The following is a 123176-nucleotide window of genomic DNA, read 5'->3' as shown; positions in this document are numbered from 1 at the left end:
TACACATTTCACCTTTAAGAAAATGTCTTTTTGGTATAGAATAGTAAAAAGCTAGGAGAACTCCAGGACAAATGGAATAGGGAAACTAAAAGAGATAGTTAAAACAGCAGTTTGCAGCCACCTAGTACTATCTTACCCAAACTAAAGCTACTACCGGTAAGAGTAAGTGATTTGCACTTCTCTCCAACCAGGTTAATAGCTTAAATCACCCTACTCAAGGAGACAGATAACAGAAATCTAATTAAGTGCCATTTGCCAACCACACCCACGGACAGACAGTAAGAGAATAAATATCATTTTTGTACATCAGCATAAAGTTGATGAATATTCTATTGATCTGCTCCTAAGACCTCCTCCCCTAAGAGCCCAGCCTTTAAAAACCCTTATAAATGAAGGGCCCAGTGCACTCTCTCTCCAGGGAGTATGCCTGTGCCATTCCCTTCTCCCACAAGCATGTATCCCCCAACCTCTAAGAGATCCCTTGAGACTTCCAACGTGGGGAGCAATGGGCAGTTTCACCGCATCCCAGGATAACCCCTTGAATCTGTCTCCAAGGTTCCCTTTTCTCTACTGCGAGAGCCAAAGCAGTCCAACCTAGGCTTTCCTGATGCTTCTTCTAAACCCTTCCTTGTTTCACTGCCCTAAGTATGTTTTTGCTGCAGACAATGAATTCTTGCTTGCTTTTCTACACTTTGTCTCTTGATTGAAATCTTTCCCTCAAGAAGATAAGAGCTGAGGTCTCCTCATCCTTTCGGTAACATTTTCACACAGATAGACGCTGCCTAATACAAATACCAATCCAGAAGCATATGATTATGAGCATATTCATCACTTGGAAGGCATTTGTAAGACTCTTACTAGATTCTTCCCTTGATATCTGCCTTTTAGTATGTCATTACACAGCACATTATTCACTTTCAATTGAAGATTAGGTGGAAGCTCAATTGTAGTCAAATGGATTTTGAAAGACAGAAATTTCCCTTGCATTTGCACCAAGGACTAAAAAATGCTGAACTCTGAAAGTATACGTACTTCTAATTTGTGTGAGAAGGGAAATCTTCTTGTTCTAATTTTTTAAATAGGTTTCCTTTTATTATTGAACTAGACTAGACGCCCAATGCACAAAATTCGTGCACAGCGGGGAAAGGAGGGTTGGATGTCCCTCAGCCTGGCCTTCACCCTCTCCGATCTGGGACCCCTCAGGGGATGTCCTACTGCCAGTTTAGGCCCAATCCCACAGTCGAACATCTATCTCACAATCCGGGACTGCTGGTTCCTAACCGCTTGCCTGCCTGCCAGCCTGATTGACGCCTAACCACTCCCCTGCTAGCCTGATTGCCCCCAACTGCCCTCCCCTGCTAGCTTGTTTGCCCCCAACTGCCCTCCCTTGCTGGCCATCTTGTGATGATATGAGGGCACCTCGCACGAGGGTGAGGACCACCTAGGCCTTTATTAGTATACATTCTTTTTTTTAGAGAGAGGAAGGGGAAAACATCTATTTGTTGCTCTATTTATGTATGCATTCATTGGTTGATTCTTATATGTGCCACTACCACTCCACATGTGTTCCCCCAAATCTTATTATTTTGATTATTAACCATTTTAAAATGTAAGAACCATTCTCAAACTACTTGTCCTACGAAAACAGGTGGCAGGCCAGATTTGGCTGCCAACATGATTTGCATATTCCTGATCTAAATAATCTAATTTTTACTACTTTTAAGTGGTAGTATAAGAGTATGATATAAAACTTAGTAACAGTCTTTGGCTAAGGGTGTCTGCAAAGTGATATTAGTGCTTTCCTAGTTAGTATACAAGAGATACGTATTTAAATAACCTATATAATAAAAAGGTAATAGGCTAATTAGACTGGGTCAACTGGCCATCTTCTGGACTTCTGATTTCTTTCTGGACAAAGCCATGATGGTGGGGGCTGAGGCAGAGGCAGTTAGGGGCGACCAGGCCATCAAGGGAAGGCAGTTGGGGGTGAGAACAGGTTGGCAGGGGAGGACAATTGGGGCAACAGGTCAGCAGGGGAGGGCAGTTGGGGGCATTAGGCAGGCAGGCAGGCAGGCAGGCGAGTGGTTAGAAGCCAGTGGTCCTGGATTGTAAGAGGGCAACTGGACATTCCCTGAGGAGTCCTAGATTGGAGAGGGTGCAGGCCAGGCTGAGAGACCCCTCCTCACCTCCGTGCACGAATTTCATGCACTGGGTCTCTAGCTGATACTTACATAGATCATTTAGATTAGGGGTGTCGAACTCAATCAGAGAAGGGGCCAAAATCTAAAATCCAGCCTAAATCGCGGACCGAATGGTTTACTGAACAGTCATAAACTGACAATGTCATAAACTGACAGCGGAGTGCAGTGATGACAGCGCGGTGCGGGCCACATTGCAAGGCCTGGCGGGCTGGATTTGGCCCGCGGGCCTTGTTTGACACATGTGATTTAGATAATAAAATGTTTAATGAACATTTCATTTAAACTTTTTGATAATCCTTAATTTACAAGACAGCATGGGCAAAATATAACAGTTCAATTCTAAAGTAACTAAATGCCAAAATTTTATGAAATCATACAAATTATATTTCACTATGTAACAATCTAGTAGGGGGATGGAGAAAATAGTTTCAATGAAGTCATTTAAGCAATTGTTGTTTTTTCTTCTGAAAAGGCTTTATCAGTCCTCTGGCGTTTAAAAGGTGGAGCATCTTCCTGATTCTCTGTAACAGATCCAGAAAACTTAGATAAGATATTTAACATTTGCAAATGTTTAAAAGGCAAATAATATAGGCATTTTAAAGATTTTTAATCTATTCAACTTATATGAATTCCTGTGGAGTTATTATTTAATGAAATAGGCTTCTACTAGATTGAACAGTGTAACTTACTAAAATTTGTTAAATTGGGAGAAACCAATCACAAATAACAAGAGGTCTTAAACTGAAATATATAACTAGAATTAGGTTAACCCACTCCAAATTTAATAAATAATATGAAATATATAGCCTCAGAAAAGTACATGAAAAATATTATAGCTTACATTTAATTTCCCAGAAATTGCTCACCTAGATCTAGGGCCTGGTTCTTGTAGAGGATAGCAGCAGGAATCCGAAAGGTGATGCATAACATTTCCTTGTTAGGGGCCACATTTCTTACTAGGTGAACTGAACTGCATGGATCCAAAGAAATGCCTAACACAGCTTCAGCTTGTTGCTGAACATCCTTAGCAGGATTAGCATCTTTGGAAAAGCTGTAACAGTGTACTATGGGAAGGAGCTCACTGCCACATGGCTGCCCATCCAAAAGAGATTTGAAAGCACCGAGAAACTCAACTGCCTTTGCTGGTAAGTTCATGACAATGTGCACAGAGTGTTTTCTTTCTTTTGACAGTGGTCCCAGCTGCTGCATTAACTCTTCTCTGACCGGTCCTTGGAGGAAGTCTTTCCCATCCAAGTTAAAGACTTTGACTTTATTGTCCACTTTATTTAATTTACAGTTGTGCAATAGCCATTTATAGGATTCAGGATTGAGATCATTGGCAAATACAGTGCAGTTTTTCTTTGCTGCTGGAATGGCAAAGGGCCCAACCCCAGCAAAAACATCAAATAGAACATCTCCAGGTTTGAGAAGTTCTGTGATACGGCTGTGTTCTGTAGAGAGACGGGGATTCCAATAGACTTTTGAAAAATCAAATTCATAGGTATAGTTGTTTTCCCGAACCTGAAAAAGGTATTAAGTTTTTGGTTAATTTGCTTAGTCTTCAATTTCAGCCATTGATATGGATAGATGTACCCATGGACATAATAACAGTGCATTTAAAGGCATTTTGATTAGAATTCTGGTGTTCATGAATACTTGAGATCAGTAAAATCCTGCTTTAGACTTTTTCATGAAAAGTCATCTCTTTGAAGTCAAATGGCTCCCTATCTCATCTATTATAAAGGGCCATAAAATGGTTCCCAAATCACATGAGGAATTTTTCAGATAGATCAATTGACTGGCTGATCTGATGGAAGGAAAAAGACATATATTTCTAAACAACACACTACCTGTTTCTTCATGGTGAGTAGCTAAGTTGCAAACAGCACTTCCACATAGCACTTCCCTCCTTACTTAGTTTTCAGTTTGTAGGAGGAAGGCATGATAGATAAGTCATATGTCATTCAATTTTCAAGTATTTTGCTATGTTTGTAGAGTTACTTGGACTTTGCAAGTTTCATATTTATAAATTAGAACCAGTGTATAGAACAAATCATTCTCCTATTTTCTTCTTTCCCAATTTGAACTCATAAAGAATCAAAGGCCAGAAAGTTCTATAAATCTGATAGAGATATATCTTTTATATTCTGCTTTCATGGACTTTACTTTCAAATTTGTACATATTTTTCCCCCTCTCAACCACATCAAATGCTCTGGCTATATTAGTAAGTTTCCAGAATTGGAAATGTTTCTTCATGATTATGCCAATTAAAAGTCTTTCTGGGTGTATAACCGGGAAGGTTTAAATATGTCTTGTGACTACTTTTCCTGAAATCTCCTTTCTAACTCCCCCCTTTCAGTTCCTTAATGTGAGGCACAGATCTAAATATCCCTCTGGTTTTATTCATGCTGCCTTTGATACCTCACTCTCTTAGTCAGCATTAATTTCAGCCAAATTCACTCTCAGGAATTTTTTACTTAAAATATACATGCATAGTACTTAAATGTTGTATGAGCTCCTAAAGTTTATTTTAAATGTGACTCTTTAGAATGCAGAAATTATACTGACTTTTAACATATATTTTATGTCAAAAGTATTATGTATAAAATATGTCCTAAGAACAAACTTCATGGATTAGGAAATCAATTACAAAGCATTTATTAAATTACAGAAGTTTCTTAGAACACTTAGATCTCTTGAGAAGGATGATGATGTTATCTGTTAGCCTAAGAGTCAGTACCAAGAGAAGAACATGCACAATGTTCAATCAGCATATGACTAAAGTGAATGCCTTAATGTCGACTGAAATAAACATTGCTATTATCAAAGGATTCACATTGAAATTTTACTTGCCATAAGAGACCTCATACATTATACAACAGGTAGTAAGCAGTGGAGGTTTGCTGTACAGGGAAAGACCGTGCATGGACTCTGGAGTCAGAAGCCTGGCTCCAAACACCCTGCTCAGTCATTCCTTGTTACTTTACCTGCATAAAGAGCATATTAATAACAGCCATCATTATCTTGTGGGCTTCTTAGGATTTGCTACATTTCAAGCATTTTTAGCTCGGGGCCCAACAGTAATTGTGTAGTAAATGGTATTTTAATATTCTGATATTAAATTATGGAGAAATAATATACTTAAAATAATATTCACCTAAGGTTACGTGTCCTAGAATCTTAAAAAATAATTGCTTTGCATAAATTCTGCCCTGAGTTTTATAAAGTCCTGTTTGAAGGATATGTTTAACATTTTAAGAGTGGCCTTTGTTATTAAAATTTTTGTCAACTTAGAGAGTTTAGCCTATTTTCTAACTTGGGTACAAATGTCACATTAACATATCATACTCTAAGACTTTTAGCCAAAAAACAGTTTATTCTACCCAGCACTCCTGAAGATTTTGGAGGTGGAGAATTATAACTTTGTTTTATATCAGGAATCTGTTCCTACATATTTTAAATTATGCTTTTCTTTGAAATAGATTTTTCTTATAAAAATATTTGGTTAGTAGAAAAGTATAAGGATGATAACAAAGGTTACCAACAACACATAAAAAATATGCCCACTGCTAAACATTCTGATACATGTGCATATTTACATAGATATTTAGTTAAAATTAACTATGTTTTATATACTTCCTTCACTTGTCAGTGGGCAATTTATTTTAATAAGTATGGAGCTAAATAATCTCTAATAATGGAATATTCCATTGTATTGTTATACCAGAACTTAATGAGTGCTCTACTGATGAACATTCAGGTTGTTTCCATTCGTTTACTTATTTTGTTACTATAAAAATAACAATAAAGAACCTGGTGCATACATCATTATAATTTTGTTTACTTATACCCTTGGGATAACTTCCTTAAATGGAATGCTGGGTCAAAAGACATACCTATTCACAATTGCTATACAGGGTGAGGCAAAAGTAGGTTTACAATTGTATGTGAAGCAGTTTATTCTTGTATTTTATTAATTACTGTATTATTTTCCATATAAACAACTGTAATTCTACTTTTGCCCCACCCTGTGTATTATCATACACTTGTCCTGAATGTATCAAATTTGGACTCCCATCAATAGTATATGTAGATGCTCACATTCTTACATATTCATACTGGGTATTAAAAATATTTTAATCTTTGTCATCTCCTCTCATTCTAAACGTCAAATTTTATATAACACCACACTAAGAGACAAAAATACTTTATACCTTGGTCATCATGTTTTCCTCTCCATATAGCACTTCCATTTGGAAATTTCGGTAAGTGTTATCTATATTGTTGATTTTATTTACTGCTAAGGTGATTCCTGGATTTTTGTCAATCATAACTTGGCCTAAAAGAAAAGATTAAAATTCATAACAAATGTTGCCTATTGAATTAAAAAAAACAAAAACTGCATGAAATGGAAATGAAATTATTTTCTTTTGTTTTATAGATAAAAACTGCATCTAATGTGTGAAAAGTGACATGCAATTCTAAAAATTCAACTGATTGATAAAAATTAACACCTAACAGCCTCCAATATAAATACACAATAAATGTATGGGTACATTTTTAAGGGAACAGTTTTGAGGAGTTTGGGTCTACCTACTATTTTTCTATGCTTTTTGCTAAATCTCAAATGTACCAATACTACAATAACTAAAAAGGATCATAGGAATTTGTAAAGAATAGAAAAAAGAGATGTAAGGCCCGAGGCAACATCTCAGAAAACACCAACCCTGTAGCCACTGGCCTCAAATCAAATGTTTGTTTTACTGGATATTTGAAATACATGCCTCCACTTTGGGAATATATACCAGTAAAATAATGTTTTCAAATAAAGAAAACAGATTCTTCAGTCTTAGCTAAATAGAATTTTCATTTAAATTGTTCTTTTTGTCAAATATCTGCTACAGCAGAAAAAGCTACAAAAATAATACATAAAATTCACCAGAAATGATATAGTGATACCCTTTAATCAAAGCCTACTTTTTTTGGTCAGGAGTTAGGAAAGAAATTTGTAAGAATCTGCATTCTATCTCATTGCATAAGGAAAAATAATTTGATTTTTAAGTTAGTAAAAAGTATTCAATAATACAAATATGCTGAAATACAACAAGAATTTATCCAGTTTTTCTCCGATCTAGTTATCAGATTCTAAATATGATCATATCAATAAACTCTAGTCAATCATTGTTCTTATCCTGTTCTGGTTCAGGTATCAGAACTCAATCATAGAAAAGCCTAAATTTGACATTTGCACCTAGTCATAATTATAAGGGTCTGCTTAAGTATTTATTATGCTATTATTATGCATTATCAGCCCCTTTCATCAGTAAAACAAAGGAAGTGCCTCAGTAAAACAAAGGTAGCATATTTCTGAAATCATACCCTTGCAAAATAGCAAGCACTATATTTTAAAGATGAAAATAATTCCCAGAAGTTCTGACTATTATTATACATTAAAATAATTTGGAGAATGCACGGGCATCGAATACTCATAAAAACAAGTGCAATTTTGATTAGTTTTTTACTCTTCTTTTATACCAAAGAATAAAGGATCCAGGTTCAAATTTGGGGCTATAAAGGTACAACATACACAAGTATCATTTCTATTTTTCTTTTTTTTTGAGAAGTAGAAGGGACGGTAGGATGGGATAGGAGGCTAGGGGAGGGAGGAGGCCAGCGCTTCACGTGAAGCCAGTGGTCATGGGAGCTGGCCAGCCACCTCCCCCCCCGCCCCCCCGCCTCCCCAGTTCCCATCCCAGTCCTGGCCCCTGTCTCCAGCTTCCCGCCCCACAAGCATCGCTTCTAAAAGACTAGGAGCACTAAAAACCAAAGTATGGTGCTGACATACAGAAGAGGCTCTATTAGTTGAATCCATGAAAGTATGAGTAAATAGTGTTTTGCAATTGTGACTATAAAAAAACTCAATTTTATGAAACCTAGCATACAACATAGTCCTGAGGCCTACTAAAGCCTGGGTACCAAAGTGACGAGTCGCCAAAGAATTCTGCCAAAGCAAGTGATTTAAGCGTTATCTAAACTTATGTACGTTGTACACAAAAGCTTGAACTAATATTTAAAGCTTGGGATGACTCTGGAATGGGTATTCCAAAATGGCCCACAAAAGAAAATGTAGCTTAAGATCCAGCTGAAAATTAAAAAGACAAAATGGCTTGCTTCTGCAATTTGGCATTTAAAAAATAACTTATAAATTAGAACTTTGTAACTGATTTCTAGCAAAGGAATATCACTAAAACATACCTACCAATTAAATGCTTGAAAGGCAGTTGATGATCTCGAAGGTTCAGGTGCGCAATATGTCCAACTCTGCTAAACCCTGAAGTCACATCTTGACCTTCAGGGAGCACAGCTCTCAGGATTTCTTCTGACTTGAAGTTCTCATAAGTTAGTTCCAAATTATATTTAGATATCTGTGGACTGACATTAAGCTGCTTTAAAATACTGAGTTCTGCTTCCTCAAAGGAATCGTTAGTAAATATTTTATAGGGATCCAACATAATTAGTCTACTTTCTTCATCTTCTGGATCTTCAATCACACGTTTGATGCCCGGTCGCTGCAGTGCTGCCCTTTTAAGGGATCGCATCAATTTATTGACGATTTCTTTCCTCACTTTAAGCGCCGGGATGGTGACTGTCTTGTTAAAAGCTGTTCTATCAAGTGTTGTCATTCCTCGGACATCAGAGGGTGGTGAAAATAATTCTGAGCCTCTTTGACCTCTTTCTATTTCAGGCATGGCTGAGAATCTTTTTCTTTGATCCAACAAGAAAATGCCAGGTGCTTTGCTAAGTTTCAGTGATGTCCAAGCTAAGGGGATCAATGATTCTGATTTAGTTACGCTACAGCTTTCCACTTTGAAAAGTCTTCTTAAGAATCCAAATGGCCTCCAGAAGATCCTAAAAAAGTATTCATTTAAAAACCATAAAGCTACAAACTAACTTACATGTTCACAATAGGTTTTGAGAATGAAAATCTAAATTGTCTTACATACCCTGCTAAATGCTATTAATTAAAACTTTTAGTGGTGTGTGAGTATTCGTATTATCTTTTTCAGGGCAGAATGATTTTTAAAAAAAATTTTTATTGATTTTTTTACAGAGAGGAAGGGAGAGGGATAGAGTTAGAAACATCCATGAGAAACACCGACCAGCTGCCTCCTGCACACCCCCTACTGGGGATGTGCCTGCAACCAAGGTACATGCCCTTGATCTGAATCGCACCTGGGACCCTTAAGTGCAGGCCAACGCTCTATCCACCCGAGACAAACCGGTTAGGGCTCACATTTTCATCTTAAAAACGAGTAAACTAAAGCTCAGTGATAGGTTAACTCACCCAGTTTCCTTGTTTGTAAATGGCTAAGCAAGGATTAAAACCCAGGTCTGATTTCAGTGCCTGTGTTATTAATATACTGCAATGTTACCTTTGATGTTTATTGCCCCAAGCAAGTCTTGCCTATAGAGAGGTTTCAGTATTTTGAGGACAGAGTTCTTTACTGAGTATTATATACACATGCCATTAAGAGTATTGATTACTGTCCTGCGCCCAGTGGCTCAGTGGTTGAGTGCTGACCAATGAATCAGGTCACAGTTGGCTCTATCAGTGTAGGGCATGCCTGAGGCAGCTGATCAATGATTCATCATTGATGTTTCCATCTCTTTCTCCCTCTCCCTTCCTCTCTCTAAAATCATACATATAATTTGCCTTCTTGAACACTAAAGAAATAAGAGGAACGGGTCCTGCCCGCACCAACCCTGTGTAAAGCTAATGTCAGACTTCACAGCCAGGGTTCAAATTGGGTCCTGGGCCAATTCCTTAATAAGACGGGCTTCCCCTAAATTAAATGTGGCTACAGGGGCTATCAGAAAGCTTTTGGAAAGAAGAAACCGTTCCTCACTACCCAGCACTCGAGCCTGGGCTCAGCACCGGGGCTGATACTGGGTGACCTCGCGACGTGTAGGCAGGCGCCTGGGCAGCGCGGAGGACCGCGGCACGGAGGGCAGCAGCCCCGGGCAGGCCGGCGCCGCAGGCGGAGCCTCAGCCCCTGCGAACTGAAACAGGCCCCGCGGCGGCGGCGGCCACCTCCCCAAGGTCGCCACCTCCTTCGTGGTGTCGCTTCGCGTCTGGCTCCGCGACTAAGATCCCTCACCTCATGCTCCGCTGCAGCTCGGAAATGGGTCGCCGGTGGATGGATTGGCTCTGGATGACGTCATCACTGCTCGCCGCCTAGAAGAGACGTCATCAGATCGCGTCGATCCCCTCCTTTCTCCGGGCCTCGTGGAGGTACCGAAACCCGGGAGGGCGGGCCGGGCCTAAAGCCCCGCCTCTGGCGCGGCTGACGATGCGAGGACTCGGGTAGTAGCTCGCAGATGGACCTGGTCGTTGGCCAGCGAGCAGCATGGAGGCGCCCTGGGGAGTCCGCAGCATCCAGCAGGGCTGGTACGTCTCTTCCCAGCAGCCCGAGGAGGCGGAGGCGGAGGCGGAGGCGCAGGAGGAAGAGTTGAGCCCGTTGCTAAGCAACGTAAGTTACCTCCGCTACCCTCCGGGCGCTGACTGCCGCCCCGGCTCCCCTGCCTGCCTGCCTGCTGAGACCGGGAAAAGCAGGGGGGTGGCGCGGGGAGAGGGGCGTGGGCCGTAGAGACTCGGAGTCGGCGGTGTGCATCGGTGGGAGAGCCCCCTGAGGTGCCCTCGGAAGGAAAGCCGCCTCAGCGCAGGCGGAGCAGGTGCAGCGGATACGGGACCGGAGGAGCAGCCCTGGGGCTGGGGCGCTCACTGCTGTCCTGAGATATCTTTGTCTGCTTCCCCTTTCCTCCACCAGCCTTGGGAGATGTTTGCAAGAGTCACAAGATTTTTCTTTCCGCGACTTAGTCATGGGTGCCCCGTAAACATCTCAATACAGAGATCGTTCACTTGTGAAGTAGTGGAGGTGGGCCGGTAATAAGTACATCACAGGCTCCTGACCCTGAAACCTGGGCAATGGGTACTCGGCTTTTTAACTCAAGTCCCCGAGTTAACAGATTCTAGGACCTTGTTCCCAAATGCTATTTTGGGGGAAGGTATTTTCAGAAATATCCTCAAGAGTAAAATGAATTGCTGATTCTACCGTCATTGCAAGGTCCAGTTGGGTGGACTTAATTCATTACCGGTAAGTAATATAAAAATCAGCCCTAGCCGGTTTGGCTCACTGGATAAAACGTCAGCCTGCGAACTGAAGGAAGTGTCGCAGGTCAGATTAGGGTCAAGGGATGGTATCTTGGTTGGAGACTCGATCCCCAACTCTGTTCAGGATGCATGCGGGAGGCAACCAAGCGATGTGTCTCTGATGTTTCTTCTCCCTCCCACTCTCTCTAAAAAAAATAAATAAAAATCAATGGAAAATATCCTCGTGTGAGGATTAACAACAACAACAACAACAAAAGCACACACCAAAAAACACCAAAAACTTAGTGTTGCCCTACTAGTAATCGGGGAGCAATAGTTGTATACAGCAGCCTCAAGTTGAGCCAGGAATTCTTCAGTAATGAGCTGAGGCCATCAGCCTGCTCTCCCTCCCCACTCCATTCCAATCCTATCTTAATCATTTGCAGTCACGGAGATCTTCCTGAAGCCTACTTGGCTTCTGAGAGTGGTGGAGATGATTTTCCTGGGAAACTAGATTTCTGGAGCTGCTAGCTGGGAGTGAAAAGGGAAGGAAAGCAGCTAGTCCTGACTGAGCAGCTAGTGTGTCACACAATGCGTGTGGTCCTGCAAATAACCTGTCAGTCATTTCTGGATGAAACTTGAATTCACCATGCAAACATTTAACACTATTAAATTTGTGTGCTTCCAGGAACTTCCCAGACAAGGATCCCCAGGTGTTTCATATTTTCTCTCAGTGTTTAATTTGATGAAGGCCATCATGGGAAGTGGCACCCTTGGCTTAGCTTTTGTTATGGCTAATACTGGTATCCTTGGATTTAGGTGAGTTTTTTTCTTATTTTGCCATAACCTCTCCCCCACACCCTCTTCATTTTGATAGTTCAGTAAGACAGATGAGACTCCAGAAGCTGGTGTTATCCAATTTCTAATTAAGTTATTTCTGGGATTTTAGCATTTTTTTTATTGTTATTGTTGTAGTCTGTAGCTTGGAGGAATACTATATAATTTGCATTTTTTTAAATCCAAAAGTGTGGCTAATTTTAAAAATGGGAGACTTGGTCTAACTAGTTTATGACCTTAAGACGTGACTTATTTGTTGTGTCAAGTTGGCCAAAGTGAATCACAATTTATCAGCCATACAGATTACTTATAAATAGCAATTTTGTGAGTGTAAGTAAAGCACATAATCTTTTCATTGCTGTCTAACTCCTCCTCTCCTCTCACTGTTAAGTAGTCTTTTTCCTTTTCAAAGCCAGATGTGGTCTCTGCCTATTTCTTTTCATCTTTCAAGACTCTGCTCATACACCAGTTTGCCCAAAATAAAAGACATTCCTAGCTTTTCTGTGCTCCCATAGTTCTTTGTATATTCATTTTGTTATCATATAATATAATGATTTGTTTGCAAATTAATTTCCCCACTAAACTCAGAAATTCTTTAGAACTGAACCTTATCTTTAGCATCTAGCACCATGGTCAGTAGAATGAACATACTTGTTTTGTCAGAAAAAAATCTATTTTACTAGTAAATTTAAAGTATACAGTGTCATTTAGGCGATTTAAATTATTTTTTATTTCATTTTTATTTTTTAAATAATAAGAGAAAGTTTATTTAGCCCAGCCAGTGTAGCTCAATGTTTGAGCACTGACCTATGAACCAGGAAGTCATGGTTCGATTCCTGGTTGGGTCACATGCCCAGTGTAGGTGTGCAGGAGGCAGCTGATCAATGATTCTCTCTCATTAATGCTTCTATCCCTCCCTCCCTCTCCCTTCCTCTCTGAAGTCAATAATTTTTTTTAATTTTTTTTTTTAAAGAAAGTTACAGAGGAAGAAGCAGTGAGCCAGCTGGGCTGTGTAGGCTCAGGAAACAAGTTACAGAGACAAAAGTGGGCCCCTTAGAGCTTAGGAGAGAGAAAGGCAAATGTAATGCACCTGGGGGAAAAAGAGGGGAAGAAAACCCCTCCTCCCCCAAGTTCCCTAGCTTATTTTTATTTTGAATTTCTTGATAAGCAAACCAACTTTTAAGTAACTCAACTTGTTTTTATTATGGGATATGTTCATCGCAAACTTCATAACTTTAAAACTTCAAAACTATAGGATATCCCCCCCCCCAAAAAAAAATACACACACACACACACACACACACACACACATATTTCTTGATAGCTCAATTGATGTTTGTTTCTTTTCAGACTTAACCCATTGGCATTAATAATTCAAAGTGTGTATACATTTTTGGGGGGACACCCTGTATATGTGACATCTTAGGCAAGACATAATCATAGAACTTAATTTTTGTTGTTATCCTCATCCAAGGATATTTTTTTCATTTTTTTTTTTTTTTTTTTTTTTTTAGAAAGAGTGGGAGGGAGAGGAGGAGGGAGTTAGAGAGAGAAACATCGATGTGAGAAAGATTTGCCTTCCACATGTGCCCTAACCAGGGCCAGGGTTCAAACCTGCAACCCTTCTATGTTTGGGCCAATATTTTAACCATTGGGTACGCTGTCCAGGCAGGTTTTATTTTTGGTTCTCTTTGAAAATTCATGTTTTATAATTCATGTTTTATACATGCAGACATATACCACTGAATGTGTGTATCAGCCTGAGAATAAGTACGGGAGTATACATGTTATTGTTTTTCACATTGTGACAGGACCCCGATTGCTATATTGTTTGTACATTTTTCAAGTTGTGTTATTATTATAGTTGTGTGTGAAGTGCATTTTGTGGGGTGGGAAAGTTGGTTTGCTGAGTGTGTGTGTGTGTGTGTGTGTGTGTGTGTATGTATGTATGTGTTTAATAGATGGTAGGAATTTCAGTCTTAATTTAACATAATAAAGATAACATAATAAAGTGTATGTATGTATGTGTTTAATAGATGGTAGGAATTTCAGTCTTAATTTAACATAATAAAGGGTACACATCATTCGGAGGGGAGGAATGGAGGGAAATAGGAGAGGACAATGAGATTTCACAACTAAAGCTTTTGTTTCAACTTAAAATAGGAAAAATAGTCATAAAAGGGAATATTACAAGATTATTGAGTAGCTGAACCATCAGTCAGTAGACAAGAGTGCTAAAATAGGAAATTAGTTTTTACTTTAGATAAAGCTTGTTTCTTTCCGATTTTTGTTTGTTTGTTTAAAAGCAGTATATTTTCACTTAAATAAAATTTGGTAAATACAGAAAAGTATCTTCTTACTTTCTTTAGTGACCATATTCCAACTACTCAAAGATAGTCTCTATGAGACTTTAAAAAAATTTATTGTTGTAAGAGATATGGTAAAAAAAAAAAAAAAAACTTTCTTTGTACCCTTTTGTATTTTAGTTTTTTGCTGCTGATAATTGCTCTTCTGGCTTCTTTCTCAGTTCATCTCCTGCTTTCTATGTGTATTCAGACAGGTGAGTAAAAACATTATGCTGATTCATTTGATGAAGCATCCCCAAGAGCAGTGTTTCCCAAACTTTTGACATATGTGTACCCCTTCTATAATTTTCGTAACGCTGAGTACCCCTCGTACTCATGAGAACATAGAATTAGGCTCAGCTAAGCACAATGCAGTGCATATCCCCACCAAACTCCGGTGCAACGCGTACCCCACCAAACTCTTCCCGTACCCCTGGGGATACGCGTACCACACTTTGGGAAAAACTGCCCTAGAGATTGTATTAACATATAAGATTGGATATTTCACATCTAATTTCCACTGGGCACACAGTATTACCAGGTAGTGTGGTTGAAATGGAGAATTTCAAAAGGCCAGGACATATAGAGGCAATTCTGTTGGGCAATATTTAAGGACAGGATGGGAGGAGGAAACTAGCATTCTTACCTGCCTTTCTCCACAACACAACCTAGTTTTCTGGCTCTGTTAACAGTATTCTAACCTCAACTCCCACTCCTCCCAAACTCCTGAAACCCTTCCACTTTGCTCTCTAGAATTCATGGTCAGTCAGTAGCAAAACTGTGGCTTCAGTTTTTCTCTAAACATTTCCTTCATTTTCTTACTCTGAGAGGACCTTAGTCTTTTCTGAGGACACTGTAGTGCTCTCAGATAGCCTCTCTTTTCTCTCCCATGTCCCTCAAACTAGTCTGGAGATGACCTTCAAAAATCTTGGGGAGCCGAAACCGGTTTGGCTCTGGATAGAGCATCGGCCTGCAGACTGAAAGGTCCCCAGTTCGATTCCGGTCAAGGGCATGTACCTTGGTTGCGAGTACATCCCCAGCGGGGTGGGGGGTGGGGGGTAGGGGGGGTGGTGTGCAGGAGGCAGCGTGTTGATGATTCTCTCTCGTCGATGTTTCTAACTCTCTATCCCTCTCTCTTCCTCTCTGTAAAAAATCAATAAAATATATTTTAAAAAAATCTTGGGGAAATTATTTCATTATAGAATTCTATACCCAGCCAAATTATCATTTAAATGTGATGATAGAATAATGACATTTTTTTTGTACATGCAAGGACTAAAGAATTACCACACATCCTTACTTGATGAGAAATGAAACACGCCATTTACCAAAGTTAGGGAACAAGGAATCTAGCACAGGAGAGAAGTAAAGGTAATTTCCAGGACAATAATTGAACAGCACATCTAAGAGCCACCTCCAGAGGGGAGTAGTCCTTTTTACATAGGCATAGTCAGTCCTCCAGGCTTGCCCTCAAGAGGTATTCAGGATAGAAACCCTTTTCTTCTTCTTCTTCCTGAAGGGAATGCCTTTCTTATTTATCTTTCTAGCTCCAATTTGTGCTAACATTACCCAAGTAAGTTATCTTCAGGCCTGACTATTTCAAAGGAGTAAGAATCACATAGTGGGAGATAGATACAAGGTATCAAGGGGAATAAAAGAAAGAAACAGGCTAAGCAACGTGGGAGTTAGAACTGAGAGGAGCTGAAGTTTGACTGAATGTGGAAAGTAATGGAGAAAGAGATGTCTAAGGATATCTCTTATATTTCTGGCATGGGCCACTGTGTCATTTGAACTTGGCAGGAGGTATTGGTTCAGAATAAAAATGAATTCCATTTTGGATATGTGGACTTTGAAGTATATCTAGATCAGGGGTCTTCAAACTACGGCCCGCGGGCCACATGCGGCCCGCAGAGGAGTCTGATCCGGCCCGCCAGGTTTTTTGGGCAGTGAGCGCAGCCGAGGTGTTACAGTAGGAATTAGTAGTTCATATAGTCCGGCCCTCCAGCTCTCTGAGGGACCGTGATCTGGCCCCCACTTTAAAAAGTTTGAGGACCCCTGATCTAGATGGACAGGTCCTAGAACATAAGCCCAGAATACAGGTTAATACATCCATTCAATACTCTTATCTTCAGAGATAAATAAGACTCAATTCTCTGTAAAAGCTTATCCTATATAATAAAAGGCTAATATGCAAGTAGACTGAACGGTGGAACAACGGAACAATCCATCGCTATGACATGCGCTGGCCATCAGGGGGCATATGTGGAACATGGCGAGTGTTGGGTGTGGTGGGATGGTGGAGCAGGTGAGCAGGGGGTGCCAGACCAAGGCAGGGCACCAGTCGCTGTCATCAGGGCAAGTCTCTGGTGGTTACAGAAAATTCTTTGCTCCTGTGTGCCATGGTCCTGCCCGCTGCTTGCATCCATTGCCAGTGACAGCCCTGCTCGCACCTGCAGCTGGCACCAGAGCCACCACTGGCACTTGCTGCCACGGCCCTCTGTCAATCCTGATCGCTCAATGCCATTAGCAGATGCGAGTAATGGCTGCCGGCTCTGATCACCCACAAGGACTTCACCTCCCCCTGCTCCTGAGGGGTGATGGGGGCAGCAGCCGCTGCTTGTACCACTGATGGCGCTAGCCCCAATCTCTCCGCACCGTCAGTGGGTGTGAGCGGGTCCAGCACCATCAGCACGTGGGAGCGGAGGGAGTGGGGCTGGCAGAGGACCAGGGGTCACGGCGGGAAGGGCCAGGCTGGGGCATGGAGGATGGGCCGAGACCTGCCCTGTGCCTACCGCAGCCTCTTGGCCCACAGTTCTTTTCAAGGTGCACAGATTCGTGCACTGGGCCCCTAGTCTATAATGATAAAAGTGTAATATGCTAATTAGACTGGACGTCCTTCTAGACAAAGCCAGGGCTGCAAGAGCCAAGGCAAGCCGCCAAGGCTGCCAGGCCAAGCCCCTTGAACAAAATTCGTGCATCGGCCTCTAGTAGTCTAATAATAGGGGAGACAAATGCTTATAGTCTAATAAAAGGGGAACAAATAATTTATAATGTAGTATGATAAATGTAACAATTCAAATATGTGCAAGGTGCAGTGATAACTCAGAGGAGGGAATGATCTGCCTTGTCTAGAGTGGGGAGTGAGGGTCAGTATGTATTATTGGAGGACTGAGCTAACAAGGAATTTGACTAGCAGACAAGGCAAGAGAGAATACAAAGGTACAAAGGCATATACTGCATATTTTACTTATGGTACAAAAAATAGCTTGTTTTCATGCATAAAGTACATGGAAGAAATGAAACTGAAGAAACAGGCAAGTGTCAGATCCTAAAGAATTTGGAGTTGTGCTTGAGGCAGTGAGAAGGCACTGAGGTGTTTGAAAAGGGTCAAGGTAGCCCTGCTCGTGTGGCTCAGTGGTTGAGTGTTGATCTATGAACCAAGAGGTCATGGCTTGATTCCTGGTTGGGACACATGCCGGGTTATATAAATTTAAAAAAGAGTCAAAGAATAAAATGATCCCTTATGCTCTGGATATGTTTTTTCTACTTACCCCCTCTAGGACAGTAATTCTCAATACCATCCATTACACTCACCCTCCCTTTTATATATAAAAAAATTCTAGATGCTCCGTTTACTATCCTAGAGGTACTGTGATGGGCTGCATAATGGTTCCCTCTCTCCACCCCCACCCCACCCCCGCCCCAAATACATCCATATCCTAATCCGTAGAACCTGCGAATGTTAATTTAAATGGCAAAAAAGGACTTTGCAGGTGTGATTAACTTAAAATATTGAGATGGTGGACTCCAAATGTGTCATGGAGGGAGACCGCAGACAGAGGAGAAGAAGGCACTGTGACCACAGGGGCAGAGATGTGGCCATAGATCCAGGCAGGCTAGCAGTCACCGGGACCTGGAAAAGGCAAGGACTGGGTTCTCCCTGGACCCTCTGAGGGACCGTGGCCCTGTTGGCACCTTGATTTTGACCCACTGAAACTGGGCCTACAGAACGGTAATTTTAAAAAAATATATATTTTATTGATTTTTTCACAGAGAGGAAGGGAGAGGGATAGATATAGTTAGAAACATTGATGAGAGAGAATCATCGACCAGCTGCCTCCTGCACACCCCTTACTGGGGATTTGCCCACAACCAATGTACAAGCCCTTGACTGGAATCAAACCTGGGACCCTTCAGTCCGCAGACCGACGCTCTATCCACTGAGCCAAACCCGTTTCGGCCAGAACTGTTAATTAATTTCTGTTGTTTTAGGCCACCAAGTTTGTGACAATATGTTCCAGCTGTCCTGGGAAACTAAATACTACTTATACATAAATAATATTGTTCAGTAGAATAAAGGAGACCCAAAACCAAAGTAAATGCTGTTGGTTATATGATTTTCCTAAATGGTGAACAATTTTTGACAAAGTTCCAAACAAAACAAAATATACATTTACATGGTAGTTACATTCCTTGAAAGGAATAATAGTGTATATTTAAACAACCATTGTTTTCTTAGCATCTACCAAACCGTGCTTGACACACAGAGGGTATTTAATAAAAGCTGGTTGCATGGGCTATGAATGGATGGATATATTAGAGCTACAGAGAGATTCTGTTTTAAAAGTTCCAAAATAAATAAATAAAAGTTCCAAAATCAACACACAAGGCAAAAATTATGTATAGTCAAAGTTACCTTTGAAAATTTCTTATATAGGCCCTGGCTGGTTGTTCAGTGGTTAGAACTTTGGCCTGAGGACCAAAGGGTCACAAGTTCGATTCCTGGTCAAGGGCATATACCTTGGTTGCAGGTTCCACAGCCCCAGTAAGAGCTGGTGCAGAAAGCAACCAGTTGATCTCTCTCTCTCACATTGATGTTTCTCTCGCTCTCTTTCCCCCTCCTACTTCCCTTCTACTCTCTTTAGAAATCAATGGAAAATATATCCTCGGCTGAGGATTAAAAAATTTTTTTTCCTTGTATAGTTTATAAAATAGTGTTCAACATTTACATGACCTGATGGATGTCACTAACATACCATTTCTCAATATAGCTGAGAGACTTCTTTTTTGTCAAGCCTTGGTCTGGGCACCATAGAAAGGATATGGATTGCTCCAGGGTCATGATGAATCTCCTTCAGTCCTGCAAGATGCTCTCACTGAGAGTACATAAGAATGGAACTGATCAAAAGAGTATAGAATCCTTTTAAAATATATATATATATATATATTTTGTTGATTTTTCACAGAGAGGAAGAGAGAGGGATAGAGAGTTAGAAACATCGATGAGAATCATCGACCAGCTGCCTCTTGCACACCCCCTATTGGACTAGAAAGGAAGGGTGAGTGTGACTCTCTATAGGTTAAACATATTTTTTAAATTAACCTGCTATTTTATTTTAATCAAAAGCAATCTCTAGTCACACACGTGTGCATGAATGTGTGTGTGTATGTGTGTGCACTTGTGCAGGAGGGTGTGGAGCATTTCCCATCTGTTCTCTCACTTTTAGTCTCATTTCCCAGAGCTAGCAACATATAAAGCAGGGGTCCTCAAACTTTTTAAAGTGGGGGCCAGATCACGGTCCCTCAGAGAGCTGGAGGGCCGGACTATATGAACTACTAATTCCTACTGTAACACCTCGGCTGCGCTCACTGCCCAAAAAACCTGGCGGGCCGGATCAGACTCCTCTGCGGGCCGCATGTGGCCCGCGGGCCGTAGTTTGAAGACCCCTGAATAAAGCTTTTGTTTTTAATTCTTTCGGTGTTATTTTCCTAAGTCTAAATGATATTCTTCTATTTTTGTTTATTGATTTAACCGATGATCTGATGACACTTCCTTACTAAAGGTCAGGATTTAGCTTGGTTATACTAATTCGCCTTTCCCCTTTCCAATTTTCATTAGTTTGTATTTAATTTCACTGATTATTTTGTAATTCTAAATACTGCAATTAAACCTTTATTTTTCTTCCATGTTCTTGAGATAGTACTCTCAACACTCTGCTATATGTGGTTATCAGTGCTCGATCATTTCTTTCACCTGTATTCGTGTTTTCCACAATATTTCTGCTGTACTCTTACACTGACAAGGTCACTGTTCTGTAATCTTATATAAGTTGTTCTTGTTTTATCTATAAGTTGAGTCTGCAAGTTGAAAACTAATGAATAGTATTTATAGGATATGATTATATAAATGTTGTTCACTTTAGAGCCAAGCAGTAGATTGGGATTCCAGAACTTCTTATGTAGGAGACAGCATGGCCTCTGTGCCATTTGAAAGGAGAATATTCCCAGTAGTCCAGTGTTCTTTTTTCTACATCGAGTTCTCTAAAATATGTCACATTTAGTTGATAAACTGACATTTAAGTACCTATTAAGAAAGATGAAAAGTGGCAATATAATTGTATAATAGACATTCAATAAATGAATGACCTGCATGACGCTCTTGGGGAGAAAAAAGGTGAGAGGAAAATGATGGAAAACACAAGAAAGAAAATAATTTCGAAAAAATAGGAGTGCATTCCAAATGGCCAACTTTCTGAGAGTTGAACTGTATTTGAATAACTCATGCCCCTCAATCCAGATCCAAAGATAATATTGCTGCTTGCTGAAGCTTGGGCTTTGTACTGTAACCACAGTTTATTAATTGTACTGTTTCATTGAGGGGAAAATGCAAAGCAGACAGAACACTGGAATAACTAGCTGGAAATATTCCACTACTTCATGGGAAGCAGCTTTCCAAACGATTCCTGTGGAGGCCAAAGTCTTGGTCTAGCCAAAATAGCACTAAAGTGTACCTTGATGGTACATTACAGAAGAAATTTCCCCCCAATTTACTTCATTAGGATTTACAGCCTTTCTGCCGCCTCAAAAGCATAACATTGATTTCTTAAGTATAAAAAAAATTATTTCCTAAAATAGATCACTATGACTGCTTTCAGTAATTTATTTAAGGGGAATCGTGCCAAGTATTGCTTATATGAATTCCTGTAAAAGACTGAATTCATTTCATAATTTTCATAATTAATGTTATTCCTATTCTGTAGGAATATACTATTAATGCGATTGGTCCTCACCACATCTTATTCTGATATCTCTCAAAACATCTTTCACTTTAAGAATTGAAAACATTGATCATATGAAGGAGCAGCAAAAGTATCCTTTATTAGGAGACAAATTGATCCTTAAATTACTAAACACCAGAGAATCTAAAAACTGCAGCTTAAATAAGCCCTATCGGATATTTGATGGAGGAAACAGAACTGTTCAAGTGATACTGTTTTTTAAAAGTAAAGTTTTACCACTCCGTTATACTCATTATATAATATTTGAATCCCCCCCCCCCCAAAAAAAGGACGACAAAGACTACACACTTGTTTGTTTATAATTTATAACACTCTTTTTGTGTTTTGCTTTATAAATCATATTTAAATCCTATTTCTTTACTTTATATTGACATTTTTATGTTATTATAAACATAGTTTTTAATAACTACATATTAGTCAGATATACCTATCATAATTTACTTAACTACCTTACCATTGTTTAGTACTTACGTAGTTTTTATTGTCAATATAAATAATGCATGACGAGCATCTTTGCATGTAATGATCTCTCTAGCTTTTGTTTTGTTTCCTCAGATGCAAACTCCTAGTGGTCAAATGTTATAAATATTTTAAAGGCTCCTTGTTCAAATTGAAGTCCAAACGTCAGTACCAATTTATACTGTTTATTCAGCATCTTGAGTGTCCAAATGACAGAATTTTAAAAGTATTTCACTGGTGTTGATTTGATTTATACTGGTATGTTGAGATGATTCAGAAAACCATGAACAAGTGAATATGTAGAGATAAAGCATTTGATTGATTATACATATTTTAGTTCAGCCTCAATGTTAAACCATCATATTCATGATGTCTCAGATGTGGAAAAGGGTTTCTGATTTTTGCAACGTAGAAGTATGATGCCAGTGACAGAACTAAATGACTAGCCAGACATACTGACTTGAAAGATAGAGTTAGGATTTGATCATTGTTCTCACTCTCCACTTTCTAGTCTCAGCCCTTTTCACTGTAAATTTGGGAGTGTGCTGCATTTAGAGATATTTCCATAAAACTAGAAAATAAGAGAAATTTGAGATTGCTAAAATGTATGCCACTATTGTCAGAAGTTGCAGTTACAGCTGTCTTATTATGCTATTGTTTTGATTATATTTTCTGCAATAATAAAGGTTGTGTTCTAATTAAAAAATTAAGAATAAACCTTTAATTTGCTTAAATTTTGATAGCTGAAATACAAGTTCTTTTGGAATTTTTTAATACGATTTTTGCTTTTGGGAACGTTATTTGCTTTTTATGTTTATTAAATATGTCATCTATACTTGTTTATGCTGTTTAAAAATAAACCCTAGTTAAACTTTTTGATGAGTATTAGCTTTTAAAAAAATTGCTTTCAGAGAGAGAGAAAGGGAGAGAGAGAGAGACAGAGACATCCATGAGAGAGAAACATTGCGTGCCTCCTGCTGGGTATCCAGCCTGCAACTGACCGGGAATCGAACCCAGGACCTCCTCATGCCTGGGTCAGTGCTCAACTACTGAGCAACAGGCTGGGCATAATGAGTATTATCTTGATAACATATTCACCAGCTGAGAAACTGATGCAAAATAGGTCATCTTAAAAGCAAGTTATTTGAACAAGACAGAAATAGATTCATAGATACAAATAACAAATTGGTGGTTGCCAGAGAAATGGAGAATAGTAGGGAGGGTAAAACAGGTGAAGGGGAGAATAAGAGGTAAAAACTTCAGTTATAAAATAAATACGTTATGGGGATGTAACATACAGCATGAGAAATGTGGACAATAATATTGTAATAACATTATATGGTGACAGATGGTAACTGGACATACTTTAGTGATTATTTTGTAATGTACAAAAATAGTGAATCACTGCACTGTATGCCTGAAACTAATATAATAGTGGATGTCAACAATAATTCAATAAAAATAAATTGCATTAAATATAAAAATAAAACTAAGTTATTTGATATTACACTGAAAATTCTTCTTGCTTAAAATTCTTGGAAAGTTTTTCTTTAGAAAGACTGTATTTAATCTATGTGTATAAAAGCGTAAGTGATAGTCGCAACCGAAACAACTAAACAGACAACCCAACAGGCTGCTTGGAGCAATCAGGCCAGCAGAGGGGTTAGTGAGGGATAACCAAACGACTGAGCAGCGGGCTGTGTGGGGCGACCAGGTCAGCGGGGGGGCAGGGCAGTGAGGGGTGACCAAATGACCGAACAGTGGGCTGCGTGGGGTGACCAGGCCAGCAGGGAGGGAAGTTAGGGGTGTCCAGACTAGTGGGGGGGGGGCAGTGAGGGGTGACTAGGCCAGCAGATGGGGGCAGTGAGGGGCACAAGACTGGCAGGGGAGACTGTTGGGGGCAACCAGGCCGGCGGGGGGTAGGGGACCAGTAAGGGGTGACCAGGCTGGCGGGGGTGGAGTTAGGGGCAACCAGGCCAGTGGGAGGGCAGATGGGGCAACCACGCTGGTGGGGAGGGGACAGTTGGGGGTGACAAGGCCATGGGAGGGGGGACAGTTAGTGGTGATCAGGCAGGCAGGCAGGTGAGTAGTTAAGAGCCAGTGGTCTTGGATTGTGAGTTTAGTGGGATTGGGCCTAAACTGGCAGTCAAATATCCCCCCGAGACGTCCCAGATTGGAGACGGTGCAGGCTGGGATGAGGGCCCCCATGCACGAATTTTGTGCACCAGGCCTCTAGTTATAATACAAAAGAGGGATGTTACCCTGGCTAGGTGGTGCAATTTGTCAGAGAGTCTTTTGGTATACACCAAAAGGTTGTGGGTTCGATTCCCTGTCAGGGCATGTATGGAAGGAAACAGATTAATGTTTTTCTCTCACATCAATGTCTCTCTCTCTCTCTCTCTTCATCCTCCTTCCCCACTTCCTCTCTTTAAAAAAAACAAACAATAAAATATCCTTGGGTGAGGATTTTTAAAAAAGGATGTAAAAAACAAACAATGATGTTTCTTTAATCTCATTGCTTGTAGCGACAGATCAGTGACCTGCTGGAGACTTGGGTCACATACACATATTATATAATAAAACTAGAGGCCCAGTGCATGACATTTATACACTCGGGGATGGAGGGGGACCCCTTAGCCTGGCCTGCACCCTCTCGCAGTCCGGGAACCCTCAGGGGATGTCTGACTGATGGCCTAGGCCCACAGAGAGAGTGCCTAAGCTGGCAGTTGGACATCCTTAGCATTGCTGTGGAGTCTGGAGAGGCTCCCGCTACTGCCGCTGCACTCCCCAATCATGAGCCCCGCTCCTGGCTGAGCAGCATTCCCCCTGTCGGAGCTCACTGACCACCAGGGGACAGCTCCTGCATTGAACGTCTGCCCCCTGGTGGTAAGTGCGCGTCCAGAGACCTTTCATTCCACTGTTCAGTCAATTTGCATATTAGCCTTTTATTATATAATATTACCTTCCCAATGCCAAATTAGATAGAAGCTAACATTTAGAAATGTTCTGATTTTATAAATGAATACCAAAGTTTTGGAATCCTATATAATAAAAGGCTAATATGAAAATAGACCGAATGGTGGAACAACGGAGCAACCCAACAACCGAACAACCAGTCGCTGTGACATGCACTGACCACCAGAGGGCGTGTGCAGAACATGGCGGGCATTGGTCGTGGCAGGATGTTGGAGCAGGTGAGTGGGGGTGCCAGACCAAGGTGGGGCGACAGTCACTGTCATCAGGGCGAGTCTCTGGTGGTTACTGAAAATTCTTTGCTCCCACGCATTGCAGTCCCACCTGGTGCTGTGCCTGAACCTGCGCTGATGCCGGACCTGCTGCTCACAGTCACTGCTAGCACCAGCCCCACTCACACCTGCAGCCTGTGCCAGAGCCACTGCTTGCATCTGCTGCTGGTACCTGATGCCAGTCCTGATCATTTAGCACCATCAGTGGATGCGAGCAGCAGCCACCCCTGAGGGCTTCTCCATCTCCTCTTGTTCGTGAGGGGTGATCAGGGCAGCAGTCACCACTTGCACCCACTGACTGTGGCTGCCTTGCTTGAAAAATTGCTGGTGCTGACCCCAATCAATCTGCGCTGTCAGTGGGCGCAAGTAGGGCTAGCACCATTAGCACATGGGAGTGACGGTGGTGGGAGTGGGGCTGCAGGCAGACAAGGGACTGGGGGCCGAGGTGGGAGGGGCTGAGTGGAGGCGCAGAGGATGGGACAAGACCCACCCCTGTGCCCACTGCAGCCTCGCAGCCCACAGTTCCTTTCAAGGTGTATGAATTTGGGCCCCTAGTGTTTAATATAAGAAATCGTGCCCCTATACAACATTAACACTCAGTTGTGTTTAGGAATATTAAATTAGTAAAGATTTATTGCTTCAAATAATTACTAACTTTTGTGATGACATTCATGTATTTGGAAAAAAAGAATGTCAGCATTTTCCATAGGAGGAAAAGATTTCAGTTCTTAGTTTTGTAATTCTGCTCCTTATACTATCTTTGTATTTTTGGATTCTTTTTTCTTTTTTCTTTTCCAGTTGGGTGTTTTTTGCTTCTTTGTATTTCAAATTTTTGACTTGATTCTTGCAATCTTCTAGTCTGCTGTTAGATCTCTGTATATTATTTTTTATTTTATTTCAGTCAGTGTATGTTTAATTTCTATTTGTTCCTTTTTCATATCCTTGAGGGTTTTATTAAATTTATCGGCCTTTTCTAGAAAATTCTTGAAAAACCTTATAACCGTGATTTTGAACTCTATATTCAGTCGTTTGCTTTCCTCCATTTCTTTCATTTGTGACCTGTCTCTTTGTCTCCGCAGTTTGGCTGCTTCTCTGAGTTGATAGAGTGGCTTTGTGTGCTAGGTGTCCTATAGGGAGAAGTGGCTTAGCCTCCCCAGTTACCTGAGGTGGACATTCTTGATACACCCCTTTATGGGCTCTGTACACAGACTTATTGAAGTTAAGCCTTGATTGTTATTGGTATCACTGGGAGGAATTAATCTCCAGGCCAATTGGCTGTGAGGATCAGCTGTGTCTACAATGGGAGAACTTCTGTGTTGGAGACACCCTTATGAGACAAGACTTGCTTCAGTAGGGCTTTGGTGCTCACTGAGTCTGCCCCCTGAGTGTGTCCCTTATAGATCTGAAGAGTTGTGATCTGGATAGTCCCACTCTGACCCTGGGTACACTGGCTCTTGGATTTTCAAGGAGGTGCTACTTTAGCCTCTGCCTGAGGCCACCCAGCAGCAGCTAATGAAAGGTCTGCAGCTTCCTCTTCTTTGTTTGCGTTTTGGAGGTGCCCAGATGAGGCCCAGCTGTGAAGCAATGCAGGCTGCTGTGCGGCCTTGGGCCTTCTTTTGGATGTTCTGGGTCTCACTGACTCAGCTGCAGTTTGTTAGGTAAGTTTAGAATTCAAGGGACCAGGCTAATCATAAGCAAAAGCCTCTGTGCTCAGCTTGGATGGGGTGGAGTCTGAGGGCCGAGCAAGCAGCAATGTTTTCATGGGATGGGATCTCAGGGCAAAGTAAACAGCAATGGCTTCCCATCAGCCCTGCCCTAAGAGGCCCTGGGTCTCAGTGTCCCACGGTAATCGCTGCAAGCACCTCTGAGAGAAAGCCACCCTCGAGTTTCACCCGCTGCCAGACAATCCAATTTCTCCCCATGTGAGTCTGGGTCCCTAGAGTCTTGCCCGGAACTGGAGTTTGAGCATTTGGGATCTTTTGTCTCCCTCCTGATTGAGAAAGCCAGTTGCGTACTCAGTTGCCAACCCTCTCTGTGCACGTGCCTCTGTACCTCTGCCTTCCACAGCCCTATGAGTCTCAGTGTGCTTTTCTTTTTTCTTCTAGTTGTATAATTTCCACTCAGCCAGCCTTCCTGTGGTTCTGGATGATGTATGTTTTGTCTTTTAGTTGTAGTTTTGAAATTGTTGTGTGAGGCAGCAGTTCAGGTGTTTACCTATTCTGCCATTTTGTTTTCCAACTGTATGCAGATTTTTTCAATAACTATGTTGGAAAATTTTTGGAGATTTTTCTTACTACTGTGAAGCAATTGTGTCAGGGTAGGCTACCATAAAGCAATCATATTGCTGCTGCTTTATTATCATTGCAGGAACTTAGATCTGTAAATAAATGGGAATTTCTTTTTCACACTATCTTTTCATTTTTGGTACCTAGAGTTATTAATACATTAACATCTACAGTGTTTTGCATCATATAAGACAGTATTGATGTAGATACTGACAGATGATGCATCTTATAAACAGATGATTTGAACTTACAGTATCAATATAGTACTATAAATATATTTATTTTTCCTTATGATTTTCTTAATAATACTTTTTCTCTATTGTAAGAACACAATATATAATACATATATAGTATGTAATACATATACAAAGTGGACTTTCTTTACCGGTAAGATTTATGGTCAACAGTAGGCTATTAGCAGTTAAGTTATTGGGGAGTCAAAAGTTATACACAGATTTTTGACTGCCTGGGAGTTGGCGCCCTTAACCATGGTGTTGTTCAAGAGCTAACTGTAGCCAAAACCGGTTTGGCTCAGTGGATAGAGCATTGGTCTGCAGACTGAAAGGTCCCATATTCGATTCCGGTCAAGGGCATGTACCTTGGTTGCGGGCACATCCCCAGTAGGGGGTGTGCAAGAGGCAGCTGATCGATGTTTCTCCCTCATCGATGTTTCTAACTCTCTATCCCTCTCTCTTCCTCTTTGTAAAAAATCAATAAAATATATTTTTTTAAAAAAAGAGCTAACTGTATAGTACTTAAAATCAACTCCTGTATAATTATTACTGAAGTCTTTCCTTGTTAAAGCATGAAGCTTCCTATCAAATCAACTTATATATCTCCAATTCAAAACTAATTTGCCTTTGCCTGTTATGTTTGGTAGGATGTATATATCTGTATCATCCGAAAAGTTTGTAAATTTTTTGATCAACCGTGATAATAAAGTTAAAAATCTTAAATCTATACATGGCAAGAAAAGTTAGTATTTTTGTTCTTAATTATTAAAACTTATTTTTTTTCAGCATTTCACTGTTTTCTTTTAGATCATATAGTTATAACATGTAAAGGCCATAGATGGTATTTAAATCCTTATGTTTACATACCTAGAAGTCTTGCTTATGAAATAATAGAAGATTTTTTTTTTGTTAATTTAGTGGCAATTTAAAGAAAATCCATACATAGTTTGAAAATTCATACAAAACTTGCTTTAAGTAATGATGAGCCATATCTCTGTTTCAATAGGAGATGTGTGTTCCTATACCAAGCCTTGGGATTTGCTAGTGTGCTTCTTTTTTAGTGTAATAAGTATGAGATTAAGCACTTGTCCACACTGTAGGATTATACAAATGTTTTTACTTTTCTTATTTTTACCATTGGTGTCTCTAGTTAGAGCATGAAGCTATATGGGTTGAGGAAAAATGTAGTGCTTTTATGAACCATTGAATTTTCATCTGTGTCCTCATTTTTTGGACATATGAAATGGGAATGTAATTTTATACTCTTTTATGATGAAAAAAGAAAATGTATGCCCTACTAATTGTGGGATAAGTAAGGGTATTTTTTCTGTCATGAACACAGTATCATTATCCTAGGTAGCTGGAAACGTAAATGTTTTTGAAAGTATGATACAACTTTTCATACTTTAACTTTATTTACATATGCAGTTTTCAGAAACTTGCCAACAAAAACTTACATTTGGACAGTGTGGTAGGCAAGTACTGTTTAGTGATAAATGAGGTTTGTTCTTGGGTAATTATTCCATATGGATTAATGCAGCCTGGGTGGTGGTTAGAGAACCCTGGGGTTTGTTAAACTCTACTTCTTCTAAGAGGACTCTTCTATCCTTGCAGACCACAAGTCTTCAAAAGTGTCCCAAAAGTGGTTACTTCTACTTTCTTCCCTTTAAGACTTGGCACACAAAGAGTTTTGTGTAAAAATGAAAAGTACAATTTCTCTTAACAGCTGTGACATCTTATGAAGATCTTGGACTCTTTGCATTTGGATTATGTGGAAAGGTAATTTTTTTTTTTCTCCTTGCTATTTCTAAAACTCAGAGAGGCATATTTTCCTTCCCTTTCCAGTTAAAAAAGACAAGTATATATTAGGGGAAGACATTAGAGAAATAAAAGGAAATTAAAGACAAAATGATGGGAACAGGAAGTGAAAGAGAAGAAATCTCTATATGCCCTTCCTAGAAATGCATCAATACACTTAATTTAACACTTAAATATTTTAGTCCTTTTCACCCTAATGAAGGAGAGCAATGACTTGGATAATTTTAAAATAGTAGCAGTGGTCTATTTTAAGTTTTCCTTATTAATTTTTATTATATTCTCTGAGTATATACCCATAAAGACAGGAGAAGAAGCATAGGATTAAAATTATACAATGACTAGCCCTAGCCAGTTTGGCTCAATGGATAGAGTGTCAACCTATGGAATGAAGGATCCTGTGTTCGATTCTGGTCAAGGGCACATGCCCGGGTTGCAGGCTCGATCCCCAGTAGGGGGGTGCAGGAGGCAGTGGTCAATGATTCTCATCATTGATGTTTCTATCTTTCTCTCCCTCTCCTTTCCTCTCTAAAATCAATAAAATATATATTTTTTAAAATTATATTATGACTGTATACAAAACAGCTAATTAGAAGATCATATTATTTAAGAGCTTATCAATGCTGAAAGATTTTGTAGCTATCTCCTCATTTATAGGTGAGGAAATAAATGCCCAGAGAAATAGAGGGCCTATTTGTCCTCAGTCACTTAAAGGACTCTAGACTAACTGCTTTTTCCTCCTCAGAATAAGAGAACTAACAGCACTATTTGTTGGGCATTAATTTGTGATAGATATACTAAACTAATTTAACAGGTAGGGTGAAACACTGTCTTCCATAGGTGATCAGAAGGTAAATATTGTTAGTGCTGTAGTACTTTTTTTTTTTTTTTTTTTTTTTATTTCTCAAGAGCTAACATACTTCTAAAACCTATTTTCATGTTGGTTCCAAATAGGCTTTTTTATTTTTATTTGTAAATCTATTTTTTTTATGGTTTTGTATGTTTATTTTGTTTTTAATCTAAAAGAACACTATATTTTTAGATGGCTGAACTAATTTATAAGAAGCAAGTCTAGAAGGAAAAAGATCTATAATATGTAATAGGGAGAATACCTATACTTATATTCATATTTACTTGGTTGTTAAAGTATTAAAGGAATAAAGTAAAAAAGTGCAAAATGGAGAATACAATAATTACTTAGTACTTGAGGATAAAGGGTTTTGTTAATACCCTAGTAACAGTTTCTCTTTCCTAAAGGTCAGAATGTTTGCTAGAATCATGATCAGTTTCCTGCATTCAGTTTAACCAAGGAAGAAGAAAAGGTTATAAGAAAACTCTCCAATAAACTGAATAAGTTCTATAACATGACTCTAAGTATCATCAGTGTTATTTCCCAATGAGGAGCATGGATTGTTGAGCCCCTTTCCCAGAACTCCAGAATATTTGCATTATTTTAATGTTTGCATCTGGTATGAAGCAGGCAGGTATACAGATAGAGGGCACTCCAAATAAGGAGTTGTTTGTCTGCCTTTTAATATTTCCTCTTCATTTTCACAATTGGGTTGAAACTTTCCTGTTACCTTCTTTCCAGATATAATATGGATAGTGGTATTATATATGATAGGATAACATTGTTCTGAGAATTAAAGAATATTTTTGAAATGTTTTTTGAAATTTTTAAGGAAGATATTTTGAATTGTCTCTAAATTGATTTATTTATTAATCAAACAAATGTTTTGAGCAAATACCATATGTCATGCACTGTGGTGGACAAGAAGATAGAGAGAAAGATAGATAGATAGATAAATAGCCTTTCTAGATCTTAAATGCTAAAAAAAAAGAAAACAACAGAAAAAATAATCACCAATAAGTTGATATTATTAATAGAATATTATTTTTGCACAATATTAATAGAAAAGAAATTCCATCCTACCTAATAAAAGAGTAATATGCAAATTAACCATCACTCCACTCACAAGCCATGCCCAATAGCCACACCCACTAGCCAATCAGAGTGAGTATGCAAATAAACACAACCAAGATGGCTACAGCCACAGAGAGCAGGAAGGAGGCATTTTCCCAGCAATGGAAGAAGCCAAGCTTTCCGCCTGCCCTTGCTGGCCTAAGCCTCCACTCAAGGCTACAAAGTTTCAGTTATAGAAGGTAAATCCAAACAGAAACAGCTGCCGCCACCGAGCGAACAGGAAGCTTGGCTCCAATCCAGGCTACAAAGTTTTAATTATAGAAACTAAATATATTACAGATACCAGGGCCTCCGCTTGGGTCGCTGGGGGGCATAGCCGGCTTGCAAACCACCACAGGCCCCTTGCTCAGGCCTCCACACGCCCCAAGGGAACCCCCACCCAGATTCAGGACACTCTTCAGGGCAAACCAGCTGGCCCCATCCATGCACCAGGTCTCTATCCTATCTAATAAAAGAGTAATATGCAGATTGATCATCACTCCAACACACAATATGGCTGCCCCCCTGTGGTCAAAGATCCTGCCCCTATGTGGACACAAGATGGCCACCACAAGATGGCCAGCAGGGGAGGGCAGTTGGAAGGGACCAGGCCTGCAAGGGAGGGCAGTTGAAGGCGATCAACCCTGCAGGGGAGGGCAGTTAGGTGTGACCAGGCCGGCATAGGAGGGAAGGTGGGGGCAAACAGGCTGGCAGGAGAGCAGTTAGAAATCAATCAGGCTGGCATGGGAGTGGTTAGGGGGTGATCAGGTTGGCAGGCAGAAGCAGTTAGGGGCAATCAGGAAGGCAGGCAGGCAAGCAATTGGGAGCCAGCAGTCCTGGATTGTGAGAAGGATTTTAACGGACAGTCGGATATCCCTCAGGGAGTCCCAGATTGGAGAGGATGCAGGCTGGGCTGAGGGACAACCCTTCTTGCCCCCGTGCATGAATTTTGTGCACCGGGACTCTAGTTATTATATATGACTGAATGAAAGGTAGTGTTAAAAAGTAGTTTTTTCGCAACTGAATTTTGGAACTAATTTTTAAATGGGTTTATATGCAAAGTTTTTTTTATTTTTATTTTCTGAAAAAATGCGAGAGAGGCAATGACCACATCTTCAAAGACATGTCTCTAAATTTTCCTGTCATTAGTCCTGCTCTGCAGACTCCAAGGCCTCTAGGCCTCAGTAACTTAGATTGTTCCCAGGAGAGGAACAGGCTGTGCCACTGATGGGATTCCTAGAAGGGTGATCTGTTTTCAATCGTGCAGGACTGCATGACCCTAGACAGTTAGTCAGCTCCAAACATACATTGGGGGTGCAGATCCACCAAGATTTGTTTTGAGTGATGGAAAGGCCCAAGTGGAGGCAGGATGTTTCTTCTGAGTACATCTGATTACCAAGAATGGATGAACTGCTGTCTTGAGCTTCCCAGGAGTCTCATCAATGATCACAAGCTAGCAGCCTACAGGTTGAACTTAATCCTCAAGCATATTTTTTTGTTGTTGTTGTTCAGATCCTTTTTATATTAACTGATTGCTAACTAAAAGTTATGAAATTTTAAAGAATTCAATTTTTGACTTTTAGAAATAGGAAGATTTAGCTGCATTGGATCCACAGGCCCATATGCCAGCAATTAACCAGAGTTAAGTAGCAGCTGCCCATTTTGAGAGGGGAGTAGTTCACTAATTCTATAATATATATTACTGATTTCAGAGAGGAAGGGAGAGAGAGAGACAGACAGACAGAAACATCAAAGATCAGAGGAAAAAAAAAAAAATATCAGCGAATCATTGATCAGCTACTTCCTGTAAACCCCCCACTGGAGATCGAGCCTGCAACCCAGGCCGGACCAGAATCTAACCCTGGACCCTTCAGTCCACAGGCCAACATACTATATTCACTGTGTCAAACCAGCTAGGACAGATACTACAGTCTTTATAGCCTCCTATTGTCTTACACTCAGCCCACTGCGTATTATTGAGTTTGACACGTTGCTAAATTTTCAGATGTGAGAATATATAGGCTCTAAAGTTTTCTGCTCTAGATTATTATTCCCTGGGACAAGAGCTGTGGAAAGCCTTGATGTATGCCAGGATGATATATTCAGAAGACTGTATCGTTTCCTTTGAGGTAGTACAGCATTGGCAGAGCACACCTCAAGCTGTCTCAGTCTACCTACTAAAGCAATCTGGTAAACCAGTAAAAATGGAGAATGAGACCAGATAGATTCAATTTAAACTTTTTGGTACTTTGATAACCACTGATTACTAGCTTTTTAACACTTTTAACTGTTTAAAAATGACTGCCAAGAAAACTTTCAAAAGTATTCTTTATAGTAACCATGGACCTATTAAAGAAAGGCTTTTTATGTAATGATTATTAGTTTTATGTATTACAAATGGCTGGCAAAATTTATTTCAATTTCTCTGGATTTCTGCCTCTGTTTTTTAGTAATGATTATTGGATTTTAGTAAAATACCAATCCTTTTGTATTATTTCCCCTTTCATCTTCTAAATACATTTGTTTTTTTATAGGTGGTGGTGGCAGGCACCATAATAATCCAGAATATTGGAGGTAAGCAGTTGAAAGTGCATGGCTTATGCATAGATGTGATGGAAATGATTTCCTCTTTTGGTTTCTTGCCTTACCACAGGACTAGCTGGGAACCTGAACCCCTGTAGTCACAGGGAGCCTTAGAAACCTTGCGTGTTGTCCTCATTACTCTCTTTTTGTGGGGTTTTTAAGCAGCCTGCCTGCACAATAACTTCTAAATCAGTTCCAGGTAAACCCTTAATTTCAGTCTTGCTATTAGGCCCGCAAAACACCTCTAAAACATTCACTTTCTGTAGTTGTGATAGTGGTGATGTACTGTTTAGATACAGCAACCGGTGGTGGTCCGTGAGGTCCGAAAGGCTGGTGACTGCTGGTTTAGAAAACTCTCCAGGTGATTCTGAATTCCTTCCCCTCCGCTTTTGTCCTAATCACCCCCATTAGCGGGGACTGCTTTGGTGGGAGTGGTGTTTTATGAGCTGTGAACATTCAGGTGTAGACAAACAGTGTCCTCTTACAGCAGAGAAAAATGACCAAATGGTTTAAAAAATAGACCTGAGAAAAACATTGTCACATTTATCTGTTATCTTGTTCCATTAAAAAAAATCCCAATATCAAGAATGAAAAATTAGTGTTAATTAGAGATAGCTACACATTTAAATACAAAATATGGGAATTATATTTATATGTGTTGTAAAGAAGTTACATAGTGCTGAACATGTTTTCAGCATTGACTTGAGTTCTAAGTAAATTAGTTTATTTATATCTAAGTCTATTAGTTTAAAAGCAGCAATTTTCAACCTGTGCGCTGCATTTAAATTCTTGAATTTAAAAAATTCAAGAATTTTTAAAGCATGCAATACCTGGCTATTTAGTCAGGGTACTGACCTCTTTTCCCTTAGAACACATGTGTCAAACACAAGGCCCGAGGGCCAAATCCGGCCGGCCAGGCCTTGCAATGTGGCCCGTACCGCGCTGTCGTCATTGCACTCCGCTGTCAGTTTATGACATTGTCAGTTTATGACTGTTCAGTAAACCATTCGGCCCGCAATTTAGGCTGGATTTTAGATTTTGGCCCCTTCTCTGATTGAGTTCGACACCCCTACCTTAGAATGTCAAATTAAAACAAAAAACAAAACAAAAACAACAACGGTGAACACAATAGCCATCTGGTGTGAATGAATCAAAATTATACATAATTTTTTGTCAGATCAGCAAAAAAATATTTTTTTTGGTGTGCCTCAGAATTTTAATAATTAGTTTACATGTGCCATGAGATTAAAAAAAAAAAAGGTTGAAAATTGTTGGTTTAAACTGGAATATACACAGAGAAGGTTGACATGGACTTTGGGTCTTACACAGGATGTATGGTCAGAGGAAATTTTAATCTTATTTCTTATATGTAACAGTTCAAAATAACTGAAAGATGACAGTTTTAATAAAATTCAACTCTGATACTTGAGATCTGAACTATTTCACTCTAAGTATTATTCACCTGAGGTCTATCTTTAATGGGTTTCTTGATCAGGGAAAATATTAACATTCCCTTGGCTACATTTACTGAGAGCTAAGCAAATTACCCAGGCTATCTTACCCTCCACCAAACACTTTATCATTCTATTTTACTGATGTGGTAACTAAGAGAAGAGATAAACCAAAGAAATTATGTACTTACTAGAAGACCGGTGGGGTCCCTCAGCCTGGCCTGCACTCTCTCGCAATCCAGGACCCCTCGGGGAATGTAGTAGTGCGCAAGGTGGCAGGCTGCCAGGGAGGAGCCGGACCCTGGTCCTTGCACTTAGCTGCTCCCACTCATCCCAGCCCTGCTGCTCCTGCTGCAGCTGCTGCATTAGCACTGAGGTGGAGACAGGAGAGGCTTGCACTCCCTCAGCTGCACTTGCCAGCTGTGAGCCTGGGATCTGGCGTCCATCAGTCAGCAGAATAGCGCTCCCACTGTGGGAGTGCACTGACCACAAGCTCCTGCGTTGAGCATCTGCCCCCTGGTGGTCAGTGCACATCATAGCGACCTTCGGCCGGTTGTTCGGCTGTTTGGTCACTTAGGCTTTTATATATAGAGAGAGGCATAACCCATAGACACAGTAGTGTGGTGAAGACCTGGCAGCGGTTAGAGGAGTGGGGAGGGATAGGGGCTGAGCATAGAGGGTAAAAGAGTAAAGGGGTAAAGGCGGGGGGGCATCTGTGATATTGTCAACAATAAAAATATATATATTTTTTAAAGTTAGTGGCATAAAGAACTTGCTCATGATCCACATAGCTAAGTTGTAAAGCTAAAGATTTGAATTAAGCTTAAGAGCCAAATATTTCATCTCAGCTCTGTATGATCAGGAGCCTTGCTTCTACTTATCCTTTGTAACTAATTTTAAGTCATTCCTTGAGGCAGATTATTTTTTCACTCCAAACCTTAGTTTCCCCACCCATTCATTCAAAAGGAGGCTTGGTCCATTGAGTTCCAAGATTCTCTTGGAGGGAATGGCTGAGCTTATGAAGACTAGGCATTTGGTTATGTTGGAAGAATTGCCTTTTCCAATGTAATTTTGTATTTGTGGCTTATTTTTGTGACTGACTGGATCAGATAGTGACTCTCTATTGCCCCATAAATAAAATACTTCACCATGGCTTAAAAAAAAAAATAACATTCCAACAATAAATTGTAGTTGCCATTGCTCTGGAAATCCTAAATATTCATGTTTTTATTCTTTCAATGTTCATGGAAACACATATTATTGAATGAGAGGAACACTTTCTTGGATGTCATACAAAATAATTTCTGTCTGACAAACAATACTTTACTCTTCAGACCAGAATTCAGTAAAATAAGTCTCTCTTTTTTTTAGGAATCTATATAATGTCATTGATTTTAAGAAATCTTTGGAATATTTTATTTTAGCAAATATGTATTGCTTAACTATACACTTGATCTCTAATATGAATATACTAGAGGCTTGGTGCACGAAATTCGTGCATGGAGTGGAGGTTCCCTCAGCCCAGCCTGCACCCACTCCACTTGGGGACCCTTTGGGGGATGTCCACTGGCTTCTAACTGCTCACCTGCCTGCCTGCCTGATCACCCCTAACAGCCCTCCCCTGCTGGCATGGTTGCCCCCAACTGCCTCTACCTGCCTGCCTGATCACCCCTAACTGTCCTCCCTTGCCAACCCTTTGCCCCCAACTGCCCTCCCCTGCTGGCCTGATCTCGCCCCCAATGGCCCTCCCCTGCTGGCCTGATCTCACCCTCAACTGCCTTCCCCTGACGGACTGATCTTGCCCCCAACTTCCCTCCCTGCCGGCCTGATCTCGCCCTTAACTGCCTTCCCCAGCCTGCCTGATTGCCCCCAACTGCCCTCCTGTGCCAGCCTGATCTTTCACCCAACTGCCCTCCTCTGCTGACCTGATTGCCTCTAACCCCCTGCCACCCTGATCTCACCCCAACTGCCCTCCCCTGCTGGCCTGATCACCCCTAACTGCCTCTGCCTTGGCCCCCACCACCATGCTTTGTCCAGAAGGAAGTCAGACGTTTGGAAGATGGCAGGCCGACCTGGTCTAATTAGCATATTACCCTTTTATTAGTATAGATAGATTATATAGAATAGGATTGCTTTAATGGGGGAGGGAGCCTTTTTCAGCAGGAGGAGATTCTCTTTGCAGACAAAAACACATAATTCCTATATCTGGACTGATAGCCAGCCATATGCACTATACTGCCAGATTGGTCATTAAAAACTTGAACCACTTTCTTACACCTTGCACCAAACACCTGTTGCCCTTAAAACCCATTCTCAGCCCCCAACTTAGGTTCTGCCTTCACAGTTCACCCAGATTAGGTTCTGATTGGTTGATTTCTATGCTGGTCAGCATCAAAAGTTCCGGCTCCTAGGCAGCCATTGGCTCCTTGCACTTCACCCAGATTTAGTTCTGATTGGTCGGTTTCTATGCCAGTCAGCATCTCCTGGCCTATCTCTGGGCCTGATCAGAGAGGTGGGGCTGATCAGCAGCCCCCAGGAGGCCTGGAGAGAAACAGAGGCCCGGCTGCTGGCAAAGCCCAGAGAGAAAGAGAAAGGCAAAGGCTAATCAACAGCTGTCATGGAGGCTGCAGCTCAGAACCTGCCTCTCTCTGGGCCTGATCCTTAGCCCCCTGGGCAGACACTGCTGGGTCATCACACCTGCAGCAGTGGCAGTCAGGACTGATTTCTGGTCGGTCAAGCCTTCAGTGGTTTCGGACCCTGGGTTTTTATATATTAGGATATTTTGTTATTTTCAGTCCATTTTACTCTCAATGTAGCTAGTAAGTGCCATCAATTTATTTTATTTTATTTTATTAGATTAGATTGAACTATTTTTTTGAAATCATTTTATGTAAAATTTTCATTCTAGGAATTTGGATACAATTTTGTACCCTGGCACAATGCCTGCCTGCTGTTGTATTCTCTATATCTTTCACCCTAATCCCTTGTTCTCTAATCTTGTATGTAACTGTTATTGAACATGATTATATGTTAGCACTTGTTATTAAAGTTATCTCTGTATATGCTTTTCTCCCCACTGTACTGTAAGCTCCTCCAGGACAAGGATTATGTCTCATTTCTCTTTGTACTCCCAGAGCCCGGCACAATACCTGAGGCTTGATGAACATTTGTTGAACTGATTGGAGCTGGATATGGATTGTATGGACTATTTCCAAGTTCTTTTAAGTGTTATAGATATATTTATCAAGAAGAGGCAAGGGGCCTGGCTGGTGTTGCTCAGTGGTGGGGCATCAGCCTATGACCAGGAGGTCATTGTTCCATTCCCACTCAGGGCACATACTTGGGTTGCGGGCTTGATCCCCAGTGTGGGATATGCAGGAGGCAGCCGATCAATGATTCTCTTTCAAATCATTGATGTTTCTCTCTCTCTCCCTTCCTTTTTGAAATCAGTAAAAAATATGTATTTAAAAAGAAAAAGGGATTGCTAGTTTTAAATATATGAAAAGCTGAACATGAAAAAAAAAAAAAGATGCTAAACTAATTCAATATTGTCCCAGAAAGCAGAGCTGGTTCTGATGGGTCCACAGCTAGTTTGTGTGCATTTGGAATATCTTTGTAACTAAGCTGTGTAATAATGGGAACGACCCACACTCTTTGAAAATGCTCCTTATCCCTGAAAACATTCAAACAGAGCTTGTTGATTAAATGTCAGAATGTCCTAGGAAGGATTCCTGCATTGGTGGCAGATAAATAATCAGTTCTCTGAGTTTGTTGATTTGCTTGCTTGCTTTGCTTTAGGACCTTTAAAAAAATGACTTAGAAGCAGTCACAGCAATTTTTAAAGTCCCTCAAATTCAGGAAAGCAGGTGAGGCTGATTTAGTTCTAAAAGAATGTTTCCGTGATTTTCTTTACATTGGTTGAAAGTTTATTTATTGACAGTTCACTAAGTAATAATTGAAACACATTATAGAGGTTTCTGTCTTAGCCAGGTATACACAAACCATTCCCTAATTTCAATTGAATTGGAAGTGTGTTGTTGTGAGCAGAACACTGGACTGGAAGTTACATACCTTGAATTCTTTCTACTCCAGTCTCTGTCATTGGGTAGCCATGTGTCTTAGGGAAGTCCCTCCCTCACTCTCTTCGCCTCAGTTTTCTCTTTGTTAAATTGCTGGGGATAGGATGGGAGGCAGGGAGCTTAAGATCCCTTCTTATCTCAAAATTCAAATTCCAATTTGGTACCTTGGGAGACATATTAATTCTTTCAGAACATTAAAATATTTTTATTACAGGAAAGTTCAGTGGGAGGGTTATTCTTGGTTCAAAGATGATTTGGTGTCCTAGCCAGTTTGGCTCAGTGGATAGAGCATCAGCCTGGTCAAGGTCACATGCCTGGGTTGTGGGCTCAATCCTCAATCGGGGGTGTGCAGGAGACAGCCGATCAGTGATTCTGTCTCAGCATGGATGTTTCTATCTCTCTCTCCCCCTCTTCCTTCCTCTCTGAAATCAATAATATATATTTAGAAAAAAAAGTAATTTGGTGTTTTGTTAGGAATCTTTAACAAATCAGCAACTATTGGTCTAAAAGCTTTCTTAGATGTTATTTCTTGTCAGAAAAGAGGAATCTCGGTTCTTGGAACTTTAGTGGAGCCGTTGTGCCTCTGAGGTTAATGACTAGGAGCCTTAAGAGGTAGTTCCTTGATGATATACTCTGGGTCTGTGTAAGTCTAAGCAGCTAGACCATGTATGCGTGAGAAAAAACACTTATTTAGGAGGATCTTTAATACGTTGTGCATATGACTTATTTAATGTTATTTCTACTACTACCCTGTTTCCCTGAAAATAAGACAGTGTCTTATATTAAGTTTTGCTCCCAAAGATGCGCTAGGTCTTATTTTCAGGGGATGTCTTATTTTTCCATGAAGAAGAATATGGTACACATTTATTGTTAAATGAAAATAAAGGAAATTTATTACCTGTATACGGTACGGTAGTACGGTAGTTGTCAACACAAACCAGACAAACTGTGAATCCTACAGTATCAAGAATTTACTCATTTATTCAATGACAATCATGTCATCATCTTCTGGAACATCATCATAACAATCCAATTCCTGAATTTCCTGGTGAATTTCTTGTGACTCCATTTCTTTCAGAATCAGTGGACCAAATCTCTCATGTTTAGCCTAGGGGGGGTTTATTTTCGGGGGGATGCCTTATATTTCACTCAGAAGGAAACCTGTAAGTAGGTCTTATTTTCGGAGGATGTCTTATTTTTAGGGAAACATGGTAAGTGGATTTTTTGTTATTAATTAGAAATTCATTGGATACTTATAAAGTGTTTAGCATCAGATTGAATTTTGATACTTCTTCCATGCCTATCTGCACATAATATAATTCAGATAGCATTTTTTGAAAGATAGGATGTTCTGTTACAGTCTGTTAGCATAAATGGTCTGAGTTTTTGCAGTTATTGTTTAGAACTGAAAAATAATATAATAGTTTCTACCTAGGTCAATTATTCCACTAGTCACTTTAATTATACTTACCGCAACTCTTCAAGGTAAATGATAAGACCCTCTTTTTATAGAGGCAGAGATCAGTGCTCAGGGGGTATAAGTAACCTGCTTATCTTTACCCCTTAATCAAGCTAGGACTCAAACCCCACTGTCTGTCTACTTCCAGAGCCTTAATTCTTTCTGCTATGATATAGTAAATATTAGAAAAGCTGTGAAAAGATTAAATGCTGAGGATTTTAAAATCTCCTTGGGGACAGGAACTATGTGTTTTCATAGCCTGACCTACTTTCTGGTAAGAGAACTCAATAAATAGTATTTGTTGAGTGAATGAGACAGTTAAAAAAGTCCTACTTGAAAGCCTAAGATTTTGTCTCAAAGAGACAATTTTATATATTATATAAATGATATAAAGAGACTTGAAAGCCCATTGAATGATTTGTAATTTAGAATTATTTAAACATTAAAAGGTCAAAGGTATTGAGGAGAGTTAGATCTTATGTAAAATAGAAAATAAGGTATTTTGAAATCTGTTTTCAGATTAGGTAATTATGTATTAGATTAATGCTGCCTGACTCTTTTATTCTTTATAACATTTAAACATGTCTCGATTTTCTTTAGTTTCTATGCCCCTGATGAATCTTTGAGGAAAATGGAACAGAGAGACCCTTACCAGCAAGACAAAGACCCATTTTATTCTCTATGTTTCCATATTCCATAACTCTAGGTAACTTGCTCATTGACTTGCATCCTTAGTATCTAGTACATAGTAGGCATTTAGTGAGACTCATTATAGGAAGAAAGGAAGGCATAAGACATGGAGGACAAGAAGGGAAAGTCATTGCCTTGGTGTGATACTCCTTTAGGAGGAAAAGAAAGTTAATCAACTGGGAAGAGAAGACCACAGAATATATAAGTGAACATATAGTTTCTTTAGGAAAGAATCTACTGTCAGAACATCTGAAAATCTTCTTTTCCCCAAGACCAATCCGGCGCCAAGTATGTTACTGGGCACTAATGTGTCCTAACAAATTTTGAGGAAATAAATCTGTTTTTGAATCTCTAAACTTTATGATAGAAAAAAATGTGACTCACTAAACTTAGTGCTTTTATTCTAAGGTTACTTGGAACCCTTGCCTTTGGAAAATGGAAAGCCATATAGTAAAATACTACCGAAAAGCATTTCCTGATCTCTTCCCAACAGTAATGCATTAGGGGCCTGACATAGGCTAGAGCCAGACATAGTCCCCAGCTGCCCATTTCCTCAGGAGCCTGAGTGGTGTTTGCCCAGAGTCATTGCTGCTGGGACACAAAGTCAGGAAAGCATCTGCAAGTTTTGGTATTTAATGCTGTCACGGGCAAGAGCTTGAATTTAGTATACTACTAGTAAAAGGATTAAAAACTGTAATAGCAAGTAAGAATAGGTACTTTCCACATAGTTCCTCTGTGTTGCATAGTGAAGTTCTTTTCTGAAGAACCAAGGTAAGTAGTTACATGGTTTCAATTCATTTGAACTCCTGAGATAGACCACCCGGTAGGCTAAAATATCCCTGCAAATCAAACGGTCCACCCCAAATCATCGTCAGTCAAACTAGAGAAAGTTTATTAACTACGAACTCTTACAAGTACGTGATAAAAAATTAATTGATGTTATTACTGGTTTCATATCTTGCCCAAGTCAATACGTGGAAAGGTGAGTGGCTCCTAGGAGCATGTTAAATTCTTATTTTGCTCTTAAAAATATGAAGGACCACTATGGATAGCATATTCTTTTCTTAGTTCCCTAAAGCCCCAAACCTTTAAAGGAGATTAAAGGTTGAATTACTGCTGCATATTGTGAAAGGAAAACCCTAAGCATCTGTAGTCTTACTGAGACCTCCTGAAATAGGTAGAATGTCCCAGTTTCTCTAGTCTGGCACGACTCCCACTAACCTTATTCTAACAGCCTCAATTAACACCTCAGTTTAAGAATTTAAGTTTTTAGAGAAACTCAGCAGCCCTTTTGTTCCTCAGGCAGCCTAGTTACTAAATCTCATTCATAAACAGACAGGTATAAATAAGTTTTCAGTTGAGAACTATAGACCTTTTAAATTCTCAGTATTTTTCAAATTTAAGATTTAATATTAGATAATTCTGAAACTATTTGGTCTCCCCCCTCCCCCCCTCTTTTTCTTTTGGTTAGGATAGTGAAGTTTTTTAGATGTACTAGTTTGTATTGTCTCCTGGGAAATAAGGGTTGGGTGCGCTGTTATAATGCCATCTGCTGGTAACATCATCTGTAGTCAAACTGCAGGTTTATTGAGCCTCAATGTTGTTCAGAAATTCTAGGAAGCACGTAGAGGAGAGAGAGGAAATTTGGAAGGAGTCTTTTTCACAAGTACTTCCTGTAGCAATATTTACTGGTAACATGTCACTTTAAAAAGGTTTAGATAATAATGCATTTCTTAGTACTAATTTTTATTTATAGGGGTGTTAGAATAGTGAATTTTCTGGTCACTTTTTATTCAAATTTAAGATCTTGATAATGGTAAAACAAAGTTACAATTTTTTTAGGGTTATGGGGGGGAAAAGTTCTTCCATATATTGTGGTTTTCATTTGTACTCAATTTAGGGAAGTGACATTGTTGATAGGGTGTTTTTTTTTGTGTGTTTTTTTTTTAAATCCTTGCCTTGGCCAATATAGCTCAGTTGGTTGAGCATCAGGAGGCTCGTGCACTGAAGGGTCGCCAATCTGTCTCCCAGTCAGGGCCCATACCAGCTTCCCTCCCCATCTGGGTGCATGTGCAGAAGGCAATTGATTGATATTTCTCTCTCACATAGGTGTTTCTCTCTCCTCCAGTCCCTTCTCTCTAAAATCAATTAAAATATATTTTAAAAAAACAACAATTGAGGAAAGATACATCATTAGCATTTTTTTAATATATATTTTATTGATTTTTACAGAGAGGAAGGGAGAGAGATAGAGAGTCAGAAACATCGATGAGAGAGAGTCATCAATCAGCTGCCTCTTGCACACCCCCTACTGGGGATATGCCCGCAACCAAGGTACATGCTCTTGACCAGAATCGAACCCAGGACCTTTCAGTCCCCAAGCAGACGCTCTATCCATTGAGCCAAACCGGTCCCGGCCATCATTAGCATTTTTTAAAAGTCCTTTTTTAAAAAAGGGAAAGGTTGTGTTTGTATACTGTTTTGAGTAGGGATAGATTTTCAGTGGTATTTGAACATTTAATACAAAGGCCAGGTTAATAAGAGAGACATCCTATATTATAAAGAACTGATAAGCAAATGGTCGGCATGGCCTCATGCCCTGGCGCTTGGACCGGGGACCTGAGGCTGTGCATTCCCCCACCTACCCCCCTACCCCCACCCCGACCCTGACCCCGCTGCCAAGGCCTGGGGAACTGAGGCTGCACCCCCTGCCCTGCAGGGCTTGATGGGGGGTGGGGCCAGCCAGGTCTGGGTCTCAGGAGGATCACATGTGGGTGGGCGGGGACTTGACTCTGGGTCCTACAGTGAACCCCAGACTCTGACAGGAGGGAGATTTTCATATACATTTTACTAATTTTCTTCCGTTTCTGACACTTCTATTATAGAGAAAGGGCAAATAGCAATATTAAAATATTTCCTCTAATTAATTACCTTTTAATGTGCATGAATTTCATGCACATGGCCACTAGTGTTGAATATAATAGACTTGTTGCAATCTGTGACTAAAAACATGTTTGAAGTAAAACTGAACCTCTTTTAGACATAAGCAAAGTTATTATTTTCTCCCATAGTACATCTGTTTAGGGCTGGCTGACTAATCCTTTAAGAAGTTGCTGAACTTCCTCCAAGTGCTGAAAACCTAATTCTGTTTTAAAAATAGCTGTGTGTAATTTTATCTTCGTATGTGTATTTCAAGTGTTTAACAAAAAGGTAATTATTTTTGTAAACTAATGATTTCTGAGACCCAGCTCCAATTGAGGCCGTGGTGTGTGTGTGTGTGTGTGTGTGTGTGTGTGTGTGTGCGTGCGTGCGTGTGTGTGTGTGTGTGTGTGTGTTATTTAAAGGAGTCCTGGGAAAAATAGTCCAAAAGAGTACAAAGTTTGTGGAAGGAAGGGTTGGTTTTCATTTTAATTTTTTTATTTGAAAATAGTGTTAATAGTGTTAATATCTCAGCCATGTGAAAATAGGAAACTTCCTTTTCTGAACTACAACACTAGTTGTTGACACAGTAGAATCATAGTGGCAGAGTCCTAACCATAGTGTCCTAGTAGGTAGAGTCCTACCATGAAACTCCTCAGTTTGTCTGAAGAATCCTGTACTAATTAAGTACTTCACTAAACCAGCTCACAAAAATGAAATGAATTATGCTGAAAATACATTTCAATGGGAAATGAACATTGTAAGTGCTCTTACTAGTAAAGCTTCTAACAAATTTTCTGGGTTGTTTAAATTCTTTAATTTCTTTGAACCCAAATGTTAAACACAACATTCTGACACAATTTATTGTTTAAATGCTGATGGTAAAAAAGAACAACCCTGGGGAGTGGTTCTCTTGATAGACTTGCTTTTTCTTTGTGTGTTGAATTTCTTCACCTTGTGCCCACACTTTCCCATAGCAGAGTAGTTAAGTGCAAGTTTCTCACGCCAGCCTGGCTGCTTCTGCCATCGCTAGCTTGGGCAAGTTACTCCTTTGTGCCTCCATTTCTTCATCTGTGAAATAAATCACATCTGCCTTACAGGTCTGTGGTGAAGGTGAAGCGAGGAAATAACTTACAGATCTCTTAGAGTAGGCACCCCAAACCAAAAATGTTTGCTGTTCTCATACTTCTCCCCTTCCCCTTCCCTCTGTTTCTGCCCTCGCTCCCCTCAGCCCCCATGCTGCCAACTCATGTGTTTCTCTTTATGATTAGACAACCAATATTAATACCTTTCCGCTTGCTATTGCCTAACCAAATTTTACCCTGTTTTAGTCATTTCTTAATGTGAGTTGCTTTTCCCACATGGTTTTTAAAGAATACTTTCAACTTCTGTGTTTTGATTAGGCTCACAGGTTTTTTGAATTTTCTTCCCAGGACAGTTTCCATGAAATGAATTCTGTTAGTTATGTTTAAAAGGAATGAGAAAAGAATACCTATTTAGTCAATGTGGTGAAACAAAATGATTTATAATGGTTGAATACCTGTCATCAAGGTATGTCTTCTAGCACTAATTCTGGCTTTGTTAGTGTGTAGGCCAGAACCACTTAACTATAACCATGGCACTTATGGATGGCCCTGTTACAGCTATTAATTTAGATTACAGTATCGGTGTGTCTTGTATTAGGAGTGTATGCTATGTATCAATGTCAGCAAATATCATTTACAAATTCTTGCTTATGACCTGTCTCTAAGATGTCTTTAAACACTTCCTTATGCCATTAATAGAAGACACGGGACAAAAGGTGTGACAGGCAGCTTTTTGATCTAGTGAACCATTTGGTTAAAAATCAATGAATATGTGAACTTTCTTATTGATATCAGATCTTTACTAGTAAAACTTTTCCAGTTTATTTTACTGAGCTGATTGTTCTTTTCGTGTGAATCTAATGAAGATGTATTTCCTAACTTAATGTATAGTCTTATTTCCTTTCTGTATTATATATAATATGTTAAGGTGATAGTCCTTGCATGAAACTTTACTTGCAGTTAAGAAAAAAAATAAGTTATTGGGAAGTATAGTGTCTTTCTTGGTTTTACTTGCTTAGTCATGAGTTCTGTGGTTCTGTAGCTCTTAATACAAGCATCAGCAATCTCTAAAAAGTGTATTTTTCTGTCTTATCATATATTTATATCTTGTATGCTCAAATCTTTTTTGAGAGAGAAATGTTTATATTTCTTGAAATATACATGATTCTTCAGACTGGAATCTAGTGAAATAGTACACCCATTTGAAAACCAGAGGATAAAAGTGATCAAATGATTAGCCAGAGGCTAATAGAAATTCTGGGAAGAATGACAGATTGTATATTAGAAAGAAATATGATCTCATATTCATTGAAGCTTTTTACAGCTAAAGATCTAAAATAAATAATAGAAAATTACTGAAAGAGATGAATGTCTGAAACTTTAGAAATCCGTGGAGTGTTGGATTAATCCAAGCAAGAAAGACTGATGGGCAGATAATAAATTACATTGTGTAGGAAGTCTGCATTCCTTGTTTTCAAGGTATTTTTGTCTTTTTCTTTTTTTTTTTTTTTCCTGGCAAGATATATTTAAGTAGCTCTAGGCCAGTTTCAGAAAATTCCTTTTATGATTTTTATTATCACACCATATGTGTGTGATTCTTTGAAATAGATAAAGTATTATAAACAGAGACTTCAAATCCTTGAGTGGAAGAAATTAAATCTTCCTTCTGTACCAAATTAATAGCAAGTGTTTCCTTATGAGAGTGTAAGCAATATAGAATACCTTTTCTCCTACAGTCCCACAAGTAAAGGAGAGTTTGAAGTAATGTACTGTACCGCTGCCTGGAAAAAGCTGTACTTCAACAGCTGTCCTTCTGTCGGGAAAACAAATAGTCATAAACTGGAAAATGTGTATATGTTCATGTTCATGACAAAAAAGTGGTTTACTTACTTAACTGTTCCAAATTTTATTTTGCTACAGGTACATGTTTTTATACTTAAAAAATTGAATGTATGTTTGTGTGTGTAATTATTGCCTATTTCATATAAATTTATACACAAAGTAATATAGAGCCTTTTTTTCTCTCCAGGGTTAAGTGATCACACAGTATTATAATAATTGTTTAAGAGTTCAGCTACTTTTAAATATGTTGATTGAGAAATATGCATACTAATTCTTAAACTATTTGAACCTTTTAATCAATTTCCCCCCAGATTTTTGCCATTAAGTCTTGGCATTCATTTGTGTTCTTAGTTTTTGTAGGTTTAGGGAGAAAGTGAAGTGTTTCCTGAAATAAAACTTAATGTTCACTCTTTATTCTTCGTGGACATATTCTTGTTGGCTCTTTTTTCTTTTCTTTTTTTTTTTTTTTTCGTTAATCCTCACCTAAAGATATTTTTTTCCTATATTTTAAAAAAATTTTTATGAGCAAGTGGAAGGGAAGAAGGGAAGAAGAGAAAGAGAGAAAAACATCAATGTGAGGGAGACACATGGATTGGCTGCCTCCTGCACACCCAGCCAGGGCCGTGAACCTGCAATCCAGGTACGTGCCCTTGACTTGGAATAGGACCACTGAGCCACACTGGTCAGGGCTCTTTCTCAATATATACTTCACCTATGGGGGAAAGAGAGATTATTATATTACTCTGTGAAACTGAAATTCTGACTCCAGATCACCTGGGTTTCTGTGTACTTAAGCATTTAACTTAATGATTTGCCTTGAACTTGAAATGTAAGCAAAGGATACTTAATGAACTTACAATTATTCTTCTCTACAGAGTTATTTTTTAAAAATATTTTTTTTATTGATTTCAGAAAGGAAGGTAGGGAGAGAGAGAAACATCAGTGATGAAAGAGAATCATTGATTGGCTGCTTCTTACATGCCCCCTACTGGGGATTGAGCCTGCAACCCGGGCATGTGCCTTGACTGGAATTGAACCCAGGACCCTCAGTGCACAGGCCGATGCTCTATCCACTGAGCCAAACCATCTAGGGCTCTACAGAGTTATTTATCTAGGGCTCTACAGAGTTATTTATCTGCATCCCTGGTATATAGACTTCTCTCTCTCTCTCTCTCTCTCTCTCTCTCTCTCTCTCTCTCTCTCTCTCTCTCTCTCTCTCTCCCCTCTCTCCCCCTCTCTCCCCCTCTCTCCCCATCTTTCCCCCTCTCTCCAGTGTGTGTGTGTGTGTGTGTGTGTGTGTGTATGTGTGTGTGTGTGTGTGTGTGTGTGTGTACTAGTATCTTTGAGGACAGTGCACTATCTATTTAGCCCTAATAGATACTTGTGTTTCTGGATAAATTATTCTTTAAGTGGTTAAAGATGATAGAATTCTAACAGGAATTCTTTTTATTCTTTTTGCAGCTATGTCATCTTATCTTTTAATTATTAAGATAGAGCTTCCTACAACTATTTCAGAATTTTTGTCTGGAGACCATAGTGGGTAAGAAAAAGTACTTTACATGTGTCCACTTATTTACTAGTTCAACAAATATTTATTAAGCTAGTGGGAAGTAAAACAAATGTAGTCCCTGCCCACAAGACACTTACATACTAGGCAGGGGCAGAGTAGTCAGGGAGAAGAAGATGCTCAGCAGATGTTTATCGATGATCCATTATGTAGGAAGCACTGTGCCTTGAACTCTTTGAAAGGGCTTAACCCTTAGATAGTCTGTGAGAGTGTGATAGGGCCGGATAGGTTTGAGCTAGATCGTGGGGAAGGTAAAGGAGAAATTTCTGGGACTGTGCAAGATTGGGATGGGGGAGTAGAGAAAGACTAAAAGTACTGATAGTAAAGGTCAGCAAAGGATGGAGTAGATAAAACCGCTATCACTTTTCAGCCAACCATCGTAATAAAGATAAATCATATTGATAAAGTTATAGCCACACTTATGGTGAGATTCCTAGTATAGAGCATGATTTAAAAAATTATTTTCAGATTGTTTTTTTAACAGTGTTATAAACAGTACTAAACCACATCATACCCTTTTTCTCCTTATTTTAAAAACACTGTGTTCTAAAGACTGTTGACTCATCTCTTTTTATGGGGGAAAAAACAAATTAATTATACTTTTCCTTTCACTGCATAGAACAAGAAATTTTGAGAAAAATCAACTTAAAAAGACAGAATACATTGTTTTGTCATCAAGTTATTTTACATATTTATAAACAATAACAAAAACAACCTATCAGACTTTTAGGTTTAAGTATTTGGTTGTTTTGCTCTAATATTTGGACTTGGTCTGGATTGAAGAACAAGTTTTCAAAATGTATTTAGCTTTTACAATGTGGCGTATACCAGTATGAAAGAATTCTACTTAGATAACTGTAAATATAATACATATTTATAAGGAAAGTATATATACTTTATTTTTTTCATCGAATTTATTGGGGTGACATTGGTTAATAAAAAGTATGGTATACTTTATTTAGATCTAACTAAGAACTGTTAAGAAAATGTGGTTGAGAAAAGTTCTTAATGATGTTTCATTATCAGAAATATTGTGCCTTAATATAGTACTTTATTAGTTCACAAGGTTTCCTCATTCATTATCACATTTGATGCTCACCAGTACCTTTCTTATCTACAGCTTTATATAGTTAATTTTAATTTTTATGCTCTTAGTTTGATAAGTAATTCCTATAAGAAATGGCTATGTGAAAATCACTTTTGTATTTGCAGTAAAAATATTGCAGACAACTTTTTATTACTCAAAAAGTTCTATGTGATAAATTTATTTTATAATATAGGGCTAAGAACTCTAGGCAGTATGAGGTAAAATGAATATCAAACCAAGAGTAAGGAGGTGTGTGTCCTACCTATTTCATATTCAGAAACCTCATGAAATTAATTTTACTTTTTTTCACCATAAAAGCCTTAGGTTTCTTCATCTGCTGTAATACTGGTAGTACTATATTTCCTTCTTAAAAAATTTGTTGGGATCATCAATATTGACTGTATTAAAGATGATTTTTTCTTATTTGCTCTGCTTGCCAGGAGGGTCAGAGTCAAATTTGAATGTTTTGCATTAACTCTGTTAATCCTGATAGTTGTCATACATGTGTGTGGGTTTTTTTTTCTTTTCCTTGGTCCTGAATTGAGTCACTTCTATTCACATTTTAAAAAATGTTTTCTATTGATTTCAGAGAGAGAGAGATAGGAACATCAATGACCGGCTGCCTTCTGCATGCCCCCTTCTGGGGACTGAGCCTGCAACCCTGGCATGTGCCCTGACCAGAAATTGAACTGGGACCTCCTGGTTCATAGGTTGAAGCTCAACCACTGAGCCTCATCAGCTGGGCATATTCACAATTTTTAATTTTTTCCCCCTTTATTGATTAAGGTTTTATATATGTGTCCTTATTTCCCCAATAACCCCCCAACTCCCCACTCATGCCCTCACCCCCCTATTGTCTGTGTCCCTTGTTTAGACTCATATGCATGCATAGAAGTTTCTTGGTTGATTTCTCCCCCTTACCCCCAACCTCCCTTACCTTTCCTCTAAGGTTTGACGGTCTGATCAATGCTTCTCTGTCTCTGGATCTGTTTTTGTTCATCAGTTTGTGTTGTTCATTATATTCCATAAGTGAGTGAGATCATGTGATATTTATCTTTCTCTGACTGGCTTATTTTGCTTAGCATAATGCTCTCCAGTTCCATCCATGCTGTTACAAATGGTAAGAATTTCTTCTTTTTTACCACAACATAGTATTCCGTTGTGTAGATGTACCACAGTATTTTAATCCACTCTGGGCACTTAGGCTGTGTCCAAATCTTAGCTATGGTAAATTGTGCTGCTATGAATTTAGGGGTGCATATATCCTTTCTTATTGGTGTTATTCACAGTTTTTTGTTGTTATATGTGTTTGTGCAAAGAGGAAGAATAAAAATACATATAAAATTTTAGAAATGATTAAGGTAGTATGACAGAACTGCTGTTAAAATTCAGGTCTTCTTTCTCTAAAAGTGGTACTTTTACCATAGCTTCAGTTTAAATCAGTTGTCATTTAATTTTTTTTTTTCCTGGCTTGTTTAAAAAAAAAAATTAATTCCCATCTCACTTATATTAATAGAAAATTGATAAAAATGTTACTTTTACATGTCACACATTAACTTTTAAAATTACATACTTCAAAATACTGTGTCCAATTTGCATAATCTCTGTTATGATGTTTTAAAACTGCATATTTAACAGTTTTAATGTTTAAAATATAATATATTTGCTTATTTTGAATTTCAAATTTTTGAAAAAAATTAATATGATTAATTATATTGGTTAGCATGTCAATAAATTATTAGTCTTTAAAGCTTAATGCTGTAAAATAATTAAGAAACAAATGATATGGTGATTTATTTAACTATCTAGGGTAGTTTATTTCTGGATAGAGTTACATAGCACTATTTTTTCTATGAGATCAATATGATATTGATATGCTTTTATTTTAGAGTTTGACTTATAGTGACTTGCAGTTAAGATCTTTTAAGTGAGCTTATTTTCTGGGTTGTCTGTGAGATTTGATGTACCTTTGTGAAACATAAACCTTTACAGGGATGTGATTAAAAAGAAACTTTATGTTCATAATATTCCACTTTCAAAAATTACTATTAGAAGTCAGAAGCTATAATATTTATACCAAACTATTATGAGACATCTATATTTTTCATAGAATAGTTTCTATTTTAAAAATCTATGTCTGTTAAAATGTGGAAGCTCTCTGTTAACATTTAATGATCTTGTCAGGGGAATATGATTGACACAATTAAGTTGTCTTGCATTTGAGTTACAAAATTGATATGGGATGTGAGTCAGATCCTAATTCGGAACATATGATACTCTTGTTCCATTCCATTCGAGAATGAAATTAAAGCAACTTATAAATAAATCTGGTTTTCATTAAAATATGGGGAAAAAATGTCTGTATGCCGAAGCATTTGAAATATAGTTTAGGCTTTATACTCTATATTTCATACTTGGAACATTTTTATCATACAGGATTAAATCCACAGATCAAACAAGTTTTCTAGGAGGTATAAAACTTTTTACTCTAATTCTGTAAGCTTAAAGGGAAAGTATATTTATATCACAGTAGGAAAACAGGAGTTCTGTTAGATAATTTTTTTTCTCCCTCTCAAATTTAAGATTAGGGTAAATCTAAAATCTTGACTTATAAAATATACTTATTTAATGTGTGCTTTTTGAGGTTTCTTTTTACTGGGTTTGTATTTTGTAAGTTTAATCACTTCTGTTCTTTAGAAATATTCCTTGGAAAGGAAATTCAGTTGACTGACGTGCATGTGAAATGTAAACTAACTTTACTGAGTATTACTGTGTTGCCTTTATTGTCAGCGTTATTAATCTAACTAAATAAGGGTAAGAAACAATTAATAATAACCAGCAGCCAAGCAGGGATAGAGAAATTATATCTTGAATACAGTTTTTTTACATTAGGAATTTATAGTCAATCTGATAAAGAGGTGAATAAAGGAAGCACAATGTTGAGAAAAATAAAGCAATATCTGGAAAATACAGTAAACTCAAAATCACTCTTCAAGACCACAGTATTTCCATTGCTCTATCCCTAAGGTCAGCATCAACCTTTTGCTGATTCTGCTGACATATGAAATGAAGTTTTTGAGCCAGGTGATCTGTGAGGTGCCATGACTCTGATTCTGAGTTACTGCTGGGAGGGGTGAAGTTATCTCAGACCCACAGTTCAGTGCTGTGGGCAGTCATGTGGCTTCTATGATGATTGAAATTGTGATTTGAAATAGTATAACATTGTAAAATATAATATAATGGTATCCTATATAATAAAGAGGAGATATGCAAATTAACCCTCAAGCCCTCACAAGGGGGTTAGTGAGGGATAACCAAACGACTGAACAGCAAGCTGCATGGGGCAACCAGTTCTGTGGGGGAGCTGTGAGGGTGACTAAGCCGGAAGGGGGGGCAGTAAGGCAACCAGGCTGTCATGGGGGGCAGTTGGGAGCAACCAGGCTGGCAGTTAGGGGACAGGAGTGACCAGGGCAGTTAGGAGTGACCAGGCTGGCAGTTAGGGGACAGTTGGGGGTGACCTGGCTGGAAGCGGGGAGCAGTTGGGGGCGACCAGATCAGCAGGGGTGGCATTAAGGGGTGACCAGGCTGGCAGGGGGGGTGGACAGTTAAGAGCGACCAGGCCAGTGGGAGGGGACAGTTGGGAGTGACCTGGCCAGCTGCCAGGGGAAGTTAGGAGCGACCAGGCATGCAGGCAGATGAGCAGTTAGGAGCCAGAGGGACTATGAGAGGGATGTCCGACTGACTGCCAGTTTAGGCCCAACATCTCCAAGGGGTCCTGGATTGTAGAGGGTGCAGGCAGGGCTGAGGGGACCCCTCCCTCGTGCATGAATTTCATGCACCAGGCCTCTAGTGAATTATAAAGTTCAGGATTTTGAAGTGCTCCTTTATATTTATGCAACAGAAAAGAGTCTGGTCCTGAGGATTAAGGTGCTCTCTTCACTGTTCTTCCTTCATGACGGCAGGAACCGCAGGACTAACGGCAGGATCTGCCTTGGTGCTTCTCTGGCCTCTCCTTCCAGCTCTACCGCTGTCCGGGTCTGATTGAGTCCCAGAGGACGGAGATTTCAGGCCCAGAGCCTTGGCTTTTCGCCAGCTTAAGAAGTTTAGTTGCCAGGTGTTCTTCAGTGAGGGATATTTTGACGTTTCCACTCTAGTTCTACCTATTTAAGAGTGGCTAGAAGATGGACTTGCCAAGTGTCATTTGTATTGTTAATATGTGTCCTCTCTTAGGACCTCCTGCATACCAGGAATTGGGCATGTGAATGAAAATGTAGAGAGCACAGCTTCAAGTCCATTAGACCTAGAAATACTTGTACATAGGCTTTAGTTTCTGGCATGTTTATTTTCTAAAGACATGAATTAGGGTGGAGAAGGGAAAGTTATGTTCACAGTGCTATTTATTTTTTATTTTTATTGATTTCAGAAAGGCAGCGAGAGGGAGAGAGATAGAAACATAAATTATGAGACAGAATCATCTATTGGCTGCTTCCTACACACCTCACCTCCCCACTATCCCCCACACACATACACTGGGGATTGAGCCTGGGAATCAAACTGGGACCTACTGGTTCATAGGTTGACAGTCAACCACAGAGCCACCCTGGCCAGGCTTCACAGTGCTATTTCTGCTATTGCTCCTTTTCCAGTCCTGTTAAAGAGGAAATTGTCAGCACCCAACAATACCCATTAAAGATACATAGAGAGGACTTCCTTATAAATCAGAGTGTAAAAAGAGACACAGTGAATGAATCATGAAGTCCATGTTAAGTCCAGGGGTTGAAAACATGCAGAGGAACACCTTTTCTCCTATTTTCTTTCTTTTATTCATTCTTTCTTAATCGAGATATAATTGACGTATAACATTGAGTAAGTTTAAAGCATATAGTGTATTATTTTGATATAATTATATATTGCAACTAGAGGCCCAGTGCACAAATTCGTGCATGTGTGGGGTCCCTCTGGGTGGCCTGCAGTCCAACACCACCGGCAGCTCCTACTGACGCTCCCACTCATCCCGGCCCCACTGTGCCTGCCACTGTGCCTGCCGTGGGCTTGTGCCCAATCAGTCCCGATCGGGAAAGGCTCACGTTGCCACAGCAGCGCTCACCAGCCATGAGCCCTGCATACATCTGGCGCCCTCTCAAGTGGAGTGGCCTGCGGGATTGGGCTGATACTGGCTCTCCAACATCCCCTGAGGGGTCCTGGATTACAAGAGGGCGCAAGCCAGGCTGAGGGACCCCACTGGTGCGTGATCGGGCTGGGGAGGGACTGTGGGAGGGAACCAGGGCATGTCCGGCCCATCTCACTCAGTCCCGATTGGCCGAACCCTAGGAGCAAGCTAACCTACTGGTCAGAGTATCTGCCCCCTGAGAGGCTGGTGGTCAGTGCACATCATAGCGACTGGTTGACCAGTTAACTGTCCCCAGGTGGTCAGTGCACATCATAGCGAGTGGTTGAGCAGCCTTAGCATATCATTAGCATATTGGTTTGGTTGTTCACTTGTTCTGCTGTTCAGTCTATTTGCATATTACCCTTTTATTTTATAGGATATGATTACCACAGTGGTGTTATTTAACGCTTCTATCATGTCATATAATTGTCATTCTGTTTTGTGGTGAGAGCATTTAAGACAGGGGTCCTCAAACTTTTTAAAGTGGGGGCCAGATCACGGTCCCTCAGAGAGCTGGAGGGCCGGACTATATGAACTACTAATTCCTACTGTAACACCTCGGCTGCGCTCACTGCCCAAAAAACCTGGCGGGCCGGATCAGACTCCTCTGCGGGCCGCATGTGGCCCGCGGGCTGTAGTTTGAAGACCCCTGATTTAAGAGTTAGTCTCTTAGCAGCTTTCAAGTACATAAATGCAGTACTATTAACTGTAATCAAAGTGTTGTGCATTAGACCCCAGACTGGCCAACACTTACTCATCTCTAACTGCAAGTTTGTACCCTTTACCAACACCTTCTTGGTTCTCTTAACCCCCAGCCTCTAGAAATCACCATTCTTTTCTGTTTCTATCAGTTAGGATGTCTTAGATTCCACATATAAGTGATATACAATATTTGTCTTTTTCTTTCTTACTCATACTATCTAATAAAAGAGTAATATGCAAATTGACCATATCTCTGCTACATCCACAACCCACGCCCACCATCCAATCAGGAACAAGTATGCAAATTAACCCAACCAAGATGGCTCGCCACAGAGAGAGCAGGAGGCTTGGGTTTCCCTGGCAATGGAGGAAGCCAAGCTTTTCGCCTGCCCTGGTCTGCCTTGGCCTCCACTTACAGCCAAAAAGTTTCAATTATAGAAGATAAATAAATAAATCCCAGATACCAGGGCCTCTGCTTGGGTCACTGGGGGGGCGTGGCCAGCTTGCAAACCACCACAGGCCCCTCTCCCAGGCTGTCCCACACTCCAAGGGAACCCCCACCCTGATCCGAACACCCTTTAGGGCAAACAAGCCAGCCCCACCTGTGCACCAGGCCTCTATCCTATCTAATCTTATCTAATAAAAGAATAATATGCAAATTGACCATCATTCCAACACACAAGATGGCTGCCTCCATGTGGACACAAGATGGCCATCACAAGATGGCCAGCAGGGGAGGGTAATTGGGAGGGACTAGACCTCCAAGGAAGGGCAGTTGGGGGCAATCAAGCCTTCAGGGGAGGGTAGTTAGGGGTGACCAGGTCGGCAGGGGAGCAATTAGGTATCAATCAGGCTGATAGGGGAGTGGTTAAGGGGGTAATCAGGCTGGCAGGCAGAAGTGATTAGGGGCAATTAGAAAGGCAGGCAGGTGAGCAGTTGAGAGCCAGCAGTCCTGGATTGTGAGAGGGATGTCCAACTGCTTGTTTAGGCCCCATCCTGGTAGGATATCGAGGGGTCCCAGATTGGAGAAGGTGCAGGCTGGGCTGAGGGACACCCCACCCCCCGCCACGCACAAATTTCATGCACCGGGCCTCTAGTCTTAGTATAATGCCCCTAAGGTCCATCCATTTTGTAACAAATAATAAGATTTTCTTCTTTCTCCTGGCTCAATAATATTTCATTATATATATCACATCTTCTCTTTATCCATCATCCATTGACGACACTTAGGCTGTTTCCATACTAGTGTCTTGGCTATTGTGAATAAAGCTGCAATAACATGGAAGTGCAGATATCTTTTCGATATCCTGTTTTCATTTCCTTTGGATATATGCCCAGAAGTGGGATTGCTGGATCATATGGTAGTTCAATTTTTAGTTTTTTGAGGAGCCTCCATATTATTTTCCACAGAGGCTGAACCAATTTACATTCCCACCAACAGTACACAAGGGTCCCTTTTTTTTTTACATCCTGGCCAACACTTACCTCTTGTCTTTTTGTTGACTCCTATTCTAAAAGGTGTGAAGTGTTATCTTATTGTGTTTTGATTCTTATTTTCCTGATTCGTGATGTTGAACATCTTTTCATGTACCCATTGGCTATTGGTATGTCTTCTTTGAAAAAACATTAATTTTGTTTTCTGCCCATTTTTAAGTCAGATTGTTTTTTCATTTTTATTTTTTTGCTATTGAATTGAATGAGTTCTTTATATATTTTGGATATTAACTCCTTGTCAGATATGTGGTTTGCAAATATTTTCTTCCATTCTGTAGATTGCTCTTCATTTTGTTGTTTCTTCTGCTATATAGGTTTTTAGTTTGATGTACTCACACTTAATTTTGCTTTTGTTGCTTGTGCTTCTGGTGTCATATCCAAAAAATTGTTGCTAAGACATCAAGGAGCTGTCTTCTCTATGTTTTCTTCTAGAAGTTTTATGGTTTCAGATCTTACACTTAAGTCATTAATCTATTTTGAGTTATTTTTTGTGAGTGAGAATTGTACTGTGACCTCCTGATTGTCGATGCCCAACCATTGAGCAGCCACATCAGCTGAGCTACTTAATTGTCTTTTTTTAAAAGCTGCTTAATATCCTAATAAAGTATGCTGTAATCCATATTTTTCTATTGCTGGATATATATAGGATTTCCCCCAGCTTTTTAATACTAATACTTTTTAATACTAATAATGTATTTATTGCTGCATGTACATAGAATTCTTTATATTTCAGATAATTTTTAAAATTACCACATTTGCTACATTTTATCAATGTTTTTCCTACATATTATCAATGTTTTTCCAAGAGATAGTACTAGATTGACAAAGTCTCTAGCAACATATGAAGCACCAATTATTATACATCCTCAAATGTTATGTTTAAAATAATTTTACTGCCCAGCTGGCGTGGCTCAGAGGTAGAGCATTCACTTATGAACCAGGAGGTCACGGTTAGATTCCTGGCCAGGCCACATGCCCGCGTTGTGGGTTCATTCCCAGTGTGGGGCGTGCAGGAGACAGCCAATCAATGATTTTCTCTCTTTATTGATGTTTCTCTGTCTCTCTCTCTCTTTCTCTGCCCCCCCTTTCCTTCCTGAAATCAATAAAAAAATACATTTAAAAAAAGTAAATAATAAATTTACTAGTTTAATTTCAACAGCCTAATTATTTCTTTAATTGCATTGGATTTTTCTTCATGTGTATTTACTAGGTGTACTTATTCATGAATTGTTTGTCCTTTACATAATAGTCTCTAGTATAAAATAAAAGTCTTGGGAAATTCGTTCTAACTTTTTAAAACTTCTATACAGATATTTTATATTGAAAAATTAAAATAATATATATACAAACAAGGAGAAAATAAAATTGCTTATATTGTTGCCACACAGAAATATCTACTTTTTGTGTTTTAAATATATCCTTCTGATTTTAAAAAAAAATGTACATCCATTTTTTTTAAATAATTAAATACACCATCATACTTTTTAATCTGCCTTTTCTAATTCAACATTCTAATGACTTAATATGAAAATTTTAATACTTTTTTCCTGGTAATTTATGTCCTTTCTGAAAAATATAAACTACAGTATAAAGAAGAAAAATAACCTATTATTCTACTGCCTAGAGATAATGGCTATTGATTTATTGCAATTCCTCTCCATTTTTAATGAATCTGTATTTTTCCTCAAAATTATAATCATGCTGTAAATATTTATTATGTTTACTGAATATTCATTATATTATTATATCTATGAAATGATCTTTTATGATTATCCCATAGTTCCATAATTTATTTATTTATTTATTTATTTATTTTTAAATATATTTTATTGATTTTTCATAGAGAGGAAGAGAGAGGGATAGAGAGTTAGAAACATCGATGAGAGAGAATCATCGATCAGCTGCCTCTTGCACACCCCCTACCGGGGATGTGCCCGCAACCAAGGTACATGCCCTTGACCAGAATCGAACCCGGGACCTTTTAGTCCGCAGGCCGACGCTCTATCCACTGAGCCAAACCGGTCCCGGCCATAATTTATTTTTAAATTGTCATGGTGTTAGATGTTTGTTTCCAATATTTATTATTATTTTTACCAGTTTTGTGCACTCATTACTCCTCCCCAGCATTGCCTATCTTATTTTTAAAAAATTATTTGCTAATTTGGTACTTAAATGGCATCTCATTATTTTGATACATTTTTTAAATGTAAATTCATTAATAACTAGGATCCTACAAGAACATATTTTAACAAAAGGAAGTAGGCTTTTTGTAAGTGTGTGTGTGTGTGTGTGTGTGTGTGTGAACATAAACAGTGGATCCTGCGCCTAAAATAGAACTATTTTTTTTTATAATAGGTCTTGGTATCTTCATGAACACATACTACTAATAATCATTTGTGTTATCATTGTGTTTCCTCTTGCTCTTCTTCCTAAAATAGGTAAGTCTTTGTTGAAGAGAACATTATTTTTTAAAGTTAAGAAAAAAAGAAAGAAAATAATATTAAGGAGCTTTGGAAGTTCACAGTACCACATTTTTAGCAGAAGGGTGGTGGTTGTGCATAGTTTTGAACTTGGACTTACTGTAGGTTGTGCAGCCCTGTCTAGTTAACCTATTACTTGGTTTGCAGTAGTATTTTGTCTGCCCCACTAAAATAAAATCTTTACAGTGGAACATTTAAGAGCAGCCTTCCCTTTCAGTGTACCATTAGTGGTAAGCCAGTTCCAATTTTGCCGTACAGAGCTACATAAATGATCTGTGACAGATAGTTGGAATGTTGTTATTCTCAGCCCTAAGCCCCAGATACCAAGTCCTGTAATAGAAAACATGCCCAAGATGTATAGCTTTAGCTGTACATTAGGATCATTTTCCTTATACATTGTTTTTTTATTTTACTGTTATTTTACAGGCTTTCTTGGCTACACAAGTAGTTTATCATTTTTCTTTATGGCGTTCTTTGCTCTTGTGGTAAGTTTAAAATATAGCATGTTGCTTATCTCCTCACTAAAATGGAACTCATTGTCTTAATGCCTTTTTTTCTTTTAACTCTGTTTTGTTTTGGGGAGGTATCCCACTTTATTTCAGTGTGTTACCCAAAGGACTTTTGTTTCACAAAATTATTTTCTTCATTTTATCTATATTGAAGAGGCTTGGCTGGACCAGCATTTCAAGTTCAGTATCACTTGTGGTTAATTAGAAAGGAGAGCACACCATTCTGTTAAAACCTTAGATGGAGTGTAATTTTTTGTGTAGGTTGTATGATCACTTTATTTCTGAACAGTATTGTGTGTGTGTGTGTGTGTGTGTGTGTGTGCGCGCATGTGTGTGTGTCAGGGGTACTCAGTTATGAGGATCAGGCTGGTTCTTATCTGTAAAATAGTTTGATATTATCTTAATTATGAAACTTCGTTCCATTAAAGACACAGAGCTTCTAGGCCTTAACTATTGCAATCTAGGAAGAACTGGGGTGTCTGAATTGTATCTGGTCTGGTTTATTCAGCATAGTTAAGGTCTCATAAAAATACTACTGCAAAGAAATGTTTTTTTCACATGTGTAATACGTTTTTTTCTTATATTTAAAAATTAGCAGGAAAAATATCAGATGGTAAACTTACTATTTATAAAATAATCTTTTAAAAAGACACATGTTTAAATGATTTGATTAAACTTTTAAAATCATAAGCTTCATGAAACTCTCGCTTAATAATGAGAAATGAATAAAAGAAAAATGCCACCCAAAAGAGCAAGATCAGTAGTTAAGTTATATTACATAGCCAGATTTCTGTGCTGTCAAAACAATCTAAGATTCATTTAACTTAGTCTAAAGTGATCTTCTGGGATACAAAGATAAAACAATTTCAGATTATTTTAAAGAGTGGAAGTGACGCTGGCTTCTGTGTACAGAAACAGTTATACTTTAATGAATGCTCTTAAAACTAAAAATGCTTAACAGTGTTTACATTTAATCATTTGTTGAACTTATCAACGTTGTCTTCCCCCTCGAATTGTATGACTTATATCTTACAAGTAAGTGAATCGAACATACACTTTCTTTTAGACTTTTCTCTCAGTTATAATAAGATATAAGTTTAAGTTATCCAGCATAATGTTTTGACTTATATATATTGTAAAATGATTGCCATATAAGTTCAGTTAGCATCCATGAACATACACCCTTTAGACCCCACAATGAAGTGGGAAACAATCAATCAAAATAGTGAACTATTTGAATGGATTTTAGTCAGATGCTTTCCTTCTACTGAGCGCTGTTAGGCATGTGGGAGTTTAACCTGGACACAGCTCTAAGGGTCAGTCAATTGTGTAGATGAGATAAGATAAATCTATTAGAAAACAAGTAGATAGAGAACAATATAGGCAATACATAAGTATGGACTTATTTGCTTCAGAGTAAGAATTGCAAGAGTTAAAGATCACTGAGAGCTAGAGTAAAGAAGGATGTGGAAGGAAATAAACAAGCTGAACATTGAAAGATGGGGAAGACTGGGAGAAGAGTGAAAGAAGGCCTTCTGTGCAATGGAAAGACTTTTACATACTTAGTCATCTTTCCCCTGTCTTTCTAACTCCTGGAATTATCTTCTGACCATGATCTGTCTTCACCCTGAGTAAGGACTGCCTGTCACTCTTGGCTGTTGGGTATTTCCCCATTCCTGCCCGTACTTCCGGTGCATAAGATATCACTTCTGACAACCTCAGCCCAGTGCGCGGGCCTGGGGTTAAGAGGGATCTCTGCTGAGAGATTAGCTCTAGTAACTAATTTTATATTAATATAAAATCAGCTTGCTAATTATATTTTCTAATTCATGAAAAAAAATGATATTGCATTTTGGATCATTGCATTCAATATTTTGAATTGCAAGCCTCATGATAACAGCTGATAAAATAAATGAGGTGGCTCACACACCAACTTATTGCAGTGCCTGGTACACAACAAATGCACCATAAATGGTTGTTGCTGCCACCACCACCACTGGAGCAGGGCTGAAGAGACTAGCTCTGCCCCACCCATTCTTATCCCCCCTTTTTTAAAATTTTTAAAAAACATATTTTATTGATTATTTTTTTACAGAGAGGAAGAGAGAGGATAGAGAGATAGAAACATCGATGAGAGAATCATCAATCAGCTGCCTCTTGCACACCCTCTACAGGGGCTGTGCCCACAACCAAGGTACAGGCCCTTGACTGGAATCGAACCTGGAATCTTTCAGTCCGCAGGCTGACACTCTATCCACTGAGCCAAACCAGTTTCGGCTTCTCTCTCTCTTTTTTTAAACATACCAATAAAAAGATGGTGAGATTATTGCTTTTGATTTTTTTTCTTCTCTCATGGTAAGTTGACCATTTATTTTCATTACATATGGAAAACATATCTAGAAATGTCAAAGCAATTTTCCTAGTTTATCCTTATAATTGTCCCCCTCCTGCCCCCTTGGGGAGGGTTTTAATTAAGAGTCATTCTTTAGTTTACTCATTAACTTAATCCTAAAGGTATATGTTTTCCTTAGATTTGTTTTATCGCTATATAAAATCTTGGCTGAATTAGTTTAACTCCAAAGCTAGATAAATACCAAATAGGAATAGGAATAGGAGCAGTATTTACTTATTGGTCTCCTGCAAAGGACAAACGCTTCCTTTATTCTCCCTTGCCCCTTTGTATGCTGGGTTTCAGCCTAGAGCAAATATTTACAGAGTAATTATGTGCCCCGCAACAAGGGCAACAATGGCAATGTTGACACAACCACAACCTTAGGTCTAGGAACAGGATGGCCACAATTAAGAGTAAAATCCTGAAGAAGAAAAAAAGAAAATAAATAAAATTATGAAACATTTTTATGGATTATTTCTGGGAATTGACATCCCTCTGGATTTTTTTATTTTTTAAATTTTTTATTTTTAACAGCTGGAATTTCCTAGCTATGTGCTTTTATTCTTAGCCAGTTTTTTTCTACATTCACTGAAAGTAACGTAAGTTTGAAAAAAGCAAGAAGGGATAGTACTTCTATATCAGAAATCTCCAAGCTCACCCTTTGCATAAGGTCTTTCCTCACTTCTGCCTGTGGCCATTTCCAAAACAGCTGTTACTGTTTCTCCATCTGCCTCTGATGCCAGGTCCACAAATAACCATCTTCTTGTACCATTGTCACTAAAACATTGTGTTCCCATTTTAAGTTGCACTTTTTTTTAATGTCTTGATGCTGTTGGAATTTCGAAAGTTGACTTGAGGGTACTCTCAGTCTTTAATGGGGGAGATTTCCACTAACCAGATAGGCAGCATCCAACCTCACCCCACCATAGGCGGCCCACCCTAAGGGAAATTTATACAGTCAAAGAATCTGTTAGCTAGCATATGGTTTGGCATGGTGTTAGATTAATTGAAATAATGCTGATCTATTTGAAATAATTTCTTTTCATGAAGTTTAGAAGAAATAATCTGGTTTGTTGATTCTTCTTATTCTTACAGACAGTAATTAAAAAGTGGTCTATCCTTTGTCCTCTGACATTAAATTCTATAGAGCCGCACTTACAGGTAATACTTTATATTTTCTTTTCAGTTTCTTCCTTTTTATGTTAAGCTAAAAAGAAAAAAAAATCAGGCTAATATATATTTTTTTCTAATAAATGGAAAAGTAATGACTAGTTTGCATTTTGGAACTTTATTTTGAAGTGTTTTTATTTGAAAGCCTAGTTATAATAAAGTCATCATGTTTGTTGATGCTTTCTGACTTTTAATGACTATTGGTTTCTCTTTTTCCCCTCAATCCTCTTAAACAGATTTCAAATGCTACAGATGATTGTAAACCAAAGCTCTTTCATTTCTCCAAAGAGGTGTGTAAGTTATTAACAGATACTTTTGGTTGATTTTTCACATTTCAAGTTTTAAGAGATTTGTGTAACAGGGTCTCTTAGGTCTTTGTACCTGTAACTAATTAATTTTCATGAAAGTGCTAAGTATAGGGTTGCCTACCAGAAGAATAATATTATTTAACACAGGGTGGCCCATTATGAAACAGCCACCTTTTTTTGGCATGCCTTTAAATGGAGCCTGTTTTAAATGGGCAACTGCCTAAAAGAACAGATTTACTAAATGTCTGGTCTGGCCAATAAGGTCCTCTGTGGATACAGACTTCCTGTTGCCCTCTGGACTTGTAAAGCTAAATAGCCAATTATATAAAAACCTCCTCCCTTGTGAGTAGAACCTTGGTCTGCAGCTAAACAGCCTCATCATTGGACCAGCAATTGAGCACTGCCAGTATGTCTTCTGGCAGACATTCCACAGTTCAGATTTATGATGCCTTCAGTGGAGACTGGAAAACCGGGTCCCTTTGCCTTCCCTGAGAGCCCTCAGATACTGACAGTGCCTGCAAGAGCCCTTGGCATCTACAGGGGAGACTGGGTGACCTCTAGCATTCTGGAAGAGCTTAATCTTCCCTGTGGCTTTAAGGGTTTTTTTTTTGTCTACACTTTTAGATTCTGCTGAAATGCAGGTTCCAGATGCTAGAATCCCTCCACTCAGGTACAACTCTGTCAGTGTACTATTTCAGTGCCACAACTCCTCCTTGCAGAACTTTCCCTTTTATCCGTAATTTTTACACAACATATGTCTCTCTGGCCCCCCAAGGGGGGTTACCACATCGTATGTGGTAAAGGCCTCCGTGTGCCTTAAAGATCTAGGTAGGGTAATTGACAAGCCAGGAAATTGAGCAATATATGAAAGAGAATTTGTGAATTAAAGTCTCATTCCCCTAATCCAGTCTCGGGAAACACTACAGCTTTCCTTCCTCTCAATTCCCTTCAAATATTTGAGGAGGCATTATGTCCCAAGATAGGTCTTCAGTCATCTGGAACTTCTTTTGCTGAAGAGCCTGAAGTTAGTCAGGGGAAGATTATTTTAGAGTAGAGTCAGTATTTTCATTTAGTTGGTAACTTTTGTTTGCTTTGGCTCTTACATATTCTAACTTTAAAAAAAAAAGTTATGTTCGTGTATTCCATTGGATCTCCAAAAACTTGCCTGTCTAGAATAAATCATGTTCATTCCCATTGAAAGAGAACATAGGCAAAGATGCTAATATGTGATTAATATTTGTAATATTCCCTTAGATTAAATCAGTGATATTACCTTTGATTGAGTTGATAAAAGCAGATTCAAAAGCATTAACGATTATTTCTGCTTATAGAAGTAAGTTGTATTTAAATTTTCTAAAGTATACATTAGAATTAAATTATTTCTAGAATGTTATTATTTTGAATCTTAACCTAAATGTTATTTATTCCACATAAGTTATTTTTATTTCACCCAAATAATATACGAGCAACAGCAGTTGTAGTAAAAGTAACATGGTATAGAAGCCAGCCAAGGAATATCTGGCTAGTACAGGCATTCCATCTACCAGAGGAAAGATTTGCTGATGACCATGGTTGTATCTCTCTAAAACAAAACAAAACAAAATAAAACAAAAAAAAACACAATCTTATTTTATAGAGACAGTTTATGAAAAATGAAATGAATATAACCAAATTGATTTTTTTTAAAGAACTAAGATCATTGTCAAACGAAGTAGTGGTTTCAACAGAGTAGCATTTAGTAATTTCGTCTATTTTTTTCTTTTCAGAGTGCTTATGCGATACCAACCATGGCTTTTTCATTTCTCTGCCATACCTCAATATTGCCCATTTACTCTGAACTTCAAAGGTACCATAGAATCCTGGATTATTTTAAATGTATTAAATATGACCTTTTACTTCTAGGCCTTTCAGGTTGAATAACATTCTCCTTTATGAATTCTTTCCTCCCAGTGATGTTTCTATAGATATAAATCATTTCCCTGATTCTACTTTTGCCATTTTTGTCTTTTAGCCCTTCAAAGAAAAGAATGCAGAATGTAAGCAATACCGCAATTGCTTTAAGTTTCCTTGTTTATTTTGTATCAGCGCTCTTTGGGTACCTCACTTTTTATGGTAAGTATATCATTTAATTGTAGATGAAAAAATAGATTGTTCTCTCATTCAGTGGTCGCCAACCAGTAGTCTGCGAAATCCAAAAGGTGGGCGACCACTGGTTTAAAGGAACCTTTGGAGCAGTGGTCGCCAACCGGTGGCCGGTGGACCACTGGTGGTCCATGAGGTCCCAAAGGTTGGTGACCGCTGCTCTATTTGATCTCACACTTGAGTCTGAACTTGGTTTCTGCCTTTCATTAGTAAACTAATGAGTCCCAGGATCCACTGCAATACTGTAGTGGCTCTACGGGCCCTAAAGAATTGACTTTCTTTCAGGTTGAATAACATCTCCTTTGTGAATGTTAAGGAAACACCTGAATAAAACCTCGGGATTAATATCTTTCTACAAGAAAAAAATATACAATACTGATTTATTTTATTTTTTTAAAAACATTTTATTGATTTTTTTTACAGAGAGGAAGAGATAGGAATAGAGAGTTAGAAACATCAATGGGAGAGAAACATCGATCAGCTGCCTCTTGCACACCCCCCTACTGGGGATGTGCCCACAACCAAGGTATATGCCCTTGATCGGAATCAAACCTGGGACCTTTTAGTCTGTAGGCCGACACTCTATCCACTGAGCCAAACTGGTTTTGGCAATACTGATTTATTTTAAAAATATTTTAGAATCTTATTTTCAATACATTAGGCTTTAGTTCAGCCGTTTGGAAGAATCAGCCATTTTTACTGCAAAAGAACCAATTGAGAAAGGGAAGGGTTTTACACTGAACTATAGTTGTATGCTTACATGTCAGACATTTCTGCCTTCAGCCTCAATTCATATGATTCAAGACATTCATAATTTTTAAAAAGGATTTTTTTAAATTCATAAATTAACATTAAATACTTCTTATATTTATTTTTGAAAAATTGCCTGTTTTTTTTCTCTTCTAATAAGAACCTCAAGGAAAAGTAAAACTTCAAAGTCTAGAATAAGATTTTAAAAACTGTAAGCTCTCTAATTTGCAAGTATGCTTGTTTAATTTGCAAACAATCACATTATGACAAATTACACCCAGTTTGTCAGACACTTCAGTACACTTGTCAGTTTATGAATGCTTTTATAACAACTCTCCAAGTAAGTGGCTGTTATTACTTTGGTGATAGTTAGCTGTTATGACTCTGATTTCACAGTTGATAGCCTTGTGTGCATGCTTCAGGTTTTAGCCATCCATGAGGACTTGTAATGGGCTTTTGCTTATCTCTCAGAGTTTGTCCACATCTGATAAGTTTTTGGACAACATTTACTTGCATAGCTTCCTTTCCTAAGCAACAGTGGAAAGAGTATGGATTTCTAAATCGAACAAATATGGTTTAAATGACTACTCTGCTCTAACTAGGTATGTGACCTTGAGCAGGGTACTTCATTTTAGAGTATTTTATCTCCTAATCTGTTACAAGGGATAATTGCAAAGAGTGCTTAGTACCATGTCTGGCATAGAGCAGTCTTCCACAAAGGGAAGCTGCTGCTCATGGTGTGTTGTTATCATTACTACTGTAATTATTGCATGATTACAGGTGCTCTGTTTTTCAACACGGTACTTCTTACTGTCTTTAATGACATTAAATGTAAATATGGTAGCTTTCCAGTATATGTTGTGAGTATTATCTTGAAGATGGCCTACACATCTCTAGGATAGCTTGAGAAGAAGTTATATAAATTACCATGAGATGCTTAGGAGCTGTATGATCATCATGTAAGTGTAATGTTTACTACACAGGGGTTTTCCTGATTATCAAGTAACACTGCTATGTTGTCTTGGACTTAATCCTTCTCCACCAATGCAGATTCTTCAGAGTATCCACATTTTATATTATGGAGAAATTCACATTTAAGAAAAATAACATGGTATGTAGGTAGGTAGGTATATAGGTAGGTGATGGATGGATGGATGGAAGGAAGGAAGGAAGGAAGGAAGGAAGGAAGGAAGGAAGGAAGCCTAACCAGTTTGGCTGAAGGGTCACAGGTTCAATTCTGGTCAAGGGCGCTTGCAGGAGGCATCCAATCAATGTGTCTCTCTGTCTCTCTCACATAAAATATCTTTGGGTGAGGATTAACAAAAAAGCACACACAAAAAGAAAGGAAAGAAAGAAAGAAAGGAAGAAAGGAAGGAAGGAAGAGAAATAAAGAAAAATAGTTTTCCAAAGACAGAGGAAGATTCAAAAATGATTTGCTAGTCATTGTTTTGTTTGGGGGTTTTTAATCAAAACCAGGGGAAATCTTGTATATTTCTAACTGAACAATAATAGCCTTCAGTCTTATGGAAATAAATTGCTAATAGAGTCTGAGGCCTTAATCAAAAGGGCTTATCGAAAGTTAAGGCTTCAACTCATTTTATAGATGAGCATCTAAAGCCCAAAGAGGTGCCCTAACCAGTTTGGCTCAGTGGATAGAGTATTAGCCTGTAGACTGGAAGGTCCCAGGTTTGATTCAGGTCAAGGGCATGTACCTTGATTGTGGGTACATCCCCAGTAGGAGATGTGCAGGAGGCAGCTGATCGATGTTTCTCTCTCATCAATGTTTCTAACTCTATCCCTTTCCCTTCCTCTCTGTAAAAAGACATCAATAAAAACAAATAAAGCCCAAAGAGATGACCTGTCACGCGATCAGTGATTAGTGGCAGGCCTCCTGAATACTGATCTGTGGTCTTTCTGCTGCTCTGTAGTGATCTTTAGAAACTTCATACCAGTTTGACAATTTGCATTAAACAGGACAGCCTCCTGACTTCAGTAGCATACATCACCCGTCCTTACTGAGATTTGTAGAGATTTGCCTGTATCCAGAGAAGCATGTCATGCTTTATTCCTTACATATGGTAAGGCTCAGCTAAGAACACAGAACTGACTGGCTCAGAAGAAAGGGTTTCGTCCTCAGAAAGTAGAAAGTGAACATTAACCACTATTTTGAATATATAATAAATCTACCCTGTTTCCCCAAAAATAAGACAGTGCTTTTATATTAATTTTTCCCCCCAAAGTTGCGCTAGGTCTTATTTTCAGAGGATGTCTTATTTTCGGGGAAATACGGTAGTTCTTCAGGCTTCTGGAGCTGCTTGGGGTCTTGTCACAGTGCTTCCCAGGCTTAGTTAATATTTAAATTTTGTCAGATTAAAAAGACCTATAAGTATGTACCTAGATTACTAACATTGGCTCTGACTGCAGGTGTTAAGGCATTTTAAGTTGAGGGGGGAAAGTGTCCTTTGGTAGGCCAGGCCAGTGCCCAAATGTTGCATAATAACCAGATCATGTAAAAAGTCTATGAGGTTGTTAAGCAATAAGTGTTAATAGCTCTTTTTTTATGATTCAGAAAGCGGGGGCAGTTTGCCATATTTCTCCAAAACTCACAAGTATCTCACAGATTTGGGAATAGAATTCAACTTTAATCTCCTTGTTAGTCCATAGTTCCACCCTACGTGAAGTACAGCTTTGATAATTTAGACAATTGGTTCGTCTCCCCTTTCCATTATCACTAGTCTAGTCCAGTCTTCATTCCCTCTCAGTGATTATGACTGTTGCCTTCCATTATCCCTGTTTCGGGTCTCTTTTCCTCCCAATCTGTCCTCCTTCTTAGTTCAGATCAGAATACACTATTTTTTGTAGTAAGTCATGGCATCTCTGTGTTCTACCAGAGTGAGCCCAAACCTTGAACAAAGAATTCCTCTGTTGAGTCTTAAATGTGTTTCCAGCCTTACCACCCTCTGCTCTTGTGCTGTGGCCCCCTCCAGGTCAGCCGCTGTGCTCCTCTGGAATCTCAGTTTCTCAGCTGCCTATTTCCTCTGCTTTCTCAGGACTTCTGCTCTGCTGGTCCTTGCTCCGAGGATCTCTTCCCCACACACATGCATTAACTCATTTAATACTGTAACGCTACAGGTGAACATATCATTGTCTCCATTTTACAGATGTAAGAACCAAGGGACTCAAAAGTTAATTTGCTATTAAGTAGTGGGCCTTGAACATTAGTCTGTGCGGTTCCAGATTTCAAGCCCCCCTCCACCATCTTGCCCCCCAGTATATCCCCAAGCCTTCCCGGGTTTCTGGATTGCTCATTCAAAGGCCATAGTTATCGTTCTCTATTCAGAATCACCATAGCTGTTTGTTTGGACCTTCTTCTGTCACTTATGTATGTATCTGTGCTTAGATGCTATCATATATGCATAAGTATTCACCGTATCTGTCCTTTAAATTTTAATATTCTTGAAAATGGAGGTATGTTTGATTTGTCTCTTATTTCTTCCAAAGCACCTTTCCAAAACATATACCCTCGAATTAAAAAGCACTATTCTTTCATAAGTACAAATCGATCTTTCCCTACAAGGCAGTGATTTGCAATGTTCTGAATACCTCACTTGGATACACCTTGTCTGTCTTGAGGTGCGGAAAACGTGGGAGTGGAAGAACACCATGGAGCAAGGCATGGTTAGCATGTACAAATTCTGTCACTGACTACCACACTGGCTAGCTAACTAAGCCAGTTCCCTAAAACTTTTATGAAAGATTATCTACAGATGAGATGTAGAGGAAGCTGGTAAGATGTGTGGAACTCAATGAGACTCTAGAAAAATTGCAGTGTCAGGGAAAAGGTATTGGTTTTGGTACCAAAAAAAAAAAAAAAAGTGTACAGCTGTGCCAGCTCTGCTCCAATGAACTACCAATCTTATATTGTTATCACACGGATCAAATACATGTGAAAGCACTTTACAAAGCAAACAACATAAATATTCAAAACTTTCAGACAATGGGAACGTTCTAACAAGATATTTTTACATATATTTTATTGTCATAATTTAAGTTCTGCCCGTGCTGATTTGTAGTGTCATTAAAAGAAGAGGCTGTGGGCTTCAAGAAGATATTTAGCTAATGTCTCTGTGTTTCCTAGGAGAGAAAAAGGCCAGAGATGGGTTGGGGAGTAGGAATCCAAAATCTGTTAAGATTCCTTTGTGCAAAGGAAAACAATTTTGATGTTATTGACATTTTGGTAGTTTTTATTGTAATTCTTATTGTTATTTTTTAAAATTTACAGACAAAGTGGCGTCTGATATACTCCAAGATTATAATAAATACTTGCCTCATGATGTTGTTATCAGGACTATGAAGTTATGCGTACTGTTTGCTGTGCTTTTGACAGTCCCTCTAATCCACTTCCCTGTAAGTACTCTGAAAGGTTTTGTTGCTTGGTGTAGCAGCTCCCTAATGTGGCAACACTAATTCTTTGCAGACTAGAATGTTTGAATCACATCTAGTCTTGTATATCTTGCTCATTTGTTAAGTAATTGATCAAAGACCTCATTCTTGCGTATAACCCATGAATGCACAAAAATAACAGTGAGCCCCTAAGCTAATTTGTGCCTTTTGAGATTTAGTTTAGATTTATGCTTTCCCACAGCATTGTTTCCAATTTAGAGATGATAGTTCGTCTAAGGTTTTGGTGTGTGTGTTTTTCCTTTTTAATTCTGTATTCTGTTTTTCTCCCCAAAAGAATGCATGAAGAGGAAAAAGTCAAGTCAGCAAAAATAAAGCTCCTTCTGGTTTATTGTAAATTTATCTTTATGTAGACATTCTAGTTTAATCTACGTCAAACTACTTTATTTGCTCTAGAATTATAGTTTAAGGGCAGAACAGATTTTCATTCTGCATTTAGTTGCCATACTTAAGAATCTTAAGAATTTCTGAGAAAATGGATAAAAGGCTTTGGGTATAAATGCTTCTGCATGGAAGTCTGAATTCCTAAACAGTGAGTTCCTTAAGAGCTGGGCCTTCAGGAGTCTTGCCCCCTCCCTGTGCAGTCTGCAGGGCCAGGAGTGCAGCAGGGGCTGTGTAAACATTTGTGGACGTGACCGCCTGCTGCCTGCCTGAACAGTGGGAAGTGTAATGAATTAGTTTTCATATTTACATGTTGTGAAACAGATAATATAAAATAAAATAGTAAATGGTGTTTCTTCCACATGGCATGATTTCTTTTCTCGTTTTAAACCTTTTGTTCTTCTGTTGAAATTAATGACAATGATTCTCCGAGATTTCATCACACAGGGATTATTGTTGATACTTTTGAAAACTGTGCAACTTAAAGAAATTGTATGTGAACATTTTTTTAAGAATTAAAGCAAAATGATTTTTATGAAGATTACACAGAAATATGTATTTCTTAGTTTGTGAATAATAAACACGATAATGGTTTATGTTATACTTTTGTAAACTAAATGGTGTTGGGGACAGGAATATCATGGTTACTGTACTGTACAAGCGAGTATTTTGGCTTTCACACTTTCTGTTTGCTTAAATCTGTTTCTCTTTATGTTATACAGGCAAGGAAAGCTTTAATGATGATGTTTTTCTCCAATTTTCCATTCTCATGGGTTCGCCATTTTTTGATCACACTAGCACTCAATATTATCATTGTCTTACTGGCAATATTTGTCCCTGACATTAAGACTATATTTGGTGTAGTTGGTAAGTTTTATATTTCAAAAAGATCCACATAATAAAATGGGTAAACTTGTTACCCAGCCGAACATCTGAGTCTGGCAGTCATTCTCTCTTTTCCTCATGCCTAAAGGTTCCAGCACATCCACGTGTTTGATTTTTGTGTTCCCAGGACTTTTTTACCTGAAACTTAGCAGAGAGGATTTCCTCTCATGGAAAAAGCTTGCGGTAGGTTGGTTTTTGTTTTGTTTCTTTTAAGAATCCTATTTTAAGAAATGATTTGTCATTTTCTAATTATTTTATCTACATAAAAAATAATGTATTTTGAGCTATTCCATACATTATTGGGAAGGGTGAGATTTAAAAAAAAATACCCTAATTGTTATTATCTTTTTTCTTATTTCCACAGGCCTTTGCTTTTCTCATCTTTGGAATTTTGATTGGGACTTTTACTTTTGCCCTCATTGTTTTTAATTGGATTAATAATAAATGAAAGATAACTTTTCCCATTTCTTGTGAAGAATTATTTACCTCCATATGCAAAAAGGGGCAATTCTGGAAGGCACCTTGGGTGAATGCTGTATATGGGTTAACATTTTTGTAAGCATTATTAACAGAAAAGTGGAACAGCATGGAAGTGGGCAAGGAAAAGTGGGCTCATAGCAGTTTTAATCAAAATAAGAAACAAACTCAGAATACTCTTAAATGTATTAGGTCAGTCTTTTCTTTGTCACTTTGTGGGTCTGATGCTTTTTTTTTTTAGATAAATAGACTTAATTTTTTAGGGTAGTTTTAATTTTCACAGAAATGTTGAGCAGAAAGAAGAGTCCCATATGTGGCTTCACCCCCAAAACATCCATAGTTTCCCATATTATTAACATCTTGAATTAGTGTGGTACTGTATATTTATTATACTTGTTGAGCCAAATATTATTATTAACTTAAGTCCATAGTTTACATTGGGGTGCACTCTTGATGTAAGCATTGGCAATCACTAATTATTTTACTATCTTCCTAAAAACTCTGAGCCTTTTCTAGCATGTCATATAGTTGCAATTAAATGGTATCCAACCTTTCAGACTGGCTTCTCTCTTTTTTTTTTTTTAATATATATTTTATTGATTTTTTTTACAGAGAGGAAGGGAGAGAGATAGAGAGCTAGAAACATCAATGAGAGAGAAACATTGACCAACTGCCTCTTGCACACCCCCCACCAGGGATGTGCCCACAACCAATGTACATGCCCTTGACCGGAATTGAACCCGGACCTTTCAGTCCGCAGACCGACGCTCTACCACTGAGCCAAACCGGTTTCGGCAGACTGGCTTCTTTCACTGAGCAATATGCAATTAAGTTTCCTACTTGTCTTGTCATGGCTTGGTAGCTCATTTATATACACCCATTGTATGGATGAACAACCACAGTTTTGTTTTCTGTTCACCTGTTGAAGGACCTCTTGGTTGCTTCCAAATGTTGGCAGTTTTGAATAAAACTGTGCAGATTTTTATGTGTACATAAGTTTTCAGCTTATTTGACTTAATACCAAAGGACACAAGTGCCACATCGTGTGGTAAGAATATGTTTAGTCCTGCAGACAACTGCCAAACTGCCTTCCAAAGTGGCTGTAACATTTTTCATTCCCACCAGCAATGATTGAGAATTCCTGTAATTCTACATCCTCACTTGGTGTTGGCAGTATTTTGTATTTTTTCCATCCTAATGGGTGCGTAGTTGTTTCTCTGTTGTTTTAATTTGTATTTCCCTAATGGCATACGATGTTGATCCTCTTTTCATGTGTTTATTTGTCATCTGTGTATTTTCTTTGGTAAGGTGCAGATCTTATGCCTGTTTTTTAAATTAGGTTGTTTTCTCATTGTTGAGTTTTAATCATTTGTATACCTGTTCTTTATCAGACATGTGTTTTGCAAAGATTTTCTCCCAGTATGTTCCTTTTTTCATCCTCTTTAACAGTGTATTTCACGGAGCAGAAGTGTTTAATGTTATTAAATATATTACGTCAATCTTTTGTTTATTTTTTAAAGAAATCAATGTAAGTTTACATGCAAAATTGAATCTTAGCTTGTGGGCTAATGTCACCGTCCATCACTAATATCAAAACTGTGGGATTATTCCATTTGGTACTTTGCCCTGACTCCAAATCCTCTCCAAGAAACTTTTGTGATTTTTCTCTGTTGTGCATTAGAAGATAGAACTGTGATGATTGGCTGTGGACTTGAAAGTTCTCTGAGCTTTCTTGTTTGTCACTAAAACATGTGATTTTCTACTTGGCAATAGGACAGATATTGGTGCTTTATGTCATACTTTGTTTGGAGGTTATAAATCATTCCAATCTTCCCAGTGATGTGGCTTGTTTCTGGTTGGAAACCAGAAATTGGGTCTCTCCTGCCTGTGAGTATTCTATATAAAGGACCCCTTAGCAGCCTACCAAAGCCAGGGTGTATCAGTGAAAATGTAATCCCATCCCCGTGCACATGTAAAGTAGGGAATTACATGCAAAGTGCCAATTTACATGTATGGAAATCCACACTTTTGCAGGTGCCTCTTGCTTCCCTCTTAGGAAATTGGCTGAAAATTTGACAACTGAGCTTTTCTTTTGAGTTAAGATACTTCTTTGGCAAATCTGAGATTAGCATGGTGTAATGGAAAAAGTCCAAGTTTGGGGGTTAGAAAGACTTAGATTCAAATCTCAGTGAGTTTAGGGAAACTACTTAACCTCTCTAAGCCTCCACTTTCACATAGGTATTAGATGGAGTTAATACCAATTATACAGGGTTGTGCTGAGAGGATTAAGTGACCTTGTATAAATTAGGTACAGTTTGAAACAGGCTTTCTGCATAGATTAGCTATTTATCCCCTTTCTTCCACCCCTTTATCTGGAGCAATAAAATAAATTTGCTTTCAATCAGGGACATGGAATTTCTTCATCTCCCATCTTGCACAACTAGTATGTTTAGAATCCCGCTCTTTCCTTCACTCCCAGGGGAGCCGGCCCCATGTCTGTAGTGCTTTCCCACAGTTCTACCCCAGCTGCACTCCTACTGATGCCTTCCTGAAACTGGGCACTTAGCCTGTCCCAGGGGCACCGCCTGGCATGGCCTTCCATGTGGCTTCGGGTCAGCCAGAGTCTATCAACCTGGTGAGCTCACTCTTGTACCCTCTTTTTCTGTTTATGAAATTATAAATTCACATACAAATAGGGATTCAGCTGCTTAAATAAATCTAACTGCAGTAATACCAAAATAACCCTAAATCTGCAACAGATGCAAGGATGCCCCCTGGGGCAAATGTTAAGTGCGATGACAGCTGGGCATCAATTATTACATTTGTCACCCGCTCATGGGATAGGATCATGGGAGGTTTGGCAAAGGGACAAGTAACCTATTGAACACTCTGCACAAAACTCAGTTAATATCAAGAGAAATGATTTGTGGAGATGTTTGTTTTTATTTTACATTAATATGCTGCCTTATCTAGCTGCCTGTGTAGAGTCACAGCTTTCCCTCTGAGTTTGGAAGAAGCTAAGAGGGCTGATAAGAGCAGTGCCCCCTTCACCAGCATTACCCAGAACCTTCAAGTACTCCTCAGCGTTTTTCCTGCGAAATATAGGCCTTCTCATTATGGGCTTAATGTTCATAATTTATTAGGTAATAACTATTTAAAATAAAACGAAGTTAAGCACAAAATATATACTTCTCCAACACTTGGAGACTTGTTTGCCAAATTAAAAGACGAAGTGCTGAGAATATAAAATTACTTTCATATGTCGAGGGTGAATGTTTAAATTGTACTTTTTTGAACGGAATGTTTACTCATGAGCTTAGCATTTAAATGGTTAAAACAAGCCTTTGAAGTTAACACTCCATTAAGATGAATGGGGGTAATTCACACCTCTGCTGGTGCTGTATTATTTCAGTCTGGCTGCGGAGAAAACAAGACAGCAGTGGGTTGATTTACTGTGTGAAGGCCCTTTAAACACCCAAGGTCTGGAAATCTTTGTTGTTGTTTTTTTTTCTTTTTCACCTAAAACCAGAATCTGAAATTCAGCACAATTTAGGTATAGAATTGAAGTCTTGAAAGTACCATAGATTCTCTGTTATCTGCAAGTTCCTACCTGCCTTTATTTGTTCCTGTACTCTAGCCTTTCTTCCTACCCTGGCACCATTTGTATTAAAGTTCCACTAGTAATTCACCAGCGGAAGAGCAGAAAGGAACCGTCCATTTTCGGGTATACTTTACACATGCCTTTAAATGGGTTATGAAATAGTCCTCGCTTTATCATCTTCGGGATTCTCAAGCTCTGCCTTTTCCTAACATAAAGTATCCATCTTTAGCGACTATTTTCTTCCCCATTTGGGGGTATGGGATGTGGTTGAAGAGAGCAAAGATCGGTGGCAGAGGCGTGTGTCAGTGTGTTCTTTGTGGTAGTCATGTATATTTGAAATGTGCATTCCCCCCATTGATGGAAGTTTTCTAGCCAATTGATTCTGAAATAATTAGTTTCAGAGGCTAGGAATAAGGCTGTATGAGCATTTTATGAGATGTCAATGAATTTGGAAGATCTTTTTAAGGTAAACAGATTTTTCTTGTGTCCAGTCTCTGCCCATGTATTTGCAGGATCAAGTTACTAGATAATCCGTGGGTAGTTGGGTGTGGACAGTGTTTTCATTTGGGCTGCCTCTCATGTGGACATTGCCAGGACAGCACATAGAAATGGAAAGTAGATGCTAGAAACACAGAGGCCCAACCAGTTCATTTAAACCTGTTGTGTTGGGCTGTGTTAGAATTAGCCCAATTGAAAACAGTTTGTTTCCTGCAAATTACTCTGCCTAAATTTTAGGTGTCAAAATTTTTGGTCTTAGAACGTCTCAGAACCTTTTGTAGCACTGAGATTTGTTTTTCTAATTTAAACACAAAATTTAACTTTTTTTCTCTCTTCCTGTCGTAATACTTCAATAGTCTTTCTGTATGAAGTAGGAAATATAGGAAAACAAAGTTTTGATAAAGGATGACTAAAGATATTGTGGGAGTGTTTTCCTCATTGCAGTCAGAATTCTTTCTGTCTCTCGTCCTTCCTAAACAATCTGATAAATGTTTTACTGTCATCATGATCCACTGTCCTAGTTTGCCAGCCTGTCTGTTACGGTGAGCAAGTATGAGGTGCAGGAAGACTCATCTTGGCTGATGGACAGCCAGTTGGACAGGAGGTTCATTCACCCATAGCACAAAGTAAATAGGTGCAAAGAGAAATTGAGTTGCCAGGGGGAAAAAACAGATGGATTAAAAGACATTCTAATATGGGATGGGGCCTAGGCACTGATACATATTTTTAAAACTTCCAGATGACTGTAATGGGCAACCACTGGGTTGCTACATCAGCCTTCTCACAGGTGTCTGTCTGCCAGTCCGTTTTGCCTGTTGCTGTCCACTTGGAATCCTGCTTTAATAGGATGACTTTCCTGCTCAAGAGTTTCAGGTGGCTCTCTACTTCTTTGAAGGTTTGACCTTTTGTTAATTTTATGTCACATCACATAACTTAATTCCACATTCCACATTCTCCTGTCTCATCTACTAAATTGTATTTTATCCTTTTCTTAACTACATTCTACAATACACTGAAATTGTTTCACTGTTTGGTACCTGATTTGCCTTTGATTATCATGTTTCAACATTTTTCTTCCACTATCCTCCTTTCCCCATTCCGAGTTCCACATACACACCCACAGTGTCCTCACTGGTTTCTTCAGCCTTGCCACACACTTCCCGATCTCCAGGAACCAGCTCAAATACCACCTTGTAAAATAAATGCTTCATTCTCCACTCCGCCTTACCCCTTACGATCTACCTGGTTCTTTTGGTACATGCCATTAGTACCTTGTAATATATTTTCTGTTTCTTCATAAATTGCTTTTGCATTTCATTTTTAATAGTTAATATACTTGTAGTACAAATTCAAAATTTACAGAATTGCTTCTCTCCCACTTCTGCCCCAAGCACCTAGTTTCCTCTCTGGAAGCAACCACTCTTGCAACTTTCTGTATCTTTGCAAATATATCCTAAGCCTAGCTAACTATAGAGTTCTACAGAATAAACACACACACACACACACACTCACACATGAATGTTAGCATACTATATGAATCCTCTGCACTTTGACTTCTTTTCTCTGAGAGAGCTATACTAATAAATATATTTAAAGATATAGATAAGTTATTTTTAAATTCTGGTGAAAAGTACCTAATAGGGAAATCTGCCCTCTTAAACTTTTAAGTGTATAATACTGTTGTTAGTTATATGTACACTAGTGGCCTGTTGCACAAAATTCATGCACAGGAGGGGGGTGGTACCTTAGCCTGGCCTACACCTTCTCGAATCAGGGACATCCCTCTCACAATCTGGGACCTCTGGCTCCTAACTGCTCACCTGCCTGCTTGCCTGATCATCCCTGATTGCCTCTGCCTGCCTGCCTGATCTCCCCTAACTGCCTCTGCCTGCCTACCTGCCTGATTACCCCTATCTGTCCTTCCCTGCAGGCCTGATCTTGCCCCCTGCAGGCCTGATCTTGCCCGCAACTGCCTTCCGTTCTGGCCTGATCTCTCTCCCAATGGCCCTCCCCTGCCGGCCTGTTCTCACTCCCAACTGCCTTAAAACCCCTCTTCAGCCCTGACCTTAGGTTCTGCCTTCGCAGTTCACACAGATAAGGTTCTGATTGGTCAGTTTGTATGCCAGTCAGCATCAAAAGCTCTGCCTCTTAGGCAGCCATTGGCTCCTCACAGTTCACCCAGATTTGGTTCTGATTGATCGGTTTCTATGCCAGTCAGCATCTCCAGACCTATCTCAAGGCTTGCTCTGAGAAGTGGAGCTGATCAGCAGCCCCTGTGGAGGCCTGAAGAGAGAGATGTGCTGTTGGCCAGGCCCAGAGAGAAAAAGAGAGGCAAGGGCTGATCTACAGCTGCCACAGAAGCTACGGATCAGAGCCTGCTTCTCTCTCCAGGCCTGATCCACAGTCCCCTCAGCAGTCAGTGCTGGGTTACTGTGCCTGCAGCGGCAGCAGTCAGTGCTAGGTCATTATGGCAACCCAGCATTGACTGCAGGACTGCCAGTGTTCGGTGGAGCCTCTGGTCTTTACGGTCACTGCTTTTTTTTTTATACCCTGTGTAATAAAAGGCTAATATGTAAATTGACCAAACAGCAGAACAACCAGTCGCTATGACACACACTGACCACCAGGGGACAGATGCTCAATGCAGGTCAGTGTGCTTCCACAGGGGGAGCACCACTCAACCAGAAGCTCATGGCTGGCTAGCACACCAGTGGTGGTGGGAGCCTCTCCCACCTCCGCGGCAGTGCTAAGGATGTCCAACTGATGGCTTAGGCCCGTTCCCTATAGGAGCCATCGTTGGAAATCCCCTGAGTGCTCCTGAACTGCAAGAGGATGCAGTCCTGGCTGAGGAAACCCCCTCCAAGTGCACGAATTTTGTATACCGGGCCTCTAGTATATAGATATTAGTACAGTAGATCTCTAGAATGTTTTCATCTTGTATGACAAAACTCTAAGCCTATTAGACAGCAACTCCCCATTTCCCCCTGTTTTCATCCATGGCAGCCACCATTTTACTTTGTGTTTCTATGGGTTTGACCACTTCAGCTACCTCATACAGTGGAAGCATGCAGTATTTGTGACTGGCTTGTTTCATTTAGCGTAATATCTTCAAGTTTCATTTTGTAGCATGTGACAGGAGTCCTTCTTGAAAGGCTGAATAATACTCCATTGCATGTATGTACCACGATTTCATTCATCTGTCAATGGAAATTTAGATTGTTTCCTCCTCTGGGCTGTAATCAATGAACTTGGTGCAAATATATCTTTCAGTTCTTTAGGATATATATACCCAGAAGTGGATCATATGGAAATTCTATTTTTTATCTTATGAGGAACCTCTACACATTTTTTAAAAAAAATTTCAATTGATATAACTAATGGGTATTTTTTTTAAACATATTTTATTGATTTTTCACAGAGAGGAAGGAAGAGGGATAGAGAGCTAGAAACATCAATGAGAGAGAAACATCGACCAGCTGCCTCCTGTACACCCCCTACCGGGAAATGTGCCCACAACCAATGTACGTGCCCTTGACCAGAATCGAACCTGGGACTGTTCAGTCTGGAGAACAATCGCAGGGGTCCTCAAACTTTTTAAAGTGGGGGCCAGATCACGGTCCCTCAGAGAGCTGGAGGGCCGGACTATATGAACTACTAATTCCTACTGTAACACCTCGGCTGTGCTCACTGCCCAAAAAACCTGGCGGGCTGGATCAGACTCCTCTGTGGGCCGCATGTGACCCGCGGGCCGTAGTTTGAAGACCCCTGCGTAACCACTGAGCCAAATTGGTTTTGGCAAACTATACACATTTTTAATAATGGCTGCACCATTTTACATTTCCACCAATAATGTACAAAGCTTTCATTTACCCACATCCTCACCAGCATTTGTTGTTTTCTGGTTTTTGGTTGTTTTTTTATAATGACCATCCTGACAGGTGTGAGATGTTATCTCATTATGGTTTTGATTTGCATTTTCCTCATAATTAATGATGTTGAGCATCTTTTTATATACTCATTGGCCATTTCTGTGTCTTCTCTGAAGAAATGTCTAAGTCCTTTACCCATTTTAAAATAAGGCTATTTTTTGTTAATGCTGTTATTAAGTTGTAGAAGTTATTATATATTTTAGTTATTATATATTTCAGTTATTACATATATTAGGTATATGGTTTGTGAATATTTTCTCCCATTCTATAAGTTGCATTTTCAAAACATATGAATCTGTCTAACAGCTCATAGTATCCTATTGATGTATGTACCCTAATTTAATTCACCAGTTTCCTATCAATGCATTTTTAGGACTTTTAATTTTTTAAAATTTTGCTATTTTATTATAATGCTTCAATTATTAAATTTATGCCTACATCATTTGGCCCATATATATATGAGTATATCTGTAGGTTAAATTTCTACCCATTTAACTGGAATTCTGAGTCAAAGAGTATGTGTGTTTTGAGTTTTGATAGATATTACTAAATTGACCTTCATTGTAGATTTTACTAACTTACATTCCCACCAACAATGTATTATAGTAATGCTCTTTAAACTTTGTGGAGTCATTTGTCTTTTCACATTTAAACACCGTCTTTTCTTGACTCGGTTGTTATTAACCCGAAAACACATGTATGTCCTGTGGTTACACATAATGCCCATCACCATGAGTTTATTTAGCTGGTGTCAGAAAATATTTGTTCAATCTCACTTCATTGTATGTCTAGGGAGTTTCCTTAAGGCTGTGATGAATGTCACATGAGAGTTGTCCCCTTGACACATGTGCTATTCCCAGGAGAGAAGGTGCCTGCCTGTGATATTCGTAGGAGAAATGCCATCTATTGTTATTTCTCCCCCGGATTCTGTGTTATCACTGTCTCTGAAAGATTAGCTAGTCCCTGGACCTGCTATCAGGTTTAGTTAGTTTGAATATTTCAGTATAAGACTGCAGTGACATCAAATATGTGCCTAGAATGCTTCATATCCTAAAACTGTGGAAAAACATTTCTCTCCATTTACTATAAATGATCTAAACAGAAATACTTCGTGAGTTTTCCCCAACTTTTTATAAAGAAAAATTTCAAAATAATATATAAAGTTAGAATAATATGTCCACATACCCACCACTAACATTTAACCTTTGTTCATATTTATTTTGCTACCCACATATAAACATGTGAATATATATATCTGCTGAATGATTTGCAAGCAAGTCTTGCTGATACACAATTGGGTAGTAAATAAAGCTAAAAATTAATTTTGTAAATATATCCTCCTGTGAACAAATCTAGTTTAAATGTTTCACAACATTTTTTTAAAAAAAATTATATTTCTTTTTCTGAATGGATAAGAAGCTGTTTGATGGCATCTTTTCCACAAATGCCAAAAGACCTGTATCCAGGACACAACAAGGCTTAAGTGAGGGAAGCAGCTGGCGCCACAACTTCTCCCAGTAAGGGAGCTATCTATGTCTTCGTGTAGGAAAATAACTTGATAGGTCATTTGGGATGAAAGGTGACCCTCCCCATTTTCCCAGCAGTGTGAGTGTACTGCATACCTGTGAATCCGTGTACTTTAAGATGGTTAATTTTATGTGATGTGACATAAAGGTTGATCCACCTTCAAAGAAGTGGATCTCTGGTATCAGGGATAGCTCCACACTTCTTAACGCTTCCCCCGAGAGTCCTTATTCTAGGTTCTCTAGAACCAAGCCTCGGAGTTTGGGAACTGGGCCCCCAGAACGTGCCTTGTATCACCCCGAGGTGTCGTGTGTTTGGGATCACAACTCGACCCCGCTTGTAGTTAGATGGTGGTAGTAGGACTCAAAGGGAGTTGGGCCGCTAGGGAAGGGCATTCCCTCAGGAAAATAGTGAAGATCATTTTTATAGCTCCTAATTCTCTGTTCAAAAGAATTTGGTATTTTAAGTGAATAGAAGGTTGTCAGGAGCATAAAATAATATGATGAGCAAGCACTTGTATGTATGGACCAGGCACTATGGCAACCACATATCTCATGTAACCTGAGGTAGGTACAGATATATCCCTCATTTAACAGGTTACAGTTAAAGTTTAGAGAGGTTATGGAGTTCAAGTGACTTGTCCACGATCGCACATTCAGAATTTTGACTTAAGTTGACTATAAAATATGTGTTCTTAACTATTATGTTAACAGTACTTGTATATCTAACTATTGGAGTTTTTCCCACAGAATGATTCTGCTCATAGTAGATTCATAGATGATACTGACTGTGCTGAGAGGCTTTTATTCATTAAATTGCTACATTGTCTAAGTTTGTTCCCTCACACCAGCCAGACAGCAGTGGCCACTTCATGTCTCCGTCCTCAGTCATGGTCTGCTCTCACAAGCATGCTGTTTCCTCTTTGTGAAGTATTTCAGAGGAAATTCTAGGCAAAGGAGAGGTATGTGGGCTTTTACAGAGACCAAGAATGTGTCCCAATACTTGTCCATCAGACTTGGAAAAGCTTGGATCCCTTGAAAAAGGGATAAATCCATTTTTGTGTTCTATGACCCTCTGGAAATACAATTAAAAAAAAAATTTAAATATAGCTCAGATACCAACAGTCTATTCAGAGTTTTCTAGAACTTGGATATCTTGTGGATCCTTAGAACTTCAAATGAATTTTGGGGATATTCATAAGATTACCAGCTTTTTATTTTTCAAATTGATTGAGGGTATTAAAAAAACTTGCCACCAATCAACATCATCCTTTCATATAAAAAAGCAAGGAAGGTCATAATATACTAAAATATAGTTATTTAAATTCAGTAGGTCTACATTTGTTAAAAACTTGCTATATATTTTTTTTGTTTTTCACAAGGACCAATGAAAACTTAGCTATGGGCCAGCATTTGAAAATTACTGATCTAAATAAACAGAGTCTATATTTAAAAATTTAGTAAAAATTTTCTCACCTCTAATGCTCATGAACATCAATCATCTTATTTTTGGAAAGAAATATATATACTAGTCTAAATAGATGTTGGTTATAAAAATGGATTATTTAGTTGGCTTTCTCCCCAATAATTGCTGATCCTAACTTTTGGAAGGGAAAATATCTAAATAATAGATTTCTAGTTTACAACTTTACAAAATTTTATCAATATTTTAGGATTCAGGAAATAAACACTAATTTTACTATAACACTTCATAGGTTTAAGTGCTATATAGAAAGTCTATCAGTAATGTATTTATATTTCACAGTAGTACTTATACTTCACAGGGAAGTAAAATACTTGGAAACTTGGGCCCCCATGTCTCTATCTAAAGATTAGTCAATAAGAAAAAAAAAATTAGTCATTCATTTGCCTTCACACAAATTCCACCCAACCCCACTCATCCAGAATAGTTCTCAACTTATTAGTTAACCAAACTAAATAGAATTGCATTGGTGCATTTTAATGTCAATGTGAAAATGGGTTCCCAGATTTTTTCCTTTTTAATCAAATCTCCCAAAAGATGTGTCTAATCACTCCCAGACTAAAACATTTCACAACATTGTCACTTCTATAGTAAAACAAAAACTTGCTTTTAGTAAATCAAAAAGCCATACTTTAGCAAATTAGAACTTTGTTCTGGAGAGAGAAAATTCTTGAACTCTATTCCAGATCTCATTTGTGAAAGGATGATTTTTGCCTGTAACATAGGTATATGGCATCGTTTAGCATATATAGTATTTGTTCTTTAGTTGGTAAACCACTCCCAGAGATTACAATGTAATAGAGGCAACCTCTGTGCAATAACTAGGGTAGTAATGTACTGTAGAACAGAGTTTGGCCATAGTGTGAGCCATGTGCGTGCTCTTGTTGAAAGAACAACATAGCTTGATGAGTAATATGAGCATTACAAGCTCTGCTGGACAGTTTCATTGGGGTGGGGCTCACTGCCTTCTGGGTGAGTGGGGATAATTTTGTGGAGGAAGTAATAGCTGAATAAAATCACAGAAGTGAGAGTGGGATGAAGGCATTCCCATTTGGAAAGAAAATAGGAACAAATGTACAAGTAAATGGGATGTTTTTGAAATGACAACAATTTTGCCAGGAGCAAAGATGTAATGGCAGTTTGAGAAATAAAGCTGAAGGGCAGGACCCTGGTTGTAAAAGATGCTGGAAGCCAGGCTGAGTTTGGACTTCGACTTCATGTAACATCTGGGAGACTCACCCCCAAAATCTTGGCGCGACATTCACTTTGTTTTACAACATACACAAATTCTTACATATTTACATCTAAGCACACTATAATAGCTTTTAGGAAAGACTGCATCGAACAGCCCCTTATACTCTCGTCCAAGACGTGCCTCTCATCCTGCTCCATCCCACTCCACAGCACAGCCCAGCCCAGTGGCTGTTGGTGGGGTAGGAGCTTGCCTGAACAACACAGGCCTTCTTTGGAGCTGAAGTCCTATCTGATCCATGGAGTGTGGGTTCTCACCCCTCTGGCGCCAGCTTCTTTTCACTAGCATGTGTACAGCTCCTAGAACAGTCCCCTCCAAGAGAGAATCACTTTGTGTACCTCCTTCCCATGCTCACTGACTCCAGGTTGTGTGGGCCTGCTAGTGATGATCAGAATACAGGCCATGAACACGGCCATGTTGTTAATAACCTGGGGTTGGGCCCCGTGAACAGTAAGCAAAAGGAAAAACAAAACACGAGGCCCTTAATTTTATTCAGGCTTAATTTATTGTTAACTCACTTTCACCTGTCTTCATCTGCTCTCTCATGCCTACAGCCCACCCTGCATATATACCTGGTTCCAATCCCTCCAAACTTTATCTAGTGGTCTTTAGAGCCTGTCTGTCATGGGGCCTTCTGTGGGAATTCACGCTAGGTGGGCAGAGGCATAGTTTTACCTCCAGGTACCAGCCTGGTAGAAGTCATAGCACCTAAGGGCTCGGAGGCGGCTCTCTACCTTGGGAAGGGGGCCCTCCAAGAATAGCTTGGGCTGCCTGACCTGCATGCCTCAGCGTTGACTGTCACCAACTGCCAAGCTTGAGCCTGAACTTCAGAGCCCCACCTCACCAATGCAAATGAACACAGAGCCCAGAATCCAGTCGGGAAGCAAGTCCCAGTGATTTGATTTGCATGGAAGAGCTTTTGTTGGGTGAGTGAAGCCAGCCAAATTCCCCGGGCTCTCCCAGCCCTCCGGAAACAAGCCTTCCAGGGCCCTGGGCTCCACAGGGTGGGCGTGATTTGAATGTTCACTGCACAGCTGCTGCGTCCAGGGCCGGTCACTGCCATCGTTTCGCTCCATTTTACTGCCTCAATCCCCCTGTGCACGTTAGTGGTTAATACAGCAGCCAGGAGACGCCAGACAGCTCTCGGCACCTGGTTCAAATTTAAGGCTCATTTACACATGATGTCACACACGCATTGTCAGCGTGAGGGAGGTCAGGATGGTTCATTTTGGGAAGGTTCGCATTGTTGAGTCTTTACAACACTCGCTGCTATTAATGCCTTAACCATCTGACTTGGATTTCGGTTTTCTGGCATGAGGTAATCCCAGGCACTAGATTTATATGCTGAATGGGAAGCCAGCAGTGGTGGCTAATCATGCTGGTTTGCAGATCTGCACCTCTGGAGCCTTGGGATGGAATTAGAGGGCCACATGGCATGTAGCAAATCACGGGGGTTTGGAGCAGGAGGGGAATTAGCCAGACCTGGAAATGGGTTGCAGAGGGGGTGGTGCCGGAGGCCTGAGTCTTGATTGAAAAATAGAAACCAAAGCAAGTTGGACCAGGGTCTAAGCCCAGAAGCCACAGGAATTATTCTCATCAGGCCAGTGTTTTGGGTCATTACTTGACCCATCCTTTTGCACATCATCCATAGAAATTTCAAAGCTACCTCCCCAGGCCTAAGTCAGGTTTCTCAAGTTCCGTGAAGCCTTCCTGACCACCCAGGCCACAGTGATTTCTCTCCTGCGTACTGTTGTCAATAAGACAGCTCAGTTACTGAGTGCTTCGTTTGTGCTACCAGCGCTTTATCCTCACAGCACTTCACCCTCACAACAGTCTATGGGGAAGGCACTCTCATTTCCATCGTGCGGATGATGACATCGCTTCAGAAAGATTAATGTGTTCAGTGTCAGAGCCAGTAAGAGTTAGGATGGAAAGCTGACTCCAAAGCTTGTGTTCTGAGCCGGGAGTTGGCTACTTGGTGCCACTTTGCCCGTGTACTGTGGCTCTGGGAGATGCGCAGTGCTGCTGTCTAACGCCTCACATGCACAGAGCTGGCTCACCTGCCTGGCTGTAAGGACCTGTGTCACCACTGCCTCTCTGGATGCCCTGACCTCCTAGTGCGGATGGATGGATGGATGGATGGATGGATGGATGGATGGGTGAATGGGTGGATGGATACCCAGCCCCCAGCCCCCTCACCTCTGCTATTTTCCTCTCAAGATGAATTAAAATGTTGAGATCTTTGGATACCCACTCCTATCGCTTTCTGTTGTCCTCTGGCACGTGGCTAAAACAATAAAATTGGTCTGCCTGTTACATCAACAGGAATCTCCTTACATTACAGGAAGTTCAGAGAATGTCCTGGGACTGCCTTGATTTTGTTTCTGAATCTGGACCAAGGCCTATTGCCATGGTGGGCCCCCAAATGGGCTTCCTTACTTACTTCTATGAGTCCGTTTCAGTCATGCAAATGGGTATTAAATGGGAGCATCAGCCAAAGCCAGTTTGGCTCAGTGGTAGAGCGTCGGTCTGCGGACTGAAAGGTCCCAGGTTCGATTCCAGGCAAGGGCATGTACCCTAGTTGTGGGCACATCCCCAGTAGGGAGTGTGCAAGAGGCAGCTGGTCGATGTTTCTCCTCATCGATGTTTCTAGCTCTCTATCTCTCTCCCTTCCTCTCTGTAAAAAATCAATAAAATATATTTTTTTAAAAAATGGGAGCATCAGATACGGCGGGAGCGCACCGGAGGGACACCTGACCTGGGCCAGAGAGTCCAGGGCTGGTTCCCGGAGGGTGAGAGTCAGCCAGTGTGGAGTGTGGAGGGCGCCCCAGGCAGGGAGGGGGCGAGGACAAAGGACGAGAGGCTCACTCACACGCCCCAGTGAGTGCAGCTGGACACGGAGACTGGAAAGGACTCTGCAGAGGGTGGAGACACGGGTCATACCCTCTCCTCTGCCATCTACACGGGCAATGTGACACTTCTGACACTGATCCCGGGGGAGGCATCTCTGAATCCTGCTTTCCTAGGAAATGTCTCCTTGGAATGCCCCTGCCGGCAGCTGTTTCCTCAGGGTCCTCTCTCCTTGGAGCTCCCGGGAATGGTGGAAAACCCAGGCATGAGGATGCCCCTCTCTTAAGGCACCATTGCTTCAGAGCAGGATTCAGGGTGCAGCCTGCCACCACTGAGTATCTTGTACCTTCCCCTCGGCCCTGTCCTGCCCTCTCTCAGCCTTGGAGGCTGACCCCAGTGGACCATGTCAATGAGTTCCCTTGGCTTCCCATGGGTTCGACCAAAGAGGCACCAGTGGGCACTCAGGGCTGGAAGGGAACGGATGTCAGGGTATCTGCTTCCCCCCCGCCCACACACACACTGTCTCCCTGCCAGGCCCCCTGAGCACCCTCTGCCAAAGGCCTGCTGCCTGTAGCCATCCTCGCTGGGTCTGGGTTCTGGTAATTTCCCCTTCCTATTGCCCTCCAGTCCTAGGGCGTTAACAGTCCTCCCCCACTGCCATTTTTGGCTAAGTTGTATCTCCCCCAAATTTCATATGTTGGAGCCCTAACCCCCAACTCCTCAGAATGTAACTATATTTTGAGATAGGGCTTTTAGAGGGTGATTAGATTAAATGGACATTTGAGTGGGCCCTCATCTGCTTTGACTGGTATCCCTGTGAAAGGAGGAGATTAGTGCACATGCATAGAGGACAGACCATAGGAGGACACAGGAGACAGCCATCTGCAAGCCCAGGAGAAAGGCCTCAGGAGAAACCACACCTGCCAACACCTTGCTCTTGAACTTCTAGCCCCCAGAACTGTGATAGAGTTAACGTCTGGTGTTTCAGCCACCCAGTCTGTGGTATTGGGCTATGGCGGCTCTAGCAAACAAATGCACAGTGCTTCACTATCCCCTGGCGATTTTCTGAAACCCTGCATAAGTAAGTCCCTTGACTAACCTTTTCTTTTTTGTCTTGCAGGGACCCAGACTGATATGCAAGCCTGGACTTCAACAGGTGTGCTTAGTGACAAAGGCAAGGATGTACATCACTGAAAGCAGCCCCCTTCAAGGTGCCCTCCGCCCCCCACCTCCTGTGGCCCCTGCTGGGTGCTCTGGCGCTGTCCCCAGGTGTTTGCTTTTCTTAGGAGCCGAGTGCCTGGGTTAGTCATTCCCTGTGAGTTTCCGTTTCCCTGTGTTAAAGCATGAAAAGCAAAATCTACCTCTTTGGGGGGTATTTTGAGGTGCATATTGAATACAAATGTGAATTAACTGAGAGAGCCCTGCAAAGAAAGAAAGAGCTCTCATAGAGCATACCCAGAAGCAATTTCGTTGATAAGAACACACAAAGCATACTTCGAAGGCAAGCGAACAGAGATTTTTGCTAGATCTTTACTGCCCTGAGTGTGGTTCAGTGGGGAGGCTCTGGCCTTTGCTCAGACGCTCCCTATTAGCTCTTCCTTAAAAAGAAAGAGACCAGTTTTCTTTCACACAGTCACAGGCCCCATAAGCACAGCAGGTGAATGTGCCCATCTCTTTGCCTCGTCCCCTTTAACCAGCTGGAGGCCAGAGCAGCTCAGACCCCAAAACGGCGTGGTGTGTGGAGAAAAACAGGCTGTGTTCTGGGTCCCGTCTTCTATTCCCAATAAACGAGGCCTCTCAGCCATGTCACCTGCACCTGCAAACGCTGACACAACTGTTACCGCATGTCTCTCCCCCCCCCTCCCCCCGCTGCGAAGAGGGGCATCCTGACCGCACAGGGATGGGGCTAGGACGGGGCAGGCCCAGCCTCCCCGGTTGCCATTGTGAGGGAGACAGGAGCTGGAGCTGGAGACGGCGCCTGGAAAGGGACTGGGCTTGGTGGCTTCCTGAATCCTTGTTCTCTCTGCAACTGTGCTCTCTGCTGGCCCCTCCCAGGGCCGGCGGGAGAGCCACGCTTCCCTTCTCTCCCTTCTCTGGGCCTCTAGCTCCCTCCAGGAAGCTGCTCCCCGGAGAAGGCTGCCTCTGTGGGATGGGAGCACCTCTTGGGGGTGAGTGTCCCGCTATTTCCAAGTGTCATCAGCTGTGGCTGTGACTCAGGCATTCCTGTGGGTGTGAAAACATATTGAGGAACAAAATGGCCTTGTGGGTCAGCCAGGTGACGAGAGAGTAAAAAGGTCAAGGTGCAGAGATTCACCTTCACTCTCATTAAAAAATACAAACTCCAGACAAAGGGCACGTTTACTACTTTTTTTTGATCTATCAGAAAGCTGACGTCATGGGGCAGTCAACTAGTCTGAAATGTGATGATGGGGGGGGCGGGGTTGGGAAGGGGGGCGATGGAAGCATGGACAGGAGCCCTCCTTCACTGGGCTCAGATGCAGCCAATGGGACTCACCTGGGACAGGGGAGGATTAGTGGAGAATGAGTGTGGGTTGGGGGTGGGGGGGGGAAGTCTCAGGGTCCCACCTACATGGAGGGCATTTGCATCTTCCCGCAGGCTTTCTCCGCAGGAAGCACTGGGCGGGCGGGCGCTTGCAGCAGAGACAGCCTGGAGTCCGGAGCAAGGACCCCTGCGCAGCCCCGGGAGTGCAGAGGAAGGTAAAGTGCAAGACATTTTTACAGTTTTTATTGTTCTAAGAGATAAACGAGTCTCGGGTAAAAGCATAGCAGCGATGCATCATATGTGCATGAAATGTATGTGTCTCATGCCTGGCATTGTACAGATGTTGGGAGAGAGCAGTGGGCAATACAGAGTGGTAAGGCTCTGAGATGGGTTAAAAAGTGAAATTCAGCTGAGTCCATTTTAAAGACCTTACTGGCTTTGTTCAGCAGCTCATGAGGTGGGCAGCGCCCCACTCTAGGAGAAACTAAGTTAGGGGTTGTTTTGGTGGTGCGGACCTTAGCCGAAGTGGCTCCATGTTGGGGTGTATAAGTGGCTCCATGTTGGGGCGTTGTCCTGTTGTCGTCCAGCCTGCACCAGGGAGGGAAGGTGCCTTGCGGGCCTGTCCTGCGTTCAGTGCGTCCTCAGGCCCTGGGTGGAGGCCCATGGATAAGAGCCGGCAAGTGGGTGTGAATTCCTCTTGTATTTGCACATGTGGAGAGGGGTGATACAGTGTCATGCTCGTTGGCTTTTGGCCTTTAGCAGTTTAAAAATTTCGGATGAATGCTCTTTATTCTTTCTTGCAATGGCACCCCATGTTTCTTCTTCCTATAATAACACAGGTAAGTCCTTGCTTATGTCCCCTGTCTCCTTGGAGCCGCATTATTTCCTGAGATTTCAAGCTTTTTTGATCCCACATGACCTTGACTTTCGGATGCATTTAAGCAAATGCATGGTTTTGTACTTCACCTGACTTCTCTCCGTTGTTGTTCTGATGGGAGAGGCACTATTTTCAGTTTTCTGCATATGAGGCAGGAGTGGAAGTCATGTTTTCATATCAAATCAAGCACGTATACCCTCCTTGTTATTCATTTCAGAGTTTTTCTTGGCTAGTCTCGTGTATTTATTCTCTTAAATACACTTTAGAATCATTGTTTTTTTGTCAAGCTCTTCATCTCCCAACCTCTCAGAAAAAAATATCTCCTGATTAAAATGGTATTAAAATCTGTAGACGAATTTGGGTCTCAGATAGTTTCAAACCTCCCATCTCCAAGATCGGACACAGCAGCAGAGCAGGTGTTGTGATGGGAAGAATCCTCAAAGGCCAGCCTGCCTCCACGTCTTCACTATTTGCCCTGTAAAGTCTGCCTTAGAGGAGGGAGAAAGCTCTCCAGAATTTTGTGGGAACTGGGTGCAGTCCCTCCGAAGGACCAGTGTAATATTTCCAACCATCAATCCACTGAAAATGCATGCCACGGAACTGGACAAAGTCTTATGTAATCGAACGAGTGACCGTGTGAATGTGTGGGTAAATAAGCACGAGGAATTCCGTTAAGAATATGGAAGCTAGAGCCCAGCTGGTGCAGCTCAGGGGTTAAGCATCCATCTATGAACCAGGAGAGCATGGTTCGATTCCCAGTCCAGGCACATGCGCGGGTTGCGGGCTCCATCCCCAGTAGGGGCAGTGCAGGAGGCCGCTGATCAGTGATTCTCTCTCATCCTTGATATTTCTTTCTTCGTCTCTCCCTCTCCCTTCCGCTCTGAAATAAATCAAAATAAAATAATTATAAAAAGAACCTGGAAGCTGAGGGGAAATCACCGGATCTGAACTGAGAGCACCTGAGTAGCGGAGCATGGAGACACTGAGCCACCTGGTGGAGAGGGGCCGTGGGAGCGAAAGCCCACACCACCTCTGTGGTCATCCCGCTGGAATCTGGCCCCTGGAGGAAAGGTGGAGCCGAACAGACCAGCCTCCTCAGAGCCACTGGGTGTGGATGGGGCAGGCCCGGCGAGGGGCTGTGCTGGAGGAAAGAGTTCTCCAAGAGAACCTATTAGATCCATTTGTTTGTATCCTATGGCTCTTGCAACTATGAATCTCTTGGAATCAAATGAAATAAAACAAAACAAAACACACCCATCAGTAGTTTCTAAAAGAACTTTCCAGTAGGGAAGACAGAGAGAGAACAAAATCCTGAGAAAGAAAAAAAGAGTAACAAAATGTCTTGATGTCTTCCCCAGCCTGCTTCAGAAAGAGCGGAGTTGTGCAACTCCATAAAAGACGGTGATCCTGGATTGACCCAGGACACTGCACAGACGCAGAGCCGGAGGCACGCAGGAGGTGCAGACGCCCACAATTTTGATTTTTAAGATGCAACAAATTTTTTTTTTTGGTAAATTAATATTTAATTTTCAACCAACTCCGGCACCTCATTAAGGAGGGGCCTGCTCTTTGCCAAACTCTTCCAAGAGAACCTGCTGGGGTTGAGTGTGGGTGTCAGCAAACATTTCCCAGTGTGCTCTAATGGGGAAATATTTATTCTGTAACACTCCTCCCTGACCAAATATATAATTATATGACGTTTTATATGACCAAGAGGATTTGGACGAAGGTTTCATATCCATAATGCACCCTAATGTTGGGAAACACAGTTTTCCAAGTGCCTTTTCCTGGGCGAGGCCACGCGCTGCCGCCTGGAAAAAGGGGTTCCTGGGAAGGTCTTGTTAGCCTGAGAGCGGTCTGGGATCTGAATCCTGGAAGGTTGCTGACGGAGGTGAATGTGTGTGTGAAATGATTACTAGTGACTGCTAGTTCGTTTCATAATGGCCCATAAATGTACGCATATTCCATTTATGGAGTTGCTATGCCTTTACTAAAACTTTTTTTTTTTTTTTTTTAAACAAGAAAGACTTTCCACAAAGTCATTTTCTGCTTTTGGAAGGATAACATTTAGAGCAAGGTATAAAGGACCTTTGCCAGGATAATTACCATTTAAAGCAGGGGTCTTCAAACTACGGCCCGCGGGCCACATGCGGCCCGCAGAGGAGTCTGATCCGGCCCGCCAGGTTTTTTGGGCAGTGAGCGCAGCCGAGGTGTTACAGTAGGAATTAGTAGTTCATATAGTCCGGCCCTCCAGCTCTCTGAGGGACTGTGATCTGGCCCCCACTTTAAAAAGTTTGAGGACCCCTGATTTAAAGCAAAGGTCTCCAAGATTTTCCTCGGAGCAGAAGAGGCTGGCGCTGCCCCTGATCGGTGGACACGCACCACGCTCGTCCGGCCATCATAGGGAAGCAGGCCGCCCTGCTGGGCAACACGGCAACATTCATACCAATCACATGTGCTGCAGGGTGCTCTGTGATTACCTGCTGCGTGGAGTCTGGGTCAGGAGAAGCCAGGAGAGTGGCCACTTCATGCCGAACCAAACCCCAGGAAGGGTTCCCAACCCTTTTGCATCGTCCCCCGTTATGTGTTCGAACATGTCCCCGTGGGCGTTCTTGATCGCAGGGGTGCAGGACTCAGTGTCCCGAGTCAAAGGCGAGTTTATGAGCAGAGGGAGCATTGATTGATATGGCTGTTGCATCAGGAACACACGGTAATTTGGTGACTTGGATTCACTAAGATGAGGGGTAGAGAAGTCTCATGGCCAAAGGCAGAACTTGGACGGGTGTTCCAGAGAGCAGCCAAGCAGCCTTGCCTTACAGTGGCCTGCCGGTACTGCTGTTGGGAAGGACTATCTTTTGTCACTAAAACAAGACCTGTTATTAGAAGACGATTGTTTTTACAGAGCAGTGATGCTCTGAAACTGGCCAAAGGAAGATGACATACATACCAGCGAAGATCGAACTCGTCGTCTGATACACAAGCACAATAGGAAAGGCATGCTTTGGCCCATGGTTCACTCGGCGTGCTTGGTTTGAGGCATGCCTGGTAGAGGGCATTTAGTTTTGATCCCAGTTTGGTTGTAGGGGGAGGTTCAAGAAACATCCGCCACCATCTTAACCCTCCCGTGCCCCACTCCCGCGCCAGTATTTTCTTTTACATTCCTCAACTTACCTCGATCTCCACGGTGGAGAAGAAAAGCAATTCTGTTATTTTGGAATTTGGAACCGACTCTCCATGTTTACCTTCTTTGTACCTTTCACAAGTTTATAGCTTTTTATTAGTTTCTCTCATCTTTCCAGGAAAAAGAGATTCTTTTTTTTGGCCTGTGCAATTCCATTTTCTTGACCATATTATTGCATTTCTCTGGATCTCCTCCAGCTCCATTTTTGCCTTCCCAGCAAAGAGATGTTTTGAAAAAGCCGTGATTTGGGGGAATAATGTCAATATGGTTTATTATTTTTCCTGCTTCATTAAATACCAGTTTGCTGTGCTAACAGCTGTTAGGAAAGCCAAAAGTTAGTTAAGTAAGTAAACAGTGTAGTTTAAAAATAGAAGTGTTGACACAGGCGTAACGTACTAATTTGCTAATCCTTTGGGGCACACACTCATGACTTCAGAACATCCAAGGTGGAGATGGAATTACGCACCCACCTAGAGCTGCCAGTCAGTCATCGATACATTGGCAGATGACGAGTGTCCCGATACACGTCTGTTCTCAATGAGACTGTGGTGGTGCCAGTTCATCACGGCTTTCCACAATTACACAGCTGGAGGAAGCTTCCAGACATCCTAGGCCAGCCTTGTCGTCCTCCCTTTGGCAGCACCTGAACCATCCACATCGAACTGTTCTCTTTCTTGAGAACACAAAGGCCTGTCATAGGGCTTTGGCCGTGGCCAGCACCGTGTCAGACACCAGCAGTGGGAAGATCCACGGGACCTGGTTCTGGTTCTCAAAGGAGGGTGCCCCTGGGCGTGCCAGCCTCTGGGTTGTGGAGAGAGTAATGTGGTTGACATCTGGAAATGGCTTACAGGAGGGCCAGGCTCCTGGCGAGCTTTGCAGAAGTTTGTTATTATTTCAAAGGTTCAACATCTTAACTTTTATGTTTTCATCATCAGAAGGAAGTGGCCTATTTAAAAACACCTAATGAGTCGCCAATACCGGTTTGGCTCAGTGGATAGAGCGTCGGCCTGCGGACTGAAGGATCCCGGGTTCCATTCCGGTCAAGGGCATGTACATTGGTTGTGAGCATATCCCCCGTGGGGGGTGTGCAGGAGGCAGCTGGTCGATGTTTCTCTCTCATCAATGTTTCTAGCTCTCTGTCCCTCTCCCTTCCTCTCTGTAAACAATCAATAAAATGGCCGAAACCGGTTTGGCTCAGTGGTAGAGCGTCGGTCTGCGGACTGAAAGGTCCCAGGTTCAATTCCGGTCAAGGGCATGTACATTGGTTGCGGGTACATCTCCGGTAGGGGGTGAGCAAGGGGCAGCTGGTCGATGTTTCTCTCTCATCGACGTTTCTAGCTCTCTATCCCTCTCTCCTCCTCTCTGTAAAAAATCAATAAAATATATTTTAAAAAAATAAATAAAAACACCCAATGAGAGGGGCTGTCCCAGAAGTACGAGTAAAGTACCGTGGGGGCCAGAGAGAGGAGGGTGTGGGCTGCCTGGGCAGGGCTGGGACCGGATCAGGAAGAAGTTTCATTTGGGCCTTGACAATGGAGAAGGTGGGAGAAGAGCAAGCTCTGACTAGACCCGTTCCTGTTTCCTTGTGAGGCCGTTTCCTCCTGCTCGGGACTTTGGGAGACAGAGAACACGGATAAGAGGTGCCCCGACAATAACCTATCTTTTTTGATGGGAGGTAAATCACCCATAATATAACCTCCCTTCCAGACCATAATCTGCCCTGTTTTCCTTTTCTTTCTGGTGAAGAGGCAGCTGGGAAGAGCTTTGGCAAGTTTATAAAGTAAACACCATGTGCCTTTGCCTGACACCCTCCCGGTGTGACATCTTCCCCATCCAGGCTCCCTGTGCTCACTGAACGCGGGCCCCCCAGTCAGAGACGGAGGGACGGGCCTGGCCTTACCGGCGCTGTCGGCCCTCTGAAGGCAGCTTTCTGAGAAGGTTCGAATGCAAAAGTTCCTAGATCAGTAAAATACTCAAAATGTGGCAAGCCCTGACAATGTGCTGACTTTTCTTCTTGCTAGGTGACAACATTAAAATAACACAAATTTCCGCCTAATATCACCAATACTTTCTAAAAGCGTATTTGAACAAGAAATAATGCAATGGGTAGACTTTTAGCACAAAGGATAGTCTTTTACATGGAATATATCCGGCTTATGAAAATCTACCTTTATCTTTTGGGAAGTCCCGAGTTAACTAGAAGGGATGAATCAATACCGAATGGTGGGAAGTCAGACACCAGCGGGGCCCAGTGGGAACCGACCAGAAAATACTGGGTTTCCTTGCTGTCTGCCTTGCCGTTCCCCCTTGGCTCTCTGCAGACATGCCTCAGTCCTCACTTTCTGGGCCTCCGGCTCACAACTGTTATGGCAACGGATCCTCGGTTGCTAGGATCAGCTGTCCAAACCATCGGGGTCAGGAATGAACCTGAGTGGACGTGTTGTTGGTTAGGCCAGATCAAATCTCCTCTGTTACTCATCCTCGCCGTTTCAACACATGAAGTCAAACCCCATGCTTGACCATGGCCCAAGCCTTGATGAGCACATTCCTTCTCAGAACCTATTGAAGCTTAAAAAAGTTTGCTTCAAAAATGAGACAAGCAATAATGGTTATGCTGAAAGGCATATGAATCAGTCTGTAGAGTTTCTTTTTGGGCCACCAATTCTTTTGAGACCCAACTTCAATGTCAAACAGTTCCTTATGTGTACATATCAGCAATGATTTGATTCTTATAAGTATATTTCCAGTAGGACATGATCTCACTCATCTAGGGGAAATGGTGAACAACACAGACTGATGAACAGGAACAGACCCAGAGACAAGGAGCCAGGGGTCAGACTGTTGGACCTCAAAGGGAGGGTGGGGATAAAAGGGAGAGATCAACCAAAGGACTTATGTGCACACATATGAGCCTAACCGGTCGTCGAGGACAATAGGGGGGAGGGAGCATGAATGAGGAGGGGGTGAGGGATTGGAATGGGGGGTTGAGGACAAATATGTAATACCTTAATCAATAAAGAAATTTTTTAAAATTAAAAAATTTTTAAAAATGAGCATGCACTCAAAAAAAAAAAAAAAAGTTTGCTTCATGTGAGGCCAATGTGCTTACATTATCAAGCTTTGACGTCAGTGCGCTTCTGAAGGGAACTGTCACCTCTGAGGCACCTGGCACTGCAAGCCGACTTGGGACACACCAAGTGTCAATAAAGTTTGATGGATCACAGCGGCCATCCCGGCCCACTATGGCCCGGGTCCACGTGGGAATGACATTTGCAAAACCCGTATTTCTATTTTTGGCCGCGCTCTGCAGTGCGGTTCCCGGACTGAACGGCCACCGCCGGGCAGGGCTCAGGGACAGCGCTGGCAGCCTCGCCCTCCTTGCTCTCATTGCGGGGCGGCCGCTGCTGGCCTGTGTCCTGAGGGGAGGATGGATTCCAGGTAGAACTGTGGCTCCGTACAATTTACTGGATCTTGCTCAAGAGAAACACACATGGGTATTTATTTATAGCCGGCTGACTCCCTCTCAGACGCACTCCACATTTATTACTCTTGACATCGAATTAGTTGTGATCGCGGTGGAAACAGTGACCAATGTTGAGGCAGGCTGGGAGGAAACCTTTGTCATCAGACGCTTCTGCATGAAACCCTGCCTCCTGCTCTGTGCCCTCGGCAAGGAGCTAATCTTGTCATTGTATTTCCACATCCACACGGTAGGGAGATGCCGCTTCCATGAAGGATTATTGTGAAGATAGAGAAGGAACTGCATGGTGCCTGACTCATGCCCTCCGCAAAGAGTTCTGGTTATTGTTACCAAGAATCTTTAGAGTGGGGAAGCCAGCTAGCTCCTTTGGGACCCTTTGGCGTTTGGGACAGGGGTAGGGATAAGGGTGCTCCCTTCTGGAAAGGTTTTCTCCTTCTGGCATTAGGGAGGGGTCCTTGGAGGGTGCCTGGAGGATGCGGTGCCTCGTGCCTCACCCACAAGGCCGGTGCTGTGAGTGGTAGGTAGCTCACGAGTACATTTCTCCTTGTCGGCGTGCGCTCCAACCAAAGCTGCTTTGTACATCCCTCGGCAGCGCGCACAGCAAATGTTCCTGGACTCCGGAAGCCAGGTCAGTGTAAAGCAAACAGGGCTTGGATGAGGTCGGGGACAGCTAAAGCAGCTGGGCAAGCAGCTCTTTTTTCTGTGACCATTCCTGCTTCTTTCTTCCACGGAAAGAAGGAGCAGGAGGATGTAGGATGCCTCTGCTCATCTAGACCAAGTTCAAAAGCAGGGACACCACAGAATAACCGCCTATTGGTCGAGTTCTCTGCTGTTCGTATGCACTTGGTAAACACTCGGCACTCCATAAATGCTAGCAGACGGCAGGCAGAAGCGCCGCCGCCAACCGGCTGGCCTGAGAGTCCCGACAGCCCGGCCCGCAGAGCGCCGGCTGCTGGCAGGAGAGGTTCTCCCGGCGTCTACGTCTCGGTGGGTGGCACAGCCCTGGCGGAGCCTCACACCCCAAACTTAGCACCTGTCAATCTCCTGTCCTCTATGAAAGAGCTTGTTTTTCTCCCTGCTGGGCCCCCCACTTCTCCGGGATTTCCTCAGCGCTGTCTGTCCAAGTCTTTCTGCTGCCAGGGGGTGCTGCTCGGGTCCAGAAGCACCGGGAATGGAAAATCTAGCCGCTCTAGGCCTGGCTGCAAATTCTTCACTTTCTCAGCAGCCTTGGGGGTTTCTTCTTACCGGGACAACAGGGCGTTTCATTCTCGGACTCTCTGAAGTCTGGCCAAGCAAGGCCCCTGTCCTTCTACTGGCCCAGGCCAGACCTGATGCTGTCCCCGCCCAAGGGGCAGACACCCATGAGGTTTCTGGGAAGGAAGAGATGGGTGCGAGCCTTTTCTGCAGAGGCTCCAAGTCTCCCTGCCCTGGCTGCAGGCCCACGCACCCCCCTGTGCCCAGCCTGACCGGGCACGGAGCTCACCCTGCCCCGGCTGCGAGGGCGTCAGCTCATGGCAGCTGCGGTCACAAATGGGATCCAACCTGCAGGTTTTAACTCTGTGCGATGCGGCCATGAAAACGGCCTAACTGCTTTTCAGTATGGCCATTCCGGCGCTCTCGCTTCCGCCCCCACGAAGCATGAGTCATGGCTGCAGAATCTCACCCCACCCGCTGCCCCCGGAGCAGGAAGGCGGCTTCCTGGGGTTTCTCTTCCTGGCAGTAAACCCAGTGGTCCCTGCAGGACGGTTAGGACTGATCCAAGGGGAGGACATCAGGGAGCCCATAGCCTGGCAGGAGCGGGAGTTCTCCTCATCCGCTCGCTCCCCAGGAGGAAAGGCGGGTCCGCTACAGGTTTCCCACTTGGGGGACCGGGGCAGGGGGGGGGCGGGGGGGGACCACGAGGCCTCTGGGACACGAGGGGCTGCCCTGTGAAGTCCCCCGACCTAGCCAGGGTCCTCCCCAAACTCGGGGCTGCTTGCTCTCAGGGTCTGTTGGGCTCTTTAACCATAGAAGACGGAAACTCACCCAGGCCTCTGTATTAGAGCTGCCGTAACGAAGTTACCAGAGTGGGAGCATAAACAACAGAAACGGATGGCCTCAGCTCTGGAGTCTGGAAGTCCGAAACCACGGTCTCAGCAGGCATGCTTCCTCCTGAGGGCCGTGCGGGGAGGATCTGTTCCCGCCTCTCTCCTTGGCTGGTAGATGCTCCTCTTCTCCCTCCGTCTTCCCATCAGGCATGCATGCCCCCGGCCCGCATTGTCCCACCAGCCAGACTGGACTGGCCCACCCTAATGACCTCACTTTTAGTTAGTTATCCCTTAAAGATCCTAACGAACATCACTGAGGTATTCTGAGGTCCTGGGGCTTAGGACTTCAACGTACAAAGTGTTAAGGAGCACAATCCAGCCTGTGACGGCCTCCCAGAGCCAGTCTGTTCCCAATGCTCGTGGCCGGGAGCTGCGCCGGGTCAGCATGGATGGCAGCTCAGGGGTGTTTCCTCTCAGTCTCTCCGTGGTCTTTCCATTTCCTTGCGATGAAGGCGGGTCTTTCTGGCATTTGTAGGATTTGTCTTCCACGCAGAGTTTACCAGCACCGTGATGACGTCATGTGCTCTAAAGTCACCTGGTCACCAGCCACCTCCCCGCCAGCTGGGGAGCACAGGACAGCGGGCCAATAAGTGCTTTGTGCTTTGCTGCATCCCCTGCACTTGGCCCAGGCATGGCACATGGAGGCACGTTATTCGTGGCTGCTGAGCTGAAGGTCTCCCGCTGTTGGTGACTCTTCTCTCTTCTCCCCTCTCTCCTGACAGGCACATTCCTCGGTAGCCTTTAATCCGATTCGCCCACGTTTCTGAGTCACGGGCTGCACACCGTATTTCACTGTGCGCCATGGGTACCAGTACTTACCTAATGTTCTCCTTTAAAATAATTCACATTTTGCCTTGACTGGTTTGGCTCAGTGGATAGAGCATCGGCCTGCGGAATCAAGGGTCCCAGGTTTGGTTCCGGTCAAGGGCATGTACCTTGGTTACGGGCACATCCCCAGTGGGGAGGGTGCAGGAGGCAGCTGATCAATGTTTCTCTCTCATCGATGTTTCTAACTCCCTTCCTCTCTGTAAAAAATCAATAAAATATATTTCAAAATAAAATAATAAAATAATTCACATTTTTACACACACAAATTTATTTTAAGAAGAAACACCATGTGGGTTGATCATCTGCTTACAGTGTGTAAGTCTATGGATGTTAAAACCAGCATTAGCTGTTAAATGCTTGTGTAACAGCTAAATCCGTCTCCTGCGCTCCTGGTGGGCGACCTGTCCTGGAGGAGTAGACCCTCTCAGCTGACCCCTCTCAGGTGATAGCAGAGAGTATGTGTGTGGCTCCATGGAGCAGAAACTCCCCTGGAGCTGGCTCAGTGCTGAGGACAGTCACCATGGCCTCACATGCTGGAGTATTAGAATGGTGAGCTAAGAGACTGGTTGTGTTAGGGGCTCCTCAAAGGTTGAATCCTTTTCACCCCCGTGCCCCAGTGGCCTGGGTACTGCTGCTGCTGGTGTCAAAATGGCAGCAGTGGTCCTAGCATCCCACTGACACAGCGTCCAGAGAAATAGGAGAGATGGCTTCGTCTCTTCTCTGCTCCTAAAAGTCCCTCCACAGACTTCTTTATCAGTGTCATTGGCAAGAATTGAGTCCATGCTCACTTTTTGGAAAGGGAAATGCAAGGACCAGGAAGGTCCTCTAGGGTGGAAAGGGGGTCAAGGGGGGAAACCACAGTGGCCATCACGTGTCCATGACTAGCCTATGGACAGGTTGTCATCGGGCAGGTGCCCCCTGCTGGTCTATTCAGGGGCTACCCCAGGGCCCAAACCAGCCTAGGTGAAAGGCAGCCAGTGTCAATCACAGGAGGGCCTGGGGCAGGACAAGTGCCACAACTGGTCCATCCAAGTGGTCTCCCTTCAGGAGGCAATCTCTACGCCCTTAAGCTCTGTCAGACCTCAGGCTGAGCCACCAGCTTCCAAAACTACGGTGCTGCCTCCTCCCCGACTGCCGCCGCCTCCTGACTCCCGCCCTCTGGCTCACAGCGGACCTGAGCAAACAGAGCCAGCCCCCACCCCACTTCGGCCCCACTCTGGGAAGAGACTCTGCCTTGAGTCTGCTTTTGATGGGGCTGGGCCAGACCCGCAGGCCTCATTTTCTCTGTCTCCTGCTAAATTCCCTGGCTGCTCCTCAGCTGTCAGGTTGCCAAGGCCTGAGCGTCTCCTGGCTCCAGCTGCAGCAGGAAATGGGCCTGACAATTGTTCTTCCAGAGCCGGTGATTTTGCAGGATGCATTTGGACGATCCCACCCACGCTCCATCTCTCAAACCCCAGCTCGTGTTCAGCACTGATTTACTAAGCACGTACTACAAGCCCAGCTCTGTACTCAGGGCTAGGATGGAGGTGGGTGGGGCCAGGGATGTAGATGGAAGGGCGGGGGGGGGGGGGGGGGGGAGGGGGGAGAAGGGGGGCGGGAAGCAGGATGGGAGGAAGGTGGGGCATAGGGAGGGCACAGAGGACGCATCTGACACGCTCTCTGCTGTTGATAAGCCATAATGACAGCCACACACTTGGAAAGGGAGGTCACCAGCCAGGGTGGCTCTGTTTGGCTCCAGGTCACATAAGGGGAGTTAGATAATGCAGTGTGGACTCAGAGGAGGGCATAACAGACAGGGGCAGCATGTGCTATCGATGATCTGCTTGCCTGCTATGCATCCCCGAGCCCCTGTCTTTCCTGCTGGGTGCCCTGGCACAGACAGCTTTAGACCATATCCACTGGTCCCTGCCCCCAGCTCCAGCTGTGCTTGCCAATGGAGCCACAGGCAGGAGATGGGAGGGCAGGAGGAGAGTGAGGCCGGCTGCATTCCCTCACTGCTTCCTCCTTGTCTTGTTGCGATTCTGGTTTGGCTGGATCCTCTAAAGCCACAGCTCCTGTAGAGGTACAGGGCGGTGTGCTTCCTGCTCTGGCTGGTCCCTGCTGCCAGCCTCAGCAGGGATAGTCCCTTTGTTCATGGTTCATGGGCTCCCTGGAGTGTGCTGGTTGCTCCCTGGTAAACCAGCTTGGAAAATACCCTCTGAAGGAGCGAGCCTGGAGCTGGGCTTCTGAGGGGGCGTTGAAGTTGGGTCAACAGAGAAGAGACCAAAGGGCTTCCCGGGGAGCCCAGCCTCGAAGAGGTGCCAGAGAGACCGAGTGAAGGTTGGGAGACTTTGCCTAGACGGGAGGGAAAGCTGGAAAACAAGAGGAAGACTCCATGGCTGTTCGGACCGTCTGGCCCCGGAACCTGCTCTTCTCCTCTTGGGCTGCATGGAGCTGTGGACAGGTTTTGAGCTAATGAGGCAAACATTTCGCCTTTATTGTCAATGGCTTTGTTTTGTCTTGTGTTTCTACTTTTTCCTTGCTATTGATCTCACTGCCATTGATAATACTCATGGAACACTGTGGGCTGAATTGCATCCACCCCAAAATACACACGATGAGGTCCTAACCCCAGTATCTCAGGCTGTGACCTTTATGTGGAGACAGGATCTTTATCAAAATAATCAAGCTAAAATGAAATCTTTTGGGTGGGCCCTCGTCTGGTGTACCTGGTGACCTTATAAGGAGAAACGTGGACACCAGGACATGGACAGAGGGAAGACAGCATGCACAGACACAGGGAGAAGATGACCATCTACAATCCAAGGAGAGAGGCCTGGAAAAATTTCCCTCAGAGCCTTAGAAGGAAGCAACCCTGCCGACACCCTGACTTTGGACTCCTAGCCTCCCGGTCTGCGTACTTCACTGCCGCAGTTCTAGCTCTCACCACCTAAGGGCCATGCAGGGCGAGCAGCGAGGGATCAGATTCATTCTCACAGCAGCTGCGTTTGCCGGTGACTCCCCGGAACCCTCTCTAGCTCGGCGCACCGTCCTTCTTGCCATCACACATGCGCCTCTGACACTTTTCTATGATCAGTAACGCATTCATTTGATGAGCACCTATCATGTGTCATGTACGCCTCGGGGATCTGGGGAGACAAAACGGAAAACACTCCTCCCTGTCTCGGAGCTGCCATTGGTGTTTTTGGTTTGTCTCGCATCTGTCTCCCGCAGAAGAAAGCACCTCCGGGAGAGCAGGACTGTGTGTGTCCACGACACACGTTTGCCGAATGAATGAGAATGAAACTAAGATTAAAACACTGAGGTCCCCTACCTCAGGTCAGTGAGTGACCGGGACGGGACCCTGGTGCTACAGATTAAGCAAGCTAAGCCACGGGCTTGCTAGAGGGACAAGGGACCTCAAAAAAGGAGTAAGCAGTTTCCAAGTTATTACGAATGCTTACAGCTCCAGTTCTTTATTGGGTATGTCTACGCCATGACTTGTGCCCAGAGGACTGGAGGGGTGTTTAAAAGAGAGGGACGCAAATTTAGACTTTTCTGTGGAACATCCTCTTTGGATTCAATCACGTCTAACTGCCCAGTTAGCTCAAAAGAACTCTGGGCCTGCCCGTCGGCCCAAAGCGGCCTTCGTCGGGTGGGGGCAGCTGCCTCCCAAGAGGTCATTCGTCCAAAACCTCTGGCTACGGTGTGAGAAGCAGCTCCGTGGTGCGTGGCGTGGCTGCTGCTTGTCTGAGTCACTGCCCTGACATACACGCTTCTGGCTGCTTTCTCTGGTGGAGGCACGCAGGACAGGGAGAGGAGGCACCAGATGGCTGGAGGCCAAGGTGCAGGACAGAGACAGCAGATTCTAGAAGCCGAGGGAGCCCTTCTACCCGGTTCCTGGGAATGCTGCTCACTGGGTCATTTCCCCACAGTTTCCTCTCTGGTTCCCCTCAAAGTCCGGAGGCCCCCATCGCCAGCCCGCCTTCCCCAGCCTCGTCTATCTTCTCAAATGGCCCGGGGCCTGGGTCTCATGCCTTTTGGGGGGCCATGGCTCATAAGCTTGATCATCTTGACCATGTAATTATATTTTAATTACCCTAACCCCTGCCAGACATGGGCATTCTCAGTCTACAACAGCGGGGGTGCAGACAGCTAGAGAGCTCCTGGAGGGGCAGCACCAGCCCAGGGCCACTGCTTCTGAGAGGCTGGGGTCATAGCCTGGAACCATGGCCAGTCCCCCACATCAGACCCTGATATGGGGGCAGTCAGGCCTGCTGCCCAGGGGCCAGACACAAACCCTCAGGAGGCTTGCTGCCGTTCAGCTCTGCCTCCCCTCTGCCCTCAATCATGGTCCCAAGAAGACTGCCCGTGGACAGCCATTGTCTGCCCCTTCCAGTCAAGTATCAGAGTGTGTGAATGGCTTATTCACTAATTAAAAAAAAACACACACACACACACACCAGAGTGCTGAGGCCGGTTGGCTCAGTGGATAGAGCATCGGCCTGCGGACTGGAAGGTCCCAGGTTCAATTCCAGTCAAGGGTATGTATCTTGGTTGAGGGCACATCCCCGGTGGGAGGTGTGCAGGAGGCAGCTGATCCATGATTCTCTGTCATCGATGTTTCTAGCTCTCTATCCCTCTCTCTTCCTCTCTGTAAAAAAATCAATAAAATATATATATATAAATTGTTCAAACAAACAAAAAAACCAGAGTGGCTTCTCGATTAGCCCATAATGAAGCCCCCACACTCACTTTTATCTCGATTTGCTTCCCTGGGTGAGAGAGGGAGGGCGGAGGACAGCTCGTATACTGGGAATTGGGCATAAGTGTGGGCTGGGCCCTGGGTGCGTTGCCCATATAAATGTCATCATCTTGTCTGTGGTGGCAGAAAACTGTCGGACCCAAACCTCGCTCGGGCTGTTGAGAGATGGGCTTTCTGGAAGACCCATTAAGGGGATGCTTTGGAAAGCAGCTTGGAAAACCTGACACGTCCTCACTTTCCCCTGCCGAGCAGCTCACAGACAGCCTCCCATTCCCTCCTGGGGCTCCCCGGCTTCTTTGCTGCAGCCGGACCCTGGATTTTTCAAGTGACATCACAGGCCCAGAGGGGGAGGGTGTCTGGGAGGGGGGAGGTTTGGGGATGGAAGCCATTAGGCTCAGGAAAGCCCCCCATTTCATATTATTTTTTTGTGATATCAGAACCTGCCCATGGCCAGACCACTAAGCCCGAAGTTCCTCAGAGCTCCAACCTCATCCATGGGAGCCATCGCGGTGCTTACGCGCACACCATGCCCAGAGACAGGCCGCCTGGCTCTCCCGGCTGGCAGGGTTGTCACCTTCCCTGGGCTGCTCCTGGGGCCTCTGGAATGGAAGTGAGCTCAGGCCACTTGCAAGATCAAGGACCAGGGACCCGAGGGCTCCTGTGACATTGAAGAATGTGCACCGTGACAGGCCAAGCCCAACCTTGTCCTGTTTTTCTAGGAACTCTCAGCCTCTCCCTCTGAGGCTCCTCTCCTCTGACATCTGCTGCCAAAGGCCCAGAGGGAAGTCTCAGGGGTGCCCACCTCCCCCCAACAGCGGGGACTCTGCCAGGCTCCGGGAAGGAGAGGCAGGCGCCCTGTGAGAGGCCAGATGGATGCCCCGAGCTCCCTGGGGAGCAGGGATGAGGGCGGTGGGAGAGAGAAGCAGGCTTGTAAATAAACAAGAGCAAAGTCAAGACCCGGCCTCGCTCCTGCCGCGGCTTTCCGGGCTTCTGACGAGGGGAGCTCCTGAGCCTCCCCCCGGAGCGGCCGGGGAGCCCGTTATTGTTTTTGGACTTCACCGAGATGAACTCCAGATGATTTTCCAAGGGCTGATTTCACAGCACATTTGCTCCATCTGAGTAATCACTCTCCGCAGCAGTTGGATTTCCACTCGGCGTTCACCTCGTGTGCCCGGAATCGGGACTGTCCGCCTCCTTGGGGCCGAGTCGTTTTATTTTCTTTGGGGCTCGGCCAAACCCTTTCCTTCGGTCTTCGCTCCATCGAGGCCTTCCCAGTTGCCTGCGGGCAGGTCCAGGCCAAGTTCACAGAGGTTTCCAGAGCACACGGACGATGCTCACTCCAAGTAGAATGCAAAAAGCGGGGAGAGCATCCACCAGATCATTGCATTTCACAGAGACAGATGTTTAGCCACAAGGGAAGACACCAAAAGCCAGACTGATACCCACCTTAGGCAACGCCAGGGCACTGCCCGAGGAGCCAGGGTGGGCATCCAGAGGGGGTGTGGCAGGGCCATGGCGTGGGCAGCAGGAGGACCCTAGACATGTGCAAGGGGTGGGGCCACGGGCAGCCTGGCAGAGCTGTTTTGGGGGCTGAATGCCTGGGACCAGCAGACCTTGCATTAGAAGCTTCATGACCTTGTGCGCTGAGTTGCACAGAGGCTCGCTGTTCATTGTAATCTGCTGTCTGAAAAATGTTCTGATATTTATACTTTTGTGGAACAAATAAAACCAGCCCTACAAGTCCATCTACTGGCCATGCTTTTCACTCAAGAGAAGAACTCTGTGCCCCAGCCTGGAGGCAAGGGCCACACACTGCCCACACTGTTAATGGGAGCAGCAGCATGTTTTCTATGAAGGGTACTGACCACGGTGTGCCCAGAGTTAACCTCAACCAGGCTGCACCAGGCTGCCCCCCACAAAGTGAGTCCTAAGATTCCCCTACTCAACCCCACAGTGGCCGCCCCTTTATCTGCCCTCTGACCTCACCTGCCCTCCCTAATGTGGCTGAGGGCCCACCTCCCCTGGATCCTTGGTGCCCTCCCCAGCATTTGGCATGGGGACAGGGCCACAGAGGGCGCCTGCCACTCGCTCGCTGGTTGAACACACTTCATGGCGGTGGCTCACAGCCTTCCCAACCCCAGTGCTTCCTCCAGCGTCTGTGTGCTGTCTCCCTTTCACACCCCCCAGGATATCCAGAAGGGCGCTTGATGCACCTGCAAAAGAATGAGTCCGGCCTCCGGAATCGGAGCTGAGTGCCAGGCCTGCCTCTGCCACTTAGTACCTGAGTTGTGTTTTGCTTTATTTCTGTCCTGGAAAGAGGGAACCGGCTGAGGGACATGAGCTGCGGGGACTCCTGCCAAGGCCTAACTGGCCACAGGAAAACCTTGGAGGCACCATCCCGAGAAAGAACGCCACAAGTAATTCCCCCAGCTTCCTCTCTTTTTCATCAAAAATGGTTTGAGAGCACATGGCAGGGCAGTAAAGCATTTTCAGGGCCCCCATAGGCGATGGTAGGAATATTCTAAGTATGACATATGCCTATATATTATTTTCAGAAATATTCGCCTTGTACACCCAAAGGGGCAATGCGTATATGACTTGGTTGTCCCTTCATTTCTTTTTACTACTAGTATGTGCAGAATTTCCCTTTGATAAAAGAAAAGAAAAAGAGAACTAGTTCCTCAGTGTAGGCTTCTGCTCTATTAGAAGACGGGAAAGACGCTCCAAGACAGAACTCAGCATGGGAGAATGTTTACTTGCAGCTTTTAGGACTTACATATCACCAGAGATCAAAGGAAGGCAAAGAAATCAGGAGACAGTGGTTGAGTACATCCTTCCAACAACTGTAGCTGTGTCTCGATTTGCAGGGAAAGTGGTCCCCTTTCACAGACCCGATGTGTGAGCTGCAGAAGTTCCTGGGCTGCAGGCAAGAACGGAACATGTCCGGCAGGTCCCAGAGCATCAGCTCGGGGGTCCCCTGTGGTCACTGGGATGTGAGTGAGTGGGCAGGGCCCTCGCCCCCAGGGCCGCCAGTTACACACAGAATCAGTGTCCATGGTGGGACCTGGACACACCAGACCTCATCAGCTAGAGGCCGAGGACCTGCAGATATTCAAGTGCTCCACATGCCCCAAGGAATGGAGACAATTTATAGTTGTATTTATTGTTTAAAAAAATTTAATATCCTATCTAATAAAAGAGTAATATGCAGATTGATCATCACTCCAACACACAAGATGGCTGCCCCCATGTGGACACAAGATGGTCACTATAAGATGGCCAGCAGAGGAGGGCAGTTGGGGGTGATCAAGCCTGCAGGGGAGGGCAGTTAGGGGTGACAAGGCCTGCAGGGGAGGGCAGTTAGGGGTGACCAGGCCTGCAGGGGAGGGCAGTTAGATATCAATCAGGCTGGCATAGGAGTGGTTAGGGGTAATCAGGCTGGCAGGCAGAAGCAGTTAGGAGCAATCAGGAAGGCAGGCAGGTGAGCAGTTGGGAGCCAGCAGTCCTGGATTGTGAGAGGGATGTCCGACTTCCCATTTAGGACCGATCCTTGCCTAAACGGGCAGTTGAACATCCCTTAAGGGGTCCCAGATTGGAGAGGGTGCAGGTTGGGCTGAGGGACACCCCACCCCCACCCCCACCCCCTGTTGCATGAATTTCATGCACCGGGCCTCTAGTATTATTAAAAAAGAGTTGGAACATTCTATAGCATATCAAAAGAAAAAAAAAATCATAATCCTACGACCCAAGGGTAACACCACTGTTGAACTGATCCTTCAGTCCTATGTACACATGTGTGTACAGATATTTACATGCAAGTCAGACATCAGCCAGGACGTCCCAGCTCTTGTCACACCTGGGAAGGCTCAACCACATTGCGTACTCTCCAGATATCCCAAGTCCTCCCCAGTGTTGCTGGAAACTCTGGGGCACCTTCTGTCCTCAGGATCACCTCTGCCTCTGAGCATCTGGGTCTTCTGCCACTTTAAGTGTGCTGCTCTACATCTCATGAGTGTAGGTGGCTAAGTCTTCCTCTGGGTTTCCACCCCAAATGGCCACTCACACAACACACGTATTGATGAAGTGGACTTTACCGAGAATTTCAGGTGGGGACCAAGTTGGGCTTTATCTTGTGGCCACAGTAGCATCTTCAAATGGAGCCCCAGGCACCTCAATGCCTGTAGACTCCCCTCTCCCATGCCCCTCCGCCGCCAATGTAGAATTTCTCTGACTGCCTCGCCCACACAGGTCTCAGACTCACAACTCCTGGCTTTTTGGCCCTGTTGTGGTTCCATACCCCCTCATTCCCACCCTCACCACCGTAGAGTCAAAGCTTCTTCTGTTGCTTTGTACCTATCAACACCTGACCTTCAAGGTCTTCCTTCGAAGGCAAGTGGCTGATGAAGGACTTTTATTTTGAAGGACTTTTCTTAAATAGGGGCTTTTCGTCTGTTACAATAATAAAAAAATCTCAGGATTATACTTCATAAACAGCCTTTATTATATTCTGCCCTTCTTAATTAAACTTTACATTTTTAGCACTTTCCCATATCATTAAATATGAAACGACACAGTGTTTCATTAAGTAGACGCACTGTTATTTATTTCACTCTTCCGCTATTGTTGGGGCATTCTTTGCTTTGGGGAAATATATAAAGCAGAAATGATTAGTTCAAGGGGTGTGAATATTTTTAAGGTCCAATACTAATTGCCAAAATGTCCTTCGGAGAGGTTGTGTCAATTATCACACTCCAAGCTGTAAGTGAGAGTGTCAAGTGACTTTATTCTTTAAATGATTTGCTAATGTGGTGTTGGCTGCGGGAGAGAGTCCTTCAGGGCAGTGGAGTGTCTGGTCAGTGACAGCCACAGAGAGCCCGGGGCACGGAACTGAATGAGTTCTTGGCCTGGCTGGATGCCAGGGCCTTGGGGTCGCTCAGTCAACAAACCTCTGGCCCTGCCGCCCTGCCCAGACAAGGATGCCCACTGACCCCTGGAATCCAAGTGGGTCCTCACCCCCGCCTCCTGCTCTGGAGCTGCAGCATTCCCTCCACCTTGGATACGCTGCCCTCAGCCACTCCTCCCAGCCATTCCGAAACAGACCAGTGGCCCCTGGCACACCAGCCTCCTCTCCGGCTCAGTAGGGAACTCATTGTCTTCTCTCTCATTGGAGCTCGGATGGGGTCATGGGCCTTAGCCGCCACACCCTCTCGTCCCTCCAGGAGACGATTCCATGGGTATGTTCTCTCTCTCTCTCCCCCTAAAACCACAGGAGGAGACGCACACAATCTTAGAGCGCCTCTTTCCTCTCCAGACCCCCTTCTCTCCTTCCCGAAGGTGAGAGAGCCAAGGAACCTGAGACTCCTCCCCGCACCGCGCTCTGTGAGCAAAGCACGCATCTGCACATGCCGCCGAGATGGCCGTCCAGGCTATTTTTAAGCAGACTAAAAATACCGGCTTACCTCAGGGGACGGTGCTGAAGGAACTTGTGTCGGGTATCTGATGGACCTCTATAAATATAAATGCTTTGCGTCACCTGCTCTTACACCACACAGGTTGCTCCCCTGGGAACCAAACAGGAAGATGGTTGTAAACTCGGGCCGGGCGCAGGGCCTGGGGTGACAGGCAGGCCAGGAGGCAAGGGGCCCCTCATGAGTTTTTTTCGATGCTCTGTTTCCTTTGGCCTCTCTAGACTCTGAATAACCCCAGGGCAGACCCTGGACCCCCAGGCCCTGGACCCCCAGGCCTGGCCCAGAGAAGGTGCCCACAAGTGTTGGTTGCTGATGGGCACGCAGTGAGGTGGGCATTCCTTGGCTGGGATGTGCAGGTGATGGAGGCCAGCTGCTCTGTGTGTTACAATTTCTGATTTCCCTGTTTGCACAGGACAGTGGTCGGCAAACTCATTAGTCAACAGAGCCAAATATCAACAGTACAACGATTGAAATTTCTTTTGAGAGCCACATTTTTTTAAACATAAACTTCTTCTAACGCCACTTCTTCAAAATAGACTCGCCCAGGTTGTGGCATTTTGTGGAAGAGCCACACTCAAGGGGCCAAAGAGTCGCATGTGGCTCTCTGAGCCGCAGTTTGCCGACCACGGGTATAGGAGCAGCCCAGGCACATGCACACTCCTGTGCACCCGATTTTTCGCTCCCTCCCACCCCAAGTCCTTCCCCATGTCCCCGGCCCCTGCCCCTCCTGGGGACTTCTGGGGGCTTTGGCTGCTGCAGAGCAGAGGAAGGTCACGTGCTCCTGTTCCCGGTCAGGCGCTTGGGCTTTAACCTTGAGGCAGAGGCTCCGCTGCCCTGACAGCCCGCAGCTCATTTCCCCCGCAGCACCTCCCGAGAAGGTAGCCCAGCACGTCCTTGGCCACCGGCTTCCTGGGGCGATAAAAATAGCCAAGGCCCCGCAGCTGCTGAAGGATGAGTTCTGGAAGGAGATGATTGATTCTCACAGCTGAGCCTCGGGGTCAGCGAGCGCCCTGCAGGCACAGAGGCCGGGGCAGGCTGGGTCCTCCGGTCCCGCTATAGATAGAGCTGTTGACAGAGTGATCCTGGGCTCGCCCACCTGAGGGGAGCACAAAACAAGCTGATTCCGGGGAACTGCAAAGGGCTCCTGGGAACGCGGTCTGAGCACCCTTTTCTTTCCGGCCATACTCAACCTCCTTTGATAACGGCAGTCATTTCCTCTCCTCCCTCTGGGACGCTGTTCGAAATGGGGAGAGAGTGTCCAATTCCAGGGAAGCAATGGGGTGAGGAGGCCAGAGGAGTCTCGCATCCCCTGAAACAATGGTGAGGAGCTGTCAGGGCTTATGAAACACCATGGGGACACCCTATGTCAGGCGGCCCCTGATGGCAGGGAATTAATATGCCTTGGCTGGCACAGTGCTCCCGCATGGCTCGCCTGGGGCCTGGGTTGGGATGATCTACCAGGACTTCATCACGGCGATCTAAGGTTAACTGTGCTCAGGAAGCTCCTGAGCAGCGCCGGGGTAGCTTTTAAGCCTGTCCCCACAGCACGAAGCTGTTGGGCTGTGCACAAGTAAACAGCTGGGCTTGTGCCGTTGCACAGCTGGACTAGATCTGAATAATTCAGACACACCATGTGCATTCACTTTACAGCGCATGTTTCTTAGGCTATCTATCCCCCAGTGCTCCGTAAGGTAATAATAGTAAGGTTTGGAGAGAGAAAGTGAGAGAGAGAAGAGGAGGGACAAATTAAGAGGCATATGTTTTCAGATGCGATTATTAAAAGGATGATGAGATGATGAGCCGGCCAGACACAGAGAAGATAATCCAGATGGCTGTTGCTCCCTGGGAGACGCTGCCTTGTAATTGGAGCAGAGGGGAGTGGGGGAGGCCTACGGGTTTGCATGAAGAGGACTAAAGGAAGACTTTGAGGAGCCTGGGTGAGGAGCACAGGCTTGAAAGAGACGTGGACCCTGCCCTTGTCTTCGGTGGTGCTTGTAGGACATGTAGGTGTGTCTTTGTCTTTTCTGGAGTCACACGAATGCTTGCACGCAGCTTCCTTTCCTCGCTGTTCTTTGCTCATCATCTGCTCCTCTGAGTTATAGCTCCAAATCCTCCCCATGTAACACCCCCTTCCCACCCACCGACATAATCCCTGAATCTCCTCTATCTCCATCCATCCATGTTTGGGGGGAGTTAGGATAGGTAACTGAATCCATATTCCCCAGTTGTCCCCAATTATGGAGCTTATGCAACAGCTATCTGAATTCCTAATTATGTAAAATGTAGAGTTAATTCAAAAAAGGGTAACCAAGATGACGGGGGTGGGGGTCTGGTAACTGAGTCAGAGCAATTGGGTGGGGAGATATTACAGATATTGGAACTAGTCTAGAAAAGATGTTGCCACTAGTCTAGAAAAGAGAAGACTTGAGAACACTAAAAAATAACCCATAGGTTACCTGCATGTCTGTCTTTAATATTGGTGAGAGATAAATGGAGACTGTTTCTCTTCTAAGCATCTCCCTTGTCCCACACACATGTGCTTACATGTATGGACAACCCATTTCCAAGCTACATCTCTGTACCCCACCACAGGAGCAGCAGTGTGCACACTGGCCACCTGGGGAGGACAGACGTGGTCCTGCAGGCTTCTCATTGCCTTGTGGGAAGTGGTGTCCCTCAGGAAGGCCGAGGATGGGTTCCCAAAGTGTGAGGCCCAGGGCAGGAACCCAGGTACCCAAATCTAAGTCTTGACCTGAGTATGCCAAACTCAGCCTGTTTAAAACAGGATGACTTTCCCACCAAATCTACGCCCCCGTCTTTATTCTGCCTCCAGGAAAGGTGCCATCATCCACCTCTGAGAGGGGAAAGCCTTCCCCATCACCAAAGCAGCATTCAGTTCTAGCGATCCAACTCCTTCTCCTTCCAGAATCTTCCTACATTATTGCAATTAATGTGTTTTCTAGCATTGAATAGCGTTGAATTGCTTACAGGTTACAGGTCCTTTTTTTTTTCTCTCACCAGACTATAAGCTCTCTGAAGGCAAGGGCTATATTGTTCTTAGCAAGTCTGTACCTGACACAGAAACACATGTTGGATTGAAATATGAAAGTGTAAATATGTCATATGTTCAGGGCTTATTGCCACAGATTGAATCATGTGTTGATGAGCATATGTTACTTAATATGTTTTTACCAGGTATTGTGTATAGTAACAATTCCCAAACCAAGAAGGGGGGAGTAGGAACGAACCATGAGTTTCGGGCATGCATTCAAGACATGGATGAGTCCATAAAAGGTGCTCAGTCTTACTGAGAACCCTGGCTTTTCCCACAGCTGGAAAAGCACCCAGAGCCTGCAGCAGTTCCAGGCTGGGGACTTTGTGTCTCAGGTGCCAGGGTCATCTCAGGACAAAGGTCAGGTCAGTTACTCCAGCCACTGGGCTCTGCATCCCTTTCCTCCAACAGGAGGAGCCAACCAGGGCTTCCTTGTCACCTTTGAAAGGGGAGGAAAAGGGGAAAGGGCAGACAGGTATGACATCTACGCGGTGGTCATCTACGATGCACTAAATAGTGCCAAAGACAAAATCACGAACAAATACAACCCTGCCCTGAAGCACTCATACTCCACTTGGAAGTATGGAAGTGACCCAATAGGACCAATGCAGCAGAATGCCTGCCAAATAGGGTGCAATGCCAAACAAAGGACCCAAGCATGGCCTGCACCCCACTCCTTCCCGTGACCCCAGGCCCCTGGGATCTGAGCCTGCCTGCTCTCCCAGTGCACGAGCCTCTGCTGGAGTGCTCTTCCTCTGGTTATATACTGCCATCTCCGTTTCATCATCCGGCTTCTGCTGTACATCGTTTCCTCCAAGAGGCCTTCTTCCATCGCCCCCTGTGTGGTAACCTCTCCACTTTAATCCTCATTTTTTGCTCTCAGCTTCTTGTTTATTTCCTTTATTTTATTTTTAAAAATATATTTTATTGATTTTTTTTACAGAGAGGAAGGGAGAGTGACAGAGAGTTAGAAACATCAATGAGAGAGAAACATCGATCAGCTGCCTCCTGCACACCTCCTACTGGGGATATGCCCACAACCAAGGTACATTCCTTTGACCAGAATCGAACCAGGACCTTTCAGTCTGAAGCTGTGGATACTCTATCCACTGAGCCAAATCGGTCAGGGCTTGTTTATTTCCTTTAAAGCACCTTTCAAGTGTGACCATCTTTTTTATTTATATTTACTGTCTCTCTAATCTATAACAGTAACGTCCATGAAGGCAGAGATTGTAGCCATAGTGCTTTCTCCTGTAATGGCAATACTTGGCACATAGTAGGGAGTAGTAGGGACTTAATAACCATTTGTTAAGCAAATAAAGGAAAGAAGGACTCTTATTGGCTCTCCAGTATTTGGTGGTGTGAGGTTGGAGAGATGCCATGGAAGGCTTCCTAGAAGACAGGACAGTTGAGTTGAGCCTGGTAGCGTTAAGTGATTGCCAGATGGAAGGGCCACTGCAGGTGTATGAGCATGCATGTGATTCTGATGGTGGTGAAGGCTGGGGCTAGGACTACAGGTAGCCCACCTGGAGTGGCAGGGCGGGGCATAGCCACTACTGGTTATCTGTCTGCCCCTTCCTGTGTAAGCCCCTCCTTGATGGATGGGACCAAAAGGTAAACTATTGTGTCTAAGTCTACTTTGACACATCTACCTCTTGACCAAGCACATCCAAGCTAAACAAACCCAGTACAAGCTGAACAATGAAAACTCAAAGCTACCTGAGGGATCCAACAAAGACAGCAAGGACACTCCAGTGACCTCAGATGATTCTGAAACCTAGGGAAAATACTCCAGCGAGCCTAAGTCATCTGATCATGAGACTCACCTCCTGACCATCTCTGACTGCTCACAAAGAGCTGGCCAAGGACATTCCATCTCTGCCAGGCCATTGGGCCAAGTTCCCAGGACAGCTACCTACTCTGCTCCCTTCCCCATGCCACCCAAGGGAAACACAGAATGGGCCTGTGTCCATGGGCAGGCAGTCACCTGCTCCAGTGCCAGCAAAACAACCACCACTTTTGCGCCAAGCCAGGGGGCGGGGCTGTTGTTGGCAGAGCCCTGGTGATTTATGATACCTGGATTCACTATTAGGGTGGTGCCAGGTAGAATCGCCAACTTCACAGGGCAAGGTCTCTTTCTTCCAGTGATTTATGGACCCAGAGTGAGCAGTCATCTTTTTCCAGCTTCTTTTTCTGTTCCCTGCCACCAGGACGAATGGGGTTCACAGCGTTGTGGGCATGATGGGTGCGATGACAAAGACAAAGAGGCTCCATTGGCCCATCTCCCCTCTGCACCTGCTCTGGGGGAATGGTGGCTGTTGGTCAGTGGCCACATCCATTTTGCTGGCATTCTTGGCTCTTTGTTTAGTGCTTGCACCAGCCATCATGCTCTTGCTATGGCTTGGTTGGTTGCCAGTATCTTCTGCTGAGCTATATATAGCAGGTCTGTTTCAAGACTATGAGATCAAGTGTTTCTCTCTCTGTCTTTCCCTCCTTTCTTCCTTCTATAAGAACCCATAAATCTCAGCTTGCTTTCTTGGCATGAAAACCGAGGGGTGGGGTTTCACTCCACAAGGTAGAGCAGCCACGAAAGCTGCCTCTCTGTGCTGCCACCAAGCAGCTGGTGCCCGGATCTACTATGTTTGTTCTGGGCCGTGAACTGACCTTGAGTTTTTCCCAAAATCACCCCTTTGCTCCAGGAAGTCAAAGGGAGAACAAGAAATGGCATCCACCTCTCTCTCTTGTCCTCAGTAATTTGCCCTGAATTACTCTGTGGCCCATCATGGCAGTGGTGTCCTTGGGTTCTGGGACATGACAGAGGCATAGTCAATAGAGAGCAGGAGGGCCGAAACCGGTTTGGCTCAGTGGATAGAGCATTGGCCTGTGGTCTGAAGGGTCCCAAGTTCGATTCCGGCCAAGGGCATGTACCTTGGTTGTGGGCGCATCCCCGGTGGGGAGTGTGCAGGAGGCAGCTGATCGATGTTTCTAACTCTCTATCCCTCTTTCTTCCTCTTTGTAGAAAATCAATAAAATATAATGAGAGAGAGAGAGAGAGAGAGAGAGAGAGAGAGAGAGAGAGGGCGCGCACAGGAGGAAGGTTGGGAAGTTCTCTCCAGTTTCACTGGCTTTGGAAGCCAAGTTCCTTGGCAAAGAATCTTCACTCACTCAGACCCACAGGGGGCACTTGGGAATTTACCAGGTTGCGGGCATCTTTGAAAAATCATGAGCAAAATGCCAAGAGCAACCACCCAATGGGGTCAGACTCCTTCCCCTCTGCTATGCCTGGAGGGAGGTTTGGGGTGGGGAGGGGGGAAGGTTAAACAAGCCAGCATCAAGATCCCCATTCTCACCCCACAGCAGCCTTTCTGCACTCTGCTCAGGAGAACTGACACAAACCAGGCCGACTGGGTTTTAGCTCCAAATGTGGCAGCCAGCAGCGGGACATGTCAGGGCTCAGGGAGGCCAGGGCTGGTTCTCTGACTTAGCTAGACTGCTGCATGTGGCTACCATCCCTCTGCTCCCTGGAGGCTTCTGTGGTCTCCACCAGCCTGCCTGAGCCTCCTCCATCAGCAGAGCTAAGCAGTAGGGGGCTGGAGGTGCTTTGCAGCCTCATGGGGTGTGGAGAGTTTCAGGTGTTCTGCTCTCCAGTGGTGGCGTTTTGTGGGTGATTAGTAATGTATGCTACCACTTCAGAGCACTTCCTCTGTCAGACACAGTGCTAAGTGCTTGAGATCATCACTGAGTCCTCTCAACAACCTGTCAGGAGTGCATTGTTTTTCCAACTTTTGTAAATGAGGAAACTGAATTTCATGAGAAGCTTGATAATTATCGATGATCACATGACCAGTAATTGGGAGAGCCAGGACCCCAATGCCCATGTACTTAATAAGTAAATTATACTGCTTTATTCCATGAGGGTTATTGGGAATTCAGATATTTAAAGAGCACTAGGTATGCCGAAACCGGTTTGGCTCAGCGGTAGAGCATCGGTCTGCGGACTGAAAGGTCCCAGGTTCAATTCCGGTCAAGGGTATGTACATTGGTTGCGGGCACATCCCCGGTAGGGGGTGTGCAAGAGGCAGCTGGTTGATGTTTCTCTCTCATCGACGTTTCTATCTCTCTATCTCTCTCCCTTCCTCTCTGTAAAAAATCAATAAAATATATTTTTTTTTAAAAAAGAGCACTAGGTAAATGAGTCAAAATTAGAAATAATAGTCAAATTGAGGCTGTTCAGATGGAGTAGTTCACTCCCCAGAATTCTGGCTGGGACAAAGCAAATCCTTGACATCCCCCCTGACACCCAAGCAAGGCAGCCAGCAGCTGTGATGGTTCCTCTGCTCCTGGGGCTCAGAACACACCTCTTGGTCCCGAGGAGTGGAGGGAAATGGCTGTTAAAAGTGTAGCTTCCTGGTCCCCACACCGGACCCACTGAACCAGATTCCTGGGGAAATTGTCCAGGAATTGGACGTTTTAGCAGATTTTTCCAGTTGATTGTGAAACACTAAGAGTGGAGAACCATTTTAGCCAAGAGGAAACTAAGACCTTTCTTTAGAGAATCTTTTCAATTTTGGCAGAAAAAAAATGAGGCCAACCCACAAAACAAACAAGTGCTTCTTACCTGAGCAGGTGCTTTTAGGATATAAGCCACTTGGGGTTCTCCCCCCACTTTTATATAGTGCTTCACTTTTGCTCAGCCCCCAAAGTGCTGTGTTTTCTAGAGAGTATGAGTGGACAACTGAGCCCTCTCACACAGGTACTGTTCATTGCTCATTCCCTCTAAATTTTTTCCAGCTGAAAAAAAATCCCAGTTTTGTTTTGGTGTCCAGCCTTAAAGGTCGGTGACTCTGCTGCAATGATGTACTGATAAATGCTTACCAACTGGCTCTTCAAGGGGAGAAGCCTATGTGTAGTATTTGCCAATTCCTGTGGTGTAAATATACTCATGATGGCCAATTTCAGGCTACCACTACCAGGTCACTAACTGGAGGGCTGAGGAGCCATGTACACTATCTGGGCTCGCAGGCTGGTGTGCGCTGGCTCCAGCCTGATATTACCCTATCAACGCTTTGGGATCAATAGTCTAAAGTCAATCACAGAGATCCCATTCCTCCGTCAGTAAGTGGCTTGTGGCCAAATCACATTCTGGGAAGCGATTAGGGACTTTAAGAAAAGTTCTCTTTATCCATAAAGGAATGAATGGCTTCTCTCTTTCCCCCGGGCATGGCAGGACTGCAGTAACTCATGCTGCTCTGCGATGCGGTGCTGGCGGCTGTCCTGTGGTCATGAGGGCAGCTGGCCTGTGGAGCACATCGTGGATTGCAGAACAGAGGCAAGGAAAGACTTGGGTCGCTGGTGATGCAATCAAGCGGCTGAATTAACCAGGTCTGACAGGCCCGTGTGTCAGGACTCTGGTTACATGCATTCGGAAAAATTCCAGATTGTGTAATCTGGTTGAGTTATGTGTTTCATTACTAGCAGCCGAGAGCTTCCCAGCTGATATATCTTCTCTGCCTTTTGTCACTCAGAAATCAAGACGAGAGGACACATGAGTCATCACCCCATCTGTAGCTCCCCATCTCCGGGGGATGCAGAAGAGAGCTTCCAGGCCACAGAGGCCGTGGGCTACAAGTCAGTTTCTCGTGGCTCCTTAGCCCGCCCCCCTGCCCCGCCCTCCAAAGCCATTTACCACGTGAAATGTCACCAGCTTTCTGTCTTGCCCATCTTGCTCCGGCATTGCGAGCTCGAGTGCTGTGAGGCATTATCAGGGCTCCGGCAGCAGCGTGTGTGGCTGAGGTTTAAATGAATTTCATCAGCATGATTAAATACTTATTACATGAGTTAAACATACGGGCTTCATTAAGCCAGTGAACTCCCAGGAACCTCCTCTTCTGTTTATACAACCCATCTGGACTCTCGGATTACTTTAAAGAAATGGGATAAATGAAGTTTGCTGTGACAGCCAGGTCGTCTTTCAGCATTATAGTCTCCGAGGAAGCTCATCTTCCATGGCTCACTCTGGCTTCCACACAATGGGGTGCAGAGGTTTTTTCCATCTGCTCCTGGCCTCCGTGAAAGCCTGACATGATGCTGAAATTGAGACTTTACGTGGAACCTGCCAGGACATGACAGACATACTTTTCTCATTGAAGCATGGAACATTGTCTAAAGTCATTTGCAAGCTCCAACCTTGGGCCTTTTTACAAGGAGGGCACACCTTGGAAGCAAAATAAAGGACCAGGTTTAATTAACTTACTGGGGCTCTGTTAGCCGTTAATAGAAGCTCTTTATCAAATTAAAGGCCTGCTGGGAAGGCAGCCGAGGGCCGAGAGGCAGTGACATGCGTTAAGTGCCAAAGTGGGTTTTAATTGGCTGTTTAAATGAGGAAAAGCTCCCTGCAGTGTGACAGACACACATAGCGGGTCTGTGCAAACACATGCACACGTGCGCACACACACATGTGGAGCCCCGGGCAGTCTGGGAGATCATGGGAATCACATTTTTTTTGAAAGCTGACATCCCCAGATCAGGACCACAAACCTTGCAGGAAAGAAACCCTAAAGCAGGTGGCATTCCATGCTCAGGAAATGCCACAGGTACTATTTCTGTTAATAGCAAATAGCAGCGATGGAGCAATGGCGTGTTTGAGTGCTGCCGACTTTATAGTGTACGGAGCCCAGCTGCAGGGGCAAGGTCCTCTAACTCTAGGCTCAAGCTCAAGTTTTTTTTCTTTGCCTTCTCATGTCTATCAAACTACTGGCATATAAGATGGGGACACAATACCTGCCCTGCAGGAATGCTACAAGAATCACACAAAGCTCCTAGCAGTTCCTGGCAAGGACAGAGAACATGATAGTTGTTTTGACCAAAGTGTTTTCTTCTCTACTCTTTCAAAAGATTATTGGGGATTATTTCTTTCCAATACTTAGGATGAGAAGCACTGCCCAATGTTGGCTTAGCAGTGGTTCTCAACCTTCCTAATGCCGCGACCCTTTAATGCAGTTCCTCATGTTGTGGTGGCCCCCAACCATAAAATTATTTTCGTTGCTACTTCATAACTGTAATTTTGCTACTGTTATGAATAGTAATGTCAATATCTTTTTTCTGATGGTCTTAGGCTCTATAGTCATGACCCAAAGGTTGAGAACCGCTGCTGTAGAGCCTAAGACCATCGGAAAAAACAGACATTTACATTATGATTCATAAACAGTAGCAAAATTACAGTTATGAAGTAGCAAGGAAAAAAATGTTATAGTTGGGGGTCACCACAACATGAGGAACTGCTTTAAAGGGTTGTGGCATTAGGAAGTTCGAGAACCACTGCTAAGCCACCATCATAGTGGCAAAATTAAGTAGTTTTATGGTTGGGGGTCCCCACAACATGAGGAACTGCATTAAAGGGTCACAGCATTAGAAAGGTTGAGAACCACTGGCTTAGAGCATGAGCTTTTCTGTCAGGTTGATGTGTGCTGGTTCCAACACTGGCGGGGGGGTAGAGGGGTCGTCTCTGAACCTCGGGCTCCTTTTCTATAAAATGGAATAAATCATGTCTGCTTCACTGAGTGGTAGGGAAGGCATTTGGCCATGCTAAGTAAGAGCTTGGCGCATGTGTGCACATGGAAGTTGTGACCTCGTATGCTTATTAGGATTGCGTTTGTGTTCCTCAAGGAGAGACGGAGACCCGATGGCAGAGTGGCTGCAGGGCAGGCCCCAAGGACACCTGGCCCTTTGCACAGAGGCTGCTCGCAAACATTCATGGAGCCAACCCATTGGTAGAGTTTATGGGGCGGAGCCTTCACAACCGAATGTGGCAGAGACAAGGCATCTAGGGTTGGGGTCACACCTGGGACACAAGGTGGCCAAAGGAAGAGCTTTGTAGTCAGTCTCTGGCTGGTGCTCACCACGCCACGGGGCCTCCCTGTGGCCAGGGTCTGAGCACATGTTGACCCAGAAGAACTTCATGGCACGGCCAGGACCGGAGGCCAGAACCTTGGTTTCCAGGCTGGGCTTCCTTTTACTGAAATCTTGTCAGGGTGAGGGTCTCCACTGGTGGGGAGAATTATTCCAAAACAAATGGTGTTATTTTTTTTTTTTAATCCCATAAGCAAGTTTATTATCCCCCCTT

General features: G+C 42.7%; 2 protein-coding genes across 5 annotated transcripts; one reads left to right on the top strand and one right to left on the bottom strand.

Moving 5' to 3' along the window:
- Nucleotides 1-2454: 2454 nt before the first annotated feature.
- On the bottom strand, nt 2455-10499 carry TRMT5 (tRNA methyltransferase 5). Its single transcript, XM_084883171.1, has 5 exons — nt 10362-10499; nt 8462-9111; nt 6417-6541; nt 3068-3722; nt 2455-2722 (listed from the first exon to the last, which is right to left on the bottom strand). The coding sequence occupies exons 1-5, from the start codon at nt 10364-10366 to the stop codon at nt 2643-2645; spliced, it is 1515 nt and encodes a 504-aa protein (XP_084739297.1). The 5' UTR covers nt 10367-10499; the 3' UTR covers nt 2455-2642.
- Nucleotides 10500-10561: 62 nt separating this feature from the next.
- SLC38A6 (solute carrier family 38 member 6) lies at nt 10562-75173 on the top strand. 4 transcript variants are annotated; one of them, XM_084883213.1, is made up of 16 exons: nt 10562-10651; nt 12042-12172; nt 14677-14750; nt 29563-29615; nt 34149-34188; nt 49184-49262; nt 60098-60180; nt 60649-60707; nt 64219-64284; nt 64530-64583; nt 66368-66447; nt 66613-66713; nt 71776-71900; nt 73058-73202; nt 73309-73403; nt 73585-75173. In XM_084883213.1, exons 2-16 carry the CDS (start codon nt 12099-12101, stop codon nt 73666-73668), a joined length of 1212 nt encoding a protein of 403 aa, XP_084739339.1. In that variant the 5' UTR covers nt 10562-10651; nt 12042-12098; the 3' UTR covers nt 73669-75173. The 4 variants fall into 4 exon arrangements, with proteins under 4 accessions (XP_084739339.1, XP_084739337.1, XP_084739338.1 ...); XM_084883211.1 differs by having other exon boundaries at nt 10600-10733; nt 73585-75172; XM_084883212.1 differs by lacking the exons at nt 29563-29615; nt 34149-34188 and having other exon boundaries at nt 10600-10733.
- Nucleotides 75174-123176: the final 48003 nt, after the last annotated feature.

Source organism: Pipistrellus hanaki (genome assembly GCF_964339955.1).
Source record: "Pipistrellus hanaki genome assembly, chromosome: 1".
Classification (NCBI taxonomy): domain Eukaryota; kingdom Metazoa; phylum Chordata; class Mammalia; order Chiroptera; family Vespertilionidae; genus Pipistrellus; species Pipistrellus hanaki.
The sequence above is the reverse complement of the archived record's forward strand: the minus strand, read 5'-3'. Positions and strand labels throughout refer to the sequence as shown.

Bases quoted from the DNA above. Each gene is read 5' to 3' on its own strand.
- TRMT5 (XM_084883171.1), bottom strand. The intron at 6,542-8,461 runs GTAGGTATGTTT...CTTTTCTTTTAG, and splicing joins GCCTTTCAAGCATTTAATTG to GCCAAGTTATGATTGACAAA. The intron at 2,723-3,067 runs GTGAGCAATTTC...GATCTGTTACAG, and splicing joins GAACCAGGCCCTAGATCTAG to AGAATCAGGAAGATGCTCCA.
- SLC38A6 (XM_084883211.1), top strand. From the start codon at position 10,611: ATGGAGGCGCCCTGGGGAGTCCGCAGCATCCAGCAGGGCTGGTACGTC. The intron at 29,616-34,148 runs GTAATTTTTTTT...GTTTTTTTATAG, and splicing joins CATTTGGATTATGTGGAAAG to GTGGTGGTGGCAGGCACCAT. The intron at 64,285-64,529 runs GTAATACTTTAT...CCTCTTAAACAG, and splicing joins CTATAGAGCCGCACTTACAG to ATTTCAAATGCTACAGATGA.